Source organism: Stigmatopora argus, chromosome 1 (assembly GCF_051989625.1).
Source record: "Stigmatopora argus isolate UIUO_Sarg chromosome 1, RoL_Sarg_1.0, whole genome shotgun sequence".
Classification (NCBI taxonomy): Eukaryota; Metazoa; Chordata; class Actinopteri; order Syngnathiformes; family Syngnathidae; genus Stigmatopora; species Stigmatopora argus.
The window spans coordinates 2,944,481-3,079,408 of record NC_135387.1 but is presented as its reverse complement, the minus strand read 5'-3'; the positions used below and the strand labels follow the sequence as shown (position 1 = coordinate 3,079,408).

The window sequence follows — 134,928 nt, the reverse complement described above, 5'->3', positions numbered from 1 at the left end:
ATCGCCATTATTCACTACACGATTGGAACTGCATGATGAGGCTAATCTGGCTGACTACATAAAAAAGAAATAACTTTTTTATATTGGTTTTATTGTCTCCATATAAGAAAAAAAGGTGAAAGTGTTTCAATTGAGACTAAGCCTTCTTACAAAGGGTTAAAATAAACGACAAGAAAAAGAGAAGCTACAATGGGAAACAAAAGGAGCCACTCAACACAAGAACGGCCTCTATACAGTAGAAAACAAGCCATGCGTCCCACAATCACTGTTTGCAGTGATTGCCAAATTGAGCCATGGGAGGAGTCATGCCTCAAGAGGAGGGATAATATAGGGACAGAGGTCTCCAAACCTACTTTAATTTTTTTTTTGCAGAAACTGTCTCACCTGCTGTAGAAACAACTCTCAAGGCAATGAACAACCCAAGCGCGGAACAAGGCAAACTGGGACAAATCCCTTCGAGGTTCTGAACATGGATTTCATCGAACTGAACCAAAGTGGCACATACAAGTACTGTCTGGTGATCATTGACACAGTTGAGCCAGTGGGTTGAGATATGCCCATCCAAGAAAGCTGAAGAGAAAGGAGAAACAGATTCTCTCACTCAGTGGTTATGCAAAATGTTCCAAGAAAGAACTGTGATTAATGCAAATGATCTGCTGACATCTTCTCTGCCTCCCACACAGAAGGTCCTGTCCCCAGGCGACCTGGTACTCGTCAAGGTGATAAAAGGAAGGTGCTGGTCATCTCCACGTTGGGACAGGACCTCACCGTGTGAGTTTGACCGCTAACTTCACCAAGTTGGCCACCACTGTCAAAGCTGATGAATGAGTGTTGGAGCTCACGACCATGATCCAGTGTGGGGCTTGGATGTCCCCCTCGAACACAAACACTGGTCAGTCTCCTCCAAAAATTCTGATGGCTCTGTTCCCCTAGTACTCGTCAAGGAACAGCAAAGAACAATGTTGGAGTAATCATTATTATAAATGTGTTTGCAATGCTTATTTAGGAATATAAAGCCTTCTTATATACATGCTCACTATATTAATCAATATATTTGCTTATTAGGAATAGTAATGCTCATCCTAAATGTGTAACTATATTAAACAATATATATATATATATATATATATATATATATATATATATATATATATATATATATACCGTAATTACTCGAATATAACGCGCACTCGAAAATAACACGCAGGTAATTTTGGGCCAAAAAAATCTGGAAAAACGCAGTACTCGAATATAGTGCGCACCTAAAATTTCCCGCTGACGAAAATCAGAAATCTTACCTTTTTTTCTTCGTTTCACGATTGTTTTGTTCAAACAAATTTATTCATTAGAATCCTTCAAATGAAGAGTTCCTCTCTCTCTTTGTCTGTCCTCTCATACATCTCTTCGTTGAGAATCCTATCAACGTCCACGCTTCCTTCATCCACTTCCTCTTCCTCCCACAACACATCATCCGATTGGCTTTACGAGATGACGTAAAATCCGTGCGTCAAACTGAGTTTGACAATGCTTTTTTCGATCGAAAATTTGTAATTTATTTTAGTTATTGATTATAACACTGAACTGAGAGAGGGTGAACTGAGACGGGTACGAGGCTAGAGGGGGGCAGTGGTGGTCTCGGCTTTACGAGATGACGTAAAATCCGTGCGTCGGCTTCACGAGATGACGTAAAATCCGTGCGTCGGCTCTACGAGATGACGTAAAATCCGTGCGTCAAAGTGAGTTTGACAATGCTTTTTTCGATCGAAAATTTGTAATTTATTTTATTCAATTCAATTTCAATTCAATTTATTTGGCAAGAAAAAGCACCAGGCTAAGGGCCATGTAACAAGACAAAAAAAAAAAAAAAAAATTAAAAAAAAAAAAAAAAAAAAATGTTATTGATTATAACACGCACCCCCAACTATTGGAATTAATTATATAGCAAAAATCTGCGTGTTATAGTCGAGTAATTACGGTATATTGTTGATCGCTTTTATGTTAGAGTTAGAATTAATATGTGTTTTCAACGAAGACAAACGCTTACTCCAAGGCCCACAGCTCGAGGACACATTGTTTTCGGACACTCTTCGGCAGAACCCAACGAGACTGTTTTGACGGGACTCCAGCAGCAGATTTGAAAATACGGCTTTGTTTACATTATAATACTGCTTTGTTTACATTATAATCCTGCTTGGTTTACTTTAGAATGCTTTGTTTACATTATAATATTACTTTGTTTACCTTATAATGAAAATATTATGCAATTGCTCACACTTTTGTTTGGGTGCCTTGTTCAAATTTTAGGCTCACTCCGGCATTCCTCACACTGTTGTTTTTCCAAACCATCTAGGACAGGGGTCACCAAACTACGGCCCGCGGGCCGGATACGGCCCGCCGGCACATTTGGACCGGCCCTCTGAACAATACCAGAGACGCTATCGGATGTTTTTTTTTTTTTTTTTATGCAGCCCGCCGGCACATTTGGACCGGCCCTCTGAACAATACCAGAGACACTATCTGATTTTTTTTCCTATTTGGCCTTGAAGACTGGGACGTTTTAATCTTGTGTTTGGTTCATTGCACCCCTGCTGAGCCCACAAATCATCCCAGTGAAGCGGGGCTTCGCATTGCTTCTTTGGTGACACGCGCGGGGAGAGTGTTTCCCTTTGATGCAGGCAGGCACGTCCACCGTTGCATGCACGAGCAGTGTTACCGAGACATCTGGACGATCGCAGGTGAGGGCGGAGCCCTGGGACCATCGCTGACTATTCAAGCATATAAAAACTGCAACCTGTTTGAGAACAGAATAATGGCGAAAAAGTTAGGTGAGAGAAAAATTGATTCAGAATGCAGGGTATTTAACCTGGAGTGGACAAACGATTATTTTTTTGTTCAATGCAAAGAAAAGGCTGTTTGTCTCATTTGCCAAGAGACGGTGGCGGTATTCAAAGAATACAATCTTTGCCGACACTATGAATCCCGTCACAAAGACAAGTACGATAGCTTGCAAGGCCAAATACGAGCAGACAAACTCTCAAAGCGAAAAAGTGGACTACTATCTCAGCAGAACCAGGCATCCGTTCGGGCCAGCTTTTGGGTTGCTAAATTGATAGCAAGCAGCGGTAAGCCTTTCACTGAAGGAGAGTTTGTTAAGAAATGTATCGATACTGTCGCGGAGGAGGTGTCCCGAGAAGAAAGATGCATTTAATGCCGTAAGTCTGTCGGTGAGTACAATGACCAGACGCGTTGAAGAAATCGGGAGTAATGTATATGCCCAGCTGCAGCAGAAGACAAAATAATTTGACTTTTTTTCATTAGCACTGGATGAAAGCACGGACGTGCAAGACACAGCGCAACTGCTCATTTTTATTCGTGGAGTTAGCGCAAACTTTGAGATTTGCGAGGATCTGGCAGCCCTCCAAAGTCTCAAAGGGACTACAACGGGAGAGGATATTTTTGACAAAGTGTGCCAAACCATGGAGAAGTTGGACCTGGACTGGTCAAAGCTAGCTAGCATCACGACTGACGGGGCTCCTAGCATGGTGGCCGAAACTCGCGGTCTAATAATGGGACGCATGAACCGGGAGTTGGAAAAAAGGGGTCTCACCGCCCCGCTACGACTCCACTGCCAAATTCACCAGCAAGCACTGTGCTGCAAAATGTTGACGTGGGATTCTGTAATGACGGTTGTGGTGTCGTGCATAAACTTCAGAGCAAAGGGAGAAGATTGTGCATGGCACAACAGAAAGTTAATGTTCCATGGCTTTTTTTTCTATGAAGAAACCAGAGAGAGTTATTTAGTTATTATTTATTTCATAAATAGTGTTATTTATTTCCTGTTTTTTCTGTGAAGAACTCAGAGAGGGTTATTTAGTTATTATTTATTTCATTAATACTGTTATTATATGTTTCCTGACTTTTTTTCTGTAAAGAACCTGGAAAGGGTTATTTGGTTATGTGTGGCTTTCTGGAAAACAATAGAAAAAAAAATTAAGCTCCCCTACGATCGTCACACTTTTTCTGTTACAAACTGACACCGGCCCCCCATCAGAGAAGGGAAAAGTTATGTGGCCCTCACAGGAAAAAGTTTGGGGACCCCTGATCTAGGGTGTTATTGTACTGATTACATAAACATGTTTCTCGAGTGTCGCGATTAAATACAATGATTCAGTTACTGCAATTCAGAATGCCTTGTGGACTGAGACGACGTCACAAAGCAACTCCTTGCAAGTTGTAAGCAGCTATGTTGAAAGTTGTTTTTCCTTTTTTAATTAAATATTACTAATAATGATTTAAAAGGTTTGAATCATTATTCCAACATTTGGTCCTTCGAGTAGCCGGGGTCAACACACCGATAAGGAATCCAGACGCTGCAGTTCAATATCTGGAGTGACCGTGCACGGCGAGAATCCCTTTTCCAGGCTGGATTATTTCTCAGCAGCGCCTGGATTCTGAACGGTTGACGACTATCCACTGGGTGAGCATCTATCGACATTTCTGCCGAGTCCGCGTGTGATGGCTGCATATTGTTGACGGGTTCCAAATGCACAAAGGGCATCACACGCGATGGCCTTATTTTGAGAAGTAAGGCTCGCTTCCTGGGGATGGCGATTTTAAAACCCTGCGGATACTAGTCACTAGCAGGTAGACACGGTGGGGTCTATAAAAATGTGGTGGTCGACGTTGGTTGTGTGTGCGTAGTAGTTGTTAAAGCCTAAGGAGAAACAGAAAAAAAGGTACTACGGGGATACACACAAATCCACTCCAAAAATGGGTGGTGCAAACAGTAAAGCGGCTATTGACGACGATCCAAAGATGTGTCTGCCGTGTGAAGATTGGGAATTTGTTGAAAATCAAAGCGCTACAAGGGTTAAACACCTAAATTTATGGATAAACAAATATGGGTTTGCTGGTCAGCTTACATATGCATGAAATATTAAAACCTGCAGGATAAAATACGGACTAAGCATAGAAGTAATCTATATATAATATGTGAAGGGAGAAACAAGCGAGGCGGCTTGTTCCACAGAAAGAAGAGTGATAGAACGGGTCCGTTGTGTGAAAAAATAAAAGATAGCGCGGCCTCCTTGGCTGACGGGGACAGAATAGAAATCGGGTTTTCAAAAATGCTATGTGCTGGGTTTGTGGAGAATTGGGGCATATATCGTGTGATTGCCTGGACAAAAAGGTCTCTAAAAACAAGACAGGCCTGCTCAAAATGATTTGAATGGGGATTTTGAACATGAGGATGTTGAGCTAATTTTAAACCAGAGATCACATTCTTTGTTAATGAATTCAATTGGAATTTTTTGTGTGATGCTGAAAGTTGTAAAACGGCAATTAAAATGGTTATTTACAAGTGCTAGGCATACTTTGTTAATAGTAACTAAATGTACTGTCAATGTACTGGAATGAAATGGCTTATTGTGGTTTATCCTGGTTTCGTTCCCGTCTGCTAGCGGGAATATTTTGGTTAACAGAAATACAAAACAGCCAATAAAATGTTTAGCGGGGTTGCCAATACTGCGTTTTGGTCATACTCTAAACTTGGCGAATAATGCTTCGATTGCGGGGGGAGCGCTCTGTTTTGGTGTGGCTGATTTGATGGTGTTAGACATTATAATACAGTATAGTATGCGCGCGGACCGCACAAGCGACTAAAATTTTTGGGGGACCCCTTCCGTGGAGAATATTACAATAATTGGCCTTGAGGGCGCTGAAGCAAACTTGAGGGCAGAAATGGGTTTTGCTATGATATAGTTGTGCTTGCAGCATATTGTAATTATGGGGTCTTGGCAAACTATGGTGATATAGTTGGATATCGGGAGAGTAATTAATTTAGTTTATTAATTTAGTCTTCTCTAAAAATATAATTGATTGGGCACAGGAGGCGAAGCATTGTGCACAAAAAGAAAAGAGAGCGTTTTGGAATTTGTAAACAAAAGATAAGAATGCTGCTTCTGCAGCGAGCGTGAAGGTCACAGTCAGCGGCTAAGGGCGCGCTTCCGTTTAAACATTTCAGAATAAAAACAAAACATGGTCTGCAAGGGATGCAGGGTTCCGCGATTATCTTCGCATTTATTTTTGGGATTTAATCAGAAATGTCTTTCGAGGTGATAGAAAATCTGTTTGGCAAAGATTGATTTGGTAAAAGCTTTGGAATTGGGAATAATGCTATTATTATTATTTTCTTTTTTCTTTTGTGATGTTCAAAGGGCTCTTAATTGAAGAGAGCTAGTTTTTGGAGGATAAAACGAGATTATTACTGTTTTTGAATGGTTGGATTGTTCAAAATACCTTAATATAGGAGATTGGCTGGTTAAAGAAAAATGAATGGATTTTTTTTACAATATTATGGCATATTGGTGACAATTTGTGGGTCCTTTATTAAGCATTGAAAATTGTAATTAGGAAATGCCTAGTAAAAGGTGGATTTCTCTAATTTAATTATTGTAGATTTTTCTTGTGGTAACAGGGAGCTATAAGAAATGGCTCTTATCTTAAGTAAACATAGTATGGGGTGAATTGCAATTTATGTCTTAGGTATTAAGAGTTATTTGGTTGTTAAAGAGATCAGACATGGAATTAACAATGCAGAAATGAGAAATTTCATGGCATTCGTCCAAATTGTTAGGTAAATTCAACCTGGCTGGGGTAGATAAGATAATTCGTTAAGGATAGGCATAGTTTCCCTAGAAGAAACATGGAGCGTCTTTAAGTGCACAAAAGGCGTTCCCTGTTTGGCCTAAAGGGGGAATATGCTTTGGTATAGGTCATATTGATGACTATTGGGACGTTATTACTGTCTATTACTTTAGGGGCATACAAATTAAGAATTTAGCCAAACCTTACTGCATTGCAATTATGGGGTTAATACACCTGAATGTTACGGTGATAACGATTGGCAATAACAAGCTTAGATAAAGGGGAATATCTACAACAAATTCTGGTGGGGCCTTTCATGGTGTGAAACAAGTGATGAAATAATGTCTATGGTTTAAAAATAACATCTCCAAATTATAAAATATCAACCTTGGAGAAATGCTTTAAGTAGATGGGTTGTCTAGAATGGGCAAAATTCGATAACATTGAAAGGGGGTGTAACTTAATGCTGGTGAGGCCCATTCTCGAGTATGGGATCCAAGCCGCATCACCGTACCTCGCCAAGGACATCCAGCATCTGGAGCGGGTCCAGAGGCTTGCAACGAGGATGGTCCGCGGCCTCAGGCTATTGTCCTACGAGGAAAGATGCCAGCGACTCAACCTGCCGACCCTTGAGGCTAGGCGTCTGCGAGGGGACCTAATACTGGCCTACAACATCCTCCACGGCATCTACAGCGTGCCCCGCGACCTCTTCTTCACGCCCGCACCTGATCGTGGTCTGAGGGGTCATCCGTGGAAGCTGTACCCTCGCGGGTTCCGGTTGAATCGGCGGAAGGCGGCTTTTTCAGTGCGCATCGCCGGTCCTTGGAACCGGCTTCCGCAGGGTGTGGTCGAGAAGCCGACGGTCGCCCAGTTCAAGCGGGCTCTGGATGACTTTTTGGCCGTGAACCAGTGACTACACCGCGTTTGTTGCACATTTCTTGTGTCTTGTTACATGGCCCTTAGCCTAGTGCTTTTTTTTTTGCCAAATAAATTGAATTGAATTGAATTGAATTAAAGTTTTTACAAACGGTTAAAATACTTAAAGGGTGTGTGTTTCAATGTGTCACAACTTTTCCGTTATTGCATTATTGGCGAATAGATAGTTAATCACAGCCACTCGCATGGCAGTCTACATGCTGACTGACTGGGGTAAGGGGCGGTGGCAATTGAACAAATTTCTATTTTTAGATACGTGGCATGTTAATCTAATACAATAATTATCTAGTTTCTTCAGGCATCAATCTTGCGGTTCGAGGATCTACTAATGCGGAGTGGATCCAGACCTTCCGGAGTGTGGAGTATTCCTGGTGTCCTCAAGAATTCGTAGGTTTTCTCTGGGTACTCCAGTTTTACTCCAACAAACCAAAATTATGGATGATTGGGGGAGCACTCTAAATTCCTTGATAATGAGTGTGAGCGTGGATGAGTGTCTTTCTTTTGTGTTTTAATTGGCTGGCCACCAAGATATAGCAATATTCTAATATCAAGGTGGAATTTTTCTGAAATCGCTGATAAGCCTTTCAAGGACGGCGGTGGCAGAGTAGGACAGAAACAAAAAGAAAAGAATTTCGCCAAATGAAATTTTTTGATTTCTGCAATGGGAAATTTTGGGAACCTGGGGGACTAAACAAAAACAAAAGACTTATCTGGGAGGGCTGCCATTTTGAGTCATGGTAAATTTCATGCCTCAAAAAAGGGGGAGGTTATATATTCAATCTATATGCAGATATATGACCAAAACACGGGCGATTCCCCCTTATGTCAAGCTACAAAAGCTACATATCCATTTCAAAGGATACATATGGATTTTATAGAATATGTGTGGTACATAACAGTCCTAAAACAGATTGGGGAAACCTTGTTGCAGAAACTGGTCTAGATTGGCATGCTTGGATGACACACGCGTGCGAAAAAAACATCAGGCCTTCGATAAAATTAAACCATACGGTGGGGGCATAACAAATCATTATTCAGACTGACAAATTAACTTGTGGATCCTTGTCTGACATTTTTCCTAAGTCCATGGGCAGGTGGAGAAGACTCTTTTTACAAAAATCTACAATTGTGTCTCAACAACAATGACCATGTCTATGAAGACGGTGGGAAAATCGTCACAGATGGAAACACCCGGATCCGCCATAGTAAAATTAAAATCTGAGATGACCAGAGAATTCATTTCTGCAACGGGGAGTTCCCAAACGGGAGGCGGTAAGAAATAATTGGTTGCTGTTGATGGAAAATGCAGCTATTACTATAAATCAAACCTGCATAACATGTATGGGGCCCCGCCCTCTCTTACGAGTAGTGCCCGCACAAATTACTCCTGATTGTGTAAAGGAGAAGATGTAAGCCAAAGTGTGAGAAATGGAATAATGTCTGCTCAGTTACAAGAGCAGCAAAGGACAAGTCTAACTTTTCAACACATGTCGCGTTTAATCATTTTACTTGCTTAGTCCTCACAGGGCACGGTCCGGCACTGGGAGCGATAAATGTGACGTGGTGTGCCCACGTCCTAAAACAGACTGCACCCCTGATTCCACGTTCTGACCTATGGTGGTGGTGGGGTCAAAACAAATTATACGACTCCTGCCAAAATGCAGCAGGACTTTGTGCCTTGGTCTCACTGCTATTACCAGTGTCTGTTTTTCCATCTACAGTAGAGGAGATACAATTGGCTGCACAGAAATCCGGTATGATGGCGGGCCCCTCGCGACGGCGTCGATCGGTATGGAGAGAGGGAGATCCAACATACATTGATGCGATTGGCATCCCCGGGGCGTACCAGATGAGTATAAGTTGGCTAATCAGATCGCAGCAGGTTGGGAGTCTATTTTTCTTTTAATTACTCCAAACAAAAATGTTGATTGGATAAATTACCTGCATTACAATGTCCAAAAACTTGGAAATTATACTGAACAGGGATTTGTGGCGATAAAGGAACAACTGGCAGCCACTAGTCTGATGGCGTTTCAGGATCGTGCAGCGGTTGAAATGCTTCTTGAAGGAGCAGGGGGCGTATGCAATGTTTGAAAATGTTGCACTCAACAACACGCCCCCCACTGGGTCCCACACCAGGGCCAACGATGGCCTGCAGACCCTAAACCGCAAGATGAAAAAGCATCCTGGAGTAGAATTATTATCCGCTTGACAGATTTGTGGAAGAAGGCCATATTAATAATGATTTGGCCTAATTTGTGGCATTTTCCGTAGCCCTTTTTGCTACGATTTTGACATTATGTGGGTGTTGTATTATTCCCTGCTTAAGATCTTTGATAAGCCAACTTATAACCACTGCGATTGCCCCTACAAATTCTAAATTGCATGAATTATATCCCCTACTAATGAAACGTGCTGACGGCAGCAGTGAATTTCAGGAGCATGGTAATTCCGAGGATGAATTGGGCGAAAATGATTTTGTTTTCTGCTTTTCAGACCTGCCGAACGAGTAGGGCCTAAGCGGGTAAAATTAAAACAGCCAACGGACATTTCCTCCCCATTTTTATTTTTGCCATAAAATGAATTAATGGAATAAAGCCGAAAGGAAGTTTTATTAAGGAGAGCATGTGCACATTTATAATATAGGGGGGAATGTTGGAGTAATCATTATTATAAATGTGTTTGCAATGCTTATTTAGGAATATAAAGCCTTCTAATATACATGCTCACTATATTAATCAATATATTTGCTTATTAGGAATAGTAATGCTCATCCTAAATGTGTAACTATAATAAACAATATATATATATATATATATATATATATATATATATATATATATATACACATTGTTTTCGGACACTCTTCGGCAGAACCCAACGAGACTGTTTTGACGTGACTCCAGCAGCAGATTTGAAAATACGGCTTTGTTTACATTATAATACTGCTTTGTTTACATTATAATCCTGCTTGGTTTACTTTAGAATGCTTTGTTTACATTATAATATTACTTTGTTTACCTTATAATGAAAATATTATGCAATTCCTCACACCATTGTTTGGGTGCCTTGTTCAACTTTTAGGCTCACTCTGGCATTTCTCACACTGTTGTTTTTCTAAACCATCTAGGGCAGGGGTGGCCAACTCCAGTCCTCGAGAGCCACAATCCGGTCTGTTTTCCATATCTCCCTCCACCAACACACCTGAATCAAATAATCAACTCATCAGCAAGCTGTCCAGAAGCTTGATACCAATCCCGATGATTTGATTCAGGTGTGTTGGTGGAGGGTGATATGGAAAACAGAGCGGATAACGGCTCTCGAGGACCGGACTTGGCCACCCCTGATCTAGGGTGTTATTGTACTGATTACATAAACATGTTTCTCGAGTGTCGCGATTAAATACAATGATTCAGTTACTGCAATTCAGAATGCCTTGTGGACTGAGACGACGTCACAAGGCAACTCCTTGCAAGTTGTAAGCAGCTATGTTGAAAGATGTTTTTCCTTTTTTAATTAAATATTACTAATAATGATTTAAAAGGTTTGAATCATTATTCCAACAACACCCTACGTATGGAAACCATTGACTCCAGATTCCAGGCCTATGTCAACGCATCAGTCCGACTACAACAAGGCCGAGAAGTCCAAATCACCACCGTCAAAATCGAAATTTGACATATCAGCATACAATGCGGCCGCTAGGTGGTCCTTTTCAAGCTGCACAGTGATATTCATGACGAGATGGAGGGGCTTCTTTTAATATGGATAAAGGAGAAACAGCGGATTCTGCAAGGACTCAAAAGTAAAGCAAGCAGCTGAGAAAGGGGATACTTGGACGCCAGCCGAAACCTCCAAAGCGAGTCGTGGCTGGTTCGATAACTTTAAAAAATGAAGTGGGATACACTCGGTTGTGAGGCAAGGGGGAGAAGCTAGTTCCGACTCGAAAGCCGCGGCAGAATATATTAACATCTTTGCCTCGGTTATAGCACAACAAGGTGACATGCATTTAGAAGTGTGTACAGTAAGTGAAGTTCATTTAAGTTAAATTTAAAGTTCATGTTAAGTATTTTTTCAGAGGGTGGGAACGGATTAATTTGTATTTTGTTATTTTCTATGGTAAAATTGCTTGGCCCCGGAACGCATTAAGCTCATATCTCAAGGTACTACTTTACTTGTTTACTCAAAATGGATTTGTTTATATTTTTATATTGGATTAATGTATTTATTGTTGATATTAATAAAGCATTTTAAATTGACATTTGTTGAAATTATATATGACCACTTCAGTTAAGTTAATTTTTTTGCAAAAAGTTATGGTTTGAGTTTAAAAAAAGTTTATTAAACAAAGTTTTTTTAAGACATGAGGTTTGAACAAAAAGTTAAATCCGCTGATTCACGTTTGCACATCTGTAACGGACGACAAATCTTCAAACAGGATTTATAGTCACAGTACAACAATTGAGGCAACCTGGCGGCTGAGTAGTTAGCGCGTCGGCCTCAGAGTGGGGGACCTGGGTTCAAATCCAGGTCGGTACACCGGTGTGGAGCTTGCGTGTTCTCTCTAGGCCTGCGTGGGTTTTCTGTGTACTCTGGTTTCCTCCCACATTTCATGGTAGGCTGATTGGACACTCTAAATTGCCCCTAGATATGAGTGTGAGCGTGAATGGTTGTTTGATTCCATGTACCCTGCGATTGGCTGGCCACCAATTAAAGGTGTGTCCAGCCTCTGGCCAGAAGTCAGTTGGGGTAGGGTCCAGCACCCCACGCAACCCTTGTGAGAAAAAAAGCGGTTCAAAAATTAGATGAGAGTACAACGATTGAAGGAGCGTTAAAGTGTTTGAAGAGAGGTCGTGTGTCCTTCTGTGCCCGTGCGTATGTTGTTCACCGTGTTGTCCATTTACCTCGGCTGTGTCTGAGGTGAGAAGTGTCATTGTGACATGCGCACTGCTTGGTTGCTGGTCATAGTTTGTTATGACAAGGCGAGGCCTTGATCCGTAATTGGAGTTTCTTTCTTTATTGACTTTTCCGCGGTTCATATTTGAGAGGTAAAGTTACGATGGAGGGTATGGACCTGGACGTGGACCAGGAGCTCACGCAGAAATTTAGTTGCATGGGCACAACAGACAAAGACATCCTCATATCGGAGTTCCAGAGGCTCCTTGGCTTTCAGCTCAACCCCGCCGGATGTGCCTTTTTTTTGGACATGACCAACTGGTGAGCCCGAGGACTTGACTGGCCTGTTTAGCTGGCTCGATGTTAGCTTGCTATCTTAAGTACTGTCGTGGATATACCACAAAAATAATAAAATATGCGTACAAATACCGTGGAAAACAACCATTGCTGTTTGCTTAGTGTGTATGTTAATTCCAAAGAAACTTATATATTTTTTTGGATAATCAATGCGGCGGAAAGCAATATCAGACGCTAACTTTGGTTGAGAATTTTACGCAGATTATTCTTACTGTGGTGATTTAATAATACTTAATACGTCTGACACATTAATTCTACGCTAGTGTAGTTCTCCCTTAATTTGTTTCCATGTGTTTAACGCTGTTATTTAATTAGACACCAAAGCAACTTAACTCGAAATTGAAAAAGTAAGACAGGGCTTTTCCAGAAATGTGAAATTTCAAATTTGTTTCCCTCCCAAAGGCGTCGATAATGTAAAAAAAAAACCGCACAGTGTCTACGTCAAGAAGTCTGTTGCGAATACTGTATCACATAACTGGGCTGTCAAACAGAATTCATGTCGCAAGCCCAGTCGAAATGCCATTTTAATGTGATGAGATCATTATTATCTACCTACATAGAACGTAAAGTTATACTCTAAGTTAAGGTGTACGATGCATAGAGACAGAAATCCCGATACACTTGTGCTTAATGATGCCAATATCGATCTTTGAAATCGCAGGAGTCACGTGACATCGAGTACGAGTTCCTCGCTACCAGTTTGTTAAAAATATAATCTGGGTTATCCATGGTGAGTGCATTGCGTGAAACAACCACCAGAGCAGATTTTTTTTACCTACTCACAACTGAATTACAGGTATCTACAATGTCAGTATTCCAAAGACAAATCACATTACTTTTGACATTAAGATAGGGCAGGGGTGGGTGAAGCTTTTCATTCCAACCCATAAAGAGGACACCTTTTCACCAATCTGGTGTTCTACAAGTGCAATCAGTGGATTGCAGTCAGGTGCTTCTTGTTTTCTTCAGAAATCTCATCTGTGCTGGATCGGTTGAAACAGGGGTGGACAAACTATTCCAGAAAGGGCCGCAGTGAGCGTGGGGTTTTGTTCCAACCTATAAGACAGAGGTGGCCAAGTCTGGTCCTCGAGAGCCCCTATCCAGTCTGTTTTCCATATCTCCCTCTACCACGGAGGTCTCCAAACCGGTCCTGGAGGGCCGCTGTGGGTGCAGGTTTTTGTTCCAACCGATCCAACACAAACAGTTTAACCAATGAGGTTTCTGCTGAAAAAAGAACCACCTGACTGCAATCCACTGATTGCATTTCTAGGATACCAGATTGGTGGAAAGGTTTCCTCTTACCGGTTGGAACGAAAACATTGCACCCACTGCGGCCCTTTCTGGAATAGTTTGGGGACCACTGCTCTACCACACCTGAATCAAATGATCAACTCATCTGCAAGCTGTCCAGAAGCTTGATACCGATCCAGATTATTTGATTCAGGTGTGTTGGTCGAGGGAGCTATGGAAAACACACCAGATAGGGGCTCTCAAGGATGGGATTTGGCCACCCTTGCTATAAGACGTAACCTTTCCACCAATCTGGTATCTTAGAAGTGCAATCAGTGGATTGTAGTCAGGTGCTTCTTGCTTCAGCAGAAGCCTCATTAGTTAAAATGTTTGTGTTGGATCAGTTAGAACAAGAACCTGCACCCACAGCGACCCTTGAGGGCTGGTTTGTGACCCTCTGATATAGGGTTTCCCTTTACAGCCACTGTTGCTACAATCAGGTTGCAAATATCCTCCTCATTCTAATCAAAAATTTGAACTGGGATGGCTGGCACTGAGTGATCATATTTACCTTCCTTTGATGTCGACAGATGTCCAATCAAATTTGACTCAACCTAGCCAAAATAGATTGGTCGTCTAGAGTTGTTAGTGGTGGCCAATGAGTTAATTTAGAACATGCAGCTAACTTTAAATTCAAAAATTAGTCTAAATATCCGCACGTGAATAACCAAGCCTTGATCTCCAACACTTGCTGGAACGATTCGCAACCGAGTGTGAAGCGGTCGGGTTGCGAATCAGCACCTCCAAATCTCCAAATCGGAGACCCTGGTCCCCAGTCGGAAAAAGGTGGCATGTCAGGGATCAGGTGCTTCCCCAGGTGGAGGAGTTTAAGTATCTTGGGGTCTTGTTCACGAGTGAGGGAAGAGTGGAAAGGGAGATCGACAGGCAGCGTCTTCAGTGATGCGGACTCTGCACCGGTCCGTCGTGGTGAAGAAGGAGCTGAGCCAAAAGGCGAGGCTCTCTATTTAGGGTTTGTGGGGGGTGCTGGAGCCTATCCCAGCTGACTCCGGGCCACAGACAGGGGACACTCTGTATCGGTGGCCAGCCGATCGCAGGGTACAAGGAGACGGACAACCATGCACACTCACACCCATACCTAGGGGCAATTTAGAGTGTCCAATCACCCTACCATGCATGTTTTTGGTATGTGGGAGGAAACCAGAGCACCAGGAGGAAACCCATGCAGGCCCAGGGAAAACATGCAAACTCCAAACAGGTGAACGTGACCTGGATTTGAACCCCGGCACCCTGAGCTGTGAGGCCGACGCGCTAACCACCTGCTCCACCGGGCCGCCCTTTCATAATTTCTGTGACACTTAATTCATAATTTGATGTTGCAAAGATATTGTATTTTTCCAGTTATCACCAAGATATTGCAACTTTGTCGTTTATTTAACATTTGAATTAATTACTTTTTTCACTCTTTAAAAAGTTGAGCATTCAAAAGCTTCTTTGAAATCATACCAATTGACTTCAAATGGCTGTTCAATTGCTTTTAGATCTGTGCTAATAAATTATGTACAGCCTCCTTCATGGTTGCCAACTTTCTTTTTCAGGAATTTACAAGCAGCCATTGGCGCCTACTATGACTTTGAGAGTCCTAATGTCAATGCGCCATGCATGTCCCTATTGAAAGATGTAACGATCGGCGAAGGCGAATCAGTTCCACCTGACACACGTTTCACCAAAACCTGGAGGATACAAAACACAGGTAGAATCCAAACAACATTTGTTAACCACATATAGTGTATATTATTGAGTGGTGGGTACACAGGACAAAACTTTTTGGAACATTTATTCTTTATTTTGAGGCATTCACCATAAACAAAAAGCTTAATGTGGCTTACGTAACAAAATATCAATCAGTTATCACCAAAATCAGTGTGAAGATCTCTATTCATGCCCACCTCGACATCTGAAAATAAAATATTTTTGATTTCTCTTTGTAATTATTGCATATTTTGCCGATTATCCATTGTTTTTGTAGTAGTAATTATATAATCTGAAATATAATCAGAGTTTTTGTCAATATTTGGGTTTTTCTTTTTCACATCTTGCCGTATACAAAGCTAGCAGCTCCTTTGTTTAGTGTTGTATGTGTATGGTGTTTAGTCTACCTAAAGTTCTCAGGAGCAAAGCATTTATTTCGTTGCAAGCAACCATGTAATAATAATATTAAACTAAGTTTAATAGTAAAGCAAAGCATTCTTAATTGCAAGAAAATATATAATAATGTAAGACTAATAACCCTAATAGACTACAAGTATAATCTAAAATTGAAGGAGCCATGCGTAACAATTCTACTTCACTTATTCAGTAAATAGCCCAAATACTGTATTTCAATAAATATTTTAGAAACATGCTTTTGGGAAAAACTTATAACATGGCTGATATTTTCATTTGTTAGTCCATTAAAATTGTCATCGTTTGGATTCTGATTCCCCCCAACAAGTCATCACCTTATCGTTGCGTTTGTGTGTCCCAGTGGTCCATGGAGCTATGTTGTCTGGGGCCTTATGCCCCTGGTAGGGTCAGTCATGGCAAACTGGTCTGAGGTGAGGGACCAGGCAAAGAATGGCTCAGAAGACTTCTTATGATGAGCAACATTATTGGATGACGTCTTCCCTTGCCCAGATGTGGGTCACCGGGGCCCCACTTTGGAGCCAGGCCCGGAGGAGGGGCGCTATGGCGAGCACCTGGTGGCTTGACTTACACCCATGGGCACAGCCTGAAGAGATGTCGTGGGTTTCCCCCCCACATGGGCTCACCACCTGTGAGAGGGGACCAACAGGTCGGGTGCGTCGACAGTTGGGCGGCGGCCAAAGGAGGGATCCTTGGCGGTCCGATCCCCGGCTGCAGAAACTGGCTCTTGGGATGTAGATTGTCACCTCTCTGGTTGGGAAAGAGCCTGAGCTAGTGCGTGAGGTTGAGAAATTCCGGCTCGACATAGTCCGGCTCACCTCGAGGCACAGCTTGGGTTCTGGTACCACTCCTCTGGAGAGGGGCAGTTCAGAGTACTGACCCTTTTTGGAGTCCTTGGAAGGGGAGAGTGCACCTTCGGGGGACGCCCTCGTTCTTCTGGGGGACTTCAATGCTCACGTGGGCAATGACAGTGGGACCTGGGGGAGAGTGATTGGGCAGAACGCCCCCTCTGATCGAAACCCGAGTGGTGTTCTATTGTTGGATTTCTTCGCTTGTCGTGGATTGACAATAATGAACACCATGTTCAAGCATAAGGGTGTCCATATGTGCACTTGGCACCAGGACACCTTACACCGCAGTTCGATGATCGACTTTGTGGTCTTGTTATCGGACCTGCGGCCGATGCGCAGCTGTCAACCGATCACCACCTAGTGGTGAGTTGGCTCCGATGGTGAGAACGGATGCCCGTGCGACCTGGGACGTTTTGTGAGGGTATGCTGGGAACGCCTGGCAGAGTTCCCTGTCAGAAGGAGTTTCAATTCCCTCCTCCGACAGTTTCTCCCATGTCCAGGAAAGGCGGGGGACATTGAGTCTGAGGGGACCATGTTCCGCGCTTCTATTGCAGAGGCCGCAGACCGGAGCTGCGGCCGCAAGGTGGTCGGTGCCTGTCGTGGCGGCAATCCCAGAACGCGCTGGACACGAGGAGTCCTATCGTGCCCTTTTGGCCCATGGGACTCCGGAGGCAGCTGACGGGTACCGAGTGGCCAAGCGGCACACGGCTCTGGTTGTCTCCGAGAAAAAAACCCGGGCATGGGAGGAGTTCGATGAGGCCATGGAGAACGACTTCCGGGTAGCTTCAAGGAAATTTTGGTCCACCATCCGCCATCTCAGAAGGGGGTACATTGCACAATCAACACCGTGTATAATGGGGATGGGGCGCTGCTCACCTCGACTTGGGGAAATTGCCCAACCAGTCAAAATGTGCTTTGTGGACTTGGAGACGGCGTTCGACCGTGTCCCCCGGGCAGTCTTGTGGGGGGTACTCCAGCAGTATGGGGTTCTGGAACCCCTGTTACGCGGGTTCCGGTGTCAAAGTTTGGTCCGTGTATCTGACAGGAAGTCTGACCCGTTTCCAGTGGGGGTTGGACTCCGCCAGAGCTGCCCTATGTCACCGATTCTGTTCACCACTTTTATGGACAGAATATCTTGGCGCAGCCGTGGCGTTGAGGGGTTACGGTTTGGTGGCCTCAGTATTGCATCCCTTCTTTTTGCAGATGACGTGGTTCTGTTGGCTTCATCAGGCCTTTATCTCCAACTCTCTCTAGAACTACAGACGCTCCCCTACTTACGAACGCAATTGGTTCCGAGCGATTGTTCATAAGTTGAATTTGTTTGTAAGTTGATTCAGTGCTATATTTTGTATTATAATTTATGTTTAAGGCCGATATAAGTATATTGAAGGTTTATATAAGTGCATTTGTATGTTTAAGGCTTGTATAAGTAACACGCATTGGTTTGTACTGAAAAAAAAAAATTAATAATAAAATGGAGAGAATATGTATAGTACTGTAGAGAGAGAGAGAGATTTATGTATTAGAAACTGGCCAAAAGAAGCGACCTAATGACGATTGCACAGTTTTCTTCTTTTTTTCATCATAAATGATGCGGTAGCACTGTATGGCATCATTCAATTGATTTGCAAACTTTGTGCAACGTTCAATATTTGGGTCCTGCTGCTCGATCTTTCTGTTTATAAATGGTACTGACGGTCGAACGATTCAATGCCCGTGAAACGCTCACCACTCTCACGCGCATCAAGCTTCGTTATTATTGCCACTCGTTTCAAATGAAATGGCTTGCCTCTTCCTTGCAACTCCCTCAATAGAAGCCTTTAGCTTTTTACCAACCATATTCAATATTGGATGCATGAGATATTTAATGATACAAATGAAAAAGGTTCTTTGCACACTGGAGATACATTCACGCACTTCCGCATTGCAACGAAGAAGAAGGTAGATGCTGGGTGAGCTGAGCTCTCACAGCGCCAGACGTCGGTATTAGCGGCGGAAAGAAGTACTACTCCGAAAAAGGCGCGAAATACAAAATTGGACTTGCGAACATTTTTTGACTTAAACGCAATTTGCAGACATGTTCGTATGTACCGTTGTTCGTAAGTTGAATGTTCGTAAGTAGGGGAGCGTCTGTATTCGCAACCAAATGTAAAGCGGTTGGGACGATAATCAGCGCCTCCAAATCTGAGACCATGGTCCTCAGTCGGGAAAAGGTGGCATGCCCTCTCCGGGTCAGAGATCAGGTCCTTCCCCAGGTGGAGGAGTTTAAGTACCTTGGGGTTTTGTTCACGAGTGAGGGAAGAATAGAACAGAAGATCGACAGAGGGATCGGTGCAGCGTCTGCAGTGATGTGGACTCTGCACCGGTCTGTCGTGGTGAAGAAGGAGCTGAGCCAAAAGGCGAGGCTCTATTTACCGGTCGATCTACGTTCCTACCCTCATCTATGGTCACGAACTGTGGGTCCTGACGAAAAGAATGATATCATGTATACAAGCGGCTGAAATGAGTTTCCTCTGCAGGCTGTCCGGGCTCTCTCTTAGAGATAAGGTGCGAAGCTCGGTCATCTGGGAGGGGCTAGGAGTAGAGCCACTTCTCCTCCGGATCGAGAGGAGCCAGATGAGTTGGCCCGGGCATCTGATCAGGATGATTTTGTACCAAAAATTAAGGAGGCGCGTTATATACGTTGCCCGGTGAAAAACTGCGCTCTGCCGGTGAAAATGTCCCCTCTGCAGCCGTTATGTATAATGGGAGACGTAAAAACCTGTCTTAGTTCGCCAGATGGCGATAATCTACCTTCTTTTATGAAAACTAGCCCTCTCCAAATCAACTTTGGCAAGTTTATAGGGAAATAGGGTTAAAAAAATTAACAAATTGCTGCAGGGAAATGAGTCCGTCAAAGGAGTGCTGTCCTCGCTCAAGAAGAATGGAAACAATTGTTTGGTGAATCTGATGATGATGATGAATCAGACTTTGAAAAATGTGAAATATTTTGATGATGAATTTGACTTTAAGGATTTCAAATTGTGAATTCCATTTGAGGATTGTGTTCATATTGGTAGTAGTTTATTTTACCAGGTTTCCGTACCATATGTTGTAAATAAATGTTTTGTCATGGCGACCAATGTTCAGCATTTTCCAATTACCAGCACCGGTGCAATCCTTGTGAGCTGAGAAAAACTGAAGAAAAAAAAGAATTATACCAATTTTTAGTCACAGATTATGGGTGCGTGTTACACGGTAGTTCCCTTTTAAAAAAGAGTGCATTCAGCCAAAGCACCTTCTCTGTCCGTGCCGCACATGCGTGCTAATTTGGATAGGTTTATAGCTCCTACTCGGTTTTGGCTTAAATAGAGTTTAAATTATTTGGGTTTGAAGTACGGTTTTGGTGTAGAAATGTTAAATATTTTTTAATTCCTATTATTGTTGTAAGAAAAGGAACAACTATTGTATATTGGAATTGACTCATTGAATATTTAGCGTACTTTAGAAAAATATTTCCAGACAGTAGACATGGCGATCAGCAAAGTAAAAACACACAACAGAAAACACCAAAGAGAGCTCTAGAAAAGGTTACAAAAGATGTCCTCGTGAGAAAGAAAATGGAAATGATGTGCGTGTGCAGCTATTGGGTACCGAAACTACTGACTACCACATGGACCTCAGTCATTTGGGCTGCACAAACTGTAACATAAATGGATACATGACCAATATTTCATGCATTTCTGACTGTACAGATTGTGGTATACGTGGTATTTGTGGGACCGGCTTAGCACTACTTTGTACTCCTCCCATCAAGGCGACAGAAACAAACTTGCAGCTCATAACGGTGCTCTTTTACTGTATGTTCATGTTAGCATACTTTGTAAAATTTATTTTTTCATGCGCCATCTTCGCCACAGTCAAATTTGAAATCCTTACATTTGAAAACTGTAACATGTACTCATTTAATTGTTGGTATTTATTTGGTATATAGGTTGTAACCTACACACGTTGTATGTCTCCATCTCATTTTCTGAACCGCTTTATCATTAGGGTCGCGGGGGTGCTGGAGCCAATCCCAGCTATCTCCGGGCCACAGGCGGGGGACATCCTGAATCGGTGGCCAGCCGATCGCAGGGCACAAGGAGACGGACAACCATGCACACTCACACCCATACCTAAGGGCAATTTAGAGTGACACGCTGTATGTTCACAAACAAATTGATAACGTTGGTATGTAATTTGTCAGCCTCCGTCTTTTCTGTTTGTGTTTCAAGAATAGTACGATAAACATTTGTATTACAGGCCAGTTTCATCCAAAGGTAGATTGTGAAATGCACATCTGACAACTTAATGGGGACCGGGATGTTGTGGGGTTTAGTATTTTGAACCTTGTTGCCGTTCTATTTTCGGCTAACTATCTTAATTATGATGCCTTTTAACTTGTGCCACATTCATGTCTTGCAGGTAAAGAGTCTTGGCCACCTGGAGTTTGCCTGAAGTATGTCGGAGGAGATCAGTTCGGTCACGTAAACATGGTAGCGGTACGGTCTCTAGTCCCTCAGGAAATGATGGATGTGAGCGTACCAATGCAGAGCCCTGCCTCTCCTGGTATGTACCAGGGCCAGTGGAGAATGTGTACAGCAACAGGACTTTACTATGGAGGTACGCAAACTAACTACTGTATACATATACATGCCATAATTTCTCATGTTTAGTGTACACTTATGTATTATACGCATGTCCTAGTCATCTCTTTATTACTTTAACGGTATTTTGAAGCTATTTATTAGATCACCATCTTGCAGAATTAACCTCAGTTTTCTCTCCTTGTGTTTTGACAGATATTATTTGGGTGATCCTGAGTGTGGAGGTTGGTGGCCTTCTTGGCGTTACACAGCAGCTTTCGTCTTTCCAGGGCGAGTTCAACACACAACCTCACCGCAACGTAGAGGGAGATTACAACCCTTTTGCCTCACCAGAGAAAAGCAAATGGCCAAACAGCAACACCACCTTACATCATGAAAGCAACAATAAAGTCTCAGAGGAGCCCTGGCATGGAATCCCAAACCAGCCAGATCAGAATGGACTTTCACACAACTCAGTGGACATAGTAGCAAACAGCCTACAAAACAATCTTTCAATAGTCACATATAACCAAGTAAGTTGTCTCATCGCTGCAATTATATTTTGACTGACACTGTCACCCGGACGGGTTTTGTGCAGTACTGCTCTGCTGTCACATTCAAACTCTAGAAAATACAGAAAATTATGTATGTTGCTGTTAGGTTAAAACAAAGTCGAAGTCTAGATTTTTTTTTTTACTTCTCCAAGTAATACATCATTGGTGTTCAGCTTTTTTGTGTGATTTTACACAAGTCGCCAATTTAAAATGTTAAATTGAATGACTGCGTCTCCGAGAAATGTTCAAACAAATCCAATACACAACAATAGGTAAATAAATAGTAATTGAAAATTATGTTTGTAAGTCAACTCAAAATATATTTGTAGCATCTTATCCAATACAAAATACATAATTGCTTCCGGAAAAATATGGCACCGTAAATGAAAACCGTTGCTCTGTCCACTTTGTGTTTACTAATTTTGCCTCTTCCTTTCAGGGTTTACAGGAGCCTTCCCATTTTGGTCACTCTTAAATCGTCTGACTTTATAAAAAAAAAATTTGGGGGGGGGGGGGGGGGGGGTGGTTGGGGGGGAGTTGAAGTTATATGCCGCCTACCTCATCAATAAAAGAAAGAAGAGGCTTTATCGGTTGCTATAGAAAAAGACTGGAATCACTTCATTCAAAGCGGCTCTACCTAACATCAGCACCCCAGAGCAGCGACGGTCCCCAAAGTTGGATCTATCAACATCGAATAGCCGCTGTATGTTCCTGTGAATGCCAAGTTAAAAAGTAGCACTCTGAGTCTTTTGAGTGATAAATCTTTTTCCTATAATTTAGTTGTCAGAGTGCAAAGTTGCGTGTATTTATCAAGTGATGCGTGTATGCTTATGAGAGTTTGTACAATTTGAACAAGAGAAACTTTGGAGAAAAAGCCATTTATTTTTGCCAATTTATTCTCCAGTTTCTGCCCTGATTCCCTAGTAAATTTCACTTAAACAAAAACAATCGTGTAGTCGTTTCTGAAAAGGAAATCTTATTTTCATCAAACACATAGAAACCCTCCACTTCCATTCTAAATGAGTGATCCATTTAAGTACAAACACTTGTCAACTTTCAACCTATGCGAATTACGTCTGTTCGACTTCACGACAGCAAAAGTTGTAAAGCAGGATTCATAACATTGCAGCGTGAGTGTTGCGTACGCCAGTTGTTTGTGCTGCAAAAGCAAATCAGTAAATGAAACAGCTTCACTTTCTAATGGTACGCTGCACCTCATGGTTGCCAGATCACAAAGACTGCAAACCAATAATACCGTAATTATGATCCACTCATACGGCGGGGAGTTTGCCCAATTTGTCAACACTGCTATGCTTACTCAAGTCATTTTCATATGACAAATAAGTGTTACACATCGATGCAAAAAACGTAGTGCCTAGTTTTTAATTTTTTTTTTTTTAAATATTCCAACCTTTTTTTTCTTCAGATGATACATGCACAAATTCTTTTCTCTGATGAGACTGCTCCTTTTTTTAACAACAATAGGTGAGTTTCATGTCACCTCGAAAATCATAGTTTTGCTAACGATAACCTCAATTGTAATGTGGAAACACAAATTAACTTAACAGTATTCACAACATGGAACGACATACAACCGATCTGCAGGTCCAAAATGTGGTCATAAGTCGACGTGGCTATATTTATGGTTGAAATAAAATACAGTGGTACCTTGAGATACGAGCTTAATGCATTCCGGGACTGAGCTCGAATGTCGATTTACGCGCATCTCAAACCAATGTTTCCCATAGAAATGAACTAAAAACAAATTAATTCATTACAAACAGGATATTGGATTGGAAAAACATTTATTTGTTCTAATTCACCATCTATTAAAATAGTAACTAATAACTAGTGTTTATGATGTTTAATAGTACTAAAATTAGACGGATTTCGCGGAGGGGAGAGAGAGAGGGACAGAGAGAAAAAGAGCGAGAGAGACTTTGCACGGCAACGTGCTCGTAACATAACATAAACAAATTTAAATGAACTTGGATTACGATACAGACACTCAAAAAAGTTTAATCTAACCTTACACTAAACTTAATTCTAATTTTGTTTTACATTTTAATACCTTTCTTCTCCCGGGTAGGCTCTATTTGCCCCACCTCCACCCTGACTCTCACCTGCAACCTATCAAAGGTTGTTTGCTTTTGTCTTCCCTTCAAAAGATTCTGAAAATGATGCACACAAATGTCCTCACAATAGGATAACGCACGACCACTTGCCAACGAGAAGTAGTATACTCCTCTCGTATTAGCGAGCAAGCTCCGCCATTTTGCCCTGACTAACGGGAAAAAAAACACTGAAAAAAATCCAACTCTCCGCCCAGTGCTCGTAGAGACATTACACGAGGGAGTTGCGACGGGAAACACAGTGCCCATGTTGTTGTCAAAAGTAGCCTCTCGCGTTGGCCAACACCTGGCTGTATGCTCGTATATCAAAATTAGTCTCGTATCTCAACGTAAATATTTGCTCGAAATTTTACTCGTATCTCAACGTAAATATTTGCTCGAAATTTTACTCGTATCTCAAATTACTCATATGTCGGGGCACTTGCATGTCGAGGTATTACTGTACACTACAACTATCATCCACTCGAGGGTGGCATATTAGTTTCACTGATAAGTACCCGTTGATTTGACACCCAAACGGTGCAAGTTTTCTGCCACGTTTGGATTACACTATAAATAAATGTTTTCTTATGTTTTTATGCTGTCAATCTGAACTCTATCAAAACTAAACTGGAAAATACTGGTAGTGTGTTTGAACATAAGTCTGTTTTGCTGTGTGTAAATTGGTTATCATAATAATCACATCCAAAAGTGCACTATTATTTCATTCACTGCCATTACTCTGGCGCTAAGGTTATTTTGTGAGGACATATTTCTGAAGTCCTACCATAGATATTTGATCGAATCCGCAAGATACTTTTGAGTAACCCTCCATATTCTACTGAAGCGTTCAATTCACCTTGCATTCATATTTTAGGAATGTGGGAGAAAACCAGAAAAAAACATGACATTATTATGTGGAAAAAATGCACAATTCACACAAATACTAATATTCAAATGTGTCTGTCTGCTCACAAGGAATCGTAGAACTCACCGTGCTGCCTTTGAAACAATCAATATTATATAACTTATGCTGTTATCATGTCTTAGTCATACGACCTGAATTATTGCATGATTAAGTGTAATTCCCCAATGAATGAACTAATTAACCCATTATTACACTGTATTGCAGTTAGTATTAATTGGAATTCAGTCAAAAGACAGTTAAAAAGATCTTGCGAACTATGTTTTAATTTGAATGTATTAGAGCGAATGTAGAGAAGGAAAAACATTTGGATTTTTTTTCCAAAATCAGCCCAAAGAATATATATTATGTTTGCGTTGAATACTACTCGTGCTTCTCTGGTTTGATTTTGCTTCTTACTAACAACAACCAATCCCAGTGACACTGGTTGTAGTTATTTTTCATTGTTTTTTCTGCAAATGTAGTAGCAAATGAACTGGCTGACCTATGCACTGAGTAACATGAACTCCTGACTGAGGCCGCTGTGTGTATACGTGTCCATGTGTATTCCTACATTTGCTTATGGAAGGGCTCATTGACTGACTCTGTCAATCACAACCATATTTAAGAGTGAATTAACTAGCACACAATGCAGCTGTTACTGTAAACCCATAAACTAAGGTAAACTTTGACAATTCCAGCTACCACCGAAGCATGCCACAAAGACGCACACAAAAAAATAACTCCCATGTGGTAGAAGAGCAACAATTCTACAATGTAATTTTTCTCAGTACAGACTTGTTTCCAATGATGAATCACACAGCTGCATGTTTGAATGAGGGAGTGTTCAACGTTTTTCCCTTGCGACTTTAATGAATGTATGAATAAATCATTGAAAATTGTCAAGCTTTTTCTTGTTTGTGTCCAATGTGGAACATTGTTTCACCTTAGTTTGGTCCAAGTCATCACTTTAGTCCTGACTTATCCTAACTTGAAAATTCTCAAGTTACTGGGGTTCCCTGACAGGCACTGTTTCTAAAATGTGAGAAACGGTGCTACATTGGCCAATATTTGGAAAAGTTTGATTGACAAAGTTTTGGCGTTACATTCAAAGGCTAACTCGTTATCAGATCTCTTTTTCCATCTCTATTGGAAGGAATCACATTTCACGGTTGCCTGGAGGTCTACTGGTCTAATGTGGCTCATCTCAACGGCTCCTGTCATGTCCAGCAATACTATAAACTACTTGAGGAAGTGCTATGTGGACGTTTGTTTTGGTGGAATCCTGTATGCAAATGTGAACAGCTTGAGAAAGCACTGCTGGGAGTACACAATGACCTCTTTTCATTTGAGAAAACCTGCAAATAAATAATAAAAAAGGATAGTTGATGCAGCTCTTTGGAATAGCTCAACATTGTCACCCCCCTCTCCCAAATATATTGTTGTGTTAATTTAAAGCCATTTTCAAGACGGACTATACCAGAAATACGACAGGACAGGCTCGACTTTCAGCATTAGCTTCGATGGCGATAGAAAAGAAGGAAGAAAGAAAGGAGGATGGATATTGTGTACAGTTAGTAAAATATGGCTATATTCCTACATAATATTTCAATTGTGTGAAATTCCCGGGGAAAGTCGTCCAAGCGTCGATAAGACTGTTTCTTAAAGTGTTTAATTTATTAACGATCGCATGTTGGGGATGTGCAACTAGTTTGGATTGGATGTATATCGGTATTCGATTATTGAGGCCTTGATGGGTGTACCTTGAACCCAGCACGGGAGATCTTCATATCATTAAAGTTGGATTGAGGAAGCAACAACGAATCACTATTGTGATTTTTTCCTGTGTTTTAAGGTATACTGGTTGTTGTAGAGGCTGGTTGAGTTTGTGGTTTGCAATATACACTGTTTAGCGTGTGAGAGAGAAGATAATGTTTAGTAATGTTTATTTACTTTTGAAGTGCGAGCGTGAATGTGCGAGTCCCGAGTCATGCACATGTATGTAACATTCAGTACGCTACCTTTGGCCGCCATTACCCTGTAGAGCACATGTGTCAAAGTGGCGGCCCGGGGGCCAAATCTGGCCCGCCACATCCTTTTGTGTGGCACGGGAAAGTAAATCATGAGTGCCGACTTTCTGTTTTAGGATCAAATTAAAATGAAGAGTATAGATGCATATTAAATATCCTGATTTTCCCCCTTTTCAATCAATAATTGTAATTTTTTAATCAATTTTTTTCTGTGTTTTTAGTTCAAAAATCATTTTGTAAAATCTAAAAATATATAAAAAAAGCTAAATTAAACATTGTTTTAGATCTATAAAAAATGAATATTCAGGGCTTCTAATTCAGTTCTTTTAATCCATTTATAAAAAAAATCTATATATATATATATATATATATATATATATATATATATATATATATATATATATATATATATATATATATATGGGTGTAATTGTATATTATGGGTTTTTGTGTTAATAAAGACATCATTAAAGTTGGATTGAGGAAGCAACAACTAATCACTATTGTGATTATTTCTCCCTGTGTTTCAAGCGAAAATGCAGGGTTCAACAAATGCAAAGTATTTTATATTGATCTCCCTTTGTATCTCTGGAAATGGCCCTCCTAAACATACACACAATCAGTATAGCCCACTCCCCCAACACATACACACACAAAATCAACACAGACCACACTTTTCAGACAAACTTCTTTCCCTTTCAAACCATTATCTCAATATTGACCGCAAAACATATTTGATTGGGGTTTTTCAGCACTAGTCATTTTTATCTGTGATCATAATCATCTTTATGCATATTTAAAAGAACGTCTTGTTACATCAAGATGAACAGGCACGACACCAGTTAGGAGATAAAAATACTTCAGTAACTATGAACATACATCATCTAGACCACTAATATAGGGTTTCCACACAATGAATTGTGGTCCCTTGTGTGCATAAGGAGGTCAACATTTAAGGGGGAAAAAAGCATCCACACTGACACATTTTTACTGTTTCAACATGGTCAGGTCTCATTTTCAACTCAACACAATTATACAGTTACAATAGAATAATATAATCTTTAAATTACATCTTCATATACAAATCTGACAGCTTGGGTTTTAACGCTTTTATGATACACTTTACCATCGTCATGAAATTCATACGATACAGTCTCTATTACTTCATCTTTTCCATTGCTGTTAATTGAATGAAACACATGTACATATTTAACACTACATTTTGCCTTTGTAGTCAATCACTTGCATTTTAAAAAAAAATTCTACACAATGCATACATACCGAATGATGATGTCCCCCCCCAAAAGTACTTTTTTTTGTGTATTCTGTTGTTGCTTAGGTGTGCGTATTTGTCTGTGTGCACCTAGGTATTCATGCAGGTGTTCATGCATCATAGATGATGCATGTAGATTTCATGCATCATGGATGATACAAGTCCTTTTTGCTTTGCTGGACAACTTTACTCTTAAGACACAACCTGTGAGCTGGTGATGTGTTTCTCCTCATTTGTGATAAATACAGCTGTCAAATCCTGTTCCAAGCAGGTCAGAAACGGGCATTTCTCACTCAGTACGGATTTTCACAAATTTAGGAGTAACCCATCGTATAATAACGCACAAATGAGTTTGCTTAATACAAACAGTGATGCGATTACGACTACTGTTATACCGATACTCATAGTAGTATCGGAAGGGGCCCCTGATACGGCACTAAAATGCTGGCCGATATGAGTGTGATTAAATAACGCACTGATACCATCTTGATACACCTCTTTGAGATTTTGTTCTCAACAACCATAAAATCACAAAACAAAATTACTTCTGCTGGCATTTGGTTTGATTTTCTAAATGTGGTGCCAATTGGGTACTATTACTGAAGGAACCAGTGGTAATCAAACTAAAAAAAACATTTTGATGACCATTTATGCCTCGCTTATTTATTTATAGTTTTAAACATGTGATATTAGTGATGCTTAATCCTCATTAATCGGTTAGTAGACAGACAACAGCCTTTCCTCTTAAAGTAAATTTTATGCAAATCATAAAAATAAAACCTTTTTGGGATATTTTTTTCAAATCTACAACACAGCCATTTATCGGAATTAGTATCGAGAAGCGCAGCCACCTCATGGTGTAGTGGTTCATTCGCCTGACTTCTGTGTGGGCAAGTGTGGGATCGATTTCCCGCTCGGTGATGTGAGTGCGGATGGTTGTCTGTCTCTCTGTGTGCCCTATGGCTGACTGGCTACCAGTCTAGGGTGTAGTCTGCTTTTCACTTGAAGTCAGCTGGGATAGGCTCTAGCAACCCTCGCAACCCTTACGAGGATGCGCGGTACAGATGATGAATGAATGAATGGTATTGAGAAGCCAAGAAAAAAATTAACCCTAACCTATAATACAGTAATACCTTGAGATACGAGCTTAATGCATTCCGGGACCGAACTCTTATGTCAATTTTTCTCATAGAACTGAAGTACAAATTACCGTAATTACTCGAATATAACACGCATATTTTTGCTATATAATTAATTCCAATAGTTGGGGGTGCGTGTTATAATCAATAACTAAAATAAATTCACAAATTTTCGATCGAAAAAAGCATTGTCAAACTCACTTTGACGCACGGACATTGTGCAATTTCCAACTTTGAATTCAAAATACACGCATATTAAAGATCGTCAAGCCTCACAAACATCACAATCCTGCATTAATAAGCTGGAAAGTAGAATACTACATTGTAGTGTAGTACGTACTTGTATTTAGAAATATGTCCAGCGGGGGGCAGTACATTCCCTTGTTACATGTGATAGTCTTTTCCATTGTGCATATCTTCAAATCATTTATTTATTCAATTTGTATGTTCCTTTTCTTGTTTGAGAATGACAATAGATATTTGAATTAAAACATGGTATTGTCAATTGAAATGTAGTCAATGTTCAAGGAAGTCTAAAAGGTATTGCAACATAACATGTCTACATGATATGTTTGTCCACTCGGTGTATCATCTATTGTCCTAAAATTCAAACGTATAACTCCACCAACTGCACGACACTCGACACGCTCGTACCTGAAGATTTCTCTATCCGGTTTTGAACAAAACAATCGTGAAACAAAGAAAAAAAGGTAAGATTTCTGATTTTCGTCAGCGGGAAATTTTAGGTGCGCACTATATTCGAGTACTGCGTTTTTCCAGATTTTTTTGGCCCAAAATTACCTGCGTGTTATTTTCGAGTGCGCGTTATATTCGAGTAATTACGGTAATTAATTTGTTGCCACCCACTGAAAAAACACAAAAGCAGGTAATTACAATGGATTTTTTTTATTAGTTCTAAATCACTACCTACTCAAAGTAAATATCTATCTAGTGTTTATGATCTTCAAAACTAAAATGTGACTCAGTACAGACAGACGGCGCGGATGAGAGAGAGAGAAAGGACAGGACAGAGACTTGACGGACACGCTCATAGCATAACATAAACTTTAAATTTAACTTGAATTAAGTTTGATTACTATACACACACACAATAAGTTTTAATGTTAAGTTACACTAAATTTAAACCTTCTTGTGCAATAACCGAGGCAAAGATGTTAATGTATTCCACCACGGCTTTCTAGCCGGAACTTCTTGCTTCTCCATGCCTCAGAACCGAGTGTTCGTTTCGTCTAGTTAGTTTTTAAAAAAAAATGTAAATTGTAAAATTCAACAATTTTAAGGCAATTGTCATCATATGTTTTTTCTTCTCACTACCCCTTGTTTAGGACCAACCCATTGTTTTTCCCCTAATTCTCCACTGATAAACGCAAAAAAAAACACGTAATAAATGCAACCTGTATGACTAGTGCTCGTAGATAGCTTTATGCGAGGGAGACGCAGCGATAAAGACTGTGCGCTGTTATCATAAGCAGCCTCTCACGGACTCAGCCACCAGGCTGTCTTGTATTTTCGTATCTCAAATTTGTCTCGTATCTGAAGGCAAATATTTGCTCGCAATTTTCCTCGTATATCAAATTTCTCGCATGTTGGGGCACTCGTATGTCAAGGTATTACTGTACACTGATAGCCTCACACATTCAGTCACAATGACGACAAAAGCATTCCCTGTGTTAGTGTCACTGGTATGAAGACTAATGAAGCTTTGGTGTATAATGAGGCAGCTACAAGTAGATATTGTCTAGTTACCTGATATGTGAGGTTATTGCATGGAGGGGAAAATGCAGTTGATTTTAGTGAGGCATTCTTTGGCTCAGCATGGAAATGGGCTGGTTCTAATGGTGAAGACCAATGTTATTTTGTTGGACAGTACGGTCTTTTCATGCCTGAAAACTACTACATTCATGTCCTGTTTAAGAGGATGGCCTTCACCTGGTGGTCTGGAGGTTAGCATCTCCTCAAATTCCACCCTTCCTGGTATGAAAAGGCTGGCATAGGCATTGTTTTAAACCCCACTTTGCATCATCGTTGATGGTAATTTTTAGTAGACATTGTTTAGAATGAAAGTTGCTGTAGCGTCATGAATCTTTTCAATGGATTGTGCGATAAAACATAAAATCAAGTGTATCGTCAGAAAACCTTCTCACATGAGAACTGATGCATGCGATACTTTGAAAGTGACGTCTGCATTTATAGTTTTAGCATTGCATCAGATTGTGGCCCCCAAAAGGTTGGAGGTTCCAGGGAATGTGAGTTGTTGCATAGCACATGCTGCTATACACGCTCAGAAACAGCTAAACACGGAACAAAGCACACAAGGGGAAAGAGATTGGATCGGAGCACGAAAAAGAATACATCCCTAAAAAATAAGGATACTGTTTGTGGTACTTTTTAACACGACACAGCATTCCTGATGTAAGAATGATGACTGACCACACCGCGTTAAAAAAGCTACACAAAAATGGCATCATTCTGTATATGTATACACAATGCAGGTTGGAGAAGCTCGTCTTTGTCCAATGGGTATAACTGATTATATTTGTCTTCCATTTGCAAAACAGACTGCAATAGACTGCACATTTAAATAAGCTGCATTGTACTTCATAGTATATACAGCAACACAAAAAAGCCATGATGTTCCTGTCAAGGTCTATAGTTGTGTGTACTGTATATATACTGGGGTAACTGCCAGTCTTGTTTCCAAACGTGTAAGTCCACCCACTCAAAAACCTGGATAAAATGTACTATACCGATAAATATTGTCTTTTATCTTACTAAGTTTAGCTTCACACATCTGTTGGGGAAAGGATGGGTTGCGCCTAAGTCTCTGGCTATGTGCGGTGCATTTGATGGTGCTCTTCAAGCTGCCTCCAGGAGCATGTCTTTTCTTTGTCCAGCTTTTGGCCTAGATGGTCTCCACATAATTAGCTGGGTACAGTCCCTCTCGGCCGCTGTCCAAACGACCTCGACACCATCCTTGTTCATCTTCATCCTCAGTCTTGGTGAGCTCATCGCCTGGCAGGTCACAGAAGCATTATTAGAAAAAAATGAAACAACAACAAGGAGATTTTTTCTTTATATTTCATAATATTTTGATGCACTGATAACAATATTTTTATTTCAAATGGTTTTGGCATCCAGAGCTGTTAATGGCAAAGACAAATTTATTTTTCCCACTAATTACCGTATTTTCTCGCATATAAGCCCCTTTTGTCAGACAAAAAAATTATGACTGAATCGAGGGTACGACTTATATGCGCATAAAAACACGAAATGCACAAAACTGCAAGTTGACGACGCCATGACACGATGACGTGATGTCATGATGCAATGGCGCCGTGGAGGCAAGACAATGCGCCCGATACGGTCATTTATTCATTTATTTCAAAATAGAGAAAGGATAAACAGATAAAACGCTAAATAAAATTTATTTTGATGTCTAAGAATGAAATTCAAGAAAAAAAACGTACGGATCTTGCATAAAACGTGAAAAAACTCGCGTCACTGTTCCCTCGGGGCACGGCCACTTTACCTAGGTCTGGCGCAGCCATCTTAGCTAGGTCCGGTGCAACCATCTTACCTAGGACGTTGCCGTCTAAACCTAGTTAAACGTGCACTGACTGACCAGACGTGAGTAATCTTGATTTTGAAATTAAAAAATCCAACTTTGATGTTTTTTCATTTTATTTCTTGTTCGAAAGTGACAACTATTGGAGTAATATGAACCATCGAAAGAATTTAGATATTTTGACATTAGAAGCAATATGGTTGCCACAACATCTTAAACTTCTGGTAAGAAAATTGTAATTTCTGTAATTAGAAAGCATCGGGTTCTCATCAAGGTAGACTTAGATCTTTTTTCAAATTGAATAATTTGATATTTTGCATTTTCAAAGAGAGGCATATTAACTTCCTTATGATATTGACCCTAATAATTATCTTTTGATTGATACAGTATCTCAGAAATATCACTTGTGATGATTTTTCTTAAGATTTTCCCTTCAAAGTAACAGATTTGTACTCCCTATTAAAACCAGGAATATGGAGGTGAAAATTGGGAATCAGGGGGTGGCTTACACGCGAGAAATTGTAAAATTCAACAATTTTAAGGCAATTTTAAGGGTGCGGCTTATACGAGCGGGCAGCTGATATGTAAATACGGTAGTTTATCACTTGCAGATTTCCAATCCATTTGAAGCAATAGGGTGGCAGTGTATTCATTCCTTCACTGCCCACCCTTCCGCTTCAAATGGATCGGAAATCTACCACGTCAATAGCAGACAATGAGTTAATACAGTTCGACCAAGACAAAGTACACTGTTTATATAAGTGACTTTTTCATTGCATGTAATGCAGCTAAAAGCCAATGCTAGTCACACGTATTCTGTAGCTGCCAATAGTTACAATAATCTTCTGTAGCTCTAGTTAGAATTAGACATAGGTACCTATAAGTAGTTTTATTTGCAACCTGTACGCCTATTGTTGACTAATCGAATTTAGTGGAAGAGTCATTACCACGTAGTTGGAGTCAATGGGAAATCTTAACCACCTCTGTCATTATTTAAAAAAAACTACTAAAGTATAGTTGGTGTTTACCTGCTTTGAATGAGAGTTCATCCTGCTCCTGGCCGTCATAGTCATAGAGAGCTCGCACACGAATGCCTTTCCCAGTGCTGGAGTCTTCTTCAAAGGAGTTTCCGTTACCACCATTTTCATTGCCTGAATATGCAGTTGGTTGTTCATCATCAGACCACTCTGTTGAGTATGCTTGGTTCTTTTCATAGCTGCTGACACTAGAAAAAAAAGAATATAAATGGCGACATTGAATTTTGAAATAAGACTAATACTAGATATAAGGATATATATATGTATATATATATATGTATATATATATGTATATATATATATGTATATATATATGTATATATATATATATATGTATATATATATGTATATATATATATGTATATATATATGTATATATATATGTATATATATGTATATACAGACGCTCCCCTACTTACGAACATTCAACTTACGAACAACGGTACATACGAACATGTCTGCAAATTGCGTTTAAGTCCAAAAATGTTCGCAAGTCCAATTTTGTATTTCGCGTCTTTTTCGGAGTAGTACTTCTTTCCGCCGCTAATACCGACGCCTGGCGCTGTGAGAGCTCAGCTCACCCAGCATCTACCTTCTTCGTTGCAATGCGGAAGTGCGTGAATGTATCTCCAGTGTGCAAAGAACCTTTTTCATTTGTATCATTAAATATCTCATGCATCCAATATTGAATATGGTTGGTAAAAAGCTAAAGGCTTCTATTGAGGGAGTTGCAAGGAAGAGGCAAGCCATTTCATTTGAAACGAGTGGCAATAATAACGAAGCTTGATGCGCGTCAGAAAGTGGTGAGCGTTGCACATTCAGTACCATTTATAAACAGAAAGATCGAGCAGCAGGACCCAAATATTGAACGTTGCACAAAGTTTGCAAATCAATTGAATGATGCCATACAGTGCTACTGCATCATTTATGATGAAAAAAAGAAGAAAACTGTGCAATCGTCATTAGGTCGCTTCTTTTGGCCAGTTTCTAATACATAAATCTATCTCTCTCTCTACAGTACTGTACATATTCTCTCCATTTTATTAAATGTTTTTTTTTTTCAGTACAAACCAATGCATGTTACTTATACAAGCCTTAAACATACAAATGCACTTATATAAACCTTCAATATACTTATATAGGCCTTAAACATAAATTATAATACAAAATATAGCACTAAATCAACTTACAAACAAATTCAACTTATGAACAATCGCTCGGAACCAATTGCGTTCGTAAGTTGAGGAGTGTCTGTATATACATATATATATATACATACAGTCGTACCTCTACTTATGAAATTAATTGGTTACAGAAATTTTTTTCGTAACTTGAAAATTTCGTAAGTAGAGGTGTCGTAAAAAGTCCTCAGCAGTGTCCTGCACACTCCAAAGGACCGTAGACTCCTCAGTAGGTAGAGGTGGCTCTGGCCCCTTTTATACAGGGCATCTATGTTTGTGGACCAGTCTAGTTTGTTGTTGAGGTGAACACCCAGGTACTTAAAATTCTCCACGATTTCAATGTCTGTACTCTGGATGTTCACCTGAGTGGTCTGTTGAGGATTCCTCCGAAAATCGATGACCATTTCCTTTGTCTTACTGGTGTTGATGTAGAGGTGGTTTTGCCTACACCAGTCAACAAAGGCTGTGATGACTCCGCTGTACTCTAGGTCTTTCCCGTCCGTCACTCGTCCAACAATAGCGGTGTCGTCAGAGAACTTCTGGAGGTGGCAGGTGTCTGTATTATGTTTGAAGTCTGATGTGTAGAGGGAGATGAGGAGTGGGGAGAGCACTGTGCCTTGTGGGGCCCCTGTGCTGCAAGTTACCACATCAGACGTACAGTCCTGGAGTCTCACATATTGTGGTCTGTCAGTGAGGAAGTCGATGATCCATGCGGCTAGGTGGTTTCTTACTCCAGCCTCTTCCAGTTTCCCTCTCAGTAGGTCCGGCTGAATGGTGTTGAACGCAGTAGAGAGGTAAAAAAACATCATTCTCACTGTGCTCCCCGTGTTCTCCAGGTGTGAAAGAGACCTGTCATCAGGTAGGTGGTAGCATCTTCCACACCAATGCCTGGACGATAGGCGAACTGTTAAAGAACTGATTCAGTTCATTGGCCCACTCCCTGTCTCCGGGTCTCTCTCACTGTTGCCTCCATGGCCCGAAATGGTCCTCAAGCTCCTCCAGACCTCTTTGGTGTTGCCACTCTGGAGTTGGTTCTCTAGCTTCCTCCTGTAGATGGTCTTTCCCTTCCTTATCTCTCTCTTCAGCTCCTTCTGGATCATTTTCAGACTCTCTTTCTCCCCAGACCTAAAAGCCCTCTTCTTGTTCAGGAGGGCCCCTAGATCCCTGGTGGACCTTCTTGGAGGGTACAATGTTCTCAACACATAATTTGTGATGCAGTGGGTCAAGCTGTCAATGTCTTTCCCATGTGAATTGCACAGCACCTCCCAGTCAGGGGTCTCAAAACAGTCCCTCAGTATCATGCTGGTCTCTTCGGTCCATCTTTGTATGATCCTCGTGGTAGGCTTTATTTTCCTCACCATAGGGATGTAGGTGGGGATTGAATGGACCAGATTATGGTCTGAGCGGCCCAGTGGGTGCAGGGGTACAGAGCTGTATGCCTCCTTTGTGTTGGCATACAGCAGAACCAGAGTTTTTTGTTCCCTGGTCCTGGTGTGGCACTTCACATACTGAGTGAAGGTGGGGAGAGTAGAAGCCAAGGGAGCATGGTTAAAATCACCAGAGATAAGAAGGAGAGACTGGGGGTGTGACGTCTGCAGCCGGGACACAGTAGCGTGAAGCAGCTCGCGAGCGACTGCCGCATCGGCCGAAGGAGGTATATACGCAGTTATTACGATAACGGATGAGAACTCCCGGGGGATGTAAAACGGCCTGATGCTAACAGCTACAAGCTCGATATCTCGAGTGCAAAGTTGCTCCTTCACAGTAATATGCCCGGGGCTGCACCATCTACTATTAATAAAAACAGCTAGTCCCCCACCTTTATTCTTACCGCTCTCCTCAGTGTCTCTGTCCGCCCTCACCAACTGAAAGCCATCCAAGGAGACGAGAGAGTCTGGTGTTAATTCATTCAGCCAGGTCTCCGTGAAGCACATAATGCAGATTTTCCGATATTGTCGTTGTTGTTTGGTAAGCACCATTAGCGCTTCCATCTTATTGGGGAGAGATCTTACATTCCCCATAATAATAGATGTAATGATGGGTCTGAAGCGTCGCTTTCTCTCCTGACATTTTCGTCCAGCTCTGCATCCTCTTCTCTTCCTCTAACTCCGCGGGGAGGTCCAGCTCCAGGGGAATCCAGGTGTTGCGTAGCGCTAACAGCTGATCCTTTGTGTAAAACAGTGGAGGCATGGCTGAGTGGGTCAAAAATGTAATGTCCAGAATTTGCAAAGATAAACTAAACTAATAGATCAAAGACTGCCTCTCGCACAACTTGAGTCTTGGAGTAGTCTTGGAAGTAAAGTTTTAAAACATTAAAGTATGGAATATAATATATAAAGTAAAGTAACAAGTAAAATCTTAAGAGACAATAAAACGTAAAAATAAAGGATAAAAACGCTGTAAAAAAGCTGTAAAAACACAGAATACGAGTGAGGGTTTAGGGAGCTACTGCAACTAGCAGCCGCTTTGAATGGCGCCTATGAAGAATTATGCGGATAGCATGACATACGCTAGCGGCTAGCATTACATAGGTACGCTAGCGGCTAGCATTACATAGGTACGCTAGCGGATAGCATAACATACGCTAGACTAGTGTCATGCTAGCCCTGTTTCTGAAGAAGCGCCAATGTATTGACAAAAAATAGAAAATATAGGCAAATAAGACTGCGCCCTATCATACGGTGAGTTTTATGTGTGAAAATACGGTCTATCTATCTATCTGTCTACCTGTCTGCCTGTCTGCCCGTCTGCCCGCCCGCCCATCCGTCCGAATTATGCTCTTCAGAACTTACTTCCTCCTTCTACCCACTGTCAATGTCAATGTCCATGTCGTATTCCAGTTCATTGCACGATGAAGACAACAACTCTCAACTACTGTTTTCCAACAAGTCATACGCCCTTCTGCCAGAATCCTTGCCTTCAATTACATCATTGGTTACAACAATGCAGAGGCAAACATACATCATTTTTATTGTACAATTATACAGTCATACCTTAATGCGTTTCGGGATTGAGCTTGCATGTCGATTTACTCGTATCTCAAATCAACGTTTCCCATAGAAATAAACTAAATACAAATTAATTTCTTCCCATCCTTTGAAAAAAACACGAAAAAACAGTATATTACAATAGAAAAACATATTTTTATTGGTTGTAATTCACCATCTACTAACAGAGTAACAAATAACTACTGGTTATGATGTTTAGTCATAAAATGAGGCATTATTCATGACAATGGGGAGTTCGCGGATGGGAGAGAGAGAGACTTGACGGATGCGCTCGTAACGTAACATTAACTTTACATTTAACTTAAAACAACTTAGATTCCTATACACACTTAAAAGTTAAAATCTTATGTAACACAAAATTTAAACCTTGTGCAATGACCAAGACAAAGAGGTTAATGTATTCCACCGCGGCTTTTGAGGCGAACTTCCTGCTTCTCCAGAGGTATTGGCGAGCCAGCTCAGTCGCTCGTACACTACTCATGTTTTTCGATTATTTCATGCTAAATATCGATTGTCATTATACGGCTTTTCTTTGCACTACCTTTCATTGCACCGGCTTGCTTTGGATCCATTGTATTTCCCTTAATTCTGCACTGACTAACACAAAAAAAACACGGAAAAAATGCAACGCTCCGCCCAGTAGTCGGAGAGATCTTTGCATGATGGAGATGTCTCAAGAAAGACAATGCGCTGAAATAATAAGCAGCCTCTCACGGCCTGGCCACCTGGCTGTCTCGAATGTCAAGAAATTTGTCTCGTATCTCAAGGTAAATATTTGCTCTGAATTTTACCCGTATCTCAAATTCCTCGTATGTCGGGGCACTCGTATGTCAATGTATTACTGTAATAGTTATTGATCTGTATGAGTCTTGAGAATATAGTTTTGAATGCACTTTGAGGTTGTTCATCTCAATGTACCCTGCAATTGGCTAGCAACCAATTCAGGCCTACGGCTCACAGTTGGCTGGGATAGACTGCACCCACCACCTATTTGACAATAATTGAATGAATACTCTTTGACAAGATTCTGTTATTTATTTTTGTGTGTAAAAACTTATGACACGGGCCCATTAACATGTTTTAAAAATGTGAGATTTTCAAGGTCGAAGGAACTAACCTGCTCCGGTCACCAGGGGGAGCTACATGGTCAGTGCTTGGAGTGGGTGGGGCTCCATCTGGCTTCTTCTTCTTTGGGGGAGCATTTGCCTGGTCTGGGTTGTATTCCTGCTCAAAGCACATTTACACAGGTGTGAAGAAAAATAATTAAAATATGCCTTTCTACGTTCTACACTAAAATTTTATGAAAAAAATCCCTTTGATATTTTACCTCAAAGGTGGGCCAGTTCATGTGCATGCCAGGTCCATGGTTGTTGCTGAACCACTTCAGATCCTCTTGTGTGTTTGCTGATAAGATTGTGCGTTCCAGTTCTCTGTATATTGTTGCGTAACTAAGGACAAACAAATAACATTGACGTAAAACTTCCACCAGAGGACACTAGGATTATGCTGTGAAGTTTGGTAATGGAGCCAACAGATTAATTTTTCAAATTAATTCATTTTTGGGGTTGTTTTTTGAATTAATTATTTTTATAACTCAGTTTTTCTAAATAATTGATTGGGTTGGGTTCTTTTTTAATTAGATATTTAAAAAAACAAACGCCTGAACTGGGCCAAAATTGTTAAATATGCACATGCCACCTTAGTTTACAAAATCTTCCATGAAAACGCTCCTCCTCCACTGAAATATTTTGTACTAATAAAAATCCAACACATCAACAAGGGCTGGCTCTAGCGGTGACTGTGTAGTTCCCTTAAAAAACAGTGCATTCAGCCAAAGCACCTTCTCTGTCCGTGCCTCACCTACCCGGAACTCAATACGAATTAAGATACGTGAACTTCCGACTCTGAGCCTCTTTGCCTGTCAAGGGCGGCCCGTTTGTCCCTCCTGGCGTGCCGTCAGGGCACAGCGGCTGCGGTCAATCTGCTGATTACTTCCTGTTCTGGTATTTAAACATCAATGAGTCCTAGTATCATTGTCGGTTCGCCTCCAGCATGCGTCCTGCATGAGGCTGCATATTCCTGCATGCTCCTGTTTTGTTCCAAGCCTTTGTTGATTTGTAAAGCCCTTTTGATTTATGAAAGATGTTGTTTTGAAGCTAATACCTCGTCAAATCCTACTTCCCCGTGCCTGGGTCCGAATCCATTCCCGATCGCGCCACGACGACGCGGCGCGATCGTAACATTGCCAATCATCTTAAAGCCTGGTTTTTAGACAAACAAAATTTCGATCACAACACTGTCTAAAACTGCGCTACTTGTGTATGTGTGTCATTGTTTACCTGGTACCCAGACATTTCGTCGACGGACACTTCGTCGCCGGACGCTTCGTCCCTGGACGGTTCGTCGAACGGACGCTTCGTTGCCGGACAGTTCGTCGACCGGACACTTCGTCGACGGACAATTCGTCGCCGGACAGTTCATCGCCAGACAGTTCGCCTAACCTTAACCACTAACCTTAACCACTATTAAAGAAGACAAAGGAAATTAACATATTCTTTATTAAAGAAAATAAAACAGCAAAAACTCGCTCGACAACACAAACACATTAACATTTGGGCGTGTGCATACTAAGTGGGCTCGTCTCTAAACACACTACGCACAAAACGGTTCCTCGAGAGGCACTGAGTGACTCCACTAAATTACTATTAACTGTTTGGTTTTTAATCGCGAATTGATGTGGCTACGATTCTGACTGGATGCTGATATTTATTATGAAGTATGCCAAAAATACTGCATCTCTGACTTTGATACAGACGCACACGTTTGATTTTAAATCAATCAATCTATTGTCCTTTCAAAGAACAAATTCTATTGACTCTATTAATAGGAGCAAATGGGCCTGTTCTTAAAATGGCCGACAAGCGACGATGTCTAGCTCCGTTGCCTCACAACGCGCATTGGAAATCTACTCTGTATACACGATACCTATGGGAATACCAAGCAAAAAAAAGAAGAAAGACGACGAAGAATATGTGAATTTCCTTTGTCTTCTTTTTAATAAAATTTTTAATAAAACAATTTTATTTACTGCCTTTTATTTTAAAAATGGAGTGCTCAACGTAGGAACCGTTTTGTGCGTAGTGTGTTTAGAGACGAGCCCATTTAGTACGCACGCCCAAATGTTAATGTGTTTGTGTTGTCGAGCGAGTTTTTGCTGTTTAATTTTCTTTAATAAAGAATATGTGAATTTCCTTTGTCTTCTTTAATAGTGGTTAAGGTTAGTGGTAAAGGTTTGGCGAACTGTCTGGCGACGAAGTGTCCGGCGACGAATTGTCCGTCGACGAAGCGTCCGTTCGACGAACTGTCCAGGGATGAAGCGTCCGGCGACTAAGTGTCCGTCGACGAAATGTCCGGTCACGGTTTACCTTGCACTTGGACAAGGGACTAAAGATGGAAATTAGCCATGGGCCTCAATCTTACATATGTGCATATCAGTGGCGGGCCGTCAGAGCCTTCAAGGCCTTCTCTGCTGGCCTAAGAAATATCTGAATCATATTATATTTTGTCCATCAATACTTATTATTCCAAATGGTCTGTTAGCTTCCTTTCATTGCTTTTCCCCCTGGTTGCACTGCTTCCAGATGTGTGTTTTCATATTGAAGCATTTAACCAATCACATTCCAGCCATTATTTGTTGCCAGGATCAGAAATCTGCCTCAAAGCCTTCACAATCAGTTCTGCGGGCTCTGCTGCATTAAACAAGACTGCTGCTTTTAACCAATCAGATTTCGAGTTGGCAACCCCACAATGCTTTTTTGCAGCCATTGGCATCTTGCTGGCTGGGATACGTCATTGCTTTCACCAACTATGATTGGCTAGCTATAGAGAGTAGGTGGGCCAAAGCCATAGTGAGGCAGCCAGAGATCGCAAACTCCACCCACAATGGCCGACAGAGGCAAAAACAAATGGATTTGGTTGCAGATTTGCTCACAAAGCTATTTTCCAGACTGACTTTTCCAGAAAAAAATGGACATCATTAAGAAAGAGTGGTCAACTCCGAAGCTAGCAAGCCTGTTACAGCCGGGAAAAGTGTGTGTGCACCACTTTCAGTGCGCTAACTTAGCTGCACAAGCAAATATATTGTTGTGTTGATTTAAAGCCATTTTCAAGACGGACTATGCCGGAAATATGACAGGACAGGTTCGACTTTCATCACTAGCTTCGATGGCGATAGAAAAGAAGGAAGAAAGAAAGGAGGATGGATATTGTGTACAGTTAAAAATGATTTTTGGTGAGTATAATATGGCTATATTCCTAAATAAAATTTCAATTGTGGGCCCGGTTCTGATATATGAAACGCTCCAGTGTTTGTATTTAATCACTAAATGCTGCTAGGAAGTGGATTTTACCCCATTTTACCCCAGTTTAATTTTTGAGGGTTGGATTGATACGTTGAAGGTGCTACCAGAAAATGCACGGACCGCCACTGGTGCATATATATGGTTATTAACACATTCATCTTCCATACTGCAGATCCACGAAAGGGTTGCTGGAGCCTAACCCAGCTGTCTTCGGGCGAAAGGCAGACTACTGGTCGCTAGTCAGCCGTAGGGCACACAGAAACAAGCGACCTTCCGCACCCCCTATCATGCCGCCACCAGCAGGAATTGATCCCACGCCTGCCCGCACCGAGTCAGGCGAGTGAACCTATACACCACAAGGCAGCCACCCACTGATATATGACTGCTAATGTGCTGGGTGCTACTCTACTGAAAATAATTTATTTCAGCTAGGTTCTCCAAGTCAGGCGAGTGAACCTCTACACCACGAGGCGGCTATGTTCATTAACATGAATATGAATATTCATTTATTTTCTGAACCGTTTTATCCTCACTAGGGTCGCGGGGTTGCTGGAGCCAATCTCAGCTGACTTCGGGCCAGAGACGGGGATACCCTGAATCGGTGGCCAGCCGATCGCAGGGAACGAGGAGAAGGACAGCCATTCATGCTCACACTTACACCGAGGGACAATTTAGAGTGTCTAATCAGCCTACCATGCATGTTTTTGGAATATGGGAGGAAACCGGAGTACCTGGAGAAAATCTACGCAGGCCTAAGGAGAATATGCAAACTCCACACAGGTGGACTGACCTGGATTTGAACCCAAGACCCCAGAACTGTGAGGCCAACGCGCTAACCACTCAAGCCGCTGGGCCGCATTTATTCATTCATTTTCTGAAGCACTTTATCCTCATTAGGGTCGCAGGGTTGCTGACCCCGGGCCAAATGCCAGGGACACCCGGAATCGGTGGCCAGCCGATCGCAGGGCACAAGGAGACAGACAACCATGCACACTCACACCCATACCTTTGCGCAATTTAGACTGTCCAATCTGCCTACCATGCATGTTCTTGGAATGTGGGAGGAAACCGGAGTACTCAGAGGAAACCCACGCATGCCCGGGGAGAACATGCAAACTCCACACAGGTGGACCAACCTGGATTTGAACCCAGGACCCCAAAGCTGTGAGGCCGACGTGCTAACCACGCAGCCGCCGGCCCCACCGGGCCACATGAATATGAATATGTTCATTCATATGTGCTGTCCCTTATTAAATAAACTCAAAATTTTCAGTTGGCATTTTGGCATTTTTAAAACCGAAATTGGCAAAAAAGGGGAACACATACATGTAGTAATAATCACTAATTGCTGTAGTACTATATATTCGATATTGTACAGTTTTAAAAATTCATATGGAACGTGGATACTACATTAAAACTGCATGTGAAGACTCACATGAGGAAAGTAGGTCCTAATTTCCATCCCTGCACACCATGTTGGGAGTTATTTAATTTTAATATCACATGGGGGAAAAAAGAGGACATATTTCAGTCTATTGCAGGTCAAAGATCTTTTGGGGATGCGAGGATTATAAGGCTGGAATGTATGTGACTGTTTTTAGGTCTGGCTGACCTTTGGTTCTCTGTAAGGTTGAGGTGACGTTTAATGTCCAACAAGGCCTCCTTCAGGAAAGTCAGCCTCTTGACCTCATGCTGCTGGCACTGGTCAAACACCTGCTCCATACTCTCCATGTAGGGTTGTGTGCACTTGTTGAGTTCCTCCAGAGACTTTTCATATTTTTCTTTAGCCTGAGAGAAACAAAAATGTTTACTAAGCCTCTTGTCAAAGCAAGTGGAGTGTCTATTTCCCCGTACTTTCTGCACATCCTGTTTGCATTTGTCCACTTTCTCATGAAGTTTCTTTTGCTGGTCCGGTGTGACAGAAGCCTCAGTCTTGCCGTTGGCCTCTCGAGTGGCCGCCAGCTTCTCTTCCTTGCACGCCATGTGGTAAGCTTTTTTCACTGTCTCCATCTGCATGTCAAATCACAAACTTTCTCATCATTCTGCACTAACACTGATGGGGTATTAAAATGAAGGGAATTTATTAAAACCATTGTAGGAAAATAATGGCACATCTCACCTCCTTGAGTTTTTTAGCCCATGGTTTCTGAGCCTTCTTAAATCCTTCTTCTGCCTCCTTTGCCTCTTTGAAACCTCCAATCATTTGTTTGTGATAGGCCTCCTTCTGCCAGTTCTTGACCTTCTCCACATCCTCATTCACCAGGTTGTTCTTGACATCTTGGTGTAGCTCGCTCACCTTCTCTGCCTCGGTCATTACAGCCAGCCATGCCCTCTCCACAGAGCCATACTGGGGGCCTGACAAAAATATTAATTTGGACTAAATGTGCTAATGCAGAGCTGCCAACTTCTCCGGAATTTCTGGAGTTTACCGTATTTTCCGCACTATAAGGTGCACCTAAAAGCTTTTAAAAAATTAAAAGCTGACTGTGCACCTTATATATGGATCAATATTGAGCCGCAACTACGGTAAGCAACCCCTGAATCAATTTCTCCCGTAGAAGAAGTAGTGTGCGGTGCATGCTGGGATATATAGTTCTTTTGTCAATCCACCCGGAATGATTCAGGGTGGATTTACAAAAGAACTCCAGCCGCTAGATGTTGGCGTCAACCGAGCAGTCAAAGCTAGACTGCGAACTATATAAATATTGTATATGGATCAATATTGAGCTGCAACTACGGCAAGCAGCCGCCGACTCCATTTCCCAGGTAGAAGTAGCAGTGTGCGGTGCATGCTGGGATATATAAAACGGGGTTTCATTTCGGATGAGCTTGATTAAACACACTACTTCTATGCTCACCGTCATTCTGGGTGCATTGACAAAAGAACTCCAGCCACTAAATGTTAGCTTCGACAGAGCATTCAAAGGTAGACGCCGAACTGCGTGGGAGCAGTGGATGACAGGTGGGAATTGTTGACTCGATAAATTGGTGAGACGGAGTGTGGACCTGTTGGATGCCGCATTCGCCCAGCTGTTCAACATGCTATTGTTGTGTCAAGAAAATACTAATACTTTACCTCGGAGAAAATAATAAAACAGTTCTTTATTCATGTTAGGAGTGAATGCAGTTGTCAGAAAGCTGATTTGTAATCTATTGATAAAGTTTGGCTGACCTATCTGACTGCATTTGTTGACATTCCCTTTAGCGCAGCACCGTCTAATGCAGGGGTCCCCAAACTTTTTCCTGTGAGGGCCACATAACCTTTCCCTTCTCTGATGGGGGGCCGGTGTCAGTTTGTAACAGAAAAAGTGTGACGATCGTAGGGGAGCTTAAATTTTTTTATTGTTTTCCAGAAAGCCACACATAACCAAATAACCCTTTCCAGGTTCTTTACAGAAAAAAAGTCAGGAAACAAATAATAACACTGTTAATGAAATACATAATAACTAAATAACCCTCTCTGAGTTCTTCACAGAAAAAACAGGACATAAATAAGACTATTTATGAAATAAATAATAACTAAATAACTCTCTCTGGGTTCTTCGTAGAAAAAAAGCCATGGAACATTAACTTTCTGTTGTGCCATGCACAATCTTAACAGATAAAAATTCAGCTCAGTTGTCAGAGCAGAATCTCTCTCACGTCAACACTTTGCAGCACAGTACTGGCAGTGGACTCGTAGCGGGGCGGTGAGACCCCTTTTTTCCAACTCCCGGTTCATGCGTCCCATTAGACCGCGAGTTTCGCCCACCCTGCTAGGAGCCCCGTCAGTCGTGATGCTAGCTAGCTTTGACCAGTCCAGGTCCAACTTCTCCATGGTTTGGCAGACTTTGTCAAAAATATCTTCTCCCGTTGTAGTCCCTTTGAGACTTTGGAGGGCTGCCAGATCCTCGCATATCTCAAAGTTTGCGCTAACTCCACGAATAAAAATGAACAGTTGCGCTGTGTCTTGCACGTCCGTGCTTTCATCCAGTGCTAATGAAAAAAAGGCAAATTCTTTCGTCTTCTGCTGCAGCTGGGCATATACATTACTCCCGATTTCTTCAACGCGTCTGGTGATTGTACTCGCCGACAGACTTACGGCATTAAATGCATCTTTCTTCTCGGGACACACCTCCTCCGCGACAGCATCCATACATTTCTTAACAAACTCTCCGTCAGTGAAAGGCTTACCGCTGCTTGCTATCAGTTTAGCAACTCGAAAGCTGGCCCGAACGGATGCCTGGTTCAGCTGAGCTTGGCGTACAAATGTATTCTGCTGAGATAGTAGTTCACTTTTTCGCTTTGAGTTTGTCTGCTCGTATTTGGCCTTGCAAGCTATCGTACTTGTCTTTGTGACGGGATTCATAGTGTCGGCGAAGATTGTATTCTTTGAATACCACCACCGTCTCTTGACAGATGAGACAAACAGCCTTTTCTTTGCATTGAACAAAAAAATAATCGTTTGTCCACTCCAGGTTAAATACCCTGCATTCTGAATCAATTTTTCTCTTACGAAACTTTTTCGCCATTATTCCGTTCTCTCTTTGACAGGGCGGTGCCTAGGATTTTTTTTCTGGAGGCCAAATAGGAAAAAATCATCCAAGTTACAAGTTCTGACAAATGATTTGTCTTGTGCAGCTTCAGCATACAATCGATTCAGAATCGATTGCATAGGTAGTGTCTATCGCTTTAACATTTTTGTTTTCGTTTTTTTTATAGGGGAAGTAAGTATTATTAAGGCTGACTGAACCACCAGTCTTTTGTTTTTAAACAAATCCTATCATTTCCGGTGTTGTTCTAATGGAAGTGGGAGTACATTGGTAAGTCTTATCAATATGCTTGCTTGAGATAAGTGCAAAATGGATGCCAATTTGGAAGAAACTTCTACTAAGAAACCCAGACACTCGCAGAAGTTTATTGGTTCATATTAGATGAAATATCCCACGTTGAAGTCGTCTCCAAAAGGACCGACATTTGCACATTGCACAACGTGTGCGGGTTAGGGACCAGCTTCAAAACGTGTGTTAATGTTCTGCAAATTTGAATTTGCCAGTAAATGATCAACAAATTATACTTTGGTCACTATACTTATTTTCATTATGCTGTACTTTTTCAATACTTTGAATAACCAAAATATTTCAATTAGTGTAAAAACATGATAACAGTTAAATTTAAATTGTTCCATGTTATTTTTTAAAAATATTTTATATTGATTTTGCTCGAATTGCATTCACTCCTGATGAAAACATAAAACTCCGGAAATGGGACAAGGGTACTTCTGAAATGGGGTCGACAGAGTTTGGCAGGTCTGCTAATATATGTCAACTAATGGTTTTATAGCATTGAACCTTTCTCAATGAGTTGTCGCCATCTCTTTGACCAAGCGGTCAGCTGATCCCCGTAAGCTTTTTCTATCTTGGCCCGTTCTTGCAGGCAGCCCATGAGGTCATTGCACAGTCGATGGCCATCATCAAATCTCTTCACAGCACGTTTGTAGTTTCCCACCTAGGAACACAAGAGCAAAAATATTCATCATGTGCTAACCATGCGTGATCTATGACCATATTTTAAATTGACTCATCACGTATTCACATGCAGAAATTGCCAACAGTCATTGAAGAGATGGACAACCATCGTGCTCTCATTCACACCATCACTGAGTGGGATCTGTAGCCAAAGTTGGTAAAATCTGCAGTCACATTATTTAGGATTAAGTGTTTTTATTGATCAAAATGATCAATACATGCTTTACAGGTTATTGCTGCACATCAGCCGACTTGCGTTTGCAGTCAACTCTTAAACTAATGTCTGTTGCACCTTTTTACAGTTTGATAAAGGGCAAAATTTCTTGCACGACTGAATCAAAAGTTTAATCTATAATCTTTACAAAGCGTAATTTATGGGTATGTGAGTGTGCGCATGTGTATGTTGATATTCTCTCGCTATGTTGGTTCAAACCATGCAACGTAGAGAGTTGAATTTTTTTATGGTGGCCAGAAACGGCTGTTGGATCCTTACAGACGAGTGATTGATTTTCTTCACCTTCTCGAAGTGTGTAAACTCAACTTTGATTTGTTACAACTGAAAGCAGAGTTGATGTATGAATCATTGTTTTTACATGATGTGCCCTAAACGCACCGCATGGCTGATTGATCCGCCAGCGAGTTTCTAGGTGCTCCCCAGAACACTTTTTTTCTGTCGTGGCGGGAGTTATAAAACATCCACGCATCCATAAATCACACTTTATCTATTCTCTAATCCTTATAAAGCGTGATGGAAATTCTACCCAAAATGACTTTTGTAAATGACATGTAAAGGCAAGGCGTATTGGGTCAGCGCATCCACCACCATCGTGTCTCGCCGAGTCTTTCCGTCACGACAGGAAAAAAAGTGTTTCGTGGAGCAGGAATAGATAAAGCGTGACTTATGGATGGGTGGATGTTTTATGTTAACATTCTCACGCTACTTTTGTCCAAACCCTGCATCGTAGAGAGTTGACATTATGGTAGCCAGAAACGGCTGTCGTATCCAAACTGTGCATCGTACAGAGTTGAAATATTTTATGGTCGCCAGAAACGGCTGTCGAATCCTAATAGACGAGTGATTGAATTTATTTACCTTTTCTAAGTGTGTAAACTCAAGCTTTGAGCATTTGCAAGTATTATCAATGAGTATGCCTGACCTGAAATATGTTATCTTACTGCTCTCTTGAGCTATTGAAGATATTAGGTGCTAATAATAGTAATCAATTAATAATCAATAAATGGAATGTGTTATTGCAAAACCAAAAAGTCTTCCTTAAACAGAAGGTAAATACCAATCATTTCTGTAAATTTGGTGCCAATACATCAAATTGCTTGGAGTTATTGAATATATTAGTTGCTAATAACAGTAATAAATTAATAATAATAGTGATTGAATTTCTTTACCTTCTCTAAGTGTGTAAACTCAATCTTTTCTTTGTTAAACAACCATTTTTCAGAAGTGATTTTTTTTAATAGCGCAACAATTGTCTGGTTGTCCTAAACAAGCAGCCGGCCCCCCCTGCTTGTTATCAGTAAACCCAAGTTTAGTACTGTTTTACCACCGTTAAGAAAAATATTATGGTCATGTGTTAGCTAACTTAGAACTTTTTAGCAGGATAAAAACACTAGCAGAAGCACCTATTTATTTAAATATATTATATAACCAACCTCTATAACATGAATACGAATATTTTGTTCTATGAAAATGTCTACAACAAATTTCTAATAGTCTATTTTCTCAGTGTCTTCTTAGTGTTATTCACACTATTCACACTATTCCCAGTACTTTAATCATTAAATGTTATATTAGCAATGGCATGGTTCTTTAATTAATCTTATCTCATTTTCTGAACCGTTTTATCCTCATTAGTTTTGCGGGGGGTGCTGGAGCCTATCCCAGCTGACTCCGGGCCAGAGGCAGGGGACACCGTGAATCGATGGCTAGCCGATTGCAGGGTACAAGGAGACGGACAACCATGCACACTCACACCAATACCAATTTAGAGTGTCCAATCACCCTACCATGCATGTTTTTGGAATGTGGGAGGAAACCGGAGTACCCGGAGGAAACCCACGCAGGCCCGGGGAGAACATACAAAATCCACATGGATGGATGTGACCTGGATTTCAACCCAGGACGCCAGAGCTGTGAGGCCGACGCGCTAACCACTCGCCCCATCGGGCCGCCCTTTATAATTAATCAGATTTCAAATTCACCTCACAAATAGATGGCACAAAATAACATTATTTTTTTTCTGCTCTTTGATTAGTTGGTTAATGCCATGTTTGATGAGCAAAACATACCTTATGGTGATTATGAAAGATTTTATTCGGTGTGTTTTTTATGTGTGTAAATGGAAAACATGCACCAAATTGTGTATTTTTCGCAGTTACTGTTGCATTTTGTTTCATATTGATGGTTGCTCTATCTGGAGCTCAGTTGAGGTGGTATTAACAGTAAAGAACCCACCGGATACATTAACCCTGTTGGTCTCCATTTGAGTATCTCAGATAACCCATTATTCGACATTATAACGTTATTACCCATGACCCTCATTTACTTGTAAGTCTATAAGTGTGTTTGCACATCACAAAATGGCCGCACCCAGCACGGTCAATTTAGGTATTTAACCATTAAACATTATTTTTTCCATTACCAGATGTCTAAAAAAGTCTTAGTGACGTTTTTTATTTTTATAAATGTCACTTATACAAGGTCTTTCCCTTTAAAAGAAAAAAAGAGCAAGTGTCAGTGCCTGCAGAGGGTCTGAGCTCATGTAGAATGATGGAGAAAGGGAGGTGGTAGTGAGGGCCTTGTGCCTTTGCATGTGTAGTTATGCAATGGCATGGTCTTGTATTAGTGTGTCTGCGCGCGCGCACGTGTGTGTGTGCGTGTGTGCATGTGTTCACACTAATCCGCCTGAGTGGTGTGTAGAGCAGGTGGGCAGATTTAAAGGCATGGATGACTTAAAAAAGACATAAATTCATAGCATGCATGTGTGTACACATTTTGGCTAGCTCTGACAAGAAATAGCCTTAGAAAGCTGTGAAGCACGCACGTATGTTTTCTCAACAATATAAAGAACAACACACAAGTGAACCCTTTCTTAATTGAACTTTTTGCACCACAAAGTGATCTGTGGTGTACTACTTGTTTTTGATGGAACAAGTGGTGCACGTGGAAGGATTTTCATCATACGCGATGACACAAAGGAGACTCTGTACAATAACAATTCATTACCACTAATTTGACAGGCTTTTTAAGTGTTTCTGTCCTCTTTGGCAAACCGTGCATCTTGCTACACATCAAAATTGTTGGGAGTTGCATGGTGTCTAAATAACTAGTGATATTCTTTCAAACTTGACTCTCTAGATCAGGGGTAGGGAACCTATGGCTCGGGAGTCACATGTGGCTCTTTTGATGGGTGCATATGGCTCTGAGCTAAAATATGGAAACCGGTGGTGAGAGAAAAGAGTCCCGAACGCACCAATAGGAACGTCACGTCGGCACTGTGGCATTGATTTTTTTTTCATTAGTCTTCTGCATTCATTCTCTCATTGATACTCATTGAACTCATCGACATTCATTGATTAGCAACAGCTTAACAATGTTGTCAAAATAATTAAGAGACTTTTTGTACTCTAAAAGTTGTAAAATGACTAAAAAAAATCGCACATTTTCATGTGTTTTGACTTTTAAATTGTGATTATGGCTCTCAAGGAATAATATTTGAAAATAGGAATTGTTTATGGCTCTCTCTTTCAAAAAGGTTCCCGACCCCTGCTCTAGATCAAGTTTTGTTCGGTTTAGTAAAGATATGAGCACATTCAGTGCCGTTGACGGCACCCAAGTGGGAGGACAGGAAAGGCTGGAGTATGACAGGATAGGGTGTGTGTGACATTTTTGCAGCCTTACTTCTGTTTCTTCACCCGGTTCCAAAAAATGCATGCTAGTTGTAATTTTGCTGAGTGAAGAAAAGTATCAGCAACCTGCAGCAGCCTGAGTTTTGGTTTTCCTGACCACAGATCAAAATCATGATAAATCTGTTGCACAAGGCAGGAAAAATTCATTGCAGGCTCGAAAAGACACAGCGCGAGACACCCTGCTTGTCAAGCTTTAATGGATGATATCAATCCTGGGAACGGTGAATCCTGAACGCAGGGGAAAGATGGCTCCACAGTTGCGCACCTTGAGTTAGAACCATGAAATTTGTAGAGCCTCAGTATTTTGAAGGGAATACTAATAGGAAACATCACCATCCAAGGACACAAAATTCCAAGATGAAGGAACCGGATTGCATTTCTACTTTACAACTTTTCGATGTCCTAAATGGGAGAAATACCTAGCTTTCGATTCAGTTTAGAATTTGGGACCTCCTACCTATTCCAGTTAAGATGCAACCAACCAAAACATTTTTGGACTTACTGGCGACTTATAAAAAAGGAATGGCTGACTCTATGGTAAAGTGCCAAAATATGATTAAAGTAGGACGAACTAATTTCTGCTGAGTAAGAGAGGGCCTTATTTTTTTTTCAAGATGGCGCCATCAGGCGGCAGCCGGTGGCAGTAGCACTGTCTGCTCTTATTCGTTTTTTGCCTTTTTATCTTTTTTATTACATTTTAATATTCCTCAATACATTCCTTTGTACTTTACTTTGTACTTTATATTTTTTACTTTAATGTTTGTACAACTTTTGTTGTTCAATTAGCTTAGTTTCTTTCTGCCAGTTCTTTTCTGGAACCATTCAGCCATGCCTCCGCTGTCATACACATGGGATCAGCTGTGAACAATACGCAGCAGAAAGAGCAACACCTCGATGCCGCTGGAAATCCAGAGCTGAATACAATCCCTCCCTCAATTCACCCTCACCAGTTTGCTTATAGAGCAAACAGGTCCACTGAGGATGCTATTGCCATTGCTCTTCATACAGCACTGAGCCACCTGGAACACCATGGGAACTACGTGAGGATGCTCTTCATTGACTATAGCTCAGCCTTCAACACCATAAAACCGGACATTCTGACTGACAAACTCTCCCACCTTGGACTATCCTCTTCAATCTGCTGCTGGATAAAGAACTTCTTGACCAACCGACCACAGACTGTTAGACTTGGTCCCCACCTCTCTTCCTCCATTACACTAAGCACTGGCTCCCCTCAAGGCTGTGTACTGAGTCCTCTTCTGTACTCCCTGTACACATACGACTGTACAACCACCCACCAGTCTAACGCCATCATCAAATTCGCTGACGACACCACTGTGGTCGGACTCATCTCAGGAGGGGATGAGTCGGCTTACAGAGATGAGGTCAACAAATTGTCTTCGTGGTGCTCGGTGAACAATCTCACACTGAACACCACGAAAACTAAAGAAATAATCCTGGACTTTCGCAAACACGGCACAGATCTGGCCCCACTCCTCATAAATGGAGTATGTGTAGACAGGGTCCAGTCCTTTAAATTCCTGGGGGTCCACGTCACGGATAAGCTCTCATGGTCTACAAACATCACGGCAGTGGTGAAGAAGGCTCAGAAACGACTCCATTTCCTCAGGGTACTTAGGAAGAACAACTTGGGCACCAAGCTTCAGATAACCTTCTATAGAACCACTGTAGAGAGCATCCTGGCGTACGGCATCACAGTGTGGTACGCTGGAAGCACGGCGGCAGACAAAAAGGCCATGCAGAAGGTGATTAACACTGCCCAGAGGATTGTCGGCTGCTCTCTGCCCTCACTGGAAGACATTGCCAGCCCTCGTTACCTCAGCAGAGCCAAGAACATCATAGGGGACCCTTACCACCCTGGTCACAATCTGTTCCAGCTGCTGCCCTCTGGCAGACGCTATAGGTCCCACAAAGCACGGACAAATAGGCTTAAGGACAGTTTTTTCCCCACATCCATCAGAAATCTAAACTTGCGGTAACATAACACACATTCCCTTCTGCGGTAATATGAAAAGATGTTTGGGTGGTGATCTGCCTCCTACTAGCTGACTGAAGTAAGGTAAGTGGAAGACAGTGAGAGGTAAGCGAGAGGTAAGCGACCTGTATCCACAACAGCAGAATGCCAAATTACAAGTCCGTAAATTGCACTTATTTAGGTCTTTTGCCGAGTAAACGCAGCTTATGGAGAAGCACCACTGTTAGGTTCATCCAATTGTACGTTTATCCTTAGGTATTTCCAATTGAGCTTTCAATAAAAAAGGCATCTGTAGTCATTTCACCATTTAATTCTTGCAAGAAGAGAATACATCCAGCCGCTCGTCCGATCAAGATTATTCTAACGAGTGGCATTATGTCCTGCCCATTTAAGGCCTCAAATTAAAACAATTACAAGGTTATCGATTCCAATTGCGTAAGCAAGAAACAAAACAATTCCATAATCAAGCAAACCTAGCGTCAACCTAGCGTCACAAATTAAAACAATATGCTTGATAGCCATCCGCTGAACCAACAACAATTTAAGCGTCCTTCACAGATCTTCATTGCGAACTTGCATCTGGGGAAAGGGTTGAGGCTTATCTTCCAGTAATCAGTCCTCGGAGCAAGGACTCAATGTATTGTTTATGTCCTAGCAAACTTGTATCTCTCGCTGGAGCCAGCTGTCCTGGAGAGCGACCTTGGGGTAAGCGTTTGTCTTCGTTGAAAGCGATCAACACATATATATATATATATATATATATTGTTTAATATAGTTACACATTTAGGATGAGCATTACTATTCCTAATAAGCAAATATATTGATTAATATAGTAAGCATGTATATTATAAGGCTTTATATTCATTGCAAACACATTTATAATAATGATTACTCCAACATTCCCCCCTATATTATAAATTTGCACATGATCCCCTTAATAAAACTTCCTTTCAGCTTTATTCCATTAATTCCAAATGAACATATAGTAACATCCCAGAATGAACCCAACAACCACCAATTTCGTAACACGCAGTTCTGGGTGTGATGACAAGTAGGCTTTTTTGTGTTGTTGATAATGACGACATGGCCTAAGTCCGATTATTATTATTAAGGCCTATATAAGTATATTGAAGGTTTATATAAGTGCATTTGTATGTTTAAGGCTCGTATAAGTAACACGCATTGGTTTGTACTGAAAAAACATTTAATAAAATGGAGAGAAAATGTACAGTACTGTAGAGAGAGAGAGAGAGAGATTTATGTATTAGAAACTGGCCGAAAGAAGCGATCTAACGACGATTGCACAGTGTTCTTCTTTTTTTCATCATAAATGATCATTCAATTGATTTGAACACTTTGTGCAACGTTCAATATTTGGGTCCTGCTGCTCGATCTTTCTGTTTATAAATGGGACTGACGGTCGAACAATTCAAGTTGTATGCCCGTACAACGCTCACCACTCTCACGCGCATCAAGCTTCGTAATTATTGCCACTCATTTCAAATGAAATGGCTTGCCTCTTCCTTGCAACTCCCTCAATAGAAGCCTTTCGCTTTTTACCAACCATATTCAATAATGGATGCACGAGATATTTAATGATACAAATGAAAAAGGTTCTTTGCACACTGGAGATACGTTCACGCACTTCCGCATTGCAACGAATTGGACAGAAGAAGGTAGATGCTGGGTGAGCTGAGCCCTCACAGCGCCAGGCGGCGGAAAGAAGCACTACTCGGGGAAAAAAATACAAAATCGAACTTACGAAAATTTTTCGACATAAACGCAATTTGCAGACATGTTCGTATGTACCGTTGTTCGTAAGTAGGGGAGCGTCTGTACTTTGCTTCGTACTTTGTGCTTTTTACTTTGTTGTTTTGCGACCGTTGCGACTCGACTCCACCCGTCGCGTGGCTTGGTTTCTTTGTGTTAGTCCTAGACGTCTTTGGAGCCATTCGGCCATGTCTCCGCAGCCATGCACACGGGATCAGCTGTGAGCTGTGGACGGGAGAAGAGGCGACGCTCCAGACCGAGAATTCCATCATTGTTATGGGAGCGTGAGATCTCTCCCTGGTCAGATGGAGGAGCTGTCGGTGCTTGCCGGGCTGCAACGGGAGAATTGTGTACTTGTGTGCTGCTTTGAAGACTCCAACCGGCCTTTCTGCTGCTGCTGAATGGGTGATAGGACAGCTTAGCAGGATCTAGGCAAGGAAGATGATCAGCTCCAGACTACTAAGGGACTGTGCGGATCAGTTTGAAAGAGCGATTCTGCCTATTTAACCTCAGTCTCAGTCTGCAGAAGGTCCTCACCTTGTGGACTTCCTGTGTGTGGCTCCAATTTTTTTATCTAGGTCTACAATGTCTTCTGAGTCTGTGCTTGCTACTGTCTTGCTACTGCAACCAAGGTAATTTCCCGAATACGGGATGAAATAAAATTCTAATCTAATTTACTACAGCACAAATCTGCAGGTTGCTAAAATCCAGAGCTATCCCAGCGTTAATATCTTTAACACATAAAATAAGTTGTAATTTTTCTTGCTAAGTGCAAATAAAAAAAAAACAAAGAACTGATTTTCATCAGAACACCTAATAGAGAGCTCAGAATTACTAATCTTACCACTTATGCCGACCAGGTTTTATTAGCAAGTCAATTGGGTAATATGTATGGATATTTGCAGCTAACATCACTAACAGCAACAAACATAACCACTGCCATTCTCACACCAATTCCATCCTAGCATCCATCTGTTTTGAACATGCGGGGAAGCCGGAGTAACAAGAGAAAGCCAACTGAAGCAAAAGTAGTACACTCAAAAAACACATTGGAATGCTTGAGGCATGATTTAAACCAGGGGTCACCAAACTACGGCCCACGGGCCGGATACGGCCCGTCAGCACATTTGGCCCGGCCCTCTGAACAATAGCAGAGATGCTATCAGATTTTTTTCCTATTTGGCCTCCAGAAAAAAAATCCTAGGCACCGCCCTGTCAAAGAGAGAACGGAATAATGGCGAAAAAGTTTCGTAAGAGAAAAATTGATTCAGAATGCAGGGTATTTAACCTGGAGTGGACAAACGATTATTTTTTTGTTCAATGCAAGGAAAAGGCTGTTTGTCTCATCTGTCAAGAGACGGTGGCGGTATTCAAAGAATACAATCTTCGCTGAAACTATGAATCCCGTCAGAAAGACAAGTACGATAGCTTGCAAGGCCAAATACGAGCAGACAAACTCTCAAAGCTAAAAAGTGGACTACTATCTCAGCAGAATACATTTGTACGCCAAGCTCAGCTGAACCAGGCATCCGTTCGGGCCAGCTTTCGAGTTGCTAAACTGATAGCAAGCAGCGGTAAGCCTTTCACTGACGGAGAGTTTGTTAAGAAATGTATGGATGCTGTCGCGGAGGAGGTGTGTCCCGAGAAGAAAGATGCATTTAATGCCGTAAGTCTGTCGGCGAGTACAATCACCAGACGCGTTGAAGAAATCGGGAGTAATGTATATGCCCAGCTGCAGCAGAAGATGAAAGATTTTTTTTTCATTAGCACTGGATGAAAGCACGGACGTGCAAGACACAGCGCAACTGTTCATTTTTATTCGTGGAGTTAGCGCAAACTTTGATATATGCGAGGATCTGGCAGCCCTCCAAAGTCTCAAAGGGACTACAACGGGAGAGGATATTTTTGACAAAGTCTGCCAAACCATGGAGAAGTTGGACCTGGACTGGTCAAAGCTAGCTAGCATCACGACTGACGGGGCTCCTAGTATGGTGGGCGAAACTCGCGGTCTAATAGGACGCATGAACCGGGAGTTGGAAAAAAGGGGTCTCACCCCCCCGCTACGAGTCCACTGCCTAATTCACCAGCAAGCACTGTGCTGCAAAGTGTTGATGTGGGATTCTGTAATGAAGGTTGTGGTGTCGTGCATAAACTTCAGAGCAAAGGGAGAAGATTGTGCATGGCACAACAGAAAGTTAATGTTCGATGGCTTTTTTTTCCTATGAAGAACCCAGAGAGAGTTATTCAGTTATTAGGTATTTATTTCATAAATAGTGTTATTTATTTCCTGTTTTTTCTGTCAATAGCTCAGACAGGGTTATTTAGTTATTATTTATTTCATTAATAGTGTTATTATTTGTTTCCTGACTTTTTTCTGTAAAGGACCTGGAAAGGGTTATTTGGTTATGTGTGGCTTTCTGGAAAACAATAAAAAAATTTAAGCTTCCCTACGATCGTCACACTTTTTCTGTTACAAACTGACACCGGCCCCCCCATCAGAGAAGGGAAAAGTTATGTGGCCCTCACAGGAAAAAGTTTGGGGACCCCTGATTTAAACCTTTGACCTCTTAACCGTGAGGCAAATGTCCTAACAGCTAGGCCCAAAATAAAAGTGCTTGCGTTTTTTTAATTAACAAAGAATTCAGTTTTGAAGGTTGAATATTTTCATCTTATATTTTGTACCTCCCAAAAGCTGTCCATGGTGTCATCAGCACCTGCACTTTCATCGTAGGAGCCAGACATTTGTGTGGATGGTGCAGTGCCCTTTCTCAAGCAAACCTGTACTCTGCAACGGTGCCTGGTTTCGTGTGCACTGTAAGAAGATGGAGAAAAGATATAAATTAAAAGCAAGTGGTCCTTGAATTATTATTACAGCACTGAAATAACTATGCAGCCATGTTGTGGTGAAATGTTAATAATAATCACATAAAAATAGCTTCCTCAGCCACGCATCCCATTTTCTTGCCCCAAGGAACAGCAATGCACATCTCATACTGGCGTGTCCTAGAAAAGACTGCCATCACACGTGCATGATCCTGATTCCAGCCACTCAGCTTGCCCAACAAAGTTAAATGGACACCTTACAAATAATTTAAACAATTTTCAGCTACTAGTTTTTGTTTCAGGTGACTAGAGCATATATTATATCAGTGTATAAAGCTAGAACTTGATGGGAAGGGCATTGAGCAAGGCCTATGGAAATTATTCTGCCTCTCAGACAAGCTATAGTTTATTTTTACACACAGTCTTATAATAAAACGTCTCCTTTTATATTTCCATAGAACCGGGAGTTTTTGGAATGTCATTGTGAGTGAAGTAACTGAGAAAGACAAAAAAAGAAAACTTTTTGTGTCACTCCTGTAGAAGAATCACATGCATGTACCACAAATTATATATTGATTGAGAAGTATCTTTATTTACATATTTGACCTTAAAACAAGTTTGTGGAGTTATTTGAGAGAAAAGAAAACATTTTTCGGACATGCATAAGCTAACTTACTGATTGGTAAATGCTAAAAGAAGGAATTGTGTTGCAAATACAGTGGGGCAAATAAGTATTTAGTCAACCACCAATTGTGCAAGTTATCCTACTTGAAAAGATTAGAGAGGCCTGTAATTGTCAACATGGATAAACCTCAACCATGAGAGAAGAATGTGGAAAAAAACAGAAAATCATATTTTTAAATAATTTATTTGCAAATCATGGTGCAGGGCACAAGGAGACAAACAACCATTCACGCTCACACTCATATCTAGGGGCAATTTATAGTGTCCAATCAGCCTACCATGCATGTTTTTGGAATGTGGGAGGAAACCGGAGTACCTGGAGAAAGCGTGTGCGTACTCGTATGTCATTAATAAATATAGCTGATACATGAACGTACTTTGTCTTGTTGTTGTACTCAATTAATTTATCTATTCTAAATCTATTTTCTATATTGTGATGAGAAAGATTTTTTTTTTTCAAAATTTGCAGAAAACTACAATCTAAGGTGGCCGAGAGTTTAGCAGTTCTGGTGTCGAGGGTTCGATCCCAGGTCCGTCCTCACTGTATGGAGTTCCCATGTTCTCCTGCAGGGCTCCATGGGTTTTCTCCTGGTTCTCTAGTGTCCTCTCACATCCCAAAAACATGCATTTCAGGCTGGTTGAACACTCAATTGCCCATAGGTATGAGTGTGAATGTGTATTGTTGTCCGTCTCGTTGTGCCCCGCGAATGGCTGGCCACCAATTCTGTCCCCAGCCTGGTGCCCGAAGTCAGCTGGGATAGGCTCCAGTACCCCCGTGACTCTTGTGAGGATAAGCGGTTCAGAAGATGAATGAATGAAAATAAATATCCAATTTATAATTATGAACGATTTCAAGTGGCATTGTGACAAACCACCAACTAATCTGGACTACATTTTCTAAAAACAAAACAAAAAGACGGACATTGCACATCTAAACTACTCCATTGCAAATATAAAAATACAAGCAATTGATAACTAAATTTCACAAAGCTAGTCCATCTGCTGATACGGATCTCAATAATGTTCTGTTCATGCGAATTAAAGATGATGTAAGGACAATATGACAATTTCCCTATAAAGACATAAAAGCTGGGAACTAGTGAGTGCTGAATCTGTAAGTTATTGGCAGTAACTCTTATGCTCTGATTTTAAGCCTGTTTAAAATGTGAATTTTTGTCATCACTGGTCTATTATATCAGTCAGTCGTGTTTTTTTTAAATATCATTTCAGCAAGGACCAATACCACATTGCCTTTAATATGCACATTTCGTTTAAACCATCGAAAAATGAGCAGATAAAAAAGACTTCAGTAAAAGCCACACAAAAGACAAAGTATTTTACTGAATTCTTTTTAAAGCCTTATAACATTCTTCCATTTATTTTCTTAACTTCTTATCCTCACAAGGGTCGCGGGGCCTTGCGTGGATTTCCTCCGGGTACTCCGGTTTCCTCCCACATCCCAAAAACTGCAGGTTGATTGAACACTCTAAATTGCCAATAACTATGAGTGTGAGCGTAAAGTGTTGTCCCATCGGGAAAATAAAACAAACAAACAAAAAACTTAAAAAAGCTTTTTTATTTCCTGACTTGGAGAACCTATCTGAAATAAATTATTTTCAGTAGAGTAGCACCCATCACATTAGCAGTCATATATCAGGGGCTGGCTGCGTTGTGGTGTAGAGGTTCACTCGCCTGACTCGGTGCAGGCAGGCGTGGGCTCGATTCCCGCCAGTTGCAATATGATTGTGAGTGCGGATGGTACTTTGTCTCTCTGTGTGCCCTACGGCTGTCTGGTGACCACTCTAGGGTGTAGTCCGCCTTTCGCCCAAAGTCAACTGGGTTAGGCTCCACCTACTCCCGCAACCCTTACAAGGATGTGCGGTATGGAAGATGATTGAATGAATGAATATCAGTGGCTGCCATTGAAGGCAATGAAAATCATCACAAAGCTCCTCCTCCATTGCAAGATTTTGTACAAAACAATCCAAAACATCAACAAGGGCTGGCTCTAGAGGTGACTGTGTAGTTCCCTTCAAAAAGAGTGCATTCAGCCAAAGCACATTCTCTGTCTGTGCCGCACATACCTGGAACTCAATCCCAATTAACATACGTGAACTCCCGTTTCTGAACCTCTTTGCCAACCATCTTAAAGCCTGGCTCTTAGACAAACTAAATTGCGATCACAACACCGTCTAAACCAGGGGTGTCCAAACTATTCCACAAAGGGCCGCAGTGGGTGCGGGTTTTCATTCCAACCCATCAAGATGACACCTTTTCACCAATCGGGTGTCCTACAAGTGCAATCAGTGGATTGCAGTCAGGTGCTTCTTGTTTTCTTCAGAAATCTCATTGGTCAAAATGTCTGTGCTGGATCGGTTGGAACAAAAACCTGCACCCACAGCGGCCCTCGAGGACCGGTTTGGCCATCCCTGGTCTAAACACTCTGCTACCTCTGTATGAGTAGCACTCACTGTATGTCTAGTGTGTGTCATTGTTTATCTTCAACCTACACAAGGGACTAAAGATGGAAATCAGCCCTCAGCTACAATCTTATATATTTCTATATATATGTTCATTCAAATAAATATGAATATGTTCATTAACATGTGCTGTCCCTAATTAAATAAATCAAACTCAAAACTCAAAATTGTGAAAATATAGTGGTGGGAATAGAGGAGGCCTAGGTCCATAAGTGCCCAATAAAGGCCCGAATCCAAAATGCCCCACCTGCAACTGATGTTATTAAGAACCAATATAAGTCCCTGTGAATTGGGAAGAAACCCAAATCCATTTCACTTCCTAGATGGATGCTTTCCACTGTGACTTCCTCATTAGACTGTGATGTAACATGCTCTAATAATGGTGTTTGGTTGACTGAACTCGAACACTCATTTGAATTTTCCTTGCAATTAAATAGTTTATTTTTCAGATTAGCATTACTGAACATTTTACTTCTTTCTATCCATCTATAGATTATCATCTAATATTATTATTTTCAGACTGACACTATATTTGACATATTTTACAATTTTTCTTTTCTTTTATATTTTTATACTATATCAGTCAATGAAACAAAATATATTTGGCAAAGAAAATATTTATAATTATATAGTATGAAGCAACTTGATATGAAGCATGAAAAGATTAAAAAGCAGTCATTAATTCTGAAAAAAGAATCCTGTCCTCTCTACTGTTTTGCATCCATGCACAATGTATGCATGTTATCGGGAAAGACACGACAAAACTGAACAATCCAAAATTCATACAAGACTGGTGACTCACAAGGCTGCGGAGCAAACACGCACACACAAAAGCATCTTCCACTACTGACATTTCATGCATCCCAGGAGAAAGAAAAGAGAAAACAATAGTGGGAGGTGGTGCTGTAAGAGTAATGAAAAATGAAATTATAAACATCCATCTCATTTTTCAGTACACTCACTGCTTGGGAGGTTCCCATAATAGCCATACTAATACATTTCTAAGACTACCTCAATTCATATTCTTCACAATAACATTGTATTCAATGTGTTTCACAACCACAGCTGTGAAAATATATATTTTAACCGCATGTTGTTCTGCATATACACTTACCATCATTACCTCCATTAAAAACAGCAAAAACTGTAAAAGTGGTAAATTCCAAATGTATCTCTAATGAGAGGTCATCTGAAAGCTAAAGCAACTTTGACAATGACCTATGTTGTGAAAGAAAATCCAGAGCGGACTAGTGCAACCAAACAAGTATGTCTCAGATGCTGAAGGATAATCCGGCCGTGTGCCACTTGAATAGCTTTAGAGGGGGAGGGAGGGAGCCTGGAAGAAGTGCAAAAGGGTGGATCGGACACAAATGTGAGGTTGATATGCAAATTAGTGAAGGCCATGCCACAAATCTGGCGGAACGGCAAGGTGGCCATGGCAATTTAGCCATCCATGTGTGATTCTTATTCAAAAATGTGTCAAGTGAACCTTGACGTTATGCCAAGGGTAGCACAGACACAAAGATACAAAACAGTTTACAGCAGGGGTGGCCAAGTCCGGTCCTCGAGAGCCCCTATCCAGTCTGTTTTCCATGTCTCCCTCCACTAATACACCTGAATCAAATAATCAGGATCAGTATGAAGCTTTTGGACAGCTTGCTGATGAGTTGATCATTTGATTCAGGTGTGGTAGAGGAGGGGGATAGGGAAAACAACTGAATAGGGGCTCTCGAGGACCAGACTTGGCCACCCCTGGTTTACAGGCATCTTCAGTTAACTTCTAACATGATGTATAGTATATGGTTTGAATTTCAAACGCTCAGTAAATCCAGAAGTAAATAAAGTCACAGTTTGACACGTTCCTGATACATTTGAGTGTCCGTGATTATCTACTAGCGCTAAATGAGAATCACAACAAACATAAGCTTGTTACACTAAGAAGATTTCATAGAGATGAACTAATTTTACCCTGCTCCTCTTTAGCCCTTCTTTAGTTTAGACAACAGTAGTTGAGACGTAAAATAAGGAATTATGGAAATGTTATGCTGGCCAGAATTTTCATGGGGGACAAGCAAAGGCGCAATCACCCAGTGTATCCACCGGGGCCTAAAGGGCATGCTAATCGCGAGACAGGGAGGTCTTTCATTGAGAGATGGGCTTAGGCAGCGTGACAGAGATAAGCTGGGAGAGACATCAGCGTCTGGGTGGTGACAGGTAACAACGATTGACATGAAAGCAGAGAGTGAAGTGACGTGAGGGAAGGCCAAGGGGCAAGCTGTAGTGAAGATGCAGCAATCCCAGGGAAAACAGTGGAGGTAATAATAATAATCGGACATATGCTTTGTCATCATCATTGACTCGACAAAAAGCCTAATTGTCATCATACCCAGAAACTGCATATGACAAAATTGGTAGTGCTTCTCCATAAGGTGCGTTTTCCCGGCAAAAGACCCAAATAAGTGGTAATTTCGGACTCGTAATTTGGCATTCTGCCGTGATGGATACATCGCATCACCCCCGAGCGGATCACTTACCTCTCACTGTCTTTCACTTACCTTCAGTCAGCCAGTAGGAGGCAGATCACCGCCCAACGTCTATTCATATTACCTCACCCCGAAGTTATTACGCAGAAAGGATTGTGCGTCGTGTTACCGCAAGTTTGAGTCCTGATGGATGTGGGAAAAAACTGTCCTTAAGCCTATTTGTCCGTACTTTGTGGGACCAATAGCGTCTGCCAGAGGGCAGCAGCTGGAACAGATTGTGACCAGGGTGGTATGGGTCCCCGATGATGTTCCTGGCTCTGCTGAGGTATCGAGGGCTGGCAATGTCTTCCAGTGAGGGCAGAGAGCAGCCAACAATCTTCTGGGCAGTGTTAATCACTTTCTGCATGGCCTTTTTGTCTCCTGCCGTGCTTCCAGCATACCACACTGTGATGCAGTATGCCAGGATGCTCTCCACAGTGGCTCTATAGAAGGTTACCAGAAGCTTAGTGTTCAAGTTGTTCCTCCTGAGTACCTTGAGGAAATTGAGTCGTTTCTGGGCCTTCTTAACTACTGCCGTGGTGTTTGTAGACCAGGAGAGCTTATCCGTGACGTGGACCCCCAGGAATTTAAAGGACTGGACGCTGTCTACACATACTCCATTTATGAGGAGTGAGGCCAGATCTGTGCTGTGTTTGCGAAAGTCCAGGATTATTTCTTTAGTTTTTGTGGTGTTCAGTGCGAGATTGTTCACCGAGCACCACGAAGACAGTTTGTTGACCTCATCTCTGTAGGCCGACTCATCCCCTCCTGAGATGAGTCCGACCACAGTGGTGTCATCGGCAAATTTGATGATGGGGTTAGACTGGTGGGTTGGTGTACAGTCATATGTGTACAGGGAGTACAGAAGAGGACTCAGTACACAGCCTTGAGGGGAGCCAGTGCTCAGTGTAATGGAGGAAGAGAGGTGGGGGCCAAGTCTAACAGTTTGTGGTCGGTTGGTTAAGAAGTTCTTTATCCAGCAGCAGATGGAAGAGGATAGTCCAAGGTGGGAGAGTTTGTTAGTCAGAATGTCCAGTATTATAGTGTTGAAGGCTGAGCTATAGACAATGAAAAGCATCCTCACGAAATTCCCATGGTGCTCCAGGTGGCTCAGTGCTGTGTGTAGAGCAATGGCGATAGCATCCTCAGTGGACCTGTTTGCTTTATAAGCAAACGGGTGAGGGTCAACTGAGGGAGGGATTGTATTCCTGATATGGCGGGCGACCAACTTTTCAAAGCACTTCATGATCATGGGCGTGAGTGCAGCAGGCCTATAATCATTCAGGCTGTCAATGGTTGGCTTTTTGGGGACAGGGATAATGGTGGCAGATTTCAGGCAGGATGGAATGATGGATTGTTGCAGGGAACAATTGAACATTTTTGTGAAAACTCCAGCCAGCTGGTCAGCACAGGCTTTGAGCACCTTCCCAGGTACTCCATCAGGGCCTGCAGCCTTCCTGGTGTTCACAGACCGCATTACCAGTCTCACTTCCTATTCCTGAAACTTCAGTGTATTGCTGCAGGGTGGTGGTGGGGGTGTTGAGACTGGGTCTGATTTGTCAGTCTCAAAGCGGGCAAAGAAACGGTTCAGTTCCTCCGCTAGTGAGGCATCTGCATTAACAGATTATTGTTCTTGTAATTGGTAATATGTCGTATTCCCTGACACATCTTCTTTGGGTTATTTCCTGTGAAGTGCTCCTCAATTTTCTTTGTATATGCTGCCGAGGCCTTTTTAATGCCTCTCTTCAGCTCTGCTCTGGCAGCGCTGTATTGTACCTTGTCCCCTGATCTGAAGGTGGTGTTACGGCATTTGATGAGTGCTGGAGCGAGCGAATACGGCGACGAATAACATGAACACACACGCCAATAATACGCAACCTATTGATAATTTTGATATTAGATATTTAGATATTAATGCTCTTACATTGTCAATGCAATTACAAACTCACTCTCTCTCATGATTATAATTTTGAGAGCAAGAGATTACCTGGTGGATCGCTTTCAACAGTTAACTCTCTGTCTCTCTCTCTCATGGTTATAATTTTGAGAGCGAGCGAACCCGGCGAGGACGAAACGTCCGTTCGACGAAACGTCCGTTCGACGAACTGTCCGTCGACCAAACGTCCATCGACCAAACATCCGTCGACCAAACATCTTTCGACGAAACGCCCAGGTACCCAAAAAAGAAGAGTTTTCATTTCGTATCGAGCTGGGAAAGGCGTAAACAATTGAAGCGCACCAAGATGGCAGCACAATCTTCTGCATTCCAAAGTGGAGGCTTCGACCTCGCCGGTCATCTATAATCCTTATAAGGCGTGATTTATGGATGTGTGTGTGTATGTTAAGATTCTCTCGCTACGTTTGTCCAAACCGCGCAACGTAGAGAGTTGATTTTTTTAATGTTGGCCAGAAATGGCTGAACAATCCTAATAGATGAGTGATTGAATTTCTTCACCTTCTCTAAGTGTGTAAACTCAACTTTTATTTGTTACAACTGAAAGTAGAGTTGATTTATGAATCGTTGTTTTTACATGATGTGCCCTAAACGCACCGCATTTTGTATAGGCGCGAAAACATTATAACACATGTATGGCATGTAGTAATAATAGGGGTGATCTGTCAGATCTACATTATGTGCGATATTCGAGGGATTACTGTACTTTGTTGTGATGATTTGTAACTATGGTTTTCCATATGGCCAATGGAGGTTCCGTACAGACGATCGTCTTATTATAAGACGTAACAACCCTCTTTTCTGTCTTAGTGGGTAAAAGTAATGGAAGACGTCATTCCAATGTGAGCCTCATACTTGTACATCCTTGTGCCCTGCGATCGGCTGGCCACCGATTCAGGGTGTCCCCCGCCTCTGGCCCAGAGTCAACTGGGATAGGCTCCAGCACTCCACGACCCTAATGAGGATAAAGCAGTTCAGAAAATGAGATGAGAGATGAGATACCTATACAGTCATACCTCTACTTAAGAAATTAATTGGTTCCAGAACTTTTTTCGTAAGTTGAAAATGTCAGAAGTAGAGCTTACATGTAAATTCTCTAAGTTGTTCCACAGTCATCACACAACTACCAACTGAACCCTATAAAATTGGTCATTTTTTTTGTAAGAAACACACAAATGAGAGAAAATTATCATTAAATTATTCATTAATGTCTTAAAAAGAATAACCGGGGTTGGACACTTCCACTCTGGAGTTGCTCACAGTGAGAGGCGCCGAGTGGGTGTGGGCATGCTTGTTGCGCCCCGCTCGGTGCCTGTATGGCGGGGTTTACCCCGATGGACGAGAGGCTAGCATCCCTCCATCTTCGGGTGGGGGGATGGGACCTACCGTATTTACTCGCATATAAGCTGCCCGCACGTATAAGCCACAGCCTGAAAGTTGCCTTGAAATTTTTGAATTTCTGAATTTCTCGCATATCAGCCGCCCCCTGATTCCCAATTTTCACCTCCATATTCCTGGTTTTAATAGGGAGTACAAATGCGTTACTTTGAAGGGAAAATCTTATGAAAATTTGTGGTATTTCTGGGATACTGTATGAATCAAAAGCACATTATTAGGGTCAATATAATCAGAAAGTTAATATGCCTGTATTTGTAAATGCAAAATATCAAATTATCCAATTTGAAAAAATAAATAATTCTATATTGATGAGAACCTGATGCTTTCTAATTACAGAAATCACAATTTTCTTACCAGAAGTTTAAGATGTTGTGGCAGCCATATTGCTTCTAATGTCAAAATATCTAATTTCTTTCGATGGTTCATATTACTCCAATAGTTGTCACTTTCGAACAAGAAATAAAACGAAAAAAAATCAAGGTGGAATTTTTTTAAATTTCAAAATCAACGCTACTCACCTCTGGTGGAAAAAAATGTAGACGCAGTGCCCCGACCTCATTAAGATGAGCGCGCCCCTACCTCATTAAGATGAGCGCGCCCCGACCTCGCTAAGATGGCCGTGCCGAGCAGTGACGGGAACGTTTTGCGTTTTATGCAAGATACGCTTTTTTCATGAATTCCATTCATAGACGTCAAAATGAATTTTGTTTAGCCTTTTATCTGTTTATCTTTTCTCTATTTTGAAATAAATAACCGTGTCCGCCGCATTCGCTTGCGTCATGACGCCATTGTGTCACGAGGTCATGACGCCATTGTGTCGCGAGGTCACGACGCCATTGCGTCGCGAGGTCACGGTGCCATTTTGTCGTGACGTTATCGTGCCATGGCAACGTTGATATTCAGTTTCGTGCATGTCATGTTTTTATGCACATATAAACCGTACCCTCGATTCAGTCATCATTTTTTTGTCCGACAAAAGCGGCTTGTATGCGAGTACCGTATTTTCACACCTATAAAACACACTGTGTGATAGGGCGCAGTCTCTTTTCGTTTTTTGTGAATACATTGTACGCCTCATCTGATAGGGCGCTAGCGTGCCTGTTTTTCTAGCCGCTAGCGTACCTATGTTATGCTAGCCGCTAGTGTGCCTGTTTTTCTACCTGCTAGCGTACCTATGTTATGCTAGCTGCTAGCGTATGTTATGCTATCCGCTAGCATACCTATGTTATGCTAACAGCTAGCGTATGTTATGCTATCTGCTAGCGTATGTTATGCTATCTGCTAGCGTATGTTATGCTATCCACTAGCGTATGTTATGGTAGCCGCTAGCGTATGTTATGCTATCCGCTAGCGTATGTTATGGTAGCTGCTAGCGTATGTTAGGCTTGGCACTAGCGGGCTTTTTTAAAGACAGCACGAGCAAAACTGAGTTTGATAATGCGTTATTGAGGTCAAAGGTACACTTTGATATAAAGAGTTAGGCATTTAACATGCTAGGCTCCACTGTCAGTCAGAGTTGTGTATTCCGACAACTTGATTCCAGCTTTGGCGAAACCTCAAACAACAGTGCTAGCCGACACTTGAGTCCAGTCATCCACAATCCGTTGTAACTCGCAACATGCATCACTCCCAAGCCGTAACTCGTGCGACGCTGCCTGCCCGAACTACAATGTTGGCCATCCGTTAGCAATCCATTAGCAATCCGCTAGCAATCCGTTAGCAAAGCTGTATAATTGTGTTCGATCCATGGCTTCAGTCCGTTTTCCAAGCGTTCACACCCGCATTGTGTTGTCATTCACGCCAAGCATTTCCTCTGTATAGTTCTGATATGCTCTTTTTTTAAGTATTGAGAATGTTTTTGCGGGTTAAAAGCGCTGAAAGCACACGGAAGTCAAATGCCTTGCCACTCCCCGGGGATGTTTTGAATGGATTTACCATAATACTTGGAATGCGTGGGGAGGCTATTTTTAGAGTGAACGTCCGCTGGGTTGATCGCAATAAGTAGCGTGCCGGCAAGAAATAAAACCAGTCACTCAAGTGGTCAGGGCCATACAAAAATTGAGTTTAGTGCACAGACAAAACACACCGACCGTTTGGGCGCATCGACCATTTTAGAGAACATTTTAGACTTTTACATGCGCCCTATAGGTGTGAAGATATGGTAAATACGGTTTGGAGTCCTTGGAGGGGGGTGCTCCCTTTTACTGATGGGTGGACTTCAATGCTAACGTGGGCAATGACAGTGAGACCTGGAGGGGGGTGATTGGGAAGAACGCCCCCCCACTGAACGGAACCCGAATGGTGTTCTACTGTTGGATTTCTGTGCTTGGTGTGGATTGACAATAATGAACACCATGTGTCCATATGTGCACTTCGAACCAGATTTTGTGGTCGTGTCATCGGACCTGCGGCCGCATGTCTTGGGCACTTGGGTAAAGAGAGGGGCTGTCAACCGCTCACCACCTGGTGGTGAGTTGGCTATGATGGTGGGTGCGGATGCCCGGGAGACCCAAATGTTTTGTGAGGGTCTGCTGGGAACGCTTAGCGGAGTCACCTGTTAGAAGGAGTTTCATTTCCCACCTCCGACAGAGTTTCTCTCATGTCCAGGAGGTGGCGGGGGACATTGAAGCCGAGTGGACCATGTTTCGCTCTTCTATTGCTGAGGCGGCTGATGGGAGCTGCATCCTATTGGGCCCTTTTGGCCCATGGGACTCCGGAGGCAGCTGACGGGTACCGGGTGGTCAAGCGGCACGCAGCTCTGCTCCTCTCCGAGGCAAAAACCCGGGAATGGGAGGATTTCGGTGAGGCCATGGAAAACGACTTCCGGGTGGCTTCAAGGAAATTTTGGTCCACCATCCGGCATCTCAGAAAGGCGGAAGCAGTTCATCAACACAGTGTATAGTGGGGTTGGGGCGCTGCTGATCTCGACGCAGGATGTTGTGAATCGGTGGGCCGAAACTTTGGAGACCTCCTCAACTCCATCGACACACCTTCGCATGAGGAAGCAGATCTGGGGGACTATGGGGCGGACTCTCTTATCTCTGGGGTTGAAGTCACTGTGGTGGTTAAAAAGCTCCTCGGTGGCAAGGCCCCAGGGGTGGATGAGATCTGCCTGGAAATCCTAAAGGCTCTGGATGTTGTGGGGTTGTCTTGGTTGCCACGCCTCTGCAACATCTCGCTTGGGATGAGAATCAGCATCTCCAAATCTGCGACCATGGTCCCCAGTCGAAAAAAGTAGCATGCCCTCAGGGGTCAGGTCCTTCCCCAGGTGGAGGCGTTTAAGTACCTTGGGGTCTTGTTCACGAGTGAGGGAAGAATGGAACAGGAGATCGACAGGCGATCGCAGCAATGTCTGCAGTGATGTCGACTCTGCACCAGTCCGTCATGGTGAAGAAGTAGTTGAGCCAAAAGGTGAGTCTCTGAATTTACTATCTATGTTCCTACCTTCATCTATGGTCACGAGCTGTGGGTCGTGACCGAAAGAACAAGATCCCGGATACAAGCGGCTGAAATGAGTTTCCTCTGCAGGATGTCCAGACTCACTCTTAGAGATAAGGTGAAAAGCTTGGTCATCCGGGAGGCGCTCAGAGTAGAGCCGCTGCTCCTCCGGGTCGATAGGAGCCAGATGGTTTGGCTCGGGTATCTGATCAGGATGCACCCTGGACGGCGCCCTGGGGAGGTTTTACGTCCCACCGGGAGGAGGCTGCGGGGCCGACCTCGGACACATCTTGGGATACTCCTGGAAGAGTTGGATGAAGTGGCTGGGGAGAGGGAAGTCTGGGCTTCCGCGACTTGACTTTGGATAAATTGAGAGAAGATGAGATGAGATGAGAAGAGAAAATGAATAACAAGTATATCCAAAATCTGCCAGTGTTGAAATGCAGGTGAACAAGAGGAAGCTAACAGTAGGCAACATAGAGAGACCGCACGAACACATGAACATCTAATAAACACAGCATTAAGAATTCAAACAACAACATTAACATCATTATTCATTCATTCACTTTCCATACCTCACATCCTCAAAAGGGTTGCAGGGGTTGCCGGAGCCTAACCCAGATGACTTTGGGCGAAAGGCAGACTACACTCTAGACTGGTTGCCAGTCAGCCGTATGGCAAACGACCATACTCACTCACAATCATACCACCATCCGCCACAATTTCAAAAAAAAATCTTTCGGTCACGAACCATAGCTTGTGACTATAGATGAAGGTAGAAACGTAGATTGACTGGTCAATAGAGAGCTTCACCTTTAGGCTCAGCTCTTTTTTCACAACGACAGACCAATGCAGAGTCCACATAAGTTCAGACACCGCAACGATCCGCCTGTCGATCTCCTGCTCCATCTTTCTCTCGCTCGTGAACAAGACCCCAAAATACTTAAACTCCTCCACTTGGGGGAGGGCTTCATCCCGGACCCACAGAGGGCATGAGAGGTGCTGATTCTCAGTCTGAACGCTTCACACTCGGCTGCAAATCATTCCAATGAGAGTTGGAGATCGCGGCCTAATGAAGCCAACAGAATCACACCATCTGCAAAAGGCAAGGATACAATACTGAGGCCACCAAACCGGATCCTCTCAATGCCAAGGCTGCGTCTAGATATTCTGTCCATAAAAGTTTTGAACAGAATTGGTGACATAAAGGCAGCCCTGGCGGAGTCCAACCCCCATTGGGAACGGATCCGACATACCACTGGCTACATGGACCAGACTCTGACGGTCATACAGGGACCAAAGCCCACGAATAGCGGTTTCCAGTACCCCATACTCCCTGAGTACCCCCTGCCCCCAAGACTCCCTGGGGAACATGGTCCAACGCCTTCTCCAAGTCCACAAAGCACATGTAAACTTGTTGGGCGAACTGCTATGACCACCAAGAACCCTGCTGAGGGTATAGAGCCGATCTACTGCAGAGGCGTGTCAAACAAGACATGCCCACAACATCCTGAGCCTTAAGAAACTCTGAATGGATCTCAGCCACCCCCAGAGGCTTGCCACTGTGGAACTATCTAATCACCTAAGTGACTTCAGATCGGAGAAGCTGCCTCAGAGTCCTCAGACTCTGCTTCCTCATGGGAAGGCAAGTCTAAGGAGTTGAGGAGGTTTTCAAATTATTCGCCCCACCGATTCACAACATCCTGAGTAGAGGTCAGCAATGCTCCACCCCAATATACACTGTGTTGATGGTGTACCGCTTTCCCTCCTGTGACGTCGAATGGTGGACCAAAATTTCTTTGAGGCCACGCGGATGTTGCTCTCCATGACCTCATCGAACTCCTCCCATGCCCGTGTTTTTCTTTCAGGGAGACCACCAGAGTCCTCCTTGGCTGCAGCCCAGTTATCTGCGCATCTAAACTTTTTGGACCCTCCCACAGGTGGTGAGCCCATGGGAAGGGGAACCCAGGGAGCGTCTTCGGGCTGTTTTTTATTAAAACAAGAATGTTGTTGAATAGATAGATGGTTTTATTGCGAGTGTTACATTAATGTCGTGTCACCTCTTCTCAACTTGCACATTAGAATAATGCTGAGAAAAAGAACAGACTAAATTAGAAACTAACTACACCAGGGGTCTCAAACTCAATTTACCTGGGGGCCGCTAGAGGCCGAGTCTGGGGGAGACTGGGCCGCATCAGGATTTCCACAAGAAAAGCGCTGATAAAACATTCCAACGTTATCAAATATCTTGATTTTTTAACAAAAAATAATGAATTAAATAAATTAACTTAAAGATGAATAAAAAAATCAATCAGTAATACAAAAATAAAATAATAATAATGAGAGATATACACTGGCTGCCTAAGTAGAGAAAATGAATTTTTTTTTTTCCGTTTCAAATGTCTGTATTAACAGCTCTTTAACCTTTAACTTTCTGAACTTGAATGGAACATTGAACATGAAATATTCTGAACTCGGCTTCTCTTGCCTACTCCTTGCTGCTAGAGACCTGGCAGCGCTTCTTCTCACATAGGTGAGTCACATTTGGCTTGAGGGAGGAAGCAGTGGAGACCCTCAGTAGAGCTTGAAGATGCTCATCAGTAAGTCTGGACCTGTACTTGGACTTATTGAAGTTCAAGGTGGAGAAGAGCTTCTCACACAAGTATGTGTTCCCAAAAAGGCACATGGTCCGCTTGAACATTCGGGAAAGTTCAGGGAAGCTGGGGGTCAACTCTCTCAAAAATTGCCCAAGCTTGTCTGCTTCTCCACTCACCTCGCTGAACTTGGCTTTGAGTGCAGAGTTGCACTGCAGGTCAATGAGCTCCATTTGAAGCTCAGGAGGGGCATCTTGCACATCAAAGGAGAAGGGGTCCGCAAAAATTTGAAATGTGGCTTTGTGTGTCTTGAAGTCTGCAAATCTGTGATCAAATTCCTCCTGTAGCTTCGAAATGGCCTCAACATACTTCTCACCACTGAATGGTGTGCCTGCATCCACGAGAGCCTTGCATGCTGGGAAATGGCAAAGGTTTGTCTGAGAGAGCTGGGCTTTCCATAACACAAGTTTAGTGCAGAATGCTCTCACGTTGTCATAGGCAGCACTGACAAGTTGCTCCTGGCCTTGTAGCTTCTTGTTCAGTACATTAAGCTCATGTGTGATATCAACAAGAAAAGCCAAGTCCATGAGCCATTTGGGATCACTTAGCACAGGAACAGCAACCCCGTCTATCTCCATGAAGTCTTTTACTTCTGCTCTCAACTCAAAAAATCTCTTCAACACGTTTCCCCTGCTGTGCCGACGTACCTCAGTGAAGTAGAGCACATCCCCATATTCTGACTCAATTTCCTCTAAAAAAAAGCACGGAACCTTCTGTGCTTTAAGCCCCTGGATCTGATTTGGTTGATGCATTTCACAACGACAGACATCACATTGTCAAACTTCAGGCATCTGCTGCAAAGGGCCTGCTGATGTATAATGTAGTGCAGAGCTATGGCCTCCTCCACACCCTCCCGTTTTTTTTAACAAGTGCTACTAGTCCATTCTTCCTCCCTGTCATTGATGGGGCTCCATCGGTTGTTATTCCAACAAAGCTCTTCCATGGCAAACCGGCATTCTCAATGGCATCACACAGCTGGTGAAATATTTCCTTAGCGGTGGTCTGGCCATGCATTGGAATTACTGTGAGCAACTCCTCCATTACTTTAAAATTGTCATCAACACCACGAACATATATTGCGAGCTGGGCAGTGTCTGTGATGTCTGTGGTCTCATCAAGAGCCACTGAATATACACTGAAACATTGTGCTTTCTCACACAGTTGATCATAAATGTCACTTGACAGGTGAGAAATGCGCTCTGCCACGGTGTTGGCAGAAAGGCTGATGTGGTTGAACAGACTTTTCTTTTCTGGACAGACAATATGTGCAGCCTGTAATATGCACTTTTTGATACATTCACCTCCTGTGAATGGCTTTCCTGCTTTAGCAATCAACTCACAAACGGCGTAGCTAGCTTCGACTGCTGCATTACTGTCTTTGGTAGCCTTCTTGAAGAAATCCTGTTGCCTCAGAAGACATGTTTTAAGACTGGCAACCTGGTTGGCTCTCTCATCTCCCTGGTATTTTTCGTACTCCTCAGCATGTCTCGTAGTATAATGACGTTTCAAATTGTATTCCTTGTGCACCGCAACTTTTTCAGTGCAAATGAGACACGTCGGGCTGCCAAAAAAATATTGCACTCCCCACTTTTCTTGAAACTGTCTGTGCTCATCACCGACCTTTCTCTTCACGGCAGGCTTTGAAAGAGACATCTATGGGGCTCTGTAATTATTACAGTGTAATATGTTTTTCCACTTGGAATGAGTCTCGGGTTGATCTTTCACTTTCAGTCGCGCGGGTTTGTGGCGCAGGCGCACTTTCGCTCTCCGTTTCTCCGTTTCACTCGCGGAGATGGCTACACTGACACAGGCTGGATCACGGATCATAGCGCCTCATTCAGTTCTATGCTGAGTGCAGCAGAGGAGTGTGCGCGCCGAGCGGAGTGATCGGCTTCACGGCTTCTCCTTCGCCCAGCTGATTGGAGGAATGAATGAGTGAGTGAGCGAGGCCGATGTCCCTCCTTCCAGAGCCGTATACCTCACCGTGATTGGTTCATTCAGCTCCGAACACAACAAGTGTCATTCATATCAATCTTGCGGGCCGCACAAACATTAATCTTTCATATTAAGACGGGGGCCGCAAATTATCGTCCCGAGGGCCGCAGTTGGCCCGCGGGCCGCGAGTTTGAGACCCCTGAACTACACAATTATTGATTTAGTTGAAATCAAAACCCTCCACTCAAAGTCTCATGTTCTCCTGAATGATAGTACTACTCTGAAGGTACATCTACAAAACATCTACAACTCTTTTAATTTGGCTTTTGTTTATACCTCATAAATTCCACCACATCGAATGAAGTATCAGGAGGAACAAAAACAATCACTGAATGGTAAAAAAAATAAAGAAAAAATGAACCCTGAGTTCAGTGTAGTATTGCCAAAATATAGGGAAGTTTACAAATATCAAGTTGACACAATAGTATGTGTTCCAGATAGCAACCCTTACTTATTCAAAGATGCAAGGAAGGGTTTGGCTAAATCTGAGCAAATATTGGAAATAAAAACCCAATTAATCAATCGGAAAAAGTATCAATAAGTAGCCATTGGTTTTTCCTGTTTGTGTGGTTTTAATAATAATAATATAATAATAATCGGACATAGGCCCTGTCGTCATTATCAACAACAACAAAGCCTACTTGTCATCACACCCAGAAACTGCGTATGACGAAATTGGTGGTGCTTCTCCATAAGCTAAGTTTACTCGGCAAAAGACCTAAATAAGTGATAGTTACGGACTTGTAATTGGCATTCTGCTGTTATGGATACAGGTTACTTACCTCTCACTGTCTTTCACTTACCTTCAGTCAGCTAGTAGGAGGCAGATCACCACCCAAACATCTTTTCATATTACCTCAGAAAGGAATGTGTGTTGTGTTACCGCAAATTTAGAGTTCTGATGGATGTGGGGGAAAAAACTGTCCTTAAGCCTATTTGTCCGTACTTTGTGGGACCTATAGCGTCTGCCAGAGGGCAGCAGCTGGAACAGATTGTGGCCAGGGTGGTAAGGGTCCCCTATGATGTTCCTGGCTCTGCTGAGGTAACGAGGGCTGGCAATGTCTTCCAGTGAGGGCAGAGAGCAGCAGACAATCCTCTGGGCAGTGTTAATCACCTTCTGCATGGCCTTTTTGTCTGCCGCCGTGCTTCCAGCGTACCACACTGTGATGCAGTACGCCAGGATGCTCTCTACAGTGGTTCTATAGAAGGTTATCAGAAGCTTGGTGCCCAAGTGGTTCTTCCTAAGTACCCTGAGGAAATGGAGTCGTTTCTGAGCCTTCTTCACTACTGCCGTGATGTTAGTAGACCATGAGAGCTTATCCGTGACGTGGACCCCCAGGAATTTAAAGGACTGGACCCTGTCTACACATACTCCATTTATGAGGAGTGGGGCCAGATCTGTGCCGTGTTCGCGAAAGTCCATGATTATTTCTTTAGTTTCCGTGGTGTTCAGTGTGAGATTGTTCACCGCGCACCACGAAGACAGTTTGTTGACCTCATCTCTATAGGCCGACTCATCCCCTCCTGAGATGAGTCCGACCACAGTGGTGTCGTCAGCGAATTTGATGATGGCGTTAGACTGGTGGGTGGTTGTACAGTCGTATGTGTACAGGGAGTACAGAAGAGGACTCAGTACACAGCCTTGAGGGGAGCCAGTGCTCAGTGTAATGGAGGAAGAGAGGTGGGGACCAAGTCTAACAGTCTGTGGTCGGTTGGTCAAGAAGTTCTTTATACAGCAGCAGATTGAAGAGGATAGTCCAAGGTGGGAGAGTTTGTCAGTCAGAATGTCCGGTTTTATGGTGTTGAAGGCTGAGCTATAGTCAATGAAGAGCATCCTCACGTAGTTCCCATGGTGTTCCAGGTGGCTCAGTGCTGTATGAAGAGCAATGGCGATAGCATCCTCAGTGGACCTGTTTGCTCTATAAGCAAACTGGTGAGGGTCAATTGAGGGAGGGATTGTATTCTCTGGTTTCATTGAAAACTCTTAACTATATTTTGATTATAAACCATGTTAACCTCTGTGGGGCTTAAATTTTGTTAAAGATTTTAAAAGATATATATCTTACAGTATGTGGGCATGTGGTAATAAAACATCATTATACTTGTAAAATGACAATAAAAGCATTCACTTCAATTCAATTAATATTAACTTCTGCAAAGGGTAAATGGTATCTTCTTTTTCTTTGAAAATTTTGACATATGCTTTTTCAAAGTTGAGTCATTAAATTATTGAACTCACTCATGTTATAATTCTAAAAATGGTATTCTTTACGCTTGTGTATTGGACACTGTTTCTTCAAAGCATCACAACAAAACTTTTCAACTATTCAATCTAATCTAATAAATGGTACATACAATGTCATATGTTCTCGCTTTTTAGTCAACAATAACGTATTAATGAGCTATCAATAAAAAATTTAGAACAAGTGATATGTTTTAATTGTCAGCCAGACAAATTCTGAAAAGTAGTAAAATCATATTATGTGCAGCTATTGGATTGGATTGGATAACTTTATTCATCCCGTATTTGGGAAATGTCATTGTCACCATAGCAAGAGGGTGAGGATGCAGAAATAGGAAAGGCATTTTAGACATAAATAGATAGGTAATGAGTAAGTTAATAAATAAATACATGAATAAATATATAAATAAATAAGCGTGTTGCTGAAATACATAAACACATCTTGCCTTTATTGCACATATTATTATAATACATTTGCTTGTAATGAAGAAATGCTTTGCTTTACTATTAAACTAACTTTGCTCATCATTATTAGTTTCAAATTATTGTATGTTTGCTTGCAATGAAGAAATGCTTTGCTTTACTATTAAACTTACTTTGCACATCATTATTAGTTTCATATTATTTTATGTTTGCTTGCAACGAAATAAATGCTTGTCTCCTGAGAACCTTAGTTAGACTAAACAAAGCCAAAACGCCTTGGGCTGCCTTGAGTGGACAAAACAAAGGAAATCCAAAACGCCTTGAACTGCACCTGCGTCCACTACAGACTCCACAAGACTTCCAGGGCTTCATTTGTTTTGACTATTGACGTATCACTTCCATTTCCACTTCTCTCCTGAGAGTTTAGACGTACATTGTGATCAGGGCCATTGAATTTAATAAACAACAACAAAAATGTGTAAGGTCAGAACGAAGTTGGAACTTGCCTCAACGGTTCGTTCTCCTTGCAAGTGAAAAAAAATCCAGAAGAATGTCTTTTCCTCTTAATTTGTGCGTGCATTTGGGGAATGCCTATTGGTGAACCTATCACACTGTATAATGATGATGATGACTTTTTAATGAGTTTGTCATAATATCTTCTGCATTTCTACAATGCATGTATGATCAGGATATTCATGTACCTTGGTGACCAAAGGCCAGACAATTGGAGATTGTAAATTCAGAAAGAACTCTAATCAACCTTACTTATCCTGAGGTATAAGCAACATCAGTAAGGCACAGCTAGCTAATTATGGCACAAAGCATGATAGACTAGTGTTGGGGTAATCATTATTATAAATGTGTTTGCAATGAATATAGAGCCTTATAATATATTTGCTTATTAGGAATAGTAATGCTCATCCTAAATGTGTAACTATATTAAACAATATAGTTATATGTGTTGATCGCTTTCAACGAAGAATTAATGGAATAAAGCTGAAAGGAAGTTTTATTAAGGGGATCATGTGCAAATTTATAATATAGGGGGGAATGTTGGGGTAATCATTATTATAAATGTGTTTGCAATGAATATAGAGCCTTATAATATATTTGCTTATTAGGAATAGTAATGCTCATCCTAAATGTGTAACTATATTAAACAATATAGTTATATGTGTTGATCGCTTTCAACGAAGACAAACGCTTACGCCAAGGTCGCTCTCCAGGACAGCTGGGTCCAGCGAGAGATACAAGTTCGCAAAGACATAAAACAATACACCGAGTCCTTGCTCCGAGGACTGAGTACTGGAAGATACACCTCAACCTTTTCCCCAGATGCGAGTTCACAATGAAGATCGGTGAAGGACGCTTAAATTGTTGTTGGGTCAGCGGATGGCTATCAAGCATATTGTTTTTCCTTTGTGATGCTTGATATGGAATTGTTTTGTTTCTTGCTTACGCAATTGGATCGATTACTCGCATATTGTTTTAATTTGTGACGCTAGGTTGACGCTTGGGTTTGCTTGATTATGGAATTGTTTTGTTTCTTGCTTACGCAAATGGAATCGACAACCTTGTAATTGTTTTGATTTGAAGCCTTAAATGGGCAGGACATAATGCCGCTCTTTAGAATAATCTTGGTCGGCCGAGCGGTCCGGATGTATTCTCTTCTTGCAAGAATTAAATGGTGAGATGTGACTACAGATGCCTTTTTTATTGAAAGCTGAATTGGAAAAACCTAAGGATAAACCTACAATTGGATGAACCTAACACTAGAATCCAAAGTCACTTAGTTCTGCAGCTACTAGCCATGTAAAGATTCTTAACCATTTCCACAAGATTTTCATTCTATAATTATAATCGGACATAGGCGCTGTCGTCATCATCAACAACAAAAAGCCGAAACACAAGCAAAAAATGTCAAACACGAATCACCATTTTAGTTTATTTTGCTTAGATTTTAATACAAATGCAGACCTGATGCAAACTCAAATTTGATCTTCCCTCCACTGTCTCCATCAAAGGCAGTGTCTTTTCCCATGTGCGCACTCTGTTTTTCTTGCGTCACCTCTTTTTCACACCCTGTCAGACACTGCTATCCCTACCTGTAACAGGCTTGCACTCAGCAGCTCTTTGCAGGTGCTTGGGGTGGATAATAAAAATATAAAAACACATTTTCACACTATGTCCATGGCACACACATAATTCTTGCTCATTTTCAGGTCACTTCCTGTTCATACCTGGTTAGTTCCTGTTCATTTGGGGACATTTACCATCTTTGAAATTTGGGGACATTTCCCATCTTTGAAATTGATGGAGATATTTATAGTTACAATTTAAGGACATTTTGTTTTTTTGGAATTAGGCTGTATACATATTTCATTCATTTTCTGAACCGCTTATTGTCCCAAGTGTCCCAGGGTGTGTTGGAGCCTATCCCAGCCAACTACAGGCAGAAGGCAGTAGACACACTGAATTGGTGGCCAGCCAATCGCAGGGCACAAGGAGATGGTGGAGGGTAAATCAAGAAAATAAAAATGACTTAGAAATAAATAACAAAACCAAACCTGGCACAGAAGACATGGGGGAACAAGGAACTTGAAACATGACATGCCAACATAGCGTGAAGCAGACAAGGCAGACGATCCCACAAAGACTGACAAACACAGTGTTTAAATAGACAGACAGAGGTTGATTACAAAGTACACAACTGGTCACACGAGGGAAGGTAAACCATGAGGGACACAATAGGCGAAAAGCGTACAAACCAATTTAGAGTGTTCAACCAGCCTACGCATGTTTTGTGGATGTGGAAGGAAGACACTAGAATACCCAGAGAAAACCCCAAACAAGAACATGCAAAATCCACACAGTGAGAACCCACGTAGGATCGAAGCATCGACCCCAGAACTGTGAGGCCAATGCGCTAACCAGGGTGCCTAGTGGGTATATTTGTCCTTTGTAAATATTGACTGATAAAGCTGTTAATTTACAAAATAATATTAAAGAAGGATGTAGAGCTGTTTTTTTAAATTTAGTTTCACTGTTAAGTGGATAAATAACAAAGTTACTGTGTGGTCAGTGTAAAGACTATATAGTTCATTTTTAGATCAGATCTGGTTCGTCTATTACCATCATCGGCAGCCTAAGAGTTAATCATTTCTTCCCTGCAATAAATCTTCTGTAATAGTATGATCATCATCTCTCTCTTGGGAGCACCTTGGTTCTTGGCAGACAGCCACCCAACCAACCAAACAGAATATTCAGGACCGCGGATAGTTCCAGAATAAGCGGCTTGTTCGTTTGCTTCTGCGATACCCTTTGGAAAATGACTGGTCTCGACGGAAAACAAACACACGAACGCCCCTGAGGCTGCCTGCTATGCGTCTTCCGAGGGGCTTGGCTGGTATTATTTTTTTAGCTGCACCATTTAGTTCGAACAGTTCCTTACAGTATATCTCACCATGCAACAAAAGCTCTAATGTGACCACATTGAAACTGCAAGCATTTTACGTCAAGGCTGTATTTTATACAATTTGAAAGACCACATGCAAGCCCTCCAAAAAACGAATGTGCCTCTTACTGCTGCTCGTTGGCTAGAAAGGCAAAAATGAAAAACAATGACACGAGAGAAGGCTCCTACTGAGCTGTGACAACCAATTACATAACAGCACAGAGGACCGCTCTCGTTTATAATTCCTATCAGATACGCACAAATATCCAACAGCAAATATAAAATATAGGGTTTAAAGGCGACAATTTCACATCTACTGATGTGCTGGTAATTGAATTCAACTTGAAATCCCCGAGTTTGTGCAAGAATAGGGAAAGAAATTGAGTACAAATGTCCATCCTCCTTCCCAGACATGGCCACCATCTCCATCTACTACAATAACATTGCAACAGCCCTTGAGGACACAACCAATTCTGTAAATGCAGAAGGATAAAAATAAAATTTAAAATAAAACCCATTGACTCACCATTGCAGTTTAATCCAGAGAAAAACACCAATACACAAAGAAAACGAGATACAAATCATTTACTATATTTCATACATTTGATTTTACTGCCGGGTAACGAAACCCCGACATGACGTTCCTCTTGAAAACAACACAGTTTATAACAACGCATGCATAATTTATAGACGCTAGCGCATTGCCCGTGAAAATGCATTTTAGCCGTGGTGAAGGGGGGGGGGGGGGGGGGCAACCGGGGAAAATGATCCGATGAGATTCCGTATTATGATGCTGTTATGTTAGTGGCGTACTTGCTTACCAGATACACGCCGCTTGCTTGCCGATGTGTACCGAATGGACGTCGCCTCGTCTGCAAATGATTCACTATTTCCCCTTGCGCTGACAGAAGGTGACCCTGCGTCCTCCGCAAGACTCTGCAGCCTGATCACGATGCACGCAGTAAGAGGGAGCTCCACACCAAAGGCGCGACGTGGGAGGATGGCCCCGTAGTCTTTTTTTCAATTTCAATTCTTTTTTCAATTTTTCAATGTCTTTTTTTCCACAAACTGGCTGCAAGAATGGGGATGGTGCACAAAAAATGTTTTAGTTATTCATTCAATGTTCAGTTAGGATCATTCTTTCAAGTGAGATGTCACCAAGTTGAACCCGACCCTGTGAGATAAACAGAGGAATTGGTTCATATGAACGTGATGGATTGGTCTCCCCAAAGTGGGAGTTTTAACATGGGGAGAGCCCCACATGCGACTTCCACTTTCAAACCAATTGCTGAGTAGATGGAAGGAGGGGCGTCACGTCCGGGCTTGCCAAACACGCCCACTTGCCACTTACTGCAAGGAGTTGTGTGGGTGTGGAGCCTATGGATTCATTTGAAGAGTGTTCTCAGTATACAGCAGTGGCGGGCGGTGCATTTTCTGGTAGCGCCTTCAACGTATCAATCCAACCCTCAAAAACTATTTTATGGCTATAAAACCTCTACTGCAGCTACAGCTGCGACACATAAAAAATAATCAATAAATTAATGCACAAAAATTGGGTAAAATCCACTTCCTAGCAGCATTTCATGATTAAATACAAATACTGGAGCTTTTCAGACATTAAAACCAGGCCAGGGGGTGATTTTCCCGGGAAAAGACAGCGATGAACGTCATGGACGTATGGGCAAACATTGCCCGAAAATGGGGTAAAATCCAGCCGAAAACAGCATTTATTGATTAAATACAAATACTGGAGCTTTTTAGACATCAGAACCGGGCCCGGAGTATCATTTCCCCGGTAAAAAGACAGCGATGAACGTCGATACGTCCATACGTGAAATGACAAAAAATGCACTAAAACTAGGTAAAATCCACTTCCTAGCATCATTTATTGATTGAATACCAATACTGGAGCTTTTGAGACATTACGACCAGGCCAGGGGGGTGATTTTTCCCGGGAAAAGACAGCGATGGACGTCAATGTTGAAACGCCAAAAATTAAACTGGGGTAAAATCCACTTCCTAGCAGCATTTTGTGATTAAATACAAACACTGGAGCTTTTCAGATATCAGAACTTGGACCACAATTGAAATATTATTTAGGAATATAGCCATATTTTACTCACCAAAAATCCTTTTTACACAATATCCATCCTCCTTTCTTTCTTCCTTCTTTCCTATCGCCATCGAAGCTAATGATGAAAGTCGAGCCTGTCCTGTCATATTTCCGGCATAGTCCGTTTAAATCAACACAACAATATACTATTAGCTTGTGGAGCTAAGTTAGCGCGCTGAAAGTGCCCCACACACCATTTTCCCGGCTGTAACAGGCTTGCTAGCTTTGGAGTTGACCGCCTTTTCTTAATGATGTCCATTTTTTTCTGGAAAAGTCCGTCTGGAAACGTCTGGAAAATAGCTTTGTGAGCAAACAGAATCCATTTGTTTTTGCTTCTGTCGGCCATTGTGGGTGGAGTTTGCGATCTTGGCTGCCTCGGGTACTGCTTTGGCCCGCCTACTAGCCAATCATAGTTTGTGAAAGCAATGACATGTCCCAGCCAGCAAAATGCTAACGCCTATGAAAAATCATTGTGGGGTTGCCAACTCGAAATCTGATTGGTTAAAAGCAACAGTCTAGTTTAATGCAGCAGAGCCCGCAAGAACTGATTGTGCAGGCTTTGAGGCAGATCTGATCTGGCAACAAATAATGGCTGAAATGTGATTGGTTAAATGCTTCAATATGAAAACACACATTTGGAAGCAGTGCAACCAGGGGGAAAAGCAATGAAAGGAAGCTAACAGGCCATTTGGAATAATAAGTATTGATGGACAAAATATAATATGATTCAGATATTTCTTAGGCCAGCAGAGAAGGCCTGGAAGGCCCTCCCTGACGGCCCACCACTGGTATACAGTAATACCTTGACATACGAGTGCCCCGACATACGAGGAATTTGAGATACGAGTAAAATCCAGAGCAAATATTTACCTTGAGATACGAGACAAATTTTGAGATACGAGCATTTGAGACAGCCAGTTGGCCAGGCTTATGATTTCACCACACTGTCTCTTTCGCCCCATCTCCCTTGTGCAAAGATCTCTACGAGCACCGGGCTCATGTTTTTTTTACATTAGTCAGTGCAGAATTAAGGGAAACACAATGAATCCAAAGCAAGCCGGTGCAATGAAGGCTAGTGAGAAGAAAAGGCATATGATGACAATCAATATTACGCACGAAATAATCGAAAAACATGTGTAGTGTGCGGGTGACTGAGCTGGCTCGCCAATAAGTATGGAGAAGCAGGAAGTTCGCCGAAAGCCGCTGTGGAATACATTAACCTCTTTGCCTTGGTTATTGCACAAGAAGGTTTTAAATTTAGTGTAATGTAAGATTAAAACTTTTTTAAGTGTGTGTATAGGAATCTAAGTTCATTTAAGTTATATTTAAAGTTTGTTGCGTTACGAGCGCATCCGTCAAGTGACTCCCTCGTTCTCGCTCTCTCTCTCTCCCCCAGCCACGAACTCCCCGTTGTATAAAATAATGCCTCATTTTATTATTAAACATCATAACCGGTAGTTATTTCTTACTCTGTTAGTAGATGATGAATCGAGCTAGTAGCTGTTAGCATCAGGCCGTTTTACATCCCCCGGGAGTTCTTGCACGTTATCGTAATAACTGCGTATATACCTCCTTCCGCTGATGCGGCAGTCGCTCGCGAGCTGCTTCATGCCACTGTGGCTGTAGACGTCACACCCCCAGTCTCTCCTTATCTCTGGTGATTTTAACCATGCTTCCTTGCCTTCTACTCTCCCCACCTTCACTCAGTATGTGAAGTGCCACACCAGGGAATTAAAAAAACTCTGAACCTGCTGTATGCCAACACAAAGGAGGCATACAGCTCAGTCCCCCTGCCCCCACTGGGCCGCTCAGACCACAACCTGGTCCATCTGATCCCCACCTACATCCCTATGGTGAGGAAAATAAAACCTACCACGAGGATCATACAAAGATGGACCGAGGAGACCAACATGGTACTGAGGGACTGTTTTGAGACCACTGACTGGGAGGTGCCGTGCAATTCACATGGGAAAGACATTGACAGCTTGACCCACTGCATCACAGATTATATTAACTTCTGTGTTGAGAACATGGTGCCCTCCAAGAAGGTCTGTTGTTTCTCCAACAATAAGCCGTGGGTCACCAGGGATCTAAGGGCCCTCCTGTACAAGAAGAAGAGGGCTTTTAGGTCTGGGGAGAAAGAGTCTGAAAATGGTCCAGGAGGAGCTGAAGAGAGAGATGAGGAAGGGAAAGACCATCTACAGGAGGAAGCTAGAGAACCAACTCCAGAGAGGCAACACCAAAGAGGTCTGGAGGAGCTTGAGGACCATTTCGAGCCATGGAGGCAACTGTGACCGGACATTTCGTCGACGGACACTTTGTCGCCGGACGCTTCGTCCCCGGACGGTTCGTCGAACGGACGCTTCGTCGCCGGACAATTCGTCGCCGGACACTTCGTCGCCGGACACTTCGTCGCCGGACAATTCGTCGCCGGACAATTCGTCGCCGGACAATTCGTCGCCAGACAGTTCGCCTAACCTTAACCACTATTAAAGAAGACAAAGGAAATTCACATATTCTTTATTAAATAAAATAAAACAGCAAAAACTCGCTCGGTAACACAAACACTAACATTTGGGCGTGTGCGTACTAAATGGGCTCGTCTCTAAACCCACTACGCACGAAACGGTTCCTACGTTGAGCGCTCCATTTAAAAAATAAAAGGCAATAAATAAAATTATTTTATTAAAAATTTTATTAAAAAGAAGACAAAGGAAATTCACATATTCTTTATTAAAGAAAATAAAACAGCAAAAACTCGCTCGACAACATAAACACATTAACATTTGGGTGTGTGCGTACTAAATAGGCTCGTCTCTAAACACACTACGCACGAATCAGTTCCTACGTTAAAAAAGTTCCTACGTTGAGCGCTCCATTTTTAAAATAAAAGGCAATTAAACAAATATTTTATTAAATAGAAGACAAAGGAAATTCACATATTCTTCGTCGTCTTCTTTTTTTCGCTTGGTATTCCCATAGGTATCATGTATACAGAGTAGATTTCCGATGCGCGTTGTGAGGCAACGGAGCTAGACGTCGTCGCTTGTCGGCCATTTTAAGAACAGGCCCATTTGCTCCTATTAATAGAGTCAATAGAATTTGTTCTTTGAAAGGACAATAGAGTGCTTGATTTAAAATCAAACGTGTGCGTCTATATCAAAGTCAGAGATGCAGTATTTTTGGCATACTTCATAATAAATATCAGCATCCAGTCAGAATCGTAGCCACATCAATTCGCGATTAAAAACCAAACAGTTAATAGTAATTTAGTGGAGTAACTCAGTGCCCCTCGAGGAACCGTTTTGTGCGTAGTGTGTTTAGAGACGAGCCCATTTAGTATGCACACGCCCAAATGTTAATGTGTTTGTGTTGTCGAGCAAGTTTTTGCTGTTTTATTTTCTTTAATAAAGAATATGTAAATTTCCTTTGTCTTCTTTAATAGTGGTTAAGGTTAGTGGTTAAGGTTAGGCGAACTGTCTGGCAACGAACTGGCCGGCGACGAATTGTCCGTCGACGAACTGTCCGGCGACGAAATGTCGAGGCAACAGTGAGAGAGACCCGGAGTCCAGAGACAGGGAGTGGGCCAATGAACTGAATCAGTTCTTTAACAGATTCAGTCCTGCCCCCACTCCCCTGACCCCCCAGACCAGAAGCAACTATCCCCTCTTTTTCCTCCTCCTCTTCCTCCCCCTCTTCCACCGGTCTCTGCATTACTGTCGATCCGGTGATAAAACAGCTAAAGAAGATCGAGGCAAGGAAGGCTACCGATCCAGACGGCCTTAGCTCCAGACTACTGAGAGACTGTTCGGATCAGCTTGGCAAAGTGATTCTGCATATTTTCAACCTCAGCCTCAGTCTGCAAAAACTTTCTGTGTGGTCCCAGTTCCAAAGACTGCGAACCCCAGGGAGCCAAACCACTTCAGGCCGGTAGCATTAACCTCTCACCTGATCAAGAGTGAAGACATTGGAGAGAATCATCCTCAATCATCTCAGCCCCCTGATGAATGCAGAGTTGGACCCTCTGCAGTTTGCCTATCGTCCAGGCATTGGTGTGGAAGATGCTACCACCTACCTGATGCACAAGTCTCTTTCACACCTGGAGAACACGGGAAGCACGGTGAGAATGATGTTTTTTGACCTCTCCAGTGCGTTCAACACCATTCAGCCGGTCCTACTGAGAGGGAAACTGGAAGAGGCTGGAGTAAGGAACCACCTAGCCACATGGATCATCGACTTCCTCACTGACAGACGACAATATGTGAGACTTCAGGACTGTACGTCTGATGTGGTAGCTTGCAGCACGGGGGACCCACAAGGCACAGTGCTCTCCCTACTCCTCATCTCCCTCTACACATCAGACTTCAAACATAATACAGACACCTGCCACCTCCAGAAGTTCTCGGACGACACCGCTGTTGGTGATGGCCAGAGCCGCCGGTACTCGGACAATTCGCCGAAAGACGTTTTGGAGATCACGCAGAACAGTACGTGACAGAAGAAATAGAGAAAATAAAGTAGTAGTAACAGTAAGTACTACTGTAATGAAATTGTAAATCCAGAAATCCTACTCCAGAAAACTTACGTCAGCATAGAAAACGTTGAGATTAATCTTTGAATTAAGGTTCTCAGCAAATCATTTTGAATATATATTTCCTAAAATAATGGGAAATTATTTAAAATTAAACTAGAAGTAAAAGTGTGTTCCATGGCATTTTCAGGTATTGTTTTCTAAGCCCTCTTGTCTGTCCAAGGCACTTAGAATTTCACATAAGTCTTCTAGTGTTGTTTTTTCTCAGTGTCATAAATCAATCCCCAGCTTTGATAAATTACATTGCGTGTCCAAATGGCTACTACTTTAAACGCAAGGATAAAATAAAAAATATAAAAAATTGGCAGCACATTGTAGTACGTACTTGTATTTAGAAATATGTCCAGTGGGGGGCAGTACATGCCCTTGTTATTCCTAAATGAATGTTATCTGTAACGGGCCGTATATGGCGCGGGGGCCAAGGTTGAAAAACATGTACACACACGATCCGGGGGCGGGGCGACCACGCAAATCCCGTTTCGGCGAAATGTCCGTTCGGCGACCTGTCCGTCGGCCAAACGTCCGTCGGCCAAACGTCTTTCGGCGAATCGTCCGGTCACGCGCTACCTAGTGAGGAGACTACAGTCCTTTGGAGTGTGCAGGACAATGACGAGGACTTTTTACGACACTGTGGTGGCATCTACAGTGTTTTATGCAGTGGTCTGTTGGGGATACAGGAGCACGGAGAGGGACAGGAACAAGCTGAATAAGCTGGTCAGGAGGGCCAGCTCTGTTCTGGGCTGTCCTTTGGCCTCTGTGGAGGAAGCGGGAGAGCGGAGGATGCTGACCAGGATGATGTCCATCATGGACTGCACCTCCCACCCCCTGCATGAGTCTGTGGAGTCCCTCCGAAGCTTTTTCAGCAATAGACTCCTGCACCCTCATTGTCATTGCAGGAAGGAGCGCTTCCGCAGATCCTTCCTCCCATCAGCTGTCAGGCTCTTTAACAAAACAAATGGCTGAGTGTTAAGACCTACCGTATATACATGTACATCTGTGTATGTATGAATGTGTATGTATGTATATATGTGTATGTATGTGTATAAAATAATATGAAACTAATAATGATGTGCAAAGTAAGTTTAATAGTAAAGCAAAGCATTTCTTCATTGCAAGCAAACATACAATAATTTGAAACTAATAATGTTGAGCAAAGTTAGTTTAATAGTAAAGCAAAGCATTTCTTCATTACAAGCAAATGTATAATAATATGTGCAATAAAGGCAAGATGTGTTTATGTATTTCAGCAACACGCTTATTTATTTATATATTTTTTCATGTATTTATTTATTAACTTACTTATTACCTATCTATTTATGTCTAAAATGCCTTTCCTATATCTGCATCCTCACCCTCTTGCTACTGTGTCAACAAAATTTCCCGAATACGGGATGAAAAGTTATCCAATCCAATTACAACCAAAAAAAAATATATTTTTCTATTGTAATACCCTATTTTTGTGTTTTTTTAAAGGGTGGGAACGAATTAATTTGTATTAAGTTCATTTCTATGGGAAATGGGAGATACGAGTAAATCGACATACGAGCTCAGTCCCGGAACGGCTTGTATCTCAAGGTACCACCCTAGAGGACAGTCCTCAAGATGCGCAAATGCTACAAAACGGGTCCATACAACAACAACATAGAACAGGGGTCGGGAACCTTTTTGACTGAGAGAGCCGTAAACAATTAATATTTTCTAATGTTATTTCTTGAGAGCCATTCTCGGAATTGAAAAGTAAAAATACATGAAAGTGTAATTTTTTTTTGTCATTTCATCACTTTTAACGTACAAAAAGTATCGGATTTCTTTTGACAACATTGTTATGTGGTGGCTTACAAAATCAGTATCAATTATATCATGCATGCAGAAGAGTAATAACAAACACAATTATGATTAAAATAGGGGTACAGGTAGTGTCGACGGCACAGTGACGCTCTTGTTAGTGCATTCGGGACTCAGCTCTCTCACCAATGATTTCCATATTTTACCTCACAGGTTAGTGGAGAGCCATATGTACCCATGGAAAGACCCACATATGGCTCCCGAGCCATAGGTTCCCTACCCCTGACATAGAACAACCATACAACAAAAAGAAATTTTGTTTGGGAAAGCTTATACAATCTGAATCTGTATCTCTGTGTACGTAGAACAGGGGTAGGGAACCTATGGCTCGGGAGCCATATGTGGCTCTTTTGATAGGTGCATACGGCTCTCCGCTAAACTGTGAGGTAAAATATGGGAACCACTGTTGCGAGAGCTCAGTCCTGAATGCATCAATAGGAGCGTTGCGTGATCATTGTGGCGCCGACACTACCTCTAGTGTGGCTTTAAAAAAAAATCCATTAGATTCTTTTGCATCTATACTCCCATTGATTATCATCGATAGATCTCAGAGAACGTTTGTACTTTAAAAGTGGTGACATTACTACAAATAGCACACATTTTAGTGTGGTTAGCGTGTGGGCCTCACAGCTCTGGGATCCTGGGTTTAAATCCAGGTCCGCCCAACTGCATGGAGTTTGCATGTTCTCATTCGTGGGTTTCCTCCGGGTACTCTGGTTTTCTCCCACATTCCAAAAACATGCATGGTAGGCTGATTGGACACTCTAAATTGCCCCTAGGTATGGGTGTGAGTGTGCATGTTTGTCCGTCTCTTTATGCCCTGTAATCGGCTGCCCACTGATGCCTCTGGCCCGGAGACAGCTGGGATAGACTCCAGCACCCCCCGCGACCCTAATGAGTATAAAGCGGTTCAGAAAAGGAGATGAGATGAGATATATTTAAGGTGGCCCGGTGGATGAGAGGTTAGCACGTCGGCCTCACAGTCCTTGGAGACTTTCGTGCATGTCCTCAGTGTGTGGAGTTTGCATATTCAGCCCGGGTTCGCGTGTTTTTTCTAGGTACTCCGGTTTCCTCCCACACCACAAAATAATGGAGGGTCGGCTGGTTAAACACTTTAAATTGTCCCAATGTATGAGTGTGAGCATGTATGGTTGTCCATCTCCTTGTGCCCTGCGATTGACTCGCCACCAAATCAGGGTGTCCAAAGTCAACTGGGATAAGATCCAGCAACGCCCGCGACCCTTGTGAGGATAAGTGGTTCAGAAAATGAATGAATGAATACATCGCAAATGACAACAAAGGGTTAACATGCCCGCGGTAAAAAAAAAAAAAAAGAAGAAAAGAAAAAGAAATGGAGTATGTACTGCAGACCTGTACTGTCAGGGTGCTTTATTTTGAAATAAGCTCTCTTTTTGTCGTCAATGCAGCAACTAGCTTACTCAATATAAGCTGCTGCGGAAGAAACACAAACAAAACGACGTGATTCACGGAAGGTGAGTGGCAATTCAACTAGTATTACCCCGAAACGACGACGCCTCACTGTCAACCGATGAGATGCTAACAGTAGCTTTGGGTAAATGGCTAGTCTTCGAATTTTTATTAGGTTAAACAACTGCTGAGGCAGCAGGGGCTACGACTGCAACATTAGCGTGAAGCTAACCGGTTTGGACGCGCGACAAAATGCGATACTTTGCAAGCCGGAAGTGCGCTCCTAAGACCGCGCTGCGTTGTGGACAGGTCAGGCAAGGAAGTGGCATCCATTAATGTGAGAAAACTCTTTTGAAAACCCCGTTCCAAAACTCGATTTGAATAGGTTATCTCGTTTCATTTTTCAACGCAACTAAACGGTGCTGACATTTAGTATTTAACTTTTACAATCAACATGCAACTATCTTATTTATCTTCGCTCCATTATGATCTGATGTCAATTACAATGTATGTTTACATGACTTAACCATTCACTGTATACTTTTACTGCCCTGTGGGGTTTGTCTTGTAAAGGAGGAGCAGTGATATCATATGGGAGTCACATGGATGAAAAGGAAAAGGATGAGGCCTGATCAGCAAGGGGCCAGTTTGAGGAGAAAGCCACTGCACAGTGCATGTCTCCCTGGGAGGGGAATTGCTGTTTTCTGTAGAGGTCCTGCATAAGCAGCCCACCCTTTTACCCTTTGGGCCGATTATATGCAATGAATAGTACCACCCCATCACCCATCATTAATGGGGATGTGGCGGTTGGATATGTGTTGATTCCATTCATCATCATCACCATCATCGGAATAGCTGTAGCAGTGGTAAGTTCCCAAATGAAATGCAGTAAAACACACACGCACAAAATTCTATAAGTACCACCATCATGTCTGACATATTACTGTAATGGCAATAAAGACAATGCTGAGTAACAACTTATTTATATCTGTGGGTTGTGTTTTCAGATCTTGTACATCCGCAAAAAACAAAGGTGAAGATATAATTTCAGGTTTTAGATTAAACCTCAACTCGTTTTAACTTTCCTCCCATCTAAAACTACATCTTTCTGTGGAATGCTGTCTTCCCAGACTTGACAGACTCCGCCATCAGCTGCTACCAATCTACTCATATGACCCATCTGAAGAGGTGAATGAAGCTGAACAAGAGATGCTTTGGCGAGAAGACGATACCAGAGTAAGACAAACTTATATTTTCCACTTGTATGTTGTGTTTAAATGCACACGTCAACTAATACATTTGTCTTTTTTTAAATCTGTGGTTTTCCTTTCTTGCTTCATATGTGCTGTGCTGTGGACATGGTGATATTTTTCTTCTCACAGCTTAGTTCCTCTAACACGGGTAGGGAACCTATGGCTCGGGAGCCATATGTGGCTCTTTTGATGGGTACGTATGGCTCAGGAGCCATATGTGGCTCTGTGAGCTAAAATATGGAAACCGATGGTCAGAGAGCCGAGTCCCCAACACACCATTAGGAACGTCACGTCGGCACTGTGGCAATGACACTACCAAAACTACTACTAAAACATTTCCGATTTCTACATTTGTTTGTTAGTGAAAGAACACTTCAGTTTTTGGGCTGTAAATATTGTGCTAAAATGTAAATAGGGATTAACCATGTTTTCTCTTTTGTTAGGTTGTTCAAGGTTGGGCAAAAAGTTATCAACAACGACGCCCTCTTCTGACCAAAAATGCTTGAAGGAACCAAACCATGGAAGTACCAGATAACACCACTTAAACAATGTATTTTTGTTCCCCACGTTATCTTGAAGTACCACAAGTGCGTCGTTGGTTGTATATTTGATGAGTCATTTAAGCTTCAACATTTTCATTGTTTCATGTATGAAGAGCTCTTACTGAAGTTCAGTGTCCAATGTTAAAACTGGTTTAACTGTGCAGCCAGGAAATGGTTACCTTAGTGAACAATCTGGACCTATTAGAATTCATTCTCGACTGCAGATTTTGTGAAATCTTACAAAAACACCTTCAAATAAAACATCTATGGGTTAGAATAATCCTCTTTCTGAATAATTGAGCTGCTAATAATTGATTGTGTATGTGTGTGTGTGTGTGACTTTCCAATTGACAGAAGAACTGAATGCTCTCTATTTTGCTTTTATTTACATTGAAAACATGAACAGTCCTGTCGGGTATTTTGGTGTGATTTTGCCCAATCCAATGAGTTGCATGAAAACCTCAAAATGAACTTAATAAAAGAGGGTGTGTTGTTTTGAATGACTCCTACTACAAACATGTTATATGTACAGTAAATGGAACCAGTGCAGATTCATCTACCAAGTGCAGGACCATCACATAGAAAAGGGGTGGCCAACTTTGGTCCTCGAGGGCCCCTATCCAGTGTTTTCCATGTCTCCCTCCACCAAAACACCTGAATCAAATAATCAGGATCGTAATCACATTTCTGGACAGCTTGCTGATGAGTTGGTCATTTGATTGAGGTGTGTTGGTGGAGGGAGACATGGAAATCAGACTGGATAGCGGCCCTTGAGGACCAGAGTTAGGCACACCTGAGATACAATATATCAGTGGTGTGCCGTCAGGGCCTTCAAGGCCTTCTCTGCTGGCCTAAGAAATATATGAATCATATATTATATTTTGTCCATCAATAGTTATTAAATAATTCCAAATTGTCTGTTAGCTTCCTTTCATTGCTTTTCCCCCTGGTTGCACTGCTTCCAGATGTGTGTTTTCATATTGAAGCATTTAACCAATCATATTTAAGCCATTATTTGTTGCCAGGGTTAGAAATCTGCCTCAAGGCCTTCACAATGAGTTCTGCAGGCTCTGCTGCATTAAACAAGCATCGATAAGACTGTTGCTTTAACCAATCAGATTTCGAGTTGGCAACACCACAATGCCTTCTCGCAGGCGTAGGGATACGTCATCGCTTTCACCAACTATGATTGGCTAGTGATAGAGTGGACTAGCCAGAGCTAACAAACTGTATCTGGAGCGAGCTCCACAAGCAAATATATTGTTGTGTTGATTTAAAGCCATTTTCAAGACGGACTAAGCCAGAAATACGACAGGACAGGTTCGGCTTTCAGCATTAGCTTCGATGGCGAAAGAAAAGAAGGAAGAAAGAAAGGAGGATGGATATTGTGTACACTTAAAAAGGATTTTGGGTGAGTAAAATATGGCTATATTCCTAAATAATATTTCAATTGTATGACATTCCCTGGGAAAGTCATCCTCTGGGCCCGGTTCTGATATCTGAAAAGCTCCAGTGTTTGTATTTAATCAATAAATGCTGCTAGGAAGTGGATTTTAGTGCAATTTTTGCCAGTTCACCATGGACGTCCATCGCTGTCTTTTCCCGGGAAAATCACCCCCATGGCCCGGTTGTAATGTCTGAAAAGCTCCAGTATTTGTATTTAATCACTAAATGCTGCTAGGACGTGGATTTTATCCCATTTTAGTGCAATTTTTGCAGTTTCGCCATTGACGTCCATCGCTGTCTTTTCCCGGGGAAATCACCTCCCTGGCCCGGTTGTAATGTCTGAAAAGCTCCAGTATTTGTATTTAATCAATAAATGTTGCTAGGAAGTGGATTTTACACCATTTTAGTGCAATTTTTGCCGTTTCGCGTAAGGACGTATAGTCGCTCATTGCTCTTTTTTTCCCGGGGAAATGATAATGCGGGCCTGCTTCTGATGTCTAAAAAGCTCCAGTATTTGTATTTAATAAATAAATGCTGTTTTCGGCTGGATTTTACCCCATTTTCGGGCAATGTTTGCCGGTACGCCATTGACGTTCATCTTTTCCCGGGAAAATCACCCCCCCCCTGGCCCGGTTGTAATGTCTGAAAAGCTCCAGTATTTGTATTTAATCATTAAATGCTGCTAGGAAGTGGATTTTACCCAATTTTTGTGCATTGGTTTATTGATATTTTTTTATGTGTCGCAGCTGTAACTGCAGTAGAGGTTTTATAGCCATAAAATAGTTTTTGCTGAAGGAGTCACTAGGAAATGCACGGACCGCCACTGCAATATATACAAGTTGTTCTTTGTGAATAAAGCAATAAATGTGTTTTAGCCAGGTTCTTTTTGTTGAATGTTCATGTTCTACTTTGCAGTCTTTGAGGCTCAAGTTTTCCTCTAAAAATGCTTAAGTTTTACAATTATACCAAAGGTGTACTTGATTTTGAACCATTGAATTCTACCTGAATTACTTATTTATCAATTGGTTTGCACTGAAATGAGTACTCACCTTCAAGATATTCTTTCTGTTATTAGTCCTGGATTTTAAGCGTCTGAATAAAATATTCCTGTCAAAAAATCCTTTCCCTTTCTGAAAATAAGTGTTTTTTTACTGCATCATTACATTTGAAGATAACTTGAAAATTGCATTTTTTTGCATTACTACAGTAATACCTTGAGATACAAGCTTAGTGCATTCCGGGACCGAGCTCGTTTGTCAATTTACTCATATGTCAAATCAATTTTTCCCATAGAAATGAACTACTGTAAATTCAAATTAATTCATTCCCACCCTCTGAAAAAAACATCAAAAACTTCTTTTTATTGGTTCTAATTCACCACCTACTCACTAAGTAACAAATACCTATCTAGTGGTTAAGATCTTAAATAATAAAATGTGACTACTCAGTATAGACAGACAGCGCAGACGAGAGAGAAAGGACAGGGGGCTTGACGGAGGCAGTCGGAATATAACATAAACTTTAAATTCAACTTAAATGAACTTAGATTACTGGACACCCACAGTTAAAAATAAATTTTAATCTTAAATTACACTAAATTTAAACCTACTAATTGTGCAATAACCAAGGCAAAGATGTTAATTGGATAACTTTTTTTTTTTATTCATCCCGTATTCGGGAAATTTCGTTGTCACAGTAGCAAGAGGGTGAGGATGCAGGAATAGGAAAGGCATTTTAGACATAAATAGATAGGTAATAAGTAAGTTAATAAATAAATACATGAATAAATATATAAATAAATAAGCGTGTAATGTATTCCACCGTGGCTTTCAAGGCGGAACTTCTTGCTTTTCCATGCCTCAGAACTGAGTGTTCATTTCGTCCAGTTATCTCATCTCATTTTCTGAACTGCTTTATCCTCACTCGGGTCATGGGGGGTGCTGGAGCCTATCCCAGCTGACTTCAGGCCAGAAGTGAGGCCGATCAAAGGGCACAAGGAGACAAACAACCATTCACGCCCACACTCATACCTAGGGGCAATTTAGAGTGTCCAACAGCCTACCATGCATGTCTTTGGAATTTGGGAGGAAACTGGAGTACCTGGAGAACCCTAACCCTAACCCACGCAGGCCCAGGGACAACATGTAAGGAGCAGCTCGTTTGTCCCTCCTGGCTTGCCGTTAGGCTAGAGCAGCCGCGAGTGATTCTTGATTACTTACTGATGTGGGTATTTAAGCACCACAGAAGTGGTAGTCGGATCGTCCTGCGTGACACTGCATACATCGCTGCAGAGGTACTGTTTCTCCATGCTCCAGTTTTGTTTCGTTTTGGGATGTACAAGTCGTTGTTATTTTGTAAAGCTTTTTGAGTCATTAAAGTTACTGTCATGAGCACAGTTCTTCTCGCCCCCTCCTGCTTCCCCGCTACTGGGTCCAAATCCCTCCGATCGCGCCATGACGTCTCCACACAAACACCACACAGGTCCCCCACTCTGAGGCCGACGTGTTAACCACTCAGCCGCCGGGCCGCCCTTTGTCCAGTTAGTGTTTTTTCAATTATTGAACCAGCCATGATTCGCTTTGAAGGGTTTTTCAGATGTTTGCTTTGCTTTTAAGTCCATGTAGATTCCGCTAGCTTTTTTTACATATTATCGACTCGGTCACACCATCTCTGGCTGTTTATCTTTTATCCATATTAAAAGAAGGCTCTTCATCTCGTTATGAATGTCAATGCTCAGCTTGGAAATGATAGTTAGTCCTTTGGAAGGCTTGATATCCTTTATACCATCCTTCTGCTTAACCTCCTAGGACTTAGCGTCCACGTGTGGACATCACATTTTTGGTTGTCACAAAACTACCATGTTAAATGTTGAACTACATGGGCCTGGTGTCCAATTATGATGTGGACATCATTTTTCTCAGAAACTACATAATCATGTAAAAAGATAATTCTTTGTTTTTACACTCATCAGGTCCCAATTAGCCTAAATATTAAAGAGAAGATAAAAATGCATGCCTTGCAAGAGTTTGGGTCTTAGGAGGTTAAGGAGGGTACATTTTGTCGAAATACTCCTCTCGTATTGGCGAGCCAGCTCATTCACGCATACACCACTCATGTTTTTCGATTATTTTGCACTTAATATCGATTGTCATCATACGCTTTTTTCCCTCACTACCCTTCATTGCACCGGCTTGCTTAGGACCCATTGTTTTTCCCTTAATTCTACTCTGATTAACACAAAAAAAGACATAAATGAAATGCAACCTGTACACCCAGTGCTCGTATATATTTTTACGCGAGGAAGATGCAGCGATATATATATATAGATATATATATATATATATATATATATATATATATATATATATATATATATATATATATATATATAGATATATATATATATATATATAGATATATATATATATATATAGATATATATATATATATATATATATAGATATATATATATATATATATATAGATATAGATATAGATATAGATATATAGATATAGATATAGATATAGATATAGATATATAGATATAGATATAGATATAGATATATATATATAGATATATATATATAGATATAGATATAGATATAGATATATATAGATATAGATATAGATATAGATATAGATATAGATATATATATATATATATATATATATATATATATATATATATATATATATATATATATATATATATAACTGTAATGCTTTGACATACGAGTGTATATGTCTCATCTCATTTTCTGATCCGCTTTATGCTCATTAGGGTCGCGGGGGATGCTGGAGCCAATCCCCGGATCGGAGGCGGGGGACAACCATGCACACACACCCATACCTGGGGGAAATTTAGTGTCCAATCAGCCTACCATGCATGTTTTTGGAATGTGGGAGGAAACCGGAATACCCGGAGGAAACCCACACAGGCCAGAACATGAAAACTCCACACAGATGGTTCAGAAAAATGCATATACCTAGTAAAGGATAGAAAACTAAGTGAAAACAGGTTTTGGGTAAAAATATATGAAGCAGCTGTATAAAACACTGTACCACCAATATAAAAATGACAATAATGCAGAAAGAAAGAAATCTAAAACATATAGAAAAACTGATGCCGAAATATTGTTTAGTTTAACAAATCTAATGCAGAAGAAAACACGGGGAAAAATATCTAGCCAGTGCAATTCATCTCATCTCATTTCATTTTCTGAACCGCTTTATCCTCACTATAGTTGCGGGGGGTGCTGGACCCTATCCCAGCTGTCTCCGGGCCACAGGCGGGGGACACCCTGAACGGTGGCCAGCCGATCACAGGGCACAAGAAGACGGACAACCATAAACTCTCACACCCACACCTAGGGACAATTTAGAGTGGAGTACCCAGAGGAAACCCACGCAGGCCCATGGAGAACATGCAGACTCCAGGGGTAGCGCCTTCTGCTATCGGAATCAATCCAACCCTCAAAAACTATTTTATGGCTATAAAACCTCTACTGCAGCTAGAGCTGCGACACATAAAAAATAATCAATAAATCAATGCACAAAACTGGGGTAAAATCCACTTCATAGCAGCATTTCATGATTAAATACAAATACTAGAGCTTTTCAGACATTAAAACCAGGCCAGGGGGGCCAGTTTCCCGGGAAAAGACAGCGATGAACGTCAATGGCGTACGGGCAAACATTGCCCGAAAATGGGGTAAAATCCAGCCGAAAACAGCATTTATTGATTAAATACAAATACTGGCGCTTTTTAGACATCAGAACCGGGCCCGGAGTATCATTTCCCCAGTAAAAAGACAGCGATGAACGTCGATACGTCCATACATGAAATGACAAAAAAATGCACTAAAATGAGGTAAAATCCACTTCCTAGCAGCATTTATTGATTGAATACAAATACTGGAGCTTTTGAGACATTACAACCAAGCCTGGAGCTTAAATACAAACACTGGAGCTTTTCAGATATCAGAACCGGGCCCACATTTGAAATATTATTTAGGAATATAGCCATATTATACTCACCAAAAATTCTTTTTAACTGTACACAATGTCCATCCTCCTCTTTCTTCCTTCTTTCCTATCGCCATCGAAGCTAATGCACCGACCACCACTGATATACACATACACATATACACACATATATACACATACATCTATATATATACACTCATATATACACATAAATCTATATATATACACACTCATATATACACATACATATATATATATATACACTCATATATACACATACATATATATATATATACACTCATATATACACATACATATATATATATACACTCATATATACACATACATCTATATATACACTCATATATACACATACATCTATATATATACACACTCATATACACATCTATATATATACACATATATACATACATCTATATATATACACTCATATACATACATCTATATATATACACTCATACACATACATCTATATATACATACTCATATATACACACACATCTATATATATACACACATATATATACATGTATCTATATATACATACACACATATATACACATGTATCTATATATACATACACACATATATACACATGTATCTATATATACATACACACATATATACACATGTATCTATATATACACACACACATATACACATGTATCTATATATACACACATATATACACATGTATCTATATATACACACATATATACGCATGTATCTATATATACACACATGTATCTATATATACACATATACACACATGTATCTATATATACACACATATACACACATGTATCTATATATACACACATATACACACATGTATCTATATATACACACATATACACACATGTATCTATATATACACACATATACACACATGTATCTATATATACACACATATACACACATGTATCTATATATACACACATATACACACATGTATCTATATATACACACATATACACACATGTATCTATATATACACACATATACACACATGTATCTATATACACACACATATATACACATGTATCTATATACACACACATATATACACATGTATCTATATACACACACACATATACACATGTATCTATATATACACACACATATACACATGTATCTATATATACACACACATATATACACATGTATCTATATATACACACACATATACACATGTATCTATATATACACACACACATATATACACATGTATCTATATACACACACACATATATACACATGTATCTATATATACACACACATACACATGTATCTATATATACACACACATATATACACATGTATCTATATATACACACATATATACACATGTATCTATATATACACATGTATCTATATATATATACACACATATATACACATGTATCTATATATACACACATATATACACATGTATCTATATATACACACATATATACACATGTATCTATATATACACACATATACACATGTATCTATATATACACACACATCTATATATACACACACACACGCATCTATATATTCACACATATATACACATGTATCTATATATACACATACATATATACACACGTATCTATATATACACATACATATATACACATGTATCTATATATACACATACATATATACACATACATATAGACACATGTATCTATATATACACATACATATAGACACATGTATCTATATATACACATACATATAGACACATGTATCTATATATACACATACATATAGACACATCTATATATACACATACATATAGACACATCTATATATACACATACATATAGACACATCTATATATACACATACATATAGACACATGTATCTATATATACACATACATATAGACACATGTATCTATATATACACATACATATAGACACATGTATCTTTATATACACATACATATAGACACATGTATCTATATATACACATACATATAGACACATGCATCTATATACACATACATATATACACATGCATCTATATATCCACACATATGTATCTATATATCCACACATGTATCTATATATACACACATGTATCTATATATACACACACACACACACACATCTATATATACATACACATGCATACACATACATACACACATACATACACACATACATACATATACATGTATATATACATATATTCATATATATATATATATATTCATATATATATATATATATATATATATATTCATATATATATATATTCATACATATATATATTCATACATATATATATTCATACATATATATATATATATTCATATATATAGATATATACAGACAGAAAATGGAAACCACCGCTCTTTGCAAAAGTTAAAAACATTTGAGGATGTAACGTTTGAAAATTATTTTCTATTCCCCTTAAATTACTGTTATTGATCGTTGTCAAATACATGGATACATATACATATGTATATACACATATATATGTATATACACACATATATATGTATATACACATATGTATATACACATATATGTATATACACATATATGTATATACACACACATATATGTATATACACATATATGTATATACACACACATATATGTTTATACACACATATACATATATATATGCATGTATATATATATGTGTGTATACACACATATATACACACACATGTATATGTATATACACACACATGTATATGTATATACACACACATGTATATGTATATACACACACATGTATATGTATATACACACACATGTATATGTATATACACACACATGTATATGTATATACACACACATGTATATGTATATACACACATGTATATGTATATACACACACATGTATATGTATATACACACACATGTATATGTATATACACACACATGTATATGTATATACACACACATGTATATGTATATACACACACATGTATATGTATATACACACACATGTATATGTATATACACACACATGTATATGTATATACACACATGTATATGTATATACACACATGTATATGTATATACACACATGTATATGTATATACACACATATATATGTATATACACATATATGTATATACACATATATGTATATACACACACATGTATATACACACATATACATATATATATGCGTGTATATATATGTGTGTATACACACATATATACACACATGTATATGTATATACACACACATGTATATACACACACATGTATATGTATATACACACACATGTATATGTATATACACACACATGTATATGTATATACACACACATGTATATGTATATACACACACACATGTATATGTATATACACACACACATGTATATGTATATACACACACATGTATATGTATATACACACACATGTATATGTATATACACACATATATATGTATATACACATATGTATATACACATATATGTATATACACACACACATGTATATACACATATACATATATATGCGTGTATATATATGTGTGTATACACACATATATACACACATGTATATGTATATACACACACATGTATATGTATATACACACACACATGTATATGTATATACACACACACATGTATATGTATATACACACACACATGTATATGTATATACACACACACACATGTATATGTATATACACACACACATGTATATGTATATACACACACACATGTATATGTATATACACACACACATGTATATGTATATACACACACACATGTATATGTATATACACACACACATGTATATGTATATACACACACACATGTATATGTATATACACACACACATGTATATGTATATACACACACACATGTATATACACACACACATGTATATACACACACACATGTATATACACACACACATGTATATACACACACACATGTATATGTATATACACACACATGTATATGTATATACACACACATGTATATGTATATACACACACATGTATATGTATACACACACACATGTATATGTATATACACACACACATGTATATGTATATACACACACACATGTATATGTATACACACACACACACATGTATATGTATATACACACACACATGTATATGTATATACACACACATGTATATGTATATACACACACACACATGTATATGTATATACACACACACATGTATATGTATATACACACACATGTATATGTATATACACACACATGTATATGTATATACACACACATGTATATGTATATACACACACATGTATATGTATATACACACACATGTATATGTATATACACACACATGTATATGTATATACACACACATGTATATGTATATACACACACATGTATATACACACACATGTATATACACACATATGTATATACACACATATATACACACATATATATGTATATATACACACACATATAAATGTATATACACACATATATATATATGTATATACACACCTATATATGTATATACATGTATATACACACATATATGTATATACACATATATATATATATATATACACATACATATACACACACATATATTTATATATATATACACACACACACATATATACACACATACATATATACACAGAAAATGGAAACCACCACTCTTTGTAGAAGTTAAAAACATTTGAGGATGTAACGTTTGAAAATTATTTTCTACTCCCCCTAAATTACTGTTATTGATCATTGTCAAATACATGGATTTAACTGAATTTATCACGAAGACTTCTAATTCATTTGAACTAAGAGGGTTGGAAAGAAGTCATTTTGCCACCACCCAACTCAAATGGACCAATTCAACCCTATAATTTAAACCCAACATCCTACTAAACATGCAAAACAAGTCATTCAATGCATCTCCAACTCATGTCTTTTAGAATAACCAAATAAACATTTAATGGAACACATGACAGAAAATTATCTTTATTGACCATTTCATCTCATACAAATCGTTGGGCACCATAGAAAATATATACATTGTACATTTATATACGGTGTCCTTTAGAAAGAATGATTCCATCCTCAACAGGTTCCAGTATATAAATGAACAGATGTAGATGTCAGTTTTTGATACAAATCAAATTTTGAGAAACAAGCAGGAAATGTCTAATCTCAATGCTTTTTCAGTGCTCAACAAGAAAAAGAAAAACCTGCTGAACTATCACACCCAGTGAACACATTTGTAAAGATGACGTGTCCTTGACTCACTTCACATACACACACGCGCGCACACACACGCAAACACACGAGCGAGTCTGCAAGCTAGATGTGAGCAAGCTGAGGCCTGTTTCAACCAGGTATATAAAAAAACATAATCGAGAAACCCATCCAACATCTGCTAAAATAAACCAACACAAAAGGGTTAAATGCAAAGATACAGTATAGGCTGCTGAATGAGGTACCAAACTCCTCCAGGCATTGTGTTGTCTGTTTGCAGTTTTCCGGGTATATAACTGAGGTTGCAGCAGCTGAGGTGTGTGGAAGGACTTCCAGGTGGACAAAAAACATTTTAGAAATCCAAACACCCATACTTAAAAACGCATATTAAAACAGTAAGGACATGAGAACTACACAAATCAAGAAGTAGGTGGTAGGTGGTATGAGGGGGGGTTAAAATATGCAGCCCTGTGAGATTAGTACCAACTTACATTAGGGTTTTTATGTCGGCAGTTTGACTTTGAGTTAGCTGGGCGAGGGTGCAGGAAAAATGTCTGTAAAAGCTCCCTGAAAGACCGACTACTCTCAACCCGGAACCCTATTGTTTATAAACTGACACCATCTTAACAGAAGCAGCACATGGTTTTAGATGGTATCAAATTAGGAAGTAAAAAAACAACAACAACGATAAACTAGTTGTCTCTCCCGCTACGAGGCCGTTCAAGATGAAACACCTCAAATGTCCTACATGAAGGAACGTTCTACAAGTGAGTGGTAACACAGGGGAGAGGAAATGATGTATATGCAGTACACAACCAGTGATCTATTCTTATCGTTAACACAGAAAATCAACCCCATTGAGCAAACGATGCAAAGGTAAGGTTAAACCACATCACGAAAACACGAGTATTGGTAAAAGTCACCTTTATCCAGTACAAAACAGAAAGTCTACAAGCCCTACCATCTCAGACGCAGGTACAGCATAATCAATAAGTAACATTGAGTAAGGAGAGGGGAAACAAAAAAAGACTACAAACCAGCTCTGTGGAAAAAAGAAAATACACTATCCCCCTAAAAGCCCACCTCTCCTCCTGTATAAAAGACTGGTGAAAATCAAGATATAGAGAAAAGGGCTGTCGTCTGTCATGTGATACTTAGACCTACTCTTCAGGTCCAGCGTTCTATCCAGTGCTGTTGCATGAGAATTGTACTTTGTTGGCCCTTGTTTGAACCAAGAGGCCCTCGGTGGTCATGAAAGTAGCACTGCTCTTGGAAATACAGTCCAGTTATGGTTAACAGTAAGTCAGTAAATGTTGAGTGAGGTAGCATGCGCTTTATATTACTGGTCCTCTTCCTCCTCCTCTTCCTCCTCCTCTTCCTGCTCAGAAGACTCCTGTGAAGGCTTCTCTTCCTTGTCCTAAAATGAGATAAAACAATGTTTTAAGAAATGCCTAAAGCTCAACACTTTTGACTATATTCAGAGGTTCAATGTTATCCTACATTTTGACAAAGCCCTCCGTGACCGGACATTTCGTCGACGGACACCTCGTCGACCGGTGATTTCGTCGACGGACAATTCGTCGCGGGCTAGGGGATAGTGGTTAGGATTAGGGGATAGTGGTTAAGGTTAGTGGTTAGGATTAGGGGATAGTGGTTAAGGTTAGTGGTTAGGATTAGGGGATCGTGGTAAAGGTTAGGGTGTTTATAATTTTGAGAGAGAGATTACCTGGTTGATCGCTTTCAACAATTTATTTACGCAACAAAACAATCGTTCGTGAGGAAGCAACCGTTCGACAAAAACACTCTTCGACTAAATATCCATTCGACATATCGTCCGGCGACATGTCTGTTTGACGAACTGTCCGGGCGACGAAATGTCCGGCCGACGAATTGTCCGTCGACGAAATGTCCAGGCACCAAGCGCTCTGGTATGAACAATACGGGGGGAAGGGTCAGTGACTTGCAGTGGGCTTGGTGAGTCACCAGTCTTTTCGTCTCCCTTCACTCATTCCCAGCTGGTTGTGTTCATTCATAAAAATAAGTGGAGGGTAATTACGGGTCATTGCACCACATGACTGATGTAATCCAGTCGTCAATACGAGAACATCCAGAACTACTTTACTACGGAACCACAATGTCTGGCTAGAGGTGGTGGCATTAGCAATGGTCTGAGAAGCAGTCGACTTTTACTTAGTTACTTCAAACAAAACCTAGAGTGGTTATATTAGTTATTATTCAAAATCGTGATATATCGTGATACTCTGTAGCCCAAAAGGTTATTGTTGTGCTCCCGCCTAGAATGGATATATTAATTTTAAAGGGTGTCATGAATAAATAACCAGCAGGTTGATACCAAAATATTGTTAATTGCCTGGCTGCGCCAGACATTTAATTCATTTTTGATAGGAAGGTCGGATCCGCCCCTATTGGCTGGGTATGCAGTGGTGTCATTGGCAGTGAAACCAATATCGTGAGACAAATAGTATTGAGAGTCTTGCATAGCAAGGTACTGTGATCCTTCACTTCGCGACTTCACTACATTGCAGATTTTTTTCTGGGAAAAAAAAAGTTCCAAAAAAAATGCGAAAATCCATGCGGAAACTCGCAAGCGCAAGCCACTCCCGTCTTCTGCTTGCAACTAGGAAAATGGCGGAAGACAGAGGACTGTCACTCAACTCAGCACTGAGGGGGAAAAATGGCAAGCAGCTGGCGGTGGATGTCGTTTTTATCTGAAAATAGACGTTTCTGAGCGGCCGGGGGCCCCTGTATATACAGAGGTACCTCAACATACGATCGTAATCCGTTCCGAGACTGAGATCGTATGACGAGATTCTCGTAACTCGAGCGGACGGTTGCCATTGAAATGAATGGAAAACAAATTAATTCGTTCCAACTCTCTGAAAAAACACCAAAAACAGGATATTGATTGGAAAAAAAATGTTTTATTTCTTCTAATTCGCCATCTATTAACAAAGTAACACATAACTAGTGGTTTAATAGTAATAAAATGTGTTTAATCTAACTAAAATTGCGCAGATTTCGCCAACGGGAGACAGAGACGTTTGGGGGCGTGGGGGGGTTCGTTTTTTCCCCACGACAACGCACTCGTAAACGGAACAAACAAATTTAAATTAACTTGGATTAATATATACAGACACTCAAACATACGTTTAATGTAACTTTACACAAAACTGAATTCTAATTTTGTTGTAATCTTTTGTTACCTTCGTTTTCCGGGTTGGCAGTTTGCCACGTCTCCACCCTCACATTCGCTATCGATGGGCTGTTTGCTGTTGTAGTACGTATTCCCTTCAAAATATTCCGAAAATGATTCACACAAATGTCCTCACAATAGGATAACCCACGACCACTTGCCAACGAGAAATAGTCTTGTAGTACATTTTAGCGATCGCTCCGCTGCTCATAAAGACCGGCTCGCAACTCCTTCGTTGAAATGGCTCTGGCGCAGCCGCTTTGAACGGCGCCTATGAGAGAGAGTTGCGACCAGAAATATTACAAAGAGGGAATTGCGAGCCAGTGCCGCTGATGTTCTTAGCAGCAGCGAACGAGAAGTAATATAATACTCCTTGTATTAGATAATAAAAATAACAGGAAATGCAACAACTGAGCTTACCCACGTATTGATTGTGGGTAATGAAGTTTCATTCTGAGAAAGAGTGCCATTGCCTATCGACGTTGTGTGCACGAGTATACTTCATTACCCATAAAGCCCTCTTTTTGCCCGCGCATGCGCGTTGTGCGTTTCCTGGTGGATGCGTAGTAGAAACTCGTCTGAATTAATCGTTCAGTGCTCGTAGATATTGTTATACACAAAAGATATGCAGAAAAGGCTTGGTCGCATCACGAAATTTTGATCGCATGACGGGCGAATTATTCGATCGAAATTTCCGTCGTAAGACGAGAATATTGTATGACGAGCGGTTGTGTGACGAGGTACCACTGTACACATTATATTTAGATATTAATACAAAAGTCTTTTGCTATGCTTATAGCTGTATTAATAAATATACACTTTGATAATTGTACTTGTATTTCTGTACAGTGGTACCTTGAGATACAAGCTTAATGCGTTCCGAGACTGAGCTCGTATCTCAATTTAATCCCATCTGAAATCAATGCTTCCCATAGAAATGAACTAAAAACAAATTAATTCGTTCCAACCCTATGAAAAAACACCAAAAACAGGATACAGTGGTACCTCGAGATACGAGCTTAATCCGTTCCGGAACTGAACTCGTATGACGAGATTCTCGTAACTCGAGCGGACGTTTTCCATTGAAATGAATGGAAAACAAATTAATTGGTTCCAGCCCTCTGAAAAAACACCAAAAACAGGATATTGATTGGAAAAAATGTTTTATTTCTTCTAATTCGCCATCTATTAACAAAGTACCACATAACTAGTGGTTTAATAGTAATAAAATGTGTTTAATCTAACTAAAATTGGGCAGATTTCGCCGACGGGAGACAGAGACGTTTGGGGGTGTGGGGTTCGTTTTTTTCCACGACAACGCACTCGTAAACGGAACAAACAAATTTAAATTAACTTGGATTAATATATACAGACACTCAAACATACGTTTAATATAACTTTACACAACTGAATTCTAATTTTGTTGTAATCTTTTGTTACCTTCGTTTTTCGGGTTGGCGGTTTGCCACGCCTACGCCCTCACGTTCGCTATCGATGGACTGTTTGCTGTTGTATTGCCTTCAAAATATTCCCAAAATGATGCACACAAATGTCCTCACAATAGGATAACGCACGACCACTTGCCAACGAGAAATAGTCTTTAAGGAACGATCGTGGGACCTTTCCTAAGAAAGAACAACAGGAAATGACATAGCTGAGCTTCCCACGTATTGATTGTGGGTAATGAAGTTTTATTCTGAGAAAGGTTGCCATTGCCTATGGGTGTTGTCTGCAGGAGTATACTTCATTACCCAGAAAGCCTTCTTTTTGCATGCGCGTTGTGCGTTTCCTGGTCCGAGGAGGAACTCGTTTGAATTAATCGTTCCATGCTCGTAAATATTGTTATACACGAAAGATATGCAAAAAAGACCTGGCTTGGTCGCATCACGAAATTTTGACCGCATAACGGGCGAATTATTCGATCGAAATTTCCCCCGTAAGCCGAGCATTTTGTATGACGAGCGGTCGTATGATGAGGTACCACTGTATTGGATTGGAAAAAATGTTTTACTTCTTCTAATTTACCATATATTGACAAAGTAATAAATAACGAATGGTTTAATAGTAATAAAATGTGTTCAATAGAAGTAAAATTAGACGCATTTCGCGGAGGGGAAAGCAACGGCACACACGGAGGCGGGGGGGAAGTGTTGGGGGGGACTTTATCCACGGCAACGATGCACTCGTGTAAAACACGTTTTATTTCTTCGAATTCGTCATGTATTGACAAAGTAATAAATAACGAGTGGTTTAATAGTAATAAAATGTGTTTAATAGAAGTAAAATTAGACGCATTTCGCGGAGGGGAAAGCAACGACACACACTGAGGCGGGGGAGGTGTTGGGGGGGACTTTATCCACGGCATTCGTAAACGAACAAACATTTAAATTAACTTGGAAAGCCCGCTCAGTGCTTGTAGATATATTTTATACACGAAAGATTTGCAAAAAAGACAGTGCCATGGCCATCTGGCTTGGTTGCATCACGAAAAGATCGCATCTCGGGCAAATTATTCGATCGAAATTTCCGTCGTAAGACGAGAATATTGTATGACGAGGTATGACTGTATTGCAGGGGTCACCAAACTACGGCCCGTCAGCACATTTGGCCCGGCCCTCTGAACAATACGAGAGATGCTATCGGATTTATTTCCTATTTGGAAAAAAAAAAATTCCAGAATTTTTTTTTCCCCCCAAAAAATCCTAGGCCCCGCCCTGTCAAAGAGAGAACGGAATAATGGTGAAAAAGTTAGGTAAGAGAAAAATTGATTCAGAATGCAGGGTATTTAACCTGGAGTGGACAAACGATTATTTTTTTGTTCAATGCAAAGAAAAGGCTGTTTGTCTCATCTGTCAAGAGACGGTGGCGGTATTCAAAGAATACAATCTTCGCCGACACTATGAATCTCGTCACAAAGACAAGTACGATAACTTGCAAGGCCAAATACGAGCAGACAAACTCAAAGCGAAAAAGTGAACTACTATCTCAGCAGAATACATTTGTATGCCAAGCTCAGCTGAACCAGGCATCCGTTCGGGCCAGCTTTCGAGTTGCTAAACTGATAGCAAGCAGCGGTAAGCCTTTCACTGACGGAGAGTTTGTCAAGAAATGTATGGATGCTGTCGCGGAGGAGGTGTGTCCCGAGAAGAAAGATGCATTTAATGCTGTAAGTCTGTCGGCGAGTACAATCACCAGACGCGTTGAAGAAATCGGGAGTAATGTATATATATGCCCAGCTGCAGCAGAACACAAAAGAATTTGACTTTTTTTCATTAGCACTGGATGAAAGCACGGACGTGCAAGACACAGCGCAACTGCTTATTTTTATTCGTGGAGTTAGCGCAAACTTTGAGATATGTGAGGATCTGGCAGCCCTCCAAAGTCTCAAAGGGACTAACTACAACGGGAGAAGATATTTTTGACAAAGTGTGCCAAACCATGGAGAAGTTGGACCTGGACTGGTCAAAGCTAGCTAGCATCACGACTGACAGGGTTCCTAGCATGGTGGGCGAAACTCGCGGTCTAATGGGACGCATGAACGGGGAGTTGGAAAAAAGGGGTCTCACCGCCCCGCTACGAGTGCACTGCCCAATTCACCAGCAAGCACTGTGCAGCAAAGTGTTGACGTGAGAGAGATTCTGCTCTGACAACTGAGCTGAACTTTTATCTGTTAAGATTGTGCATGGCACAACAGAAAGTTAATGTTCCATGGCTTTTTTTTCTATGAGGAACCCAGAGAGAGTTATTTAGTTATTATTTATTTCATAAATAGTGTTATTTATTTCCTGTTTTTTCTGTGAAGAACTCAGAGGGTTATTTAGTTATTATTTATTTCATTAATAGTGTTATTATTTGTTTCCTGACTTTTTTTCTGTAAAGAACCTGGAAAGGGTTATTTGGTTATGTGTGGCTTTCTGCAAAACAATAAAAAAAATTAAGCTCCCCTAAGATCGTCACACTTTTTCTGTTACAAACTGACCCCCATCAGAGAAGGGAAAGGTTATGTGGCCCTCACAGGAAAAAGTTTGAGGACCCCTGCTGTATTGGAAAAACATTTTTATTTGTTCTAATTCGCCATCATAGCAACAAATAACTAGTGGTTATGATGTTTAATAGTACAGTCGTACCTCTACTTACAAAATTAATTGTTTCCAAGACTTTTTTCTTTAAAAAATTCTAACTATTTTAAATTGATTTGATAAAAATAGAAATACAGTGGTACCTCGAGATACGAGCTTAATGCATTCCGGGACTGAGCTCATATGTCGATTTCCTCGTAACTCAAACGAACGTTTCCCATAGAAATGAACTAAAAACAAATGAATTCGTTCCAACCCTCTGAAGAAACACCAAAAACGGGATATTGGACTGGAAAAACATTTGTATTTGTTCATCATAGGCGCCGTTCAAAGCGGCTGCTAGTTGCAGTGGCTCCCTAAACCCTCACTTGTATTCTGTGTTTTTAGGGCTTTTTTAGAGCTTTTTTATCCTTTATTTTTACATTTTATTGTCTCTTAAGATTTTACTTGTTACTTTGCTTTATATATTATATTCCAAACTTTAATGTTTTAAAACTTTACTTTCAAGACTCTACTCCGAGACTCAAGTTGTGCGAGAGGCAGTCTTTGAGCTATTAGTTTAGTTTATCTTTTGGGAATTCTGGACATTATATTTTGACCCACTCAGCCATGCCTCCGCTGTCTTACACAAAGGATCAGCTGTTAGCGCTACGCAACACCTGGATTCCCCTGGACCTGGACCTCCCCGCGGAGTTAAAGAGGAAGAGAAGAGGATGCAGAGCTGGACGAAAATGTCAGGAGAGAAAGCGACGCTTCAGACCCAGCATTCCATCTATTATTATGGGGATCATACAAAGATGGACCGAGGAGACCAGCATGGTACTGAGGGACTGTTTTGAGACCACTGACTGGGAGGTGCTGTGCAATTCACATGGTAATGACATTGACAGCTTGACCCACTGCATCACAGATTATATTAACTTCTGTGTTGAGAACATTGTACCCTCCAAGAAGGTCCGTTGTTTCTCCAACAATAAGCCGTGGGTCACCAGGGATCTAAGGGCCCTCCTGAACAAGAAGAAGAGGGCGTTTAGGTCTGGGGAGAAAGAGAGCCTGAAAATGGTCCAGAAGGAGCTGAAGAGAGAGATAAGGAAGGGTAAGACCATCTACAGGAGGAAGCTGGAGAACCAACTCCAGAGAGGCAACACCAAAGAGGTCTGGAGGAGCTTGAGGACTATTTCGGGCCATGGAGGCAACAGCGAGAGAGACCCGGAGTCTGGCGGCAGGGAGTGGGCCAATGAACTGAATCAGTTCTTTAACAGATTCAGTCCTGCCCCCACTCCCGACCCCCCAGACCAGAAGCAACGCTCCCCCCTCGTTCTCCTCCTCCTCCTCTTCCTCCCCCTCTTCCACCGGTCTCTGCATTACTGTCGATCAGGTGATAAAACAGCTCAAGAAGATCGAGGCAAGGAAGGCTACCGGTCCAGACGGCCTCAGCTCCCGACTACTGAGAGTGTGCGGATCAGCTTGGTATAGTGATTCTGCATATTTTCAACCTCAGCCTCAGTCTGCAGAAGGTCCCCACCTTGTGGAAAACTTCCTGCGTGGTCCCAGTTCCTAAGACTGCGTACCCCAGGGAGCCAAACCACTTCAGGCCGGTAGCATTAACCTCTCACCTGATCAAGACATTGGAGAGAATCATCCTCAATCACCTCAGCCCCCTGATGAATGCAGAGCTGGACCCTCTGCAGTTCGCCTATCGTCCAGGCATTGGTGTGGAAGATGCTACCACCTACCTGATGCACAGGTCTCTTTCACACCTGGAGAACGCGGGAAGCACGCTGAGAATGATGTTTTTTGACCTCTCCAGTGCGTTCAACACCATTCAGCCGGTTCTACTGAGAGGGAAACTGGAAGAGGCTGGAGTAAGGAACCACCTAGCCACATGGATCATCGACTTCCTCACTGACAGACCACAATATGTGAGACTCCAGGACTGTACGTCTGATGTGGTAGCTTGCAGCACGGGGGCCCCACAAGGCACAGTGCTCTCTCCACTCCTCTTCTCCCTCTACACATCGGACTTTAAACATAATACAGACACCTGCCACCTCTAGAAGTTCTCTGACGACACCGCTATTGTTGGACGAGTGACGGACGGGAACGACCTGGAGTACAGGGGAGTCATCACAGCCTTTGTTGACTGGTGTAGGCAAAACCACCTCTACATCAACACCAGTAAGACAAAGGAAATGGTCATAGATTTTCGGAGGAATCCTCAACAGACCACTCAGGTGAACATCCAGGGTACAGACATTGAAATCGTGGAGAATTTTAAGTACCTGGGTGTTCACCTCAACAACAAACTAGACTGGTCCACAAACACAGATGCCTTGTACAAAAGGGGCCATAGCCGCCTCTACCTACTGAGGAGTCTACGGTTCTTTGGAGTGTGCAGGACACTGCTGAGGACTTTCTATGACACTGTGGTGGCATCTACAGTGTTTTATGCAGTGCTTTGTTGGGGATGCGGGAGCACGGAGAGGGACAGGAACAGGCTGAATAAGGTGGTCAGGAGGGCCAGCTCTGTTCTGGGCTGTCCTTTGGACTCTGTGGAGGAAGTGGGAGAGCGGAGGATGCTGACCAGGATGATGTCCATCATGGACAGCACCTCCCACCCCCTGCATGAGTCTGTGGAGTCCCTCCGAAGCTCCTTTAGCAATAGACTGCGGCACCCTCATTGCAGGAAGGAGCGCTTGTGTTAAGACCTACCGTATGCATGCATGTACATTTGTGTATGTATGTATGTATATATGTGCTAAGCAACACGCTTATTTTATTATATATTTATTCATGTATTTATTTCTTGACCTACTTATTACCCATCTATTTATGTCTAAAATGCCTTTCCTATTCCTGCATCCTCACCCTCTTGCCACTGGAACAAAGAAAATTCCCGAATACGGGATGAATAAAGTTATCCAATCCAAATTCCCCATCTATTAACAAAGTAACAAATAACTAGTGGTTTAATATTACTAAAAAGTGTTAAATAGTACTAAAATTATACGGATTTCGCAGGGGGGAGAGAGACAGACAGAGAGGGGGACTTTTTGCACGGCAACGCGCTTGTAACATAACATAAACAAATTTAAATGAACTTGGATTACGATGCAGACACACTAAAAAATAAGTTTAATGAAACCTTACACTAAATTTAATTCTAAATTTGTTTTATATTTTTATACTTTTCTTCTCCCAGTTGGCTCTATTTGCCTCGTCTCCACCCTAACTTTCAGCTGCAGCTAAAAGGAACAGAGGGTTGTTTGCTTTTGTCTTCCCTTCAAAATATTCTGAAAATGATGCACACAAATAAGACAATGCACGACCACTTGCCAACGAGTATACTCATCTCGTATAAGCGATCAAGCTCCGCCATTCTGCACTGACTAACAGGGACACACACACACTGACAAATGCAACGCTCCGTCCGCCCAGTGCTCGTAGAGACATTACACGGGGGAGTTGCGGCGAGAGAGACAGTGCCCATGATGTTCTTATGAGCAGCCTCTCTTATATCAAAATTTGTCTCTTATCTCAAGATAAATATTTGCTCAAAATTTTACTAGTATCTCAATTGGGGCACTTGTATGTCAAGCTGCGAGTTCTCGGACACCGATTGGCCAATTCCTCTGCATTTCTGAAGCCTTCATCATGGCGCCTGAATGCTCTCTATTTGTGCATCAACCAAACCGAAGAAAAGGTGAAAAATGCTAACAATTAATGGAAAAAGTGGCACAGTTGGACATGAAAGCGGGAAATAGCGATCATAGCTGGAAAATACGGACTTAATGAATCTACCGTTCGCTACATTAAAAAAGGAAGAGACTAACATCCATAAAACCGCCTCGATATCATTCTCGAAGGATGCCTAAACGGTCGCAAACACGCTAAATAAGACCATCGTCTGAATGGAAAATGCACTTTCTTTCTGGATCCAAGATTGCAGGTGAATATGCAAATATAATCTGAGGTAAGGCTAAAGCTTTACACGATGTTATGGTGCCTGAAGGTGGTAATGGCGACAAAGACAGCGACGGGCACGATCCCCAGCCTGGTACCTCAAGTCAGACTAGCCCGCGACACCCACGTACAACCTTCGTTTCCAGCAAGGGTTGGTTCGAGAAATTCAAGCGGTGATTCGGCCTTCATAGCGTGAGGTTATATGGAGAGGCCGCCTCTGCAGTGAGGCATTATGTCGAGAATGTGTTCCCTAAAATTATTTAGGAAATCTTCATCATGGATGAAACTGGCCTCTTTTGGAAGAGAATGCTGTCCCGAACATTTCTGTTCAAGGATGAACTAAAGAAGCCAGGGTTCAAGGCTCACATAGATCGATTGACTCCCCTCATGTGTGGGAATGCTGCAGGATTCATGCTCAAGCCTGGCCTTATTTACAAGTCATAGAATCCTCGAGCATTAAAAAAAAGGTCAAAAGCTTGCTGGGAGTGTACAGTGTCATTCATCATATTCAACTCATTGTACTGCACAGGTCTTTTCATCTCCATATCAAAATCAATAACATAACATGTTGTAACATGAATGCCTCTATCTCTCTCATGTGTGGGGCTCTTAATGAAAAGAAAAGAAAACCAACAGAATCCACTCTTGCTACTAAGACTCAGCACTGAATGAAAAAAAAAATAAGTTCATAAAAATGTGAAAATCCACACTGAAACTCGTAACCAGAGGCCACTTGAGCTACTAAGACTCAGCACAGAAGGAATTATTATTATTTTTAATAGATAGGGGTGACCCTACTCCACGGATTTTCACTTTTCCCCCATTAACCACGATAATCGAGGTATTACTTTATTTCTGTTTGAACTACAAGAGTCCAACTTCAATGTTTGATCTTGTTTGGGAGGGTGTGATGTACCTTAAACTTCTTTTACTATCTAGTCCAGGGGTCGGCACCCCGCGGCTCTTTCATCCTTATACTGCGGCTCTGAGTGGCTTGGGAAAATAAATTACAAAAAAAAACTAAGCTATTAGGTTTGGGTTGTTATTTAATTTTCTCCCCTGTGTGCGAATGTTACCCTTGTGTTTGTCCCTCCTCGCTTGCCTTTGCCTCGTTTCCAGCTGCGCATCATTGATAATTATTTCCGGTCTTGTCTATTTAAACCTCACGGGTTGTTTGTTATTTGTCGGACTGTCTGATTTAAGCTACGTTGTTTCCACGTCTCCTCGTTACATATTCTAAATTGGATTATTGTGATCTTGACACATTAGAATAAATATATTTTATTGTTTTTCGTCGCTCAAAATAAACGCCATACTTGCAAAAGCCGGTATACCCGCCAAAATGCTGCCCTTTTGTCGCGACTTTCAACTGCAGCAAGGCCAAGTATGGAGAAATTTAAGAAAAGCAAAATATCAGAAGAAAATAGAACATTCAAAGATGCCTGGGCAGATTCATTTGCATTTACCTCTGATGAGTGGCTTACCAGTATTCCTAATTTGTGGAGAAAAACTGTCTAACAATAAACATTAATAAACACGGATAGGTGTACGGCTGGGGAGAACCCCGAAGCATGAAAGGGAAGTTGTTGTTGTTGTTTTTTTATATTTTAGTATTTGCGGCTCCCAGGGTTTTCTTTTCCGTGGAAACGGGATCAAATGGCTCTTTCGGTGTTGAAGGTTGCTGACCCCTTATCTAGTCTGAGAATTCCAAAATTAAATGTCAATGGTTCAACCCTATAATAAATCATAGATTTTTAAAAAGCAGGTTCAAATACCACTTCAAAGTCAAAATTCTTGATGAGCCAATAGTGACTTGAAGTGTTTTGGAATGTGCTCTGTGTGCCAGAAAATGTGTCCTGAAATCACCCTAATTTTATTAGGACGGACAGATTTTTACCTCCTTCTTGGGTCTTCCTCTGCGTTTTGCTCCAGGAGCAGGTTCTGCCTTTGCCTTGAAATGGAAAAAAAAGTGTGAGTATCCATGCGCCATGTTTATTTTGTGGCATCGCACTAAAATGATCAGACCTATGTTCAAGTTAAAAAAATGGAAAATTAAATGCCATGACAAGAAAATGTTTTCAAGAAAAAAATGCTTCCAACAGTATTGACACAGTCTAAATCTTGGAAGTTACAAACTTATGCTCAACATCGGTGGTCCCCAACCACCAGTCAGTACTGGTCCAGGGGTTACATGAGAAAATAAATATTTCCGTTTGAAGCCTAGCGCACAAGAAGCACCATTGATTCCTCGCAATGGCAATCAGGACCCCAATGGCACACTCCGCCTGACGGTTGCTAAATCAGAAACCCAGTTTCGAGACCAATCACTCGTTAAATACAATCACCAAATTTTCGGGATGTACAAATTCACTTCTCATGCGCTATTCATACAACATATATGGCTCTGCACCGAGTACAATTAAGAAAGTATTTTACTTTTCGTAGAATTGTCAAGAGCGCTTGGTATGCGATAAATAGCACCATTGGCTTTCGTGAGACATCAGCATTTTGTGCATGCTGGGGACAAAGGCCTTTTCAGACGAGCATAAGCAGAGCCCATTAACCCATTCATTGTGTATGTGGGAGCGTCCGCACCATAAATCCACTTGTTTGAGGTTTCCCCTAGCTTTAGGACTCTCAAAATATTGTCCTCACACTTCCATGTTCTTGCCGAAACTAGTAAAGCCCTTTGCACAGCTCTGATAATCCTGTACTCCTTGAAATAAGGAATGTGATTACATTCTTGTGCAATACACCCACCCTAATCAATGATACATGTCTTGACTTTTGGGGGGGGGGGGGAAGTTGGAGATGACTGTTGTGTAGGAATGATATGTACTGAAAGTCTGTGCCAATGTTGGTCAGTGACAAGACATAAAAGCACAATGATGTTGGACAATTTATCCAAATAGTCCGGGAAAATGTTTCCCCCAAAATAAAAACGGAATATTCTGTATGCCATCAAAAACCAAAGCTTTCTACTTTTGAATGGAATGAGAAGTATAATCAATCACAGTGGGCTTACAAGTAAGGTCCCCCTAACCACCTTAGCCTACCAAATATATTACCTCAGTGCTGAAGCATGTCACCATATTTCCTACTTAATGCTCTTGCGCAAGCTAGTAAGTAGCTAGCTGTAAAAGGACGTGGAAGCAAAATGCTCACAAAGCAGAATTTCAGGTACTAAAAATACAAACTTATCGCAGACTAGACCTGTATTCTGCACCACGAAGGCATATATTTTTCATTATTGCACAAAGAACCCACGGATATCGGAGTCATCTTCGGCGCAAATGTGGAGAGGTTAATCTGCGTTTGTAAGCACAGGTCCGCCTCAAAAATTTTTTCAATTAATTGTTAACAGGGGGGGGGGTCCCGTGCCGAGTCATTAGCACGTCAGCCCCAAAGTTCTTGTTTCGTAACTTGGATTGTTCATGAATAGAGGTTGCTGCATTTTATATGGAAATTCTCTAATTTGTTTCACAGTCTGCAAAAAAAAACAAAATCCCAATTTTGTATGAAAGATGAGAGAAACACGAAAATTAGAAAATACATTAATAATGTATTAAAATGAATAATAAGCATGAAAACAACAATTTTATTTGTGCGGGTGCAAAAGTGTAAGGAGGAAATTAACATTAGGCAACAGAGAAATCACATCTAACACATGCATATCTAAACAAATTCAAATTATGAATTCAAAACAACTTAGCATTAAATAGTACTTTAAATATTAGTCATGGATGGATAACAAGGCCTGGTACTTCATTTCATTCACACCAGCAAGTTAAAATAAAGAACAAAATTGCTAGGACCACAATCCCAAAAAAACAGAGTTGTTGTTGGGAGTCAGCCAATGAGCAGCCAGCAGAGTGTAGGGAGACGCAATGTGACTGCGATAATTTCAAAATAAAATTAAAAAATTGACATTGTGGGGAATTTCGTAACTTGGATCTTGTTTTTGTATATTAGAACAGTAATTTGCATATCAAAGGGTTGAAATGTTCGTATGTAGAAGCATTAGTAAGCAAAGATAACACTCTTCTCTTCTCATTTTCTGAACTGCTTTATCCTCATTAGGGTCGCAGGGGGTGTTACAGCCTATCCCAGCTGTCTCCGGGCCACAGGCACGGGACACCCTGAATCGGTGGCCAGCCGATCACAGGGCACAAGTTGACAGACAACCATGCACGCTCACACCCATACCTAGGGGCAATTTAGAGTGTCCAATTGGCCTACCATGCATGTTTTTGGGATGTGAGAGGAAACCCACTCAGAACATGCAAAGTCCACACGGAATGACATGACCTGGATTTGAACACAGGACCCCAGAGCTGTGAGGCCGACGTGCTAACCACGTGTGCAACCGGGCCGCCCAAAGATAGCACTGTACAGTGGTACCTCGACACACGAGCAATTTGAGATACGAGTACAATTTTGAGCAAATAATTATCTTGAGATACGAGAAAAAATTTGAGCAAAATTTTGACATACGATCAGACAGCGGACGCGAGAGGCTGCTCATAAGAACATCATGGGCACTGTCTCTCTCCCCGCAACTCCCTCATGTAATGTCTGTACGTTGGCGTGGGTTGCATTTTTTCCGTTAGTCAGTGCGAATGGCGTATATACTACTTCTCGTTGGCAAGTGGTTGTGCGTTATCCTATTGTGAGGACATTTGTGTGCATCATTTTGGGAATATTTTGAAGGGAATACAAAAGCAAACAACCCTCGATAGGTTGCATCTGAAAGTCAGGGTGGAGGCGGGGCAAATAGAGCCAACCCGGGAGAAGAAAGGTATCACAATTTAAAGCAAAATTAGAATTAAGTTTAGTGTACGGTTAGATTAAACTTATTTTTGAGTGTGTCTGCATCGTAATCCAAGTTCATTTAAATTTGTTCACGTTATGTTACGAGCGCGTTGCCGTGCAAAAAGTCCCCCTCCCTCTGTCCCGTGACCGGACGATCCGCCGAAAGACGTTTCGCCGACGGACGTTTGGCCGACGGGCAGTTCGCCGAACCGACGTTTCGCCGAAACGGGATTCGCGCGCTCGCCCCGCCCCCGGATCGTGTGTGTACATGTTTTTCAACCTCGGCCCGCGGGCCATATACGGCCCGTTACAGATAACATTCATTTAGGAATAACAAGGGCATGCACTGCCCCCCGCTGGACATATTTCTAAATACAAGTATGTACTACAATGTGCTGCCAATTTTTTATATTTTTTATTTTATCCTTGCGTTTAAAGTAGTAGCCATTTGGAGATCACGCAGAACAGTATGTGACAGAAGAAATAGAGAAAATAAAGTAGTAGTAACAGTAAGTACTACTGTAATGAAATTGTAAATCCAGAAATCCTACTCCAGAAAATTTACACCAGCATAGAAAATGTTGAGATTAATCTTTGAATTAAGGTTCTCAGCAAATCATTTTGAAGATATATTTCCTAAAATAATGGGAAATTATTTAAAATCAAACTAGAAGTAGAAGTGTGTTCCATGACATTTTCAGGTATTGTTCTCTAAGCCCTCTAGTCTGTCCAGGGCACTTAGAATTTCACACAAGTCTTCTAGTGTTGTTTTTTCCTCAGTGTCAGACATCAATCCCCAGCTTTGATAAATTGCATTGTGTGTCCAAATTGCTACTATTTTAAACGCAAGGATAAAATAAAAAATATAAGAAATTGGCAGCACATTGTAGTACGTACTTGTATTTAGAAATATGTCCAGCGGGGGGCAGTACATGCCATTGTTATTCCCAAATGAATGTTATCTGTAACGGGCCATGTATGGCCCACGGGCCGAGGTTGAAAAACATGTACACACGATCCGGGGGCGGGGCGAGCGCGCGTATCCCGTTTTGGCGAAACGTCCGTTCGGCGAACTGTCTGTCGGCCAAATGTCCGTCAGCCAAACATCTTTCGGCGAATCGTCCAAGTACCCCTCTGTCCCCCTGCGAAATCCGTATAATTCTAGTACTATTAAACACATTTTAGTAATATTAAACCACAAGTTATTTGTTACTTTGTTAATAGATGGCGAATTAGAACAAATAAAAATGTTTTTCCAATCCAATATCCCGTTTTGGGTGTTTTTTCCAGAGGTTTGGAAAACACTCATTTGTTTTTAGATCATTTCTATGGGAAACGTTCGTTCGAGTTACAAGGAAATCGACATACGAGCTCAGTCCCGGAACGCATTAAGCTTGTATCACGACGTACCACTGTATTTCTATTTTTATCAAATCAATTTAAAATAGTTACAATTTTTTTTTATTTCTTCTGTCTCTGCTGGTGAAAGAAATCCTAGAGGAAAGACTGCCTTTGCCATTATTTGTGTAAACCTCTTCCAAAATGTAAATCATATAAATTCCTCTGTGAGCCCCTGTACTAATGGAACCCCTTTTTTTACGGCAAGAGATAATTCATTGAACACATTATGGTGCCTTTTGCATTGAACCGCCTGCAGATGGCAGGCCTCCCTCTACGTAGAAAGATGAACACAGGGCACTGGGTTCATTGGCTATTATCTGGAAGGCCAAGAGGAACTATACAGACTTCGGGCACTCTAGTTCGCTGGCCACCTGGCCCACGGCTCACAGACTTCTGGTGGAAATGAGCAGATGCATAAACCCATGGCCTACAGCCTTAACCAAATGGCCTTAGTCGCTAAACCCATATCACAAACTTGTGTAAAATATAAATATTTGCCTTATCCCTCACATGTAAGGTAGCAGTGAGGACAATGCGCATGTGGGGTTCAGAGTGAGGGAGAAAATCAGTTGTTGCTATGGAGACAACAGGCTGGGAAGAACTAGGACTGTGCGTTGGGTGGTGTTTGCTGGTAGTGTGGAAACAGCATAAATGTCTGCACCCATGTCACCTTGCGCATGACATGCTGCTAAGAACAATAACTACACTGAGCATCACTATGTAGTTGCACTATGCTATTTTTGACAGGAACTGTAGGACATCAATGATAGAAGCCATGGAATACCAAGGAAATTGCATTCATCAGGGTTTGGCAGGTGCTATTATGTTGTGTTATAACCATGTGGTTAGGCCACTTGGGCGGGCCATTTTGGGCGAGAGAAAAAGGCATTGGATGCCCGGATCAAATTTGTACTAGTTTTAGGCCAGTCGTGATGACCAATTTAAGAGCGAAATATATTGTCTCGTAAATTAATGCTGATATGCGATAATCTTGTTTTTTTTTTAAATTCAACCACTAATGTGGCAGTATATTCTAATAAAGCACTCATTCAGAGGCAGAGCTGCCAACCTCCGCCAACGCCATTTCAGGAGTGAATGCAATTCACGCAAAATCAATATGCGATGAAGTCGCACAAGACGAATCATTCGTCAGAACTTGTAACTCAGATGATTCACAATGCACTTGTGTTACCGAATTCTTCCAATTTAGCAGTTGAATCAAGATCGCGGAAACTGTAGCGATGGTGTAAATTTTGAGGCAGTTAAATGGGAAATTTGGTACTTTTCCGAAATAGTTGCTTCAAAAAAAATGTAAGTGACAATTTTTGGGGATTTCCGGAGTTTAGGGAGGTTGTCCGGAGTCCCGGAGTTTGCCTTGCATTTCCGGGTAAACTCCTGAAATTCCGGAATAGTTGGCAGCTCTGCAGATGCAATAAATGGTAACTCATCTCATTTTCTGAACCGCTCTATCCTCATTAGGGTCGCACGGGGTGCTGGAGCCTATCCCAGCTGACTCTGGGCCAGAGGCGGGGGACACCCTGAATCGGTGGCCAGCCGATCGCAGGGCACAGGGAGACGGACAACCATGCACACACACCTCCTCCCATCAGCTGTCAGGCTCTTTAACAAAACAAATGGCTGAGTGTTAAGACCTACCGTCAATGTTCCCTCTAAGCTGTGCGCATTTGCGCACTACTCTCGTGCTCTCTGCGCAAGCAAACATATACGGCGCACAAAATAAAATCCAACCTGAATTGACAAAAATGAACACATTACAATTTTTTCTGCGCCTTTTTTCAAAGCAACTCAGAGAGTGACAGCCTATCACTGACAAACGACAAGAAACGGTAATTTCAGATAAAACTATGACTAACACTGTCTAGCCAATGATATGAGTAGGTTCACATCCCATGTGTTTTCTTTCACGGCATGAGTAAATGTTAATGACATTAATTGGCTGCGTTATTTACACATTTTGCCTGTATTGCAGGTTAGCATATAGCTAACAGCTCGTCCGAGCTGCTGTCAAGCCTTTATCACGGCGAAACGACCGGGCTGCGGCAGAGCCACTCAACAAGGCAAAGTAAAAAAAAAAGAAATCCGGTTCTTTTAAGGCTGTCGGAGTGTGTGCACATAAGGAACAAACGGTGAAATTGGGTAAGAAAGGTCTCCTCTTCAAAACACGCAGCGAAGCTAAAGTTGTTAGCGAGTTTTCCGATGGAAAAATATTGCATATAGATGCAAGTTTAACTATCAAGTGACATATTGAGCAGAAAAGTCATTTGAACGAGAAGTGAGAAGGACAGACGTGAAAAATATGGTAAAATTTAAGTCAGATTTGTGGATATTCTAGTGACATTTATTAACATGTTTTATTCATAGATTTTAATCATTAAATTTTATTATGACTAGATCATTTATGGGTGGTAGACATGCACCAGCTTGTGGCAGGTGTGATACTGGTGTGTGCCCATAGCGAGCAATGATGATGTTGCTCACACTGGTACTCAGTGAGGTTGTCTTTCTGCCCAAACAAACGAAAAATTAGAGGGAACATTGCCTACCGTATGTATACATGTACATCTATGTGTATGTATATGTATATATATTTTTTTTTTCAGCAACACGCTTATTTATTTATATATTCATGTATTTATTAGCTTACTTATTACCTATCTATTTGTCTAAAATTCCTTTCCTGTAACTGCATTCTCACCCTCTTGCTACTGTGACGATGAAATTTCCCGAATACGGGATGAATAAAGTTATCCAATCCAACACATACCTAGGAGCAATTTAGAGTGTCCAATAAACCTACCATGCATGTTTTTGGAATGTGGGGGGAAACTGTGGTACTCGGAGGAAACCCACGCAGGCCCGGGGAGAACTCCACACTTAGGAATGCCTCTAGGTGCGAAATTTCCAGGTTACAAAAGCTTTTTATATGCATAGGAGTGCCTCGAAATAAGAAAAATTCCCAAGTTACGGAAACCCCCCAAAAGTACATGCATACCTTCTCCGTCATTTTATTTTGAAATAATTGCCGCGGATGCATTGATTCTCGCTTTAAAAGCTCACTCCACCGTATACTGGGCTCTCATTGGCTGTCTCACAACAACCGTCCATTTTCTTTAACCTATTGTCTGCTTAAACTTATTCATGCTTGGGGAAGCTGTAGCCGACTGCCTCGACCTGAACGGCAGCCTTCGGGTGGGTTAAATTGTGCTGCGGGGGCAGGCGATGGGCCGTGTTGTCAGTAATAAGGATGTTGACGAGTTAATTGGTTGATGTGCACCAAAACAGACGCATAACTAAATGCAACGCTCGGCAATACACGAGAAATTCAACGGGGAGGCAGCCACCATTGCAACTGAACAAATCAGAAAAAAACGGGGGAGAAACTAACTTTCCGACTTCATGGAAAAAACATCCTGAAAACGTGTTTATTAGTCGTGCCCATATACAGTTGTGGTCAAAAGTTTACATACACTTGTGAAGAACATAATGTCATGGCTCTCCTGAGTTTCCAGTCATTTCTACAATTCTGATTTTTCTCTGATAGAGTGATTGGAACAGATACTACTTTGTCACAAAAAACATTCATGAAGTTTGGTTCTTTTATGACTTTATTATGGGTGAACAGAAAAAAGTGATCAAATCTGCTGGGTCAAAAATATACATACAGCAGCCCTAACCCTAACCCTTTCTTCACTATCCCATTTACTCTCTGTAAAGCACCAGTTCCATTGGCAGCAAAACAGCTCCACGGCATAATACAACCACCAGTGTGCTTGACGGTAGGCATGGTGTACTTGGGGTTAAAGACCTCACCTTTTCTCCACCAAACATATTGCTGGGCATTGTGGCCAAACAGCTGCATTTTTATTTCGTCTGACCACAGAACTTTCCTCCAGAAGGTCTTATCTTTGTCCATGTGATCATCAGCAGACTTCAGTCGAGCCTTAAGGTGCCGCTTTTGGAGCAAAGGCTTCCTTCTTGCACGGCAGCCTCTGTCCATGGAGATGCAAAACACGCTTGACTGTGGACACTGACACCCGTGTTCCAGCAGCTTCTAATTCTTGGCAGATCTGCTTTTTGGTGATTCTCGGTTTAATCTTCACCCCCCTGACCAATTTTCTCTCAGCAGCAGGTGATAGCTTGCGTTTTCTTCCTGATCGTGGCAGTGACAAAACAGTGCCATGCACTTTATACTTACAAACAATTGTTTGCGCTGTTGATCTTGGGACCTGCAGCTGCTTTGAAATGGCTCCAAGTGACATTCCTGACTTGCTCAGGTCAAGGATTCGCTTTTTCAGATCCACGCTGAGCTCCTTTGACTTTCCCATTGTAGCGTTTGTGGGCGTTTGCATCCAATGAGCCCTATTTAAATGGCCTCAGAGAAGTCACCAGCTGTAGTCAGTCATAATCACTCAAGAAGTTAAGAGGCCATGCTATGAAGCTCATTTCACTGACAACTTTCTAAGTCACATAAATTGCTAATTCATGTTGCTGTATGTATATTTTTGACCCAGCAGATTTGATCACTTTTTCTGTTGACCCATAATTAAGTCCTAAAATAACCAAACTTCATGAATGTTTTTTGTGACAAAGAAGTATCTGTTCCAATCACTCTATCAGAGAAAAATCAGAGTTGTAGAAATAACTGGAAACTCAAGAGCCATGACATGACATTATGTTCTTCACAAGTGTATGTAAAATGTTGACCACAACTGTATGTATGGTATGGTGTGTATATATACTTGTTATTCATTTTGTGACATTAATAAATAAATGTATGATAATTGTCTCTAATTGCTGTGTTTATCACATCTTTCTTACAAAATTGGGACATGTTGACCAATTTTAAAGGGTTTGGTTGGTAGATGTGTGAGGACCGTGGAACGAATTTACATATAAAACACACCTACTTACGAATTTCTCAATTTACGAAAAAAGTTCTAGAACCAATTCATTTCGTAAGTAGAGGTATGACTGTACAGACGCTCCCCTACTTACGAACATTCAACTTACGAACAACGGTACATACGAACATGTCTGCAAATTGCGTTTAAGTCCAAAAATGTTCGCAAGTCCAATTTTGTATTTCGCGTCTTTTTCGGAGTAGTACTTCTTTCCGCCGCTAATACCGACGCCTGGCGCTGTGAGAGCTCAGCTCACCCAGCATCTACCTTCTTCGTTGCAATGCGGAAGTGCGTGAATGTATCTCCAGTGTGCAAAGAACCTTTTTCATTTGTATCATTAAATATCTCATGCATCCAATATTGAATATGGTTGGTAAAAAGCTAAAGGCTTCTATTGAGGGAGTTGCAAGGAAGAGGCAAGCCATTTCATTTGAAACGAGTGGCAATAATAACGAAGCTTGATGCGCGTCAGAAAGTGGTGAGCGTTGCACATTCAGTACCATTTATAAACAGAAAGATCGAGCAGCAGGACCCAAATATTGAACGTTGCACAAAGTTTGCAAATCAATTGAATGATGCCATACAGTGCTACTGCATCATTTATGATGAAAAAAAGAAGAAAACTGTGCAATCGTCATTAGGTCGCTTCTTTTGGCCAGTTTCTAATACATAAATCTATCTCTCTCTCTACAGTACTGTACATATTCTCTCCATTTTATTAAATGTTTTTTTTTTCAGTACAAACCAATGCGTGTTACTTATACAAGCCTTAAACATACAAATGCACTTATATAAACCTTCAATATACTTATATAGGCCTTAAACATAAATTATAATACAAAATATAGCACTAAATCAACTTACAAACAAATTCAACTTATGAACAATCGCTCGGAACCAATTGCGTTCGTAAGTTGAGGAGTGTCTGTATTTGACGTTAAATATTGAATAAATGTTCAATAATTAGTAACTATGACTAAAATAGAACCGTTTCAACCATTATCGGCCTATCGGCTAAACAGGATTTCTACTAAAGGTCGTGACCCATTTTAAATTTTTCCTGGTTATGCAGAAATATAAAGTGGTAAAAGGGTGCCATTTTATCTAAAACAGGACATTGTAATTTGGCTGGATTTTATTGACCTGCATGGAATTTTTTGTGTTTGGGCTGGAGATTGTCTTTCTGATCCAGTAACCTCAGTTATGACTTATCCCAATCATTGCATTCCAGTTATTTGACACGATGAACTCAGACATCATGGACTTACTTTGGCCTTGGTGGTGGTTTTGTTTTTGCTGCCCTTGGGCCGCCCTCTCGGCTTCTTTGCAGTCGGGGATTCGCTGGGCTCCTTAGAATCAAGACACTGATGTTAGCAAAAAATCTGAAAACTACAATGTGTTTTTTAACATTCTGCTCATGATTGCAATGTAAAGTAAATACAGTGGTACCTCTACATACGAGCAGCTCTACCTATGAGATGCTTGAGATAAGAGGAAAATTTCAAGCAGATAATTCGCTCTAGATACGAGAAAAATTTCGAGATGCGAGAAAGCCAGGTGGCCATGACATGAGAGGCTGTTTATCATTGTAGCACACTCTTTTTTTGCCGCATCTCTTTCGTGTTTAACAGATATCTACGAGCACTGAACGATTTCTTCACACGGGTTTCTACTACACATGGACCAGAAAACGCACAACGCGCATGCGCGGGCAAAAAGAGGGCTTTCTGGGTAATGAAGTATACTCGTGCACACAACACCAATAGCCAATGGCGCCCTTTCTCAGAATAAAACTTCATTACCCACAATCAATACGTGGGTAGGCTGAGCTGTTGTACTTTTTCCTTCCTTAGCCTGTTAGCTCCCACGATCGCTCATTCAAGACTACTTCTCGTTGGCAAGTGGTCGTGCGTTATCCTATTGTGACGACATTTGTGTACATCATTTTCGGAATATTTTGAAGGGAATACAACAGCAAACAGCCCATCGATAGCGAACGTGAGGGTGGAGGTGTGGCAGACAGCTAACCCGGCCAGGAGAAGGTAAAAAAAAAAACATTAAAACAAAATTAGAATTCAGTTTTGTGTAAAGTTACATTAAACTTGTGTGAGTGTGTCTGTATATATTAATCCAAGTTAATTTAAATTTGTTTGTCGTTTAGCTCGTATCTCAAGGTGCCACTGTACAATAGAATACAGAGACCTATAATTTTACTACACTGTGAGCCGGCGCCATAAAAAAAGAAATTGCGCGAGCAATAAATTAATAAATACACTTTGGCCAATTACACTACAGTGCTGACCCACATTGGTGGATTTCTTGTTTCTTATTCACTGTTGCGGCCCATAGCCACCAAAGCAATTCGGCAAACAGCAGAATGGCATGTCTGCTGGTGCAATAGGAGCAGAGGTGGGTCTGAGTGGGTTAAAACTGATTTAGGGGTGTTAAGTTACAAGTTCCAGGCAAACACAGGAAGTTTGTTGATGGGGGTTTCTACACCTCGCATTCATTAATCATGGCTGAAGCATGCAAGTAATTTGGGCTTCTTTCTGTGGAATTGATGATGATGATAGATGTCAGGTAATTTGGGTATTTTATCCATCTGATGTGAATTTAAGGAAATTTGTCACTAGTAGCTATCCCAGCCATTAGAACTAGGAGGGGTTGGCAGCTATGAATGGTCATTCGTTGGCAACCTTCCCAATTCCAAAGGTTTGGATGTCTAACTCTGTCAGCGGGAGCCAATGTATCAATAGTATTATGTATTATGTTATAATGAGTTATCTTACAGCAATACATTAAAAGACTGGAATGTCGCATTGCAATGTTTGAAAGGACGGCACTCCCAAAACTGGTGAGTCATGCACAGTTGACATTGAAAAAAGTGCACCTGAAGGATTTTTATCTTTTACCTGAGGAAGCTTGCGGGGTCTTCCACGACCCCTCTTCTCTGTCTCCTTCTCCTTAGACGACACTGTCCCTTTGTCGCTCATGATTACTTCTCACACCTAGGAAATAAAACCACACCTGGTCAAAGCTCCTTGAAAGGCAACGCGCTGGGTTCACTTACATGGGGGATGGGTAGTGGGTGGAGGGTGGGGGGTGGGGGGTAGGTGCAGGGGCAAAAAAGGCGCAAAGCCACAACGCCTCTAGTTCTGAAACCCAGGGTTCCCTGCGGCTCTATTTCGGGCTCACGTGCACGCTAATGCGCACGGATCTCAGTCTAACCGGCTTGAATGGTGCAGCCAGGAGCAGCAGGCCGCACGGTGCGTTCACATACCAAAGTCATCCTGTGCATACAGTATATGCACCCCACTGGGCACATACATAAACCAAATAGAGCTTTATCTACACTTTATTACAACGTGCCATTCTTAAACGCCTGGAAAAATATCAAAAATCACATTCAAAAATGCGACCTAGCTAACGAGGCGCGCTTCGTGTTTAGCGGCGGGCAAACATCAACAATAGGCGGCTTCTCATTGAAAACATATCGCCTCCTCTCACTGGGGCTCGAGCTATACTCCTTAAATTCTCGTTCGGGTGCAAAATGTGCACTCACCTGTTTAAACCCCAGCCCAAATTCCAAAACGAAATATGCCCCTTAAAACTATGCGCTTATACCCGGTTAAAGAGCCATGTACCGACCTACAAAGCGCCGTGGTGAGTCGACACACAAGTACGCAGCCCGCCCCTTTAAATCCGAGCAAAGCATTATAAGCAACTGCATTCAGGAAGGTGCTGTTTTTGTTGCATTTTTGAAGATAGGACGTGCTTTTCTCACCAGTAGAATACGCGGTTTAATCCAACGTAGTCCAAGTAGAATGTGCGTCTCCTCTCCTGCAGATAAAGGGGGGGAAAGGCGCCAGTCAGGAGGATTTTGGGGTAATATAAAGAGCCGCCCTCATGGGAGCAGGAGGACTATAGGGCGGAGATATGATAAATGGGCCACCAACGGCACTCGATGGGCTCAACCCCCATTGACCCCCCTTCTCCCTCAGCTTGCCAGTCTTCGACTAAAATGGATGCGTACAACTTGCGCCACGCATGCGAACTACAGGGAACAATGTCTCTACGTAGTAAATGGTACAAATGAGTGGAGGGTTAAAAAATGTGCTAGTGCCATTCCAAAATGAGTGGGCATTTATTGTCCCACATTTCTAATTTTAAATGACCCACATACAAAATAATCATGCAGTTTCTGAGTACATGTACTTGTTATTTACCATTTACCAAATAAAGTAAAAGAATGCTTGAAAATATTTTTCTAAATGAAAAATAAGTCTGGAGTCCCTCCCAAAATGGTATTAAGATAATGTACAATCTCAGATAAAAATAAATCCTTTTACTTCTGTCTTTTGCAACTCTGGGAATATTTAATTTTAATGAACATAATATTTCAATTAAGGGGGGGCAGGTGGTTGAGTGGTTAGCGCCTCAGCCTCACAGTGGGGAACCAGGGTTCAAATCCAGCTCGGTCCGCCTGTGTGGAGTTTGCATGTTCTCCCTGGGCCTGCGTGGATTTTCTCCAGGCACTAAGGTTTCCTCCCACATTTCAAAAACATGCTTGGCAGGCTGATTGGACACTAAATTGCCCCTAGGTATGAGTGTGGGGGTCAATGGTTGTTTGTCTCCTTGTGACCTGCAATTGGATGGCCACCAATTCAGGATGTCCCCCACCTCCGGCTCGAAGTCAGCTGCGATAGGCTCCAGCACCCCCTGCAACCACAGTGAGAATAAAGCGGTTCAGAAAATGAGATGAGATGGATTGCACTGGCTATTGCATTAGATTTGTTAAACTAAACAATATTTGGGCATCAGTTTTTCTATATGTTTTAGATTTCTTTCTTTCTGCATTATTGTCATTTTTATATTGGTGGTACAGTGTTTTATACAGATGCTTCATATATTTTTTACCCAAAACCTGTTTTCACTTACAGTTTTCTGTCCTTTACATAGGTATATGCATTTTTCTGAATCATCTGTGTGGAGTTTTCATGTTCTCCCCGGGCCCGCGTGAGTTTCCTCCAGGCACTCCAGTTTCCTCCCACATTCCAAAAGCATGCATGGTAGGCTGATTGGACACTCTAAATTTCCCCCAGGTATGAGTGTGTGTGTGTGTGTGCATGGTTGTCCGTCTCCTTGTGCCCTGCGATTGGCTGGCCACCGATTCAGGGTGTCCCCCGCCTCTGACCCGGGGATTGGCTCCAGCACCCCCCGACCCTAATGAGGATAAAGCGGTTCAGAAAATTAGATGAGATGGGGGAGATGAGATGTTCATTAATATGTGCTGTCCCTTATTAAATAAATAAACTCAGATCAAAAGAAAGTTCTCCTCTGCCAAACATGCAGCAAAGCCAAAGTTGTAAGAGAGTTTTCCGATGGAAAAATATTGCATATAAATGGAACCTTGACTGTCTCAAGGGAAACATTCAGCAGAATAGTCATTTGAACGAGAATGAGAAGTGAGAAAGACCAATGTGAAAAATTAAGGTAAAATTTCAGTCAGATTTGTCCATATTCTAGTGTCATTTATTAAGGTGTTTTATTCATAGATATTAATCTATACAATTTATTATGACTAGATCAGTGGTTCTTAACCTGGATTCGATCGAACTCTAGGGGTTCGGTGAGTCTTTCTAAGGGGTTATGCCACGGAGGTCAAGACACATCGACTCATCATGCCTATTCACGATAACATGCCCCGCTTGACCATCACTGCCTGCAGATGATCACGTGACATTGCTTGGCCAATCAGTGCTTCAAGGAATTTATATATCTTGAATTAGAAAAAAATCATACTTTATTTTACACTAAAGTAGGGTTCGGTGAATGCGCATATGAAACTGGTGGGGTTCGGTGAATGCGCATATAAAACTGGTGAGGTTCGGTAGCTCCAACAAGGTTAAGAACCTCTGGAACAGATCATTAATGGGTAGTAGTCATGCACCTGCTTTTGGCAGGTGTGATACTGGTGTGTCTCCATAGCAAGCATTTATGATGTTGCTCACACTGGTCCTCTGTGTGCTCAGGGAGGTTGTCTGTATGCACAGACATATATATTTAAAAGGAAAATTGCTGGGCGGGTTACATTATGTATTGACTAAATGGAGCTGCGCAAAAGGGAAGGTACTGTCATCCTTCACCACTTCGCGACTTCCACATTCCTGGCTTCAGTACATCACGTTTTTTATATTAAGTATCAAATTAAAAATGTTCTTGAAAATGTCAAAATTTACGCTGAAAATCTCAAGTGGAAGACTGAAGATGAACAATGGCGGAAATCAGGGGACCACTTCTACTTTGGCGCTGAGTTGGGTGGCACTCAGCGTTGAAGAAGAAGCGAAATGTCACCAGAGAAGAAAAATGACGTGCCGAATAATATAAAATTCAGGGTGAATTGGTGGCCAGCCAATCGCAGTTCACTCTCATACCTAGGGGCCACTTAGTGTCCAACCAGCCTACCATGCATATCTTTGAAATATGGGAGGACACTGGAGTACCCAGAGAAAACCAACAGCAGAACATGCAAATTCTACACTGGTGGTCTGACCAGTATTTGAACCCAGGAACTGGAAGATCGACACGCTAACCACTCAGCTACCGGGCCGCTGATACTGTGATAATGCCAAATATTTTAGGTAAAAATAACTCTTGTAATAAAATTACTAAGACAATCAACACTGACAGTTTATTTCCTGTTTTTGATAATTATGGAGCAGAAGGTACATTTTATTTTTTTTGTCCTATTCTAGATAGGGGGTGAGATTAGTAGTATTGTTGTACTTCACATATTTATATTTAAAATTAAGGAAATTTCCTATCTTTGTGTGAATTTTTCCCGTTCTCGTTCAAAACAAACTTTTTTTAGATTATTGACAAGCAGAGGGCGCCGGCTTTGTCGGTCCCACCTGCTTGGGCAACAAAGCATCTCCACTTTTGATCCAAAATCGAGTATTTTTATTGATT

The 134,928-nt window shown here is 41.3% G+C and overlaps 4 protein-coding genes across 8 annotated transcripts; 2 read left to right on the top strand and 2 right to left on the bottom strand.

Moving 5' to 3' along the window:
* Window positions 1-12,316: 12,316 nt before the first annotated feature.
* Window positions 12,317-22,778, top strand: LOC144085732 (protein ILRUN-like). The gene is made up of 5 exons (XM_077615325.1): window positions 12,317-12,798; window positions 15,681-15,835; window positions 21,564-21,761; window positions 21,941-22,257; window positions 22,718-22,778. The coding sequence occupies exons 1-5, from the start codon at window positions 12,641-12,643 to the stop codon at window positions 22,751-22,753; spliced, it is 864 nt and encodes a 287-aa protein (XP_077471451.1). The 5' UTR covers window positions 12,317-12,640; the 3' UTR covers window positions 22,754-22,778.
* A 5,517-nt stretch (window positions 22,779-28,295) lies between these two features.
* pacsin1a (protein kinase C and casein kinase substrate in neurons 1a) lies at window positions 28,296-83,396 on the bottom strand. 4 transcript variants are annotated; one of them, XM_077601846.1, is made up of 10 exons: window positions 82,994-83,396; window positions 58,788-58,917; window positions 48,239-48,395; window positions 45,028-45,263; window positions 44,763-44,918; window positions 44,521-44,696; window positions 39,875-39,995; window positions 39,665-39,771; window positions 34,350-34,546; window positions 28,296-32,768 (listed from the first exon to the last, which is right to left on the bottom strand). In XM_077601846.1, the coding sequence occupies exons 2-10, from the start codon at window positions 58,845-58,847 to the stop codon at window positions 32,659-32,661; spliced, it is 1,320 nt and encodes a 439-aa protein (XP_077457972.1). In that variant the 5' UTR covers window positions 58,848-58,917; window positions 82,994-83,396; the 3' UTR covers window positions 28,296-32,658. The 4 variants fall into 4 exon arrangements, with proteins under 4 accessions (XP_077457972.1, XP_077457836.1, XP_077457920.1 ...); XM_077601710.1 differs by lacking the exon at window positions 82,994-83,396 and adding an exon at window positions 82,699-82,858; XM_077601794.1 differs by lacking the exon at window positions 82,994-83,396 and adding an exon at window positions 63,207-63,391.
* Window positions 83,397-92,048: 8,652 nt separating this feature from the next.
* Window positions 92,049-94,862, top strand: smim29 (small integral membrane protein 29). The gene is made up of 5 exons (XM_077613145.1): window positions 92,049-92,214; window positions 92,723-93,015; window positions 93,157-93,182; window positions 93,280-93,385; window positions 93,846-94,862. The coding sequence occupies exons 2-5, from the start codon at window positions 92,911-92,913 to the stop codon at window positions 93,906-93,908; spliced, it is 300 nt and encodes a 99-aa protein (XP_077469271.1). The 5' UTR covers window positions 92,049-92,214; window positions 92,723-92,910; the 3' UTR covers window positions 93,909-94,862.
* Window positions 94,863-105,318: 10,456 nt separating this feature from the next.
* On the bottom strand, window positions 105,319-131,973 carry hmga1a (high mobility group AT-hook 1a). 2 transcript variants are annotated; one of them, XM_077595167.1, is made up of 5 exons: window positions 131,744-131,973; window positions 130,872-130,967; window positions 129,228-129,308; window positions 118,722-118,775; window positions 105,319-106,985 (listed from the first exon to the last, which is right to left on the bottom strand). In XM_077595167.1, the coding sequence occupies exons 2-5, from the start codon at window positions 130,950-130,952 to the stop codon at window positions 106,908-106,910; spliced, it is 294 nt and encodes a 97-aa protein (XP_077451293.1). In that variant the 5' UTR covers window positions 130,953-130,967; window positions 131,744-131,973; the 3' UTR covers window positions 105,319-106,907. The 2 variants fall into 2 exon arrangements, with proteins under 2 accessions (XP_077451293.1, XP_077451300.1); XM_077595174.1 differs by lacking the exon at window positions 131,744-131,973 and adding an exon at window positions 131,522-131,674.
* Window positions 131,974-134,928: the final 2,955 nt, after the last annotated feature.

What these genes read in the sequence shown, in the direction of transcription:
- LOC144085732 (XM_077615325.1), top strand. Translation starts at nt 12,641, where the DNA reads ATGGAGGGTATGGACCTGGACGTGGACCAGGAGCTCACGCAGAAATTT. An exon ending in CTGGAGGATACAAAACACAG is followed by an intron (nt 15,836 to 21,563) that starts GTAGAATCCAAA and finishes CATGTCTTGCAG; the next exon opens with GTAAAGAGTCTTGGCCACCT. An exon ending in AACAGGACTTTACTATGGAG is followed by an intron (nt 21,762 to 21,940) that starts GTACGCAAACTA and finishes GTGTTTTGACAG; the next exon opens with ATATTATTTGGGTGATCCTG.
- pacsin1a (XM_077601710.1), bottom strand. Translation starts at nt 82,757, where the DNA reads ATGATTTGTATCTCGTTTTCTTTGTGTATTGGTGTTTTTCTCTGGATT. An exon ending in CTCTGGATTAAACTGCAATG is followed by an intron (nt 58,918 to 82,698) that starts GTGAGTCAATGG and finishes ATCTTCTTACAG; the next exon opens with TGCACACGAAACCAGGCACC. An exon ending in GGGCTAAAAAACTCAAGGAG is followed by an intron (nt 44,919 to 45,027) that starts GTGAGATGTGCC and finishes TTTGACATGCAG; the next exon opens with ATGGAGACAGTGAAAAAAGC.
- smim29 (XM_077613145.1), top strand. Translation starts at nt 92,911, where the DNA reads ATGAATAGTACCACCCCATCACCCATCATTAATGGGGATGTGGCGGTT. An exon ending in TCGGAATAGCTGTAGCAGTG is followed by an intron (nt 93,016 to 93,156) that starts GTAAGTTCCCAA and finishes TTGTGTTTTCAG; the next exon opens with ATCTTGTACATCCGCAAAAA. An exon ending in GGCGAGAAGACGATACCAGA is followed by an intron (nt 93,386 to 93,845) that starts GTAAGACAAACT and finishes CTCTTTTGTTAG; the next exon opens with GTTGTTCAAGGTTGGGCAAA.
- hmga1a (XM_077595167.1), bottom strand. Translation starts at nt 130,952, where the DNA reads ATGAGCGACAAAGGGACAGTGTCGTCTAAGGAGAAGGAGACAGAGAAG. An exon ending in AAACCACCACCAAGGCCAAA is followed by an intron (nt 118,776 to 129,227) that starts GTAAGTCCATGA and finishes TTCCATTTCAAG; the next exon opens with GCAAAGGCAGAACCTGCTCC. An exon ending in GAGGAAGACCCAAGAAGGAG is followed by an intron (nt 106,986 to 118,721) that starts GTAAAAATCTGT and finishes ATCTCATTTTAG; the next exon opens with GACAAGGAAGAGAAGCCTTC.